The following is a 144,179-nucleotide window of genomic DNA, read 5'->3' on the forward strand; positions in this document are numbered from 1 at the left end:
GAAAGAAAGATAGCCCCCACCCCACGGCACTTAACGCCCGTGAAAGGGCTTTGGCCTGCCCAGCGACCGCTGCTCAGCCCGAAGACCTGCAGATTACGAGGACCGTGTGGTCAGCACGACGCACCCTCTCGCCCGTTATTCTGGGCTTTCGAGACCGAAAGAAAGATATCACTAGCACTGGCATAACTCAGGCTGTGAAGCCCGCTGTTATGACAACCCATCTTATATGTGCTACATTGTACAAACAACAGAGTCTTAAGGTTAGTAATATCGTACATCATTAATTATTATTGAACTAAACTCAAATAACAGTTATAAACGAAAGATACGTATCTGGCAATTGATCTAGGTAGGTAAGGGTTATTCTGCCCAAAGGCAGGTCCGAACCTCCGCAGAGGTGTTCCTGAGCCGGAGTTTACGTGCGGTAGGGTGGCCAGTTCCTTTCCGCTCCTCCGTCCCCTTACCACCCACCACCAGCGCGTGGCAACCCATCCATCTCCTGACCACGCCCAATGTTGCTTAACTTCGGAGATCTCACGGGATCCGGTGTTTCAACACGGCTACGGCCGTTGGCTGCAACTGATATAAGGAAACATTAAATTATATATTAATTTCCTAAGTCTATGTCCTCCTCCATAGCGTAACGGTGAGTGTTGCTAGCTACCGTCCTTTGGGACCCGAGTTCGATTCCCCGTACTGCCAGAAATTCAAACATGTCAAGATGGCTGGTATGCCGGCCCCGTGGTGTAGGGGTAGCGTGCCTGCTTCTTACCCGGCGGCCCCGGATTCGATTCCTGCCAGGTCAGGGATTTTTACCTGGACCTGAGGGCTGGTTCGAGGTCCACTCAGCCTGCGTGATTAGAATTGAGGAGCTACCTGACGGTGAGATAGCGGCCCCGGTCTAGAAAACCAAGAATAACGGCCGACAAGATTCGTCGTGCTGACGACACGAACCTCGTAATCTGTAGGCCTTCGGGTTGAGCAGCGGTCGCTTGGTAGGCCAAGGCCCTTCAAGAGCTGTAGTGCCATGGGATTTAGTTTGATAAGATGGCTAGTATGTGGTTAAAGTGGTCCAGGCAGCTCACCTCCATTGGGGGTGTGCCTGAAAAGAGCTGCACCGCCTCGTGTTAAATACAATGTAGTAAGATGATGGTGGTGATTATTGTTTTAAGAGGAAGTACAACTTGGCAACCATCCTCTATATAACACCAATCAGAGAGAAAAATGGAAGGGATCCCACACTTCGAAAAATGAAGATATCGGCCAAAGGAAGACAAGAGCCACGAAGGGCGTGAAAATGAAAGACTCCCTAGCCCTCGGAAATCTAATAGCGCTGGGGTCGGAAAAGAACAAGAGTTGGCCAAGAGAGGTTGGATAGGATAGATGAAAGTGAGGAGCCTAGTACAAGTAAGTGGAAGCAATGCCAGGACTTAGCTAAGAGCCCCGTGGTCGCCAAAGCACTTTCCAAAGTTCAGAGCCCCTAGGGCCGCTTTTAGTTGCGTCTTACGAGAGGCAGGGGATACCGTGGGTATTTTTCTACCGCCCCCACCCACAGGGGAAAATGTAGTAAGGATGTAAAGGAGAAGTCGTGTAAGTTACCTAGAGTACGGTTTCATTGTATGGGACTCTCACCAGGATTACTTGATTCGAGAACTGGAACAGATCCAAAGAACAGCAGCACGATGTGTTTTGGGAGATTTCCGGCGAAAGAGTACTGAAAGTAAGAATATGTTGCAAATTTTGGGCTGGGAAGACTTGAGGGTAAGAATATGAAGCGGCTCTAGTAAGCGGTATATTGTCTAGCCCCGCGGTGTGCGGGGCAACGCGTCCGCCTGTCACCCGGCGGCCCCGGGTTCGATTTCCGGCCGGGTCAGGGGTTTTTAATTGTAAATGATTAATATACTTGGCCTGGGGACTGGATGTTTGTGTTGTCCTTAACGTTTCCTCACATTCAACATTTCACACTTCCACCATTTACAAAATACACGCAGTCTCCTCACATATGGTGCAAGTAGGGGCAAAAGATCTTTCTATGTCGTCGCCCCGAACAAAGAGCAAAGAGCGGTATATTCCAGACAGTCAGATGAGAGATGGCGTTGTTTGACATTATTAGACGAATAAGCCTCAATGAAGTTCTTAAAAGTAGGAAAGGTAATTAAGGTAAAGGAGATAAATTTGGAACTGAACAGACTGAGATCAATATTACTTTATTATGCCACAATCTTGTGTTGCAGGCGGACTTCCTGAAAACATATATAAATGATACGAGTAAAGATCATTCGAGAGATCGTGGGTTCGAACCCCACTGTCGGCAGCCCTGAAAATGGTTTTCCGTGGTTTCCCATTTTCACACCAGGCAAATGCTGGGGCTGTATCTTCAATAAGGCCACGGCGGCTTCCTTCCCCATCCTATCCCCTTTCTGCCTCATCTCGCTATTAGACCTGTCTGTGTCGGTGCGACATAAAGCAAATAAAAAAAAAAGTAAAGATCTGTTATCATAGACAAGGATATTTGTGGATGATGTTATACTGTTATAGAGCAGTAAATGAGTTACAGGACTGTGAGTGACTGCAGGGGGATTTAGACACTGTAGTGAGATGGACAGCAGACAATGGTAAGAATGTAAATGCGATGACAAGTCAAGTTGTCAGTTTCACCAAGAGGAAAACTCCTCTCAGTTTTAATTATTGTCTGTTATGATTAGTACCCACTATATGAGCAACACCACGGGATAGTACGAGTCCCTGTAGTTAATACACGTATGTGATGAACACCATAGGTTTGCGTTGCCTGTAAAAGGCGCCGCAATGTGCGAAACACCATAGGTCAGTATCCCATGTGCGAATTTCATTACCTGCGAGTAGTACCATACTGTGTAGAATTCCGCTCGTCTACGCTAATTTTGATTGGTACCGCAACATGACAAATATCATGATTCTACTTTCCTAGCGATCAGTACCATTATGACTTGGATTTTGGACCCCTTTAGACTAAAAGCATCATCGATTCAGGATTATGCAATAGAGGCAGTCCCTTGATCAGTAATACTATTGTTTCACGTCAGTTTCTGTGAATGCGAGACATTGCGGGTCGGATCCACTGATTGTTTTAAATTCATATCCATCCAGTCATTCTTCGCCCTCACGTTTTGAATTCTGGGCAATGGAGGATTTAGACTTTTAATCTGTCATTCCATTTCACCTCATTTCGTACCATTAGGGTCCGATGAACTAGATGTTAGGCCGCTTTAAACAACAATCATCATCATCATCATCATCATCATCATCATTATTGTGTTTATGGGGTGATAGCACCTCATGGGGAACACTAAGTACCTAGACGTTAATATAAGGAGTGATCTTCTTCTTCTTCTTCTTCTTCTTCTTCTGTTTACCCTCCACGGTCGGTTTTTCCCTCGGACTCAGCAAGGGATCCCACTTCTACCGCCTCAAGGACAGTGTCCTGGAGTTTCATACTTTGGGTCGGGGGATACAACTGGGAAGAATGACCAGTACCTCGCCCAGGCGGCCTCACCTGCTATGCTCAAGAGGGGCCTTGTGGAGGGATGGGAAGATTGGATGGGACAGGCAAGGAAGAGGGAAGGAAGCAGCCATGGCCTTAATTTAGGTACCATCCCGGCATTTGCCTGGAGGAGAAGTGGGAAACCACGGAAAACCACTTCTAGGATGGCTGAGGTGGGAATCTGACCCACCTCTACTCAGTTGACCTCCCGAGGCTGAGTGGACCCCGTTCCAGCCCTCGTACCACTTTTCAAATTTAGTGGCAGAGCCGGGAATCGAACCCGGACCTCTAAGACTGGCAGCTAATCACACTAACCACTACACCACAGAGGCGGATGTGGTCTTCAATGGGGTAATCATATTAAGGAGGTTGTTTTGGAAAGGTTACGGATCCTTTCACATGGTTATGAGAGTATTTAGGGGCTGTAGTAACGATGTAAATGAGAGGGCGTATAAGTCTCTGGTAAGACCGCTGTTAGAGTATGGCTCCAGTCTATGGGACCCTCACCAGGACTACTTGATACGAGAACTGGAAAAAAATTCAAAGGAAAGCGTTCTGGGTGATTTCCGACAGAGCAGTAGTGTTTCCGAAAATGTTGCAGAGTTTGGACTGGGAAGACTTGGGAGTAAGGAGATGAGATGTTCTACTATGTGGTATGCTTCGAGCTGTCAGTGGTGAGTAGGTGTGGAATGACATAAGCAGAACAATAAGCTTGAGTGGAGATTTTAAAAGTAGGAAAGAGCATTATATAAAAATAAAGTTGGAATTAAAGAGGACATGTTGGGGCAACTATTCATTTCTAGGACGAGAAGTAAGCGATTGGGATAAAGTATCGAGAGAAATGTTCGATAAATTTCCAAGTTCCTTCAAAATATTTAAGAAAAAGCCACCTGGGCGACAGCCTTAAATGCAGATCATTGATTGATTGATTGATTGATTGATTGATTGATTGATTGATTGATTGATTGATTGATTGATTGATTGATTGATTGATTTAAAAGAAATAGCGTATGGCTTTTAGTGCCGGGAGTGTCCGAGGACAAGTTCGGCTCACCAGATGCAGGTCTTTTGATTTGACGCCCGTAGGCGACCTGTATGTCATGATGAAAATGAAATGATGATGAAGACGACACGTACACCCAGCCCCCGTGCCAGCGAAATTAACCAATTAAGGTGAAAATTCCCGACCCTGTCGGGAATCGAACCCAGTCTATGGCCAGCACGCTAACCATTTATTCATGAAGCCGGACGATTGATTGATTGATTGATTGATTGATTGATTGATTGATTGATTGATTGATTGATTGATTGATTGATTGATTGATTGATTGACATGCACAGGAAGGAGACCCTTATTCCATTGTACCACTTCGCGCCTGATGATGGTGACCGTCGCATCGGAGTGAACCGCGCGGCAAGCATGGCCGGCTGCTTCCCATAGCTGTTGCCCTGGAGCAGCCCAGTTCTGCGAGCCTAATCTAGAAAGAGATTAAGGAAGAGCGATACCACTTACGTAGATCAAATCAGTTTTACACTGGGTGTGGCAATACCGTCACAAATATAATAATACCCTTTATGGAGGTGGCCCCGTGGTATATGGGTTGTTGCCCTACCTTCTAGTGGCAGGCTCCAGATTCCATTCCCGGACAAGTCAGGGATTTTTACTTAGACTTGGGGGCTGGTTCAAAAGTCCACTCATCCTACATGAGAATAATTGAGGAGCTATCTCAGCGGCCCAGCAGAGAGGATTCGTCACTCATGCTGAGCAGTGGTCACTTAGTAAGCCCAGGTCCATGGGATGTGGCGTCCTGGTTTTATCCTCCACAGAAATATTTTCAGAGCTCTAATGTAACACATCATGATGGAAAAGAACTGATCAACTCATTTCAAATGGACAACACTGCAATGGATCCCCGTGATCCTGATTTCTGCATGTAGCCTATTTGCTCCTGGCAGTAACTATTTCGAAGAAGAGATCTCGTGGTTTAATTTATGTTTATTGGTCGTTTCGGCTACAGAGTTATAGTCGCATGGTGGCACGCGATAACAAGTGTATGCTCTGAAATAAATTCCACATCATATACTTACGTTATCTTATCTTGCTGTGCTCTGATAAACATTAGGTCATCGAGTTATCTAACAATATTTCCAGCCATCACAGCGCTCTGTCCTCTCGAGATTGCAGCTGTCTAGCCTCTGTTTCCCTAACGCCTCATGACTGCAAGAGCTAACAGACTGACTGCTGGACTCGAGACCTGTGATGGTGATTATTGTTCTGTTACTTGCCGGGCTGAGTGGCTCAGACGGTTAAGGCGCTGGCCTTCTAACCCCAACTTGGCAGGTTCGATCCTGGCTCAGTCCGGTGGTATTTGAAGGTGCTCAAATACGACAGCCCCGTGTCGGTAGATTTACAGGCACGTTAAAGAACTCCTGCGGGACTAAATTCCGGCACCTCGGCGTCTCCGAAGACCTTAAAAAGTAGTTAGTGGGACGTAAAACAAATAACATTATTATTATGTTCTGTTACTTCAGCTGTAGGCCAGGAGAAATACTCGATCCACTTCGGTCGCCATATATTTTATAAACTACTCGCCATCCTACAAATCTCTGATCGACAACTTAATCGCACCATTTCAAGCTGGATTCACAAAGGAAAGAAACCGTGTAGAGTAAATAACTGCGCTTGCAAGTTTCACAGACACTGACTTTCAGAAAGCCTCAAGGTTTTAGTTGCATTCGTGGACCTCACCGTCATATATGGATTCATTGTTGCTAGATGGTCTTGTGCTGAATTGTACGCATGAAAAACCCTTCAAAATGTATATTAATAACTAGAAAGTTTAAAATTACAATTACTGTAGAATAAGATGTCGTGGGGCAAGAAAATCTTTAGAATAAATTATGGGTTTCCTCAAGGATCAGTATTCGTGCCAATACTTTTTAACCTATATATAATGGACAAGAAAGGTGTTCTATTAAGCTGATGATTTGGCTTCGACTTTCAAACTAAATCTCTTTAAGAAAGGGATAATTTTGCACTATCATGTGGGAGAACTTAAGGAAAAGTAAAAATATAGCGTGGTTTACCTAATTTCTCTAAAGCGGAAGTAGTCGTGCCTCATGTCAGTAGTCGTGAAACCACTCAAAACATAATTTATTTAATCCCCTAACGCACAACTTCAACACTAATTATTTGGTTTCACGTTAAGGACTTAGCCTCGGTTGTCAACAGTGCGGAACAATAGGGAAGTCGTAAGTACGTTTCGGGGGAACAATGTGTCTAACGGTAAGTCAAATGTAAAATAATTACCGGGATCAACAGGAACAATAGCCTCATAGAGAGGAGTATAGTAAGCAAGAAAAACCTTATTAATAACGAAGTCTGCATTGGTCTCCCGAGAACTAGAACTCCGCGCCGAGATTAAATCATTGTCGTAATATTTTTGCGAGATCACCGGCTGTATACCTATCTATCTATCTATCTATCTATCTATCTATCTATCTACTTACTTGTATGGATAGCTCATTGGAAAATTATTGTATTAATTACTGCATTACGCAAATAAATTATGTCCTTTTATATAGGGTGATTCTTAAGACATTGCACGAACTTGTGGATGTTATTTAGAGGTGAAAATAACACTACAATATTGTAGTAAACCCTGTCTAAATCGGAATTGCTATGGACCAGGAAATAATTCCGTTTTACGGGGTTTCTGGTTTATGGAAGTTTAACCATTATTTTAAGCTTATTGTGTTCCCATTTCAATTCCTGTATCGAAACATAGAATTTGAAGAATTATTTTTTTGAAACGAACAAATATTACACTGCATGTGAGTACTGTACTATTGCATTATGTTTTATTGGCATAAATATGTCTTCTCCCATGACGGCTCGTGCCCTAACCGAGAGGGGATCATCCGAAAATTTGCGTTACGGAAGTTAGCGTCACAAAATGTGTAACGGAAGTGTAACCTAGCAACAGTGGAGGCTGTGATGTACGGTATGCATGGATGGCCAGACAATGTTACCTACCAACCGTGCTGGCTGTGAAGTAAGATATTCATGGATGGCCAGACAATGTTACCTACCAACCGTGCAGGTTGTGATGTAAGGTATGCATGGATGGCCAGACAGTGTTACCTACCAACCGTGCAGGCTGTGATGTAAGGTATGCATGGATGGCCAGGCAATGTTGCCTAGCAACTGTGCAGGCTGTGATGTAAGGTATGCATGGATGGCCAGGCAATGTTACCTAGCAACAGACATTGACAGGAGTTCTCTTTTATTCGCGGAGACTAGTTCATCGTGGGACTGGAAATATCAATCCGTTTCAACGTGGGACAGGTTCCGATTTTAGGCTGCATAAAATGCCATATAGCTTTATGGAAGCACGGAACAAAGTCCGTTTAAGACAGGTTTTCGGCGTATTCAGGGTCCGGTTTATACAAGTTGTACTGTATACAGGATACATTGTAGTTAATAGCACAAATTAAAACAGCTGTAAGTACACGATACTAGAAGCAGAAAAGTGTTAGTAAACATGGGTCCGTCCACGAGCCGTTTGCGTGGTGATTTAGAATTTTTGTTTGCCAGCCACCACTGACTTGATTGTGTGGAAACGTAACCTATTTAGGAAAAGATACCAATATAACATTAAGAAAAGTTTTATGGTACATTTTACTAAGTCGACACAAGTAAGTATGGCTCCTTTCTTAACAAATGAAGAAAAGTTATTAAATACTTTGGTAGAAGTGCAATTGTTTGGCTGTCTGCTCGTCAATTTCGACGTTGCATTTTACTCTAGGCCTACTAGATTGCAGCGTAAATTGAATATCTCTTGGCCGTCTGCGGCTGACTTTTAATTAATTTTTTACCGAGCTCGATAGCTGCAGTCGCTTAAGTGCGGCCAGTATCCAATATTCGGGAGGTAGTAGGTTGGAACCCCACTGTCGGCAGGCAAATGCTGGGGCTGTACCTTAAGGCCACGGCCGTTTCCTTCCCACTCCCATCCCTTTCCTTTCCCGTCGTCACCATAAGACCTATCTGTGTCGGTGAGACGTAAAACAGCTTGTAAAAATAAAAAATAATGAATTTTGTCAGGTAAACACAAAATATGTCACCAGAGATCCTTTACATGCCGACTTATTACGGTATGTTAGAACGTTACAATGACTACACAGTGTACTTACTCGTAGTTGAAGGAAGTGTTCAAAGTGTCGTCCTTGTACCCAGATTCGGGCAATCCTGGAAGATGACGCCGCAGAAACCGAAGGTAATTTCGTCCATTGAGTTTGTTTGATAAAATATATGGCCCATTACCTAGTACACAAGAACCTCTCTTATCCGGCCCTCATTAATCCGGATCTCCGGTTTATCCGAATCGAAAATAATAAAATTTTATTTTTACTTGTACAGTATTTCTTTTGCGGGGTCGACTCTCCTTGAATGTATTTTCCGCCAAGACTGGTGTTAAGGACAGGTATTGCAAGTAATTCGGCCACGCTCTATCAAAGGAGCCGTCCGGAATTCGCCTATAATTGTGAATGGGAAACCGTGAAAAACCATTCCCCGGACGGCCGTGGTGGGATTGGAACCCACGCTCTTCTGATAGCAACGCACTACTAATCCACTGATAGTGCATTCGAAAATGCAACCGGCGCTCCATCAGAAGAAACAATGACTCATGGAGAGGCAACAATGCAGCTGGACAAACTGATGGCCTATTTCGAATCCTAGACTGAAACCAAATACAGTAGAGACAATACGCGACACTTACGGATTTCGCGTTGCTAAAATGGGAGACAATTCGACGGTGGCGCTCCTGGTGACTTGACCTGAACAAATCGCGCTAAATTCAAATATCAATGGAAATGTATATACGGAAATGGATAAATAAATTACGCCTAGAAAGGAAGTGGTATTGAGATATTAACTTTGAAGTTGCTAAAGCAATTCTGGATAAATGAATGAAGAATTATTTAAAAGGTTATTATTTAAAGACTGAAATTAGACATATAAACAAGGTGTGAAGTGGAGTGCTGTGAAATGGCTTGATCTTTCATTTATGCATTACTTTTTTTAGCTTTAGCATACCTGCCTGAAATCTTACGGTTGGATTTGTCTTTTTCCTCATTCAAAAACATTGTATCATCACATTAAGACATTTGTCAATAAAAATATCGGCACATTCCTTACACATATGATGCAATGTATTAACATTTAATAGCTGGACAATTTTCCTCTTAACATGAAGCCTACTAACAGAAAGAAAATCTATAAAATCCCGGCTTTAATCTGAGAAGAGGGATAAAAGAAAGAAAAGTTTAAAAATGTTGTCGATAGTGATGCTTTGAGGAACATTTACGTACAATTAGAGTAAAAATGTAACATACCCTTGGCTGTATAGTCGAGGATTTTTAAAGTCGCTGGCCTGGAAATGATCTGAACAGATCTTATAATTCTTATACAAGCGTAACGTCCCTTCTTTCTTGTACACTTTATCCGAATCGCTTCTGTGACATTTCAAAACCCACAGATCACACCTACAACAACACATCGGTATTGAAGGTTAACTGCTGCACTATACAATAAAATATGCGTATTATATTTTAAGCCCGTTAAAACATGGGTCGAGCAGGTCAGAAGATTATGAAGTACTATAAAAATCTCTGTCACTGGAAGAATATATATGCAAACACAATATTACTTACATGTTCTTGTCACGAGGGAACCTGAAGAACGACCGCGCATTTTTCTCTACTTCGTAATTACTGCAGCCAAACACAGCACATACCTTTCCCCTCATGTTGAGAGGACATATCAAGGAATGACACACGCTACTATTTAATTATGTCAACTCACTGAGAACGCATAAATAACACCAAAAACTTCACACAAAAATACACGTGCTCTTATGACAGAATCAGTACCGTTCAGGTCTATCCGCTAGAGTGAGCTCCAATAGCTGTCCCTCGATATCTCGCACAGTGTCGTGTATTGTCTCTACTGTATTTGCTGAAACCACACCAGCAGATCTGATGTTAGTAAAACGTCTTGGTAACTGTGCTGTGGGCAAACGCTATAGAAATGTAAAACAGAAAAAAAAAAAACTTACACATTATTTTAGTGCATAAAACAGAGTCGTAAATGTAAGTAAAGTGTTCTTATAATTTTTTGTACAATTCAAGAAAAGTATTACTGTCAACTTATGTTAATAAATAATATAACATGTACTGTATTTGATTTTTAGTTTTTCCGGATTATCCGGATTTTCCATAAACCGGATCAGTTCCGGTCCCACTTAATCCGTATAAACGAGGTTCTTGTGCACTCCTAATGAAATATTCAATGAGAAACGTCGCTGATGCGGTGACTCATGCACAGCTTGTCAGTAACATAGAATCATGGATATGTTTTTGAGCTTAGAAGAGGAGAGAGCAAGTACAAATTCTTCAGGTGGGTCGAACTGGTCCGACGCTAAAATATCAAAACCAAGGCTGGAAGAAGCCTCATCGTCCGCTTATATATTATACTAACTTTCCCAATAAAATAGTACAGGACAATATAGTAAACATATGTAATGGTCTTTCGGCTTTGTCAAACAACTTATTATTTATTTACTTATCATTTACAATTTCAGATCATTCTATTTCCTGAATGATTAGCAATTTTTGTTAAACTTTTTATACTGGTATGAAGCGCTCTTAATACACTGCAACCTCAGCAGTTTTTCCTTTAGGTCGGCCCATCTATAGCATTTCTATAAAGTTTCCAAGTACTGAAGCCTTTTCTTGTACTTGTTCTTGTATACCCTCTTCTTGCATGGTGGTGTCAAAGCATTGTCTCAACATTCGAGTTCTGTTACTTGAAGTTTAGAGCGCATTTTTTGTAGTTTAACAATGATATCTTGAATCAGTCACGGTTTCCCTCCATTTTTACCAACTGAGATAGTTATGTTCCTTGATGGTAACTGTTGTCAAGGTATTTTGCAGCTGCTTTGAAACACAAACAATTCGTATTTTTCGGTAAGAAAAAGTATTTTGTTAATCTATATATAGTATTAAAGGAAAGAGAAATAATAATAGTTAATTATGTTATACTAAAAGTAGTGTATGTCTATAAATATACGTGGTGGCATATGACACCTTCATACAATTATGGTAAACAGAAGTTCCCACCTAATTTTTAAGGTTGTGATACTAAACACAATTTACTTGTTTATTTTAGATGGCTTTAACTTGAAAATGTTGTCTTCAGGGGAATTTAAGACATATTTACGTCAACTGAGGAGCGAATGTGACATCCCCTTAGAATATGAAGCTGATGAATGTAGCCTTTCAGGTGATGAACTGGTTTCTATTGATGAGTTGGAGCACATTATAGAAGAATATCAGTGTGACAATAGTGAAAGTGTTGAAGCTACCAGCATAGATACAAACCCAATGGATGATGGACCTGTGATGTCACATGAAACAATCACACATTGCGTGAAGTGATGATAAAATGGTAAACCACAGAAAACCATCTTCAGGGCTTCCGACAGTGGGGTTCGAACCAACTATCTCCCGGATGCAAACTCACACCTATGCGTCCGTAACCGCACGGCCAACTCGCCCGGTATTATTGAAATTAGCAGCATCTGAAGAACGATAAAATTGGAACACGAAAAGAAGGATTTTCGGCAGCAGATGTAGAAGAAGAAGAAGAAGAAGAATTGAAATGAAAACAAATGTAATTTTCTTTTATTATTTAGTAGGTATAGGTAAATATTGTCATGATTGTTTAGCTGTTTTATTGGGAATAAAATACATGTTTCCTACGTAAGAGTCTCCTTGTATGCATAACCCCTTATTGCATGGAGATGTCATATGACGCCACATCTGTGTTTACAGAAGTTGGCCATCGGAAAATTCAAAATTAATATTGTTGTGTTCTAAAAGGCCAAAGGTAAGCAAAAAAACTGAAAAAAAAAATTTATGATATTTTAAATTAATTCGTGCTTGAAGAGGATACACAGGAGCGGTAATGGAAAGTGTTACACCATGAACACCTTGACCGAATGCCACCATGATAAGGAATGATGCCGAGATATGTTGATTAAAATTTTATCCTCGTACGACCTGTGTTAGTTCAGGTAAACGCGATTCCTAAAGATGGCGGGCTGGGGTGTGTACGTGATGACTGTCGGGTGTGTCTAACGTTACTGTGTTTTTTCAGGTAGAGATCGAAGCATATCGTGCCTAGAGTACGTGCAGGGGCAGCTTATCGTCATCTTTCGGACTCTAATCATTGGCATGGAGAATATGGGAGCATCATACGAACACATTGCGCAGACAGTTCGCTTTAGTGTAATGACCGCAGAACGCGTAGTGACGAGATGGACTCAGGACAACAGTGGGGCACGAGGAGCAGGCACGGGACCTTCCAGAAGAACTACACCACGACAACATCGTAGGATACATCGGCTGGCTCTGACGAACAGACGGATGACAACAGCTGTAATCCGGGCAGAGTGTCAACACGAACCGTCGGGAACAGATTACTGGAAGCTGGGTTAAAAGCTCGAGTTGCCATGCGTTGTTGCACGGAGACTTGCATGGTGTAGAACCAAGTCAACTGGGACAATAAGTGGCATTCGGTGGTGTTCAGCGATAAGTCTCGCTTGTATTTGTGGCGGTAAGATGGACGTGAACATGTCCGTAGATGACCTAGTGAAAGGTCACAGGAAGCAGCAATTATCGACGCGTGTACCTCTCCAACTCCTGAAATCATGGTGCGGGGTGCTATTGGATATGACAACAAGACGGATTTGGTACTTGTTGAAGGGAGACTAAATGCTCGCCAGTATGTGGCATACCCTTCATGACGAGGGTACCAAATAGCATATTACAGCCGAATAATAAAATAAAACATTTACTGCAGCTAAATAGCCATACATTAGTGATAGCTGTTATAAACTATTTAACACTTGCACCATTGGTCGCATAGTCTCTGATTGATCCAACAATCAGTTGTTCCGACCATAAAACTATCATAAAATAGTATTACTGACCAAGGGACCACTTCTAAAGCACAATCCTGAATCGAGGATGCTTGTTGTCCAAACGGGTCCAAAATCCAAGTCATCGGCCCCTCATAGTGGTACTTAACGCTAGAAAAGTAGAGCCATGGTATTTGTCATGCTGCGGTACTAATCAAGAGTAGCGTAGACTCGCGGCATTCCACACATTATGGTACTACTCACAGGTTATGAAATTCGCACATGTATTACAGACCTACGGTGTTTCGCACATTGTGGCGTCATTGACAGGCAACGCAAACCTATGGTGTTCATCACGAAAGTGTACTAACCACAGGGACTCGTACTATCCGGTGGTGTTCCTCATATAATGGGTACTACTAACAGACAGGCCAGAACCATGGGTTCCGTCATCCCATGGTGTCGCTCATATAGTGCTACTAATCACAGGTACTCTAAACGCCGTCGCGCTCTCGTTTGCTACTAATCACAAACCTATTTGGTACCTAACATAGTGGTACTACGCGCAAGGAAAAGCGAGCCATGGTGTTCCCCACGTGGTGGAACAAATCACATAGAGTTTCATGGTTCTAATATAATCATCCCTTGGTCGCCCCTTTTAGTCGCCTCTTACGACAGGCAGGGGATACCGTGGGTGTATTCTTCGTCTGCGTCCCCCACCCACAGGGGGTGAAAAATAATATTAATTTTAATGGCTCACGAAAAGTAACTCTAGCAGAGTAGTCGGTTTATTGAAGTCGAGATTCTCATTCAGTTAACAGGAGCAAATAAATGAAGACCTCAGACTGCATCGTAGCGCCCAGTTAAAGGTAATGAGATTCTCCGTGTTTACATGAAGCCCCTGGGGACGTGATCAAACAGAAAGAGAGGAATTAATTAAATAAATATGTATTTTAAAGTATTTAATAGAATTCCTGGTCTTTATCGAGTCTTTTAGTGCAAAAATCAATCAATCAAATGAGTTATTTCATTCCCACACCTCGGTGAGGGGTGGGTGGGCCGTCAGCTATACGAGTAGCTCTTGGGCCAAAGGATAAGGAGGAAGAGTTGACACGATCAAAAAATGCTGATTGGATGTATGTCTTGTACATACAAAGAATTGGAGTAAGTATTATAGGGATTACCTGACTGCGCAGAGAGACAACCGCAACAACAAGAAGGATCCTAGGGGAGGCCCACAGAGCACCCCGCCCAGGAGAAAGACCCCCCAAACACCCCACCCAAAACGAGGCATCTCGGGCGCGCATTACAGGAAAATGCTACATTGAGTTGTAGAAAAGTACTATATATATGGAGATGGGATAGTATGTGGCGGCGGGAGGAAGTATGAGTAAGGAGTAGGGTAATGTTGAAAGAGAAGGTAATATAGGGTGGTTGTCATGTTAGTGACGGAGGTGGCAAATAGACGAAGGAGGTCCATGATCTGGAAAGGGGGTAAGAGGACATTGGGTGGTGAAGCGATTAGGTGGACTTGTGGCGGAGGGGGGTTGGGTGGCAGGGCGGTGGAAGAGCGTGAAGAAGGGGTACGAGGGGGGGGGGTTATCGGGTCGAGGGGAGGAGCGAGAAGGCTCCACTCGATATGTTCGTCGACGGAATCGGACGCCAGTACTGATGAGATGGTCAATATCAGTAGCGGTTGAAAGTTGGAGGCAAATCATATAAGTCGGGCCGTCGTCGTTAAAGATGCGAAAAGCCCGACGAACGGGAACGCCTGCCTGTTGCAGCTCATGAAGTAGATCTTGTTCAGGAACGGCAGGGTCAATCCCACGGACGACGCAGCTCGGAAGGTGGAGCCGTTGACTGTTGGAAGTGGAGATGTCTTCACTGCGCTGGGAAGATGACGGTGCTGCAGTGGTGGTGTCCATGGAGTTGGCAAGAGGCAGCTGAGAACTGGTAGTTAGGGAGGTGGCAGGGGTAGACATGATAGAAGAGGGATGGCTGTACGTACGAGTGACGCTAGAAGAGGGCAGGGAAAGATGGACAGAAGTGGTAACGGTGATGGTGGTAGTGGTAGTGGTAATAAGAGTGGGAGTGGTCGTAAGAGTATAGGGGAAGTCAGGAAGGGAAATCAGCTGCTGTAAAATATGTTCCGGGGTATGAACCGCTGTATAAAAGGCATCAAAGAGACATGTGCTGTTTTCGATTATTCCTTGCGGTGGACTTGGATATCGGAAGAAGGCCACGACATCTGGAGAGGGTTGACCAGATAATCTATCCTGTAGACGAAGTACAGCTTCAGCGCCGTTGCCGCGGCTACGAAGTTCATCCCGGATGGCGGTTGGGGAGTAAGATGTGTCTACGCCCTTGATGCGACAAGTGTACATGTTAGGGAAGGCGACAGCCAACTAGGAGTCTGCCAATTAGATTGTTCTTGGGCCGGCTGAGACAGCGACGAGAAGAGGGCCACCCAGCCGCAAAAATAGTGAGGCGTGACGTAGTGTTGATGTATGTCTTTTAGTGCATCCTTGGGTAAAATTTTAATTACTGACGATTGCCAAATAAATACGAGATAGTCCACCTGGTTTAATTTCGTCGTGGTTTCCAATTACATTTGAAATACGGCAATTTAAAATGGAAACTTTGTGTCTCGTTCACATTTTTGCCATTATCTTATGTCCAGAACCTGTTTTTCAGATCCTCCTACAGATAAGATTAAGTGCAGAATTGGCATCGGCTACTGGAAGGATGTGGCGACATGTTGTCCCTGAGGGCTTAGACATTTTGAACAGCGACGTAGAGAGGGAGAAAATTACAGTTAATGGCAATGAAGTTAAGTGGTATTTCAGTAGAAGGTAAACTGGAAGAAAACTAGGATACAAACAATATAGAGCCGGGCCGAGTGACATATGGTTGAGGCGCTGGGCTTCTGAACCCAACTTGGCAGGTTCGATCCTGGCTCCGTCCGGTGGTATTTGAAGGTGCTCAAATATGTCAGTCTCGTGTCGGTAGATTTCCTGGCACGTTGAGGAACTCATGTAGGACTAAATTTCGGCACCTCGGCGTCTTCCAAAATTATTATTGTTATTATTTTTTTCTTCTTTCTTCGTTTCGGCCAACTGGGGACCACGTCAGTTCAACTGTCTCCTTTTTTCGAGCTTTAACTGTCACCCAGTGCTCCTGCATTCGCCCTGGTGTTCTTCTTTTCTCTCTTGAGTCCACGCCTTCCCTGTCTTCAGCTTCGACTTTTCCTGAAAACCTTCGTGTGTACGTAGTTTTTTCCTTAAGCAGAACACGCTCCTGGATATCTTTAGGAGAAATTTCCATTTCTCTTAGATCTTTCTCAACTTTTGTGAACCATGCCCCTTTGTTTTTCTTATCTTGAAAGTACGTTAATATCAGTTTAGATATCCTGCCACTGGGCGAGTAGGCGTGCGGTTAGGGGAGCGCGGCTGTGAGCTTGCTTCCGGGAGATAGTGGGTTCGAATCCCACTGTCGGCAGTCCTGAAAATGGTTTTCGGTGGTTTCCCATTTTCACACCAGGCAAATGCTGGGGCTGTACCTTAATTAAGGCCACGGCAGCTTCCTTCCAACTCTTAGACCTTTCCTATACCATCGTCGCCATAAGACCTATTTGTGTCGGTGCGACGTAAAGCCACTAGCAAAAAAGAAATATCCTGCCTGGGCTCATTCTTGTCACGTGGCTATAAAAGGCAATCCTTCTTTTTCGAATTGTGTCACTTATCTTCTCCACGTGCTTGTATAAATCGTGGTTGTGACGCTTTCTGTACTCGTTGATTTTCTTTCATGGGACCCAGGATTTTTCTCAAAATCTTCCTTTCTTTAGCCTCTAGTTTTTTCCATTAGACCTTTCTTGTTCATTGTAAGAGTATCTGCTGCATACAGAGCCTCTGGTCAAATAACAGGTCAGATAACTCGTCTTCATAGTCATATTGTTTAGCCTGCCCTTTTCAATAATTTCATGAACATTTAATGTTTGTTGTTTGTACAACCCTTGTCCCGTTTCTCTAGGGGTCGGATATGAGGTGAGATGAATCTGTCGTGGCGGGTTTTTTATGACCGGATGCCCTTCCTGACGTAAACCTCATCGGAGGAGTTAATGAGATGGAATGAATGACGTGTGATGTATGATAGTAGGAAGGGAGAGGGTGAAACCCGGTGCCGGCACATAGCCTACTCCCGTCGAATAGCACGAAGGTGTCTGCTCAAGGCTTTTAACGTCCCCATCCGACGGACGAATCACCATCAACAGTGTCAAATGCCCTCACTCCATATGAGCACTGCGGAGAGGTTTGAAATTTAATCCAGGCTTTTTGCACGCAATCTAGTGATTAGAAATTGTATACCACTACCTCCCCTACCCTGCCGGCCAACATTCTGATGCTGAAATTTTTTTCGAACCGGTTAACCACGGAGTCAGACCGTTTAGACTTCAGCGCCTTAACGATCATGGCCACCAGGTGGGCTTTCGTGAACATTTAATACCGGTACATAATAAATGAAGGCCCTTCAAGGGCTGTAGTGCCATGGGGTTTGGTTTGGTTTGGACATAATAAATGATTCATTCGTAATGTAGTTTAAAACACTTCTTCTTCTTAATCTGTTTACCCTCAATGGTCGGTTTTTCCCTCCGACTCATCGTTGGATCCATCCTCTACCGCCTCAAGGACAGTGTCCTGGAGCGTGAGACATTGGGTCGGGGGATACAAACGGGGAGGATGACCAGTACCACGCCCACGTGCCCTCACCTGCTATGCTGAACAGGGACCTTGGAAGAGATGGACAAGGACGAGGGAAGGAAGCGGCCGTGGCCTTAAGTTAGGTACCATCCCGGCATTTGCCTGGAGGAGAAGTAGGAAACCACGTAAAACCACTTCTAGGATGGCTGAGGTGTGAATCGAACCCACCTCTACTCATTTGACCTTCCGAGACTGAGTGGACCGCGTTCCAGCTCTCGAACCAGTTTTCAAAATTTCATGGCAGAGCCGGTAATCGAACCCGGGCCTCCATACAACATTCACTGTACTTCGATCATTCGGCCGTATCTGGATCTGAACATTTTCAAACGAACTTGCCCGAGATAGTGCAACATACAGTCGGCCGTGACTGAATACTGGTTCGGGTAACTAGACACCCACTTTTTCAAGAGTTTGTCCCTGCGCTTTATTAATGGTCATAGAGAAGGCCAGTCGACTTGATACCTTCCCGTCTGTACGCCCGTAGACCATTTTCTCTTAGCAGCAGGTAAGTTATTAGGAACGTTCTGCCATCTGTTGAGTATATTTAGAAGCTGGGAAAGGTCAGAGAATCAGAGTATTTAGCAGATGATACTATTCTTCCATGATCGGGGGAAATTAATACTCTCTGGCTTGACAGGTGGTAATAAAACACGCCTGCATGCAGTGACATTACTAAGGATGAAAATCACATATTATATCAGAATATTAATTAAAGTGTTAGTCACTTAGCAACATGTTAAGTACAGAATGTTTTGCGGGTTAAGGTAAGCCTTCGCCTGCGATTATTGGAATGGTAATTTAGTGACTGATTTTATTTCATCTTGAAAATAAATATATTTCCGTTGACTTTTCAAAGAAATGCAAGCGTTTTTTCCTGTACTATTGAGACGATTTGGAAGATTTTGGAACAAACCGCGCCTTTTAACTCCCTCTGGTTTAAGAACTTGAGTTTTGTAAAACATACACGTTAGCGTTTTATATATATAAAAATGTTGCTGACATATTATTATATTGTGCGAACTGTAGAACATCAGAACAAAAATTCCTCTCAGTCCAACACCACAAATACTTTATTGCAAATACTGTACTTATTTCAATTATGGGTTTTTGACATTTTATAATTAACCGCTGTAAGTGTGTATCCTATAACTTACATATATGAAACTTTTAGCAACCAAAAAAAAAAAAAACCTGTTTGTGCGACTGCCTATAACGACCTAAAAGTGGAGGTCTCTTCGCAATCGTTTATAACCGGTTTCGAGTGTATTCATCTTTTTTGTTTCTCATTTTTTACAGTCTTTTAACAGATCTGCCACTTCCATAAGTGTTGGCATAAAATGCATTGAGTTCCATTATTTTTCCTTTTCAAGGCTTTGTTCTTGTATACTGCGATTTTTCACCACCGTTTTGTAAACATCACCCGACTTGTGTTCAATACAATCATCTGAGTTAAAAATCAGTAGGATCGATTCGTCATTTAGGATCTTTGGCATTTTCCACACTTTTACTCTCAGAATACGTCCAAAATCTAGAAAATAAGGACGAAAATAAACTAGAGTGAAGTGCTCTCTGGTCATTAGCCCTGAAGCACCAGATGCCCCTTAATACCAATAAATCAGCTGAGTTATCAGTAGCGTCAACGGTTCGATTCATCATTGAGGCTCTTTGGCATTTTTCCCTTTCTTAACCTCAGAATACGTCCAGAAGATGGAAAATAAGGACAAACAGTAAACTAGAGCGAAGTGACTCCCATCAACCAGTCTTCTCATTTCCCCTTTTATTAACATTTGAGTCCTTAATACACATTTTCACTTATTTTACAAAATTATTCTAGTGTTCCCTTGCTATTATATTCTGTCATTGTTGTTTGCCTTTTTATGTCTTTCACTCTTTAGAATACCTTCTTAAACAATCTACTGTCATCCATTGATCCATTTTTCCCTATACGGTACTGTAGTTTCCTTATTGTTTACATTTTATGCAGGTTTTTGGCTTACTGGTCGATATTTTCGCAATTTCTCCTGTTTGCTAGTTTAAGTTCGTTTCTTCCTCTATTTTCTGATTTAATGTTCATTTCTTCGTTAGTTTTCTTGTTTGCTTTTCAAGTGTTCAGTTTTTTCATAAGTTTTCTTCTTTGCTGGCTTATTTATTTATTTATTTATTTATTTATTTATTTATTTATTTATTTATTTATTTATTTACCACAAATCATACAGATTTTATGGATGGTCTAGTGAGAAAGGGCAAGCCCCATGTAGATTAGCTTCTTCTTCTTCTTTCGAATAACTCATTTGAAGGGTACGATGAATCAACATTGGTTACTATTCATTGCGTTGGATTGCCTTTGCTTCCAACTTTCCTTCATCTTTTGATAGTGTCGTTCCTTCAATTCTTGAGTCCACTTTCTTCTAGTTGTTGGTTTCTTCCGCTCCTATTATATACAAAAATTACATTGTTCACATACCTCGTATTAACTCTCGCACATTATTCATTCACTCGACGACGCTCTCTCTCCCTTTCATTGCCGTCCATGTACATACACGTGGTAGCTCATTCCAGAGACGAGCGGAGCGGCCGTAGTAAGCGGATTGGTAGGAGATAGTGCGGCAAATGGAGGGACAAGATTAACGCCTCTGCGGGCAGAGCGAAAGGACAGGGAAAGGCTGCGAAACGGATCAAGGTTAATGGAGCCGGCGAGGGATTTTCGAAGGAAGATCAAATCAGTTCCTTTGAGAATGAGGGGAGGTTAGGCGAATGAAGATGGGAGCGGTTAGTTAGTTATTAGCATTTCCGCCCGATTCTGTATTTTCTGAAGTTAGTTTAGATTTTTAACTGTGGTGGGACTCCGGCAGGAAAACCATAGGTTAGTATGGATCTTACCATACTGAAATAGGCTGTTCGTAGGGCCCCTGATTTGAAGCCTTTTAGGTTCCTGCTAAGAAATCCCATGAATTTTATCGCTATTCACCTAGCCTCCTCCATGAGCAGCTTCCATTTCAAATCCTTAGAAATATTTAATCCTAAAAGTTTGATATTAGCACACTGTGGTATTACATTCTTTGGTCTGCTAGCTTGCTTGTTTGTTGGTTTGCCCTCTAATTTGCTGTTGGTTGGTTTGCGGGCCATGTGTTGTGGTTTGGTTACCCCTGTTTTAGTCGGTCTGTGAGCGAGAAGCAAATAGCAGATGGAACATATGGTCTATTTCACTTGTTATCTGATGGATGAAGCTTCAGAAGAAGAACTTCACCATCATTAAAACAGCCGTCACTTTCAGCTTTCAATTAAACACAGACACAGCCGCTATAACTGGGAGTTTTAAAAAAGACATCGAGAAAAAGGGATACAAAAATATGAATGAGTGTTATATGACGAGCTGTCCTGTTGCTTGCCCAGACAGCACTCAATCTACCGATAATTTTATGTTGTTTTCAACTGCAAACTTTAAGTAGGACCGGAGTACAAATATTTTACTTTGTGATTTTACAAAGTGGCCATTGTCAAAATTCACAAAATTATCCAGTAGATTTGTAACTTACACCATGAACAGTGAGTCGGCATTGACCACAGATGTTCACTCTCAACATAAATCAGATGCGAGCTCCTCTCTTGTACAATGACATGCCAAAAGTCATGGGATAGCAATACAGTATTTAAGGCGGGTCTTACACCGTTGAACATAGAAAAATGGGGTGGTTCTTTTAAATTTCGTGTGGCTATTTCTAGCCGAGTGCAGCCCTTGTAAGGCAGACCCTCCGATAAGGGTGGGCGGCATCTGCCATGTGTAGGGAACTGCGTCTTATTGTGGTGGAGGATAGTGTTATGTGCGGTGTGCGAGTTGCAGGGATGTTGGGGACAGCACAAACACCCAGCCCCCGGGCCATTGGAATTAACCAACGAAGGTTAAAATCCCCGACCCGGGCGGGAATCGAACCCGGGACCCTCTGAACCGAAGGCCAGTACGCTGACCATTCAGCCAACGAGTCGGACAAATGGGGTGTATTAAACATTTTTTCCGCATCAATGGAAATAAATACCAAAGGGAAACTTAGTATAACAAACATAATATTCCTCAATATAAGGCGTGATCAGAAAGTTTCCCTGGCAGATGACCTACCTGTTAGGCGCCTTCAAACAACAAACATCATCATCAAACAAACACAAACAAAAGTTTCTGTTTGATGGCGTTGTTGCAGCGAACATGCAATGCGGAGCGACTCCGATGCTGGTATATAAGCATGGACATGTAGGCAAAGGGATTAATGTGCCAGTCATGTCGTGCCGAGGTGCGTGCGTTAAATGCGGCCACGTGAACTATGGTGACGTAATTACCAAATACGTCCAAACAGGACCAACGTTCTGTTATTCTGTTCTTGGCAGCCGAAGGACAGACACCGGAGAATGAAGACTGTGTACGTCGCAGCATGTCTGTTGAAAACTACCGTTGTAGAATGGGGCACCAAATTCCGTGCAGGTCGCGTTTCGGCATAAGACGCCGGTCGATCTGGGAGGCCAGCCTCATCCATTACAACAAGTGGGCGGTGGATGAGGCCTATAGTCCTGATTTCTCCCCATCCGATTATCACGCCTTCGGTCCCCACAAAAAATCCTTGAATGGTCGACGCTTCCTGTCGGGCGAGGATGTGCAGCAGACGGTTAAGGACTTCTTCAGGGCCGGGCTGAGTGGCTCAGAAGGTTGAGGCGTTGGCCTTCTGACCCCAACTTGGCAGGTTCGATTCTGGCTCAGTCCGGTGGTATTTGAACGTGCTCAAATACGTCAGTCTCGTGTCGGTAGATTTACTGGCATGTAAAAGAACTCCTGCGGGACTAAATTCCGGCACCTCGGCGTCTCCGAAAACCGTAAAAGAAGTTAGTGTGACGTAAAGCAAATAACATTATTATTATTATTATTATTAGGACTTCTTCACGCAGCAGGACACGGGGATCTTCAATCTGGTGCATCGGTGGGATGAGTACCTCAATGCACATGACGATTTTGCTTGATTGGCATTCCAATTCAGGACTGTACGACGGTCGAACGGAATATATTTGATGGCCCCTTATATTATGCCCACATACTTAGAAATCATATAAACCTATTCCATTAAATATAATTAATTATTTAAAATGGCGGTGTATCATGTCACTATTTTACCATTTTCCTGATAATTTCCAAACACATGAATGTTTTCCTATTATTCTTTTTTCATTACGATTAATAATACCTCCTGTGGGTGGGGGACGCAGATGAAGAATACACCAACGGTATCCCCTGCCTGACGTAAGAGGAGACTAAAAGGGGACCAAGGGGCTCTCAACTTGGAACTGTAGGTTGGCGACCACGGGGCCCTTAGCTGAGTCCTGGCATTGCTTCCACTTACTTGTGCCAGGCTCCTTCACTTTCGTCTATCCTGTCCGACCTCCCTTGGTCAACTCTTGTTCTTTTCCGACCCCGACGGTATTAGAGCATTCGAGGCCTAGGGAGACTTTCATTTTCACGCCCTTCGTGGCCCTTGCCTTTCTTCGTCCATTACTTCGTTTTTCGATGTGACGGATCCATTCTTTTCCTTCTTTTTCCTCTCTGTCTACCCCCTGTGGGTGGGGATGCAGAAGAAAAATATACCCACGGTATCCCCTGCCTGTCGTGAGAGGCGACTAAAAGGGATGATTTTATTAGAACCATGAAACTACTTTTGATTAGTGCCATCTCGCAGGGAACACCATAGGTCGCCTTTACTTGCAAGTAGTACCACTATATTAGGTACACCAGAGGTTTGTGATTAGTAGCAACAGAGAGGGGTTCACTGTGGGTTTCCAGTACCCGTGATTAGTATCATTGTGAGAAACACCACGGGTCTGGGCGTTGCCTGAGATTAGTACCACTATTTGAGCGACACCGTAGGTTTGCGTTGCCTGTGATTAGCACCCACCATATGAGGAACACCACGGGAATACCGACGTCCGTGATTAGTACACGTAGGTGAGGAACACCATCGGTTTGGGTTACTTATGAGTGGCGCTATTATGTGAGAAACACCATAGGTCTGAGTTACCTGTGCGACGTACAATACTAGTGAGAAGTACCATCATGTGTGGAACACCGTGAGTCTACGCTACTTTTGATTAGTACCGCAACATGACAAATACCACGGTTCTACTTTACTAGCGATAAGTACCATTATGAGGGGCCGTTGACCTGGATTTTGGTCCCCTTTGGACAACAAGCATCCTCGATTCAGGATTGTGCTTTAGAAGTGGTCCCTTTGTCAGTAATACTATTTTATGATAGTTTTTTAGTCGGATCCACTGATTGTTTTAAATTCATATCCATCCATTCATTATTCATGACATTTTTAATTTGGTCAGTGGATGATTTTTAATTTTTAATTTGTCATTACATTTCGTACCATTAAGGGTCGATGACCTAGATGTTAGGCCCCTTTAAACAACAATCATCATCATCATCATCACGATTAGTAATCGTATAGCTACAACGTGTACTAGAATCAGTGAAGTTCATCAAGTATAAATATTTTTTTCATGAAGTTATTTTCAAATAGTCATTTTTTTCATTAATTTTCAATATATTATAATTTCGTGTGGCCATTTCTAGCCGGGTGCAGCCCTTGTAAGGCAGACCCTCCGATGAGGGTGGGCAGCATCTGCCATGTGTAGGTAACTGCGTGTTATTGTGGTGAAGGGTAGTGTTGTGTGTGGTGTGTGAGTTGCAGGAATGCTGGGGACAACACAAACACCCAGCCCCCGAGCCACTGGAATTAACCAATGAAGGTTAAAATACCCGACGAGTCGGACATTAATTTTCAATTGAAAATACTTTCTGTAAACTTAACCAATGAAGCTAGCTCAATAATTTCAGTATATCTTCTTACTCTCTATGAACTGTACATGCATGCGAAATTTTATCTCAATATATTAAAATTTTCAGAGTTACCAGGGAAACGGTTCTGAAAAATAGAAGTTATGGGGAAACGAGCAACAAACTTTCGGAGTTATGATCAAAAGCAAGTAAGTATTGGAGATATTAACAATATTTTGTACTATTATAAAGAGAAAAGTTCAATTTTAAATGAAAACACAAACTGAATAATGGCATTTTTGGTTGGTCAAACGTGTTGGTCCCCCCTTAAAGGTTAAAGTTGGCGGCGTCTTGAATCAAGTGTGATCTGACATCTGGAGAGTGATGTAAACAGTGTGGCAAGGCGACGTGAATATGAACGTCTTTCGAACGGGGCACGATAGACGGGGCCAGATGTATGGAACATTCCATTGTAGAAGTTGTGTGGTTATTCAACATTCCTCGATCGACGGTGTCACGTGGTTATCGGGATTGCCTCATGGAAGGCGTTACCATCCACGGTGAACAGCGCAGTACCCGCTCAAGCGGAATGGGACAGCAATTATTTTTAAATGACTTTTTCAAAATGTTGTCACATAAAATTATTTGGACTCTGCTGAATGAAATGGTGTATAATTTATTATGATACGCTACCCGCAAACATTTAGGTGAAATATTTTAGAATATTAATGCACAAGTGAGAAATTTTACAACTTCGGACATGCTTCTGTTTGAAGTTACCTATTTCTGTAACCGTTTGATCTAGAAGGCTGTGGTTTTCACTAATCTGTTCCAGAATTATGTATGAAGAGGTTTCCGGCACTGTCATAACAAGCACTCAGATAATTCTGACTAATGACCAAGCTGTTTTTAGGTGCTGAAATGGCTAAATGTGTGAGTGAACATTGTGTCATACTTTGAACTCAGTTTGTAAATATGGACCTTTTTTTCACATGTCTGACCCATTATCTCATAACTTCTGTGTCTGTTGAGTCTAGGGCACATATGAAGCATTAGATTTTATCAGAATTTTCGCCCAAGAAAATCTGTTGAAGCAGAGAATCTTTTAAAAAAGCAGATAAAATTGGGGGAGAAAGGGCCGATTGCAGAAACGGTACTTAGACGATGTCTACGGTTAAACAATGCCTAAGCATTGCTGCCGCATTACAGAGACGTTATTTATCACTTAGACACTGTCTAAAACCGATGTTCAACCGGTCATGTTTAAACGCTGCCGAGAGCACTGTTTAACCTCAAATGAGAGGAGTGGATCACAATCAGAGGTTATGTACCATGAAACATATAATTTGTATTATCATGTTGAGACTATTCCAGGAAGAAAGGTTAGTCCGACGGCCTCTCTGTAGGTCGCCCGCTGCTAAATCGCAGCAAATCATTTGACATGTACGGGGAGATAGATCTTAAGGTTTCGCTTTACAAGATACATGTTTCTTGAGACTGACAAAGTGACAGTCCGGTAACTGTCAACTTGAATACAAATCTTGGCAACCGATATATTTTATTATGTACATGGGGTAATTTCCATGGAATTATAGGTCACTTCGACTACATACATATCAGAATTACGTGTCCCGATCGTCTGAGGGCTGTCACATACATCAACCGGGAGGGATTCACTTAAATTTACTGCCAAGTAAACACACATAACAGTGAAAACTTAAAAAGTAGGTTGTGTGGGATTTTTATATATATAATCGTATAAGTTTTCTGCAACTATCAGATAGGAAAAGGCAAGTGGTGGTGATTATCGTTTAAAGAGGACTGGGGAAGAATAGCCGTGGCCATAATAACAGCCCTAGTATTTGCCCGGTGTAAAAATAGGGAAACTACGGAAAACAATCTTCACGGCTGCCGATGATCCGTTTCGAACCTACCATCTCCAGAATGCAAGCTACATCTATATGGCCCGTACAACACACTCGGTTACACATCACTATTGCTTCATCTTCCTTTCATCGAAGCTACTGTATTTATGAGTAGATTACACTCACTGTAACAACGCTATAATGAAAGCTACACTTCCCCGTACGGTGGCGTGTCGCTTTAGTGTCGATATTATGAGATTTAATTTCCACCGAAAGCGAAACTCTTATCTGTGGACAAGTCATGCTCAGCCATATTTGAGTAATGTGTAGGAAGACAAAACAGCTGACTGGCGATCGGCACGCGCACCGACGAATTTCATTGGTTGCGACAAGCAAAGAGCTGCATGAAAGATACTTCTGTCTCCATTTTCAAACCAAAATTGAAACTTTAAGGGATGTCTAGTTAAACATCGACTGAACATTGTTTATGCAATGGAAGATCGTGAACGATTTAGACGTTGTTTAGGTAGACGATGTCCAAGGCTTAAAACTTGTCATCGTTTCTGCAATCGGCCCAAAATGTTCTGAAGCATGAAATACAAGAGAAAATATGGCAACATGTAGTAATCTCACAAAAAAGGATGCAAACGCTGCAACAAATTGTGTTTATTTTGCTTCATCTCATGTCTCCAAATACACATATTGACCTGTCTTTATGAAAGCAGGTATATTTTTTAGAAAGGTGCTGCACTTTAAAACCTTTCACTAGTTATCACTGACCACGGCAGACATGCTCGAAACTGTCCGTATGTTTTTCTGAGCCACGTAGGTCCTCTGATAAAGCGTTTTCTTATGGGACTGTTAATTTTTAAAGTAGAATATTTGCAAGCTATGTGTGGGCATTGAGAAAGGAACGTATACACGTGATACTTTCCCCCCCAACTCCTTTAATTTGTTACCCACCGCTGCACATCCCGTGTTATTCCAGATGGTGTGGTTGCGAAACAAGTTGCCGATGGATGATAAATGAGCGTATTATTTAACACGCTGTAATGTAAAGTGTCAGTGATGTGAGAAGGGGACGCAGTGACACCAGTGTGATGTATAAACAAACGTTCAAGGGAAAGTAAAAAGTTAGGAAAGATAGGTCAAGACAAGGAACACTAAACACTGCCTAATTGAGACGATGCTTTATCCAGTATTGTCGCATTTTATTTGTATTGTTTGATATCAATCAATCAATCAATCGATCAATCGATCAATCAATCAATCAATCAATCAATCAATCAATCAATCAATACTGATCTGCATTTAGGGCAGTCGCGCAGGTGGCAGGTTCCCTATCTGTTGTTTTCCTAGCCTTTTCCTAAATGATGTCAAAGAAATTGGAAATTTATTGAATATCTTCCTTGGTAAGTTATTCCAATCCCTAACTCCCCTTCCTATAAATGAATATTTGCGCCAGTTTGTCCTCTTGAATTCCAACTTTATCTTCATATTGTGATCTCAAACTTATTCGTCTACTAAAGTCATTCCACGCCAACTCTCCGCTGACAGCTCGGAACATACCACTTAGTCGAGCAGCTCACCTTCTTTCTCTCAATTCTTCCCAGCCCAAACATTGCAACATTTTTGTAACGCTACTCTTTTGTCGGAAATCACCCAGAACAAATCGAGCTGCTTTTCTTTGGATTTTTTCCAGTTCTTGAATCAGGTAATCCTGGTGAGGGTCCCATACACTGGAACCATACTCTAGTTGGGGTCTTACCAGAGACTTATATGCCCTCTCCTTTACATCCTTACTACAACCCCTAAACACCCTCATAACCATGTGCAGAGATCTGTATCCTTTATTTGCAATCCCATTTATGTGATTACCTTAATGAAGATCTTTCCTTATATTAACACCCAGATACTTACAAGGATCCCCAAAAGGAACTTTCACCCCTTCAACGCAGTAATTAAAAGTGAGAGGACTTTTCCTATTTGTGAAACTCACAACCTGACTTTTAACCCCGTTTATCAACATACCATTGCCTTCTGTCCATGCATTGTTCATTCAGCGGACAAAGCCTACTGAACACTATGATTTCATAATAAAAAATAAGACATTGGAAATATATTTTTTAAAATACTTTAAAATACTTTAGGGCAGTGTTCTTCGGCCAAGAGTGTTTTCTTCGACTTACCGGACTGAACAGCATCAGATTCGAGTAGACTGATGAGGACAGTCGAACATCGTGCAGACTTCGCTGTGATAGTGGGCACCCTTCAGTAATGGAGAAGGCACTACAAGAAGGAATAGTACTTTGGAGTCCGTTAAAAAATTATGCGTAATATTGCAAATTTACCCTTTGGAGCAGTTAATTGCAATTGTTAGAACAAAAGCATTATCCAGATGGAAGTCCTTGTAGAACTTTGAAAAGAATCCTGGTTTACAAGGGTAGATATCCTACATGAGTTTAATTACTTCTTCTAGCGCAGCTTTTTTTAATGCTGATTTCCAGTCTCTAGCACGTCAGGTTTTGAAGATGCTGACAATTTTTTATTTTTCATAGAACAGCGTTAATAGAAACTTGTTTTCCTTGTTATCCGCTGTTTTTCATCAAAGCCAAATACTTTCATTTGATTCTTTTCAACGTAGACTTACCTTCCTCGACATGGAAAGAAAAATTTTAAGACTTTCGTAGTGTTTGAGTAGAACGTGTATATCACCGAGACTATCTAACTTATGATTTATTTAATGTCTCAATTGGCAATTGCTACCTGCTGCAAAAAAAAAAAAAAAAAAAAAAAAAAAAAAAAAAAAAAAAAAATCTGAAACGTAGTTTTCATGAAATCGCGCTTCAAAGTAAGGCAATATTTGTGGTAAATATGTGACGTCACACGCATACTCTGTTATAAGATGGCGCTGTGTTGACTCCAGTTCCCCGAGACCAGCCCAAATGTGCAAACTGCAGCGGCAAGCAGCTGCCCTTTCTTCAAAAAGGCTATTAAAGCCCATCACATAGCCAGAAAACATCTCCGACAATCACAACCAAACCTCTCTACCGAAGTCACAAACCAAGGCCACCACCACATCTCAAATATACCCACACTCCTGGATCTCAACATAAACCCTTATCCTGTAAACAACCAAAGCCACACATCACAACCCAACCTCAACAAACAACTTCTCGGAAATCTCCTTCTCCTGCTAACCAAAATCACATAAACGAAGTATCCCCCTCAACCCCCCACCCAGCAATACTGCATTCCCCAACACCCCAAGTCGCATCCCACGCCACATTACGAGCACCTCTCTAAATAATGACAATCTCCTTACCGAAGTCTCAAATCAAAGCCACCACCACATTTCAATCGAACCATTTCGCCTCTTCTATCATTCGAATACTGGAATTTTACCAAGAAAACCAAAAGTCTACGCCCTCAGGGCCTCATGTCAAATTGAGATAAAGGACCAAGTAGGTCGGGGATCTCAAACAAACAAACAAACAAACAAACAAACAAACAAACAAACAAACAAACAAACAAACCAAGAGCTGCCGCTCGAAGAGCAACGCGAGGCTCAGGCTTGCGCGCTCAGTTGGAGGTTAGCTGTCGTGAATACATCATGGTCACTTGTATAGAATAACAAATTTAATAATGGAAAAGAAAGATTTGATTAGGATTCGGCAAAACGTGTAAAAGAAAGAGCTGAAACAAGAAAAGTGAATGATGAAGGAATAAGAGAAATTAAACGAAAAGAGCGTAACGGGCGTTACTATGAGAAATGGAAACACCTAAAACAATTTACAGTAAGTAACTACTTGAAATAAATTATGGTGCACCTACATTTATTACCTACATTCCAAGTGTACCATGTTCTATTGAATAAAATGTATTCTCCATATAATATTCGTCTTTTATTTCTAATAAGTAAGTTACGAAATTCTCAAAACTAGAGACGGCAAACTATCGATAGTAACCGCCATCGATATTATCCGATATTATGAGCTCTACTATCGATAGTAATAGATAGTTTTCAAAAAGTGAAATGAATCATATCATTATGATATTTTTGAAATTTCTGAAATTCAAATTGGAATCACTCACAAATCTCGTCAGCGGCACGTCCGAGACATTCTCAGGCTGCACGCGCTTGCCCATAATGTGACCGCCCCAGAAATTCCCGTTCAGCTGCAGTGTTCATTTTGCGATCGTCCGACATTTTCTCGGGTATTGTAATATCTTTGGAAAAATGTTTTGCAGCAATCTCGACAGATGGTAGCAGAGTTTTCAGTTGCTTTCATGAAGTTTTTGATCTAAAATGTGCCTTATCTTCTTTCGCCTACATACAATCTCTGACAACTTATAAATCTAATTTTTGTTCCATATTGGCTTCAACTCAACTAAGGTTAGGTTGAATGGAGAATCACACCTTCCAATACTTGTTTGCTTTTTACTGATAGTCTATGTAATTACACAATCCAGTTTAAAATCTAATTTCATTAGTTAAAATGTACATGTTTCATTCCTAGTGGTGGTGGTGGTGGTGATTATTGTTTTAAGAGGAAGTACAACTAGGCAACCATCCTCTATATAACACTAACCAGAGGGAGAAATGGAAGGGAACCGGCACTTCGAAAAATGAAGCTATCGGACAAAGAAAGACAAGGGCCACGAAGGGCATAAAAATGAAAGACTCCCTAGCCCTCGCAAACCTAATAGCATCGGGGTCGGAAAATAACAAGGGTTGACTAAGAAAGGTCGGATAGGACAGATGAAAGTGAGGAGCTTGGCACAAGTAAGTGGAAGCAATGCCAGGACTCAGCTAAGGGCCCCGTGGTCGCCAACCCACGCTCCAAAGTTCAGAGGCCCCTTTTAGTCGCCTCTTACGACAGGCAGGGGATACCGTGGGTGTTTCATTCCTAATGTTGAAGCTCCTAAAAAATCACCGAAGTTGAGATTGATTTTTTTGTTTTAAAGTTTCAAGTTGTTGAACGGAGTCTCCCGGCCGGTCCCGTTATGTTTACTTCTTCCTTTACGCCGTCAGCTGACTCTGCTTTCATGAAGTCTTTGACTTAAAATGTGCCTTATCTTCTCTCGCCTACATACAATCTCTGACAACTTGTAAATCTCATTTTTGTCCCGTATTGGCGTCAACTCAACTAAGGTTAGACTGAATGGAGAATCCCACCTTCCAAAATGCTAAATAGTCTTACTGCCAACACTGAAGTCGCAGGTACACAGAGATACTTAAATGCACAACTATGAATTGGAACACACTCCTCACCAGTTAACTGCAAACAGCTGTACAGCTGTACAATTAAGCCAATGAGGAAAAAAACTATCGTTGACTATTGTTAATAGGGAACTGACTATCGATGTCAGACGATAGTGGTCGCTTACTTTTTCGCCTCTACTCAAAACCATGCGGCCGTTATAACAGTGACAGCCTACCGACATTTTTTTAAATTGTCAGTTACAGTCGATATTATGGCGTGCAGTGGTTGCATAAATTTACCAGATCTGCTCTGCTATGTGTCCGGCTATGTAACAAACAAATCCAATATGTGCCATGTCGAGCACTTGCACAAATCTTAGCTAAAGCCATGTTCGTTAGTACTCCAGTAGCAATCAGTAAAACTTCCGTCCTTGATACAATATTAAAAATAAATAAATGGTCGAACGGTGGGTAATAGAGACAAATGGTTTGTATATTTTGAATCAACATGTTTCAGTTATCATAGAACGCGTGTTGGATACCACGATATCCGGAGAAATTCTTTTTTATGGCCGTAGACTCCAGATTTTTTTGGCAGTAATAGTTTTTTTAATGCTATTTGTTTGGGGCGTTGACCTATGGAGATATTTTACCCCTACTTGTACCATATGATATGAACCTGCGTGAAATTGGAATTGCGGAAGTGTAGAGTGTTGTATGTGAGGAAAGGAACATTACTGATGACACAAACACCCAGTCCCTAGGCCAGGGATATTAATCATTTACAAGAAAAACATGACCCAACTGGGAATCGAACCCGGCGCCGCGGGGTGACAGGCGGACGCGTTGCCCCCTACACCACGGAGTCAGTAGTAGTAGTAGTAGTAGTAGTAGTAGTAGTAGGTTAGAATGTAAACTAATTTGGTTATTAGGAGGTGTAGTCTAGCCAATTTTTTCGTTATGTAGCACGGTTAAACTGGTTTCTAATGTTTTAATCATAGTAGGTGTGAAACAGCGGGTAACTCTCTCTCTCTCTCTCTCTCTCTCTCTCTCTCTCTCTCTCTCTCTCTCCATTTTTTTTAAGTTTCTTGTTTAGTTTAATACTTTAATATTATAAAAATGTAGTTACTGTTTTCATAAATCTGCATTGTATTATAAGAAGACGCTGCATAAAGGGACTTTTCAGTCTCAGTGGCATGTAAATCATGATCAATAAATTCAATTCAAATTCAATTCAATTCTCTCTCTCTCTCTCTCTCTCTCCTAAGTCCAAAAAAATCCATGTCTCTATGCTTTTCTATGTAGCGGAGAAATTTACATTTACATGTCTCTTCAAGGGTTAGCAATGCCAGATCGTATTTTGTAATGCTTCGAATTTCGCAGTGATTCGCCGTGCGAACAGGAACCCGAAACATGTGAAAATGTATCACTTCACATTAACTTCCATATTTTATTCACTTTTACCCATCACTTTAGCATATATTTCAATTTTAAAAATTTTTTTTTTTACCTTACGTCGCACCGACACAGATAGGTCTTATGGCGACGATGGGATAGGAACGGCCTAGGAACTGGAAGCGGCCGTGGCCTTAATTAAGGTACAGCCCCGGCATTTGCGTGGTGTGAAAATGAAATCATCATCATCATCATCCGTTTACCCTCCAGGTTCGGTTTTTCCCTCGGACTTAGCGAGGGGTCCCACCTCTACCGCCTCAAGGGCAGTGTCCTGGAGCTTCAGACTCTTGGTCTGGGGATACAACTAGGGAGTATGACCAGTACCTCGCCCAGGCGGCCTCACCTGCTATACTGAACAGGGGCCTTGTGGAGGGATGGGAAGATTGGAAGGGATAGGCAAGGAAGAGGGAAGGAAGCGGCCGTGGCCTTAAGTTAGGTACTATCCCGGCATTCGCCTGGAGGAGAAGTGGGAAACCACGGAAAACCACTTCCAGGATGGCTGAGGTGGGAATCGAACCCACCTCTACTAAGTTGACCTCCCGAGGCTGAGTGGACCCCGTTCCAGCCCTCATACCACTTTTCAAATTTTCGTGGCAGAGCCGGGAATCGAACCCGGGCCTCCGGGGGTGGCAGCTAATCACGCTAACCACTACACCACAGAGGCGGTGTGAAAATGAAATACCACGGAAAACAATCTTCAAGGCTGCCGATAGTGGGAGTCGAACCCAGTTCAATTTTTAACTCTGTGGATGATTAGACTTCGGTGCTGAGATAATGTGAGGAAAATACAGGTTAAGATAAATAGAAGAAAGGCAAAGTGACGATGTTTAAACTAGGTTTCTAATGTTTTAATCATAATAGGTGTAAGACAGCGGGTTACCGAAAGGGTTCGGAGGCGGGCATAGTTTATAATCCCCTCCGGAAACATGTGTATGTCCAACCTTTGTCCCTTTACTCTACGGCGTCGGGTATGATCTGGGATGAATCTGCATAGCAAGTTATACGCCCGGATACCCTTCCAGACGTCAAACTCATCAGATGAAGTGAATGACGTAATATATGATAGCAGGAGGGAGAGGGTGAAACCTGGTTGCGGCACATAGCCTCCTCCTGTCGGATAGCACCAAGGGGTCTGCTCAATCTTTACGTCTCCACCCAACGGACCAATTACCATCAAACGCGTCATATACCCTCACTCCATTAAGACACTGCGGAGGGTTTTGGAATTCAATCCAGGCTTTTGGCGAGCTGGTCGTGAGGTTAGGAGCGCGCAGCTGTGAGCTTGCATCGAATCCCACTGTCGGCACCCCGGAAGATGATTTTCCGTGGTTCCCAATTTCCACACCAAGCAAATGCTGGGGCTGTACCTTAATTAAGGCCACGGCCGCTTCCTTCCAACTATTGGCCTTTCCTATCCCATCGTCGCCATAAGACCTATCTGTGTCGGTGCGACAAAAAGCCAGTAGCCAAAAAACAAAAAACATTCTGATGGAGAAATATTTTTCGATCAACCAGACTTGAGACGGCCAGCCACAGTGTCAGACCATATGGACTTTATGCCTTAACGATCATGGCCACCAGGCGAACTTTTTTAGTAATAATAATCGAATTATAATTTTATGATGGGGCACAAAAGTATGAAAGGATCCCCTACCGTCCCAGAAAGAAATCCTGCATACGCCACTGGTGTCGAATCAAACGAGCTGCAAATAGAGGATTGTTGAGGCGCTTAATTAATTCACGGAGGCTGAGCGTATAAAGGCATAACATATGCATAATATAGTGATGTTGATATTATTATTATTTATTACTTCGTTATGCCCATTCAAAGAGCGCGTTTCAACTTGTTCGTTGATCTCATGGTTTTCGCCTTCTTATCTTCCCAAAATCTCTTCATGAATGCACTGTGTTGCATCTTGCGTCCTATAAACCACTTCCTAGCAATTTTCTTTTCAGATTTCTCCATGAACTAGCAAGATACCCGTGCTTCGCTACGGTATTATACTGAAATTTATAATTGAATTGCTTATTGTTTTAGATATATAATCCGCCGAAATTCGCGATCTGACTCGTTTTCTGCGAGAATCCACCAAAATTCCCGATCTGACTCGTTTTTTTATTTTACGGCACGTTTCCTCCCATTTTTCAATCTTCCTTTCCAGCAATCGAGTTCGTACTTCCCGGGCTAGGCTCAGGTATTCCTCCCGTTCAGTTGGGTACGTAAATCTTTGCCATCTTTTCCTATAATCATTTTTAATATGGATAAAATCCTTCAGGAGATCCGGCGTGCTGTTATATTGGGTGCCTTGGCGGCAATGGATCGGCGGCCGGACTGCATTCTTAGTCATTACCCGTCCAGTAGCCGTTTCCAGCGCGGTCCGCACATTTCATGACGGTCCGGAACATTATTATTATTATTATTATTATTATTATTATTATTATTATTATTATTATTATTATTATTATTATTATTATTATTATTATTATTTGTTGCTGGAATGGCTGATGACAGGGAAAACCGAAGTATCCGGAGAAAAACCTGTCCCGCCTCCGTTTTGTCCAGCACGAATATCACATGGAGTGACCGGGATTTGAACCACGGAACCCAGCTGTGAGAGGCCGGCGCGCTGCTGCCTGAGCAACGGAGGATCCTTATAAGTACATTAATAACAGTAAAATCAATTGGTCTCACCTCCTTCTACACCCTACCGCCGTTAAGTTCAATTACCACCACCCCCCCCCAAAAAAAAATTAAAAGAAGGCTTGTTTCTATATGTTTAAGGGAGATTCCAAACACCTATGTTCACGTCTATTACCTTCAGTTTTGAGATATAAGTATCCACATAAAAATAATTTACTTTCTTCACTTCATTTCACACTACTCCCCTCCCCCCCCCCGCCCCCCTAAGTGAATTTTCCCGCAAAAAATACTTGTTTCTTTAATAGTAAAGGATCTTCTAAATACCAATTATCACGACTCTAACTTCTTCAGTTTTTGATTTATGTGTCCTCATGAAAGGAATTCAACTCCTTTACACTCCCGCCCTCCAAGATGGTTTCTCCCCCCAAACGCGTTTTTCTTTGTTTTTAAAGGAGATCCAAATACGAATTTTCACGTCTGTAACAACTTTAGTTTTTATTAGATGTATGTATTCTCATACAATTAAATCAATTAATTTTTAAATTCTTTCACCCCCCCCCCCAGTCCCTTCATTGGATTTTCCGAGAATACGTGTTTCTTTACTTTTAAAGCAGATTGCAAATATCAAATTTCACGTCTGTAACATCTTCATTTTTGAGATATCAGTAGCCTAATTAAAAGAATTCAACACCATTTTCAGTCACTTTAACCCCCCCTCCACACAAGTGGTATTTCCGAAAACTAAAAATACACGTTTCTTTATGTTTAATAGAGATAAAAAATACCATTTTTCACTTCTGTAACATGTTAAGTTTTTTAGGTATACTGTAAAAATTCTCATTTTAAAATTTCACCCTTTTGAGTTTCCCTTAAGTGGAGTTTCCAAAAAAAAAAAAATCACCTCTGTTTCTTTACATTTACAGGAGACTCCAAACACCCACTTTTTACGTCTGTAACATTTTACGTTTCCAAGATAATCTGTAGATATAGTCTTTCAAAAAATTCACCCCAATTTGTCACTCCTGTTTAACCGCCATTAATTGGATTTTCCAAACACTAAAATACGCGTTTCTTTATTTTTAATGGAGATCTCATATACAAATTTCCAGTTCTGTAATATCCTTCGTTTCTGAGATATATGTATCCTCATTAAAGGCATTCAACCCATGTTTCACCCCTTTACACCCCTCCTATTGGGATTTTCCGAAAACAAAATAATATGTGTTTCTTTATTATTAAAGGAGATTCTAAATACCAATTTTTTCATCTATAAACTTTAAAAGTTTTGAGATATAGATACACTCATTTTAAAAAATCACCCCCTTTTCACCCCCCCCCCCATTAATTGGATTTTCCACAAACAAAAATATACGTGTTTCTTTATTTTTAAAGAAGATCCCAAACACCAATTTTCAGGTCTGTAATATCTTCAGGTTCTGAAATATAAGTACTGTAGACTCATGAAAGGCATTCGACCCATTTTTCAACCTTTTCCACCCTTCCTATTAGGATTTTCCGAAAACAAAATATACGTGTTTCTTTATTTTTAAAGGAGATTCTAAATACCAATTTTCACATCTATAACCTTTAACAGTTTTGAGATATAGATACACTCATTTTAAATTTTTACCCCCCTTTTCACCCCCCTTAATTGGATTTTCCACAAACAAAAATATTCGTGTTTCTTTATTTTTAAAGGAGATCCCAAACACCAATTTTCAGGTCTGTAATATCTTCAGTTTCTGAGATATAAGTAGCCTCATTAAAGGCATTCAACCCCTTTTTCACCCCTTTTCACTCCTCCTATTGCGATTTTCCGAAAACAAAAAAATACGTGCTTATTTTTAATGAAGATTCTAAATACCAATTTTTACATCTGCAAACTTTAAAAGTTTGGGGATATAGATTCACTCATTTTAAAAATTCACCCCCTTTTCACCATCCCATTAATTGGATTTTCCAAAAACAAAAAAATACGTGTTTCTTTATTTTTAAAGGAGATCAAAAGTACCAATTTTCAGGTCTGTAATATCTTCAGTTTCTGAGATATAAGTACCGGTATCCTGATTAAAGGCATTCAACCCATTTTTCCCCTTTTTCACCCTTTTTCACCCCTCCTGTTGGGATTTTCTGAAAACAAAAAAAAAAAGTGTTTCCTTATTTTTAAAGAAGATTCTAAATACCAATTTTTACATCTGTAAACTTTTAAAGTTTTGAGATATAGATACACAAATTTTAAAATGTCACCCCCCTTTTCACCCCCTTAGCGACGGAATATCCAAAAATCCTCTCTTAGCGAGCACCTACATCTTAATATGAATATATCCCCAAAATTTCATTTCGTTATGTCCAGTAGTTTTGGCTCGGCGATGATGAATCAGTCAGTCAGTCAGTCAGTCAGTCAGTCAGGACAAGTTATTTTATATATATAGATGACAGATAAGCATGAGCACGTTGAAAAGTGCAGACTTCCACTTCGAGATTCATATCTCCTAAACGGTTTATGATATTAAGAAACGGTTTGCGCCATCAGACGCCTCATTTATCGCTCTACATGCTTGTTTCTAAACCATTTCCTCGTATCTCCCATATTAAGGGGTTAAATTGAGATCAAATTTTGAATAGGGTGAAATTTGGGTGCATTTTTAACATTTTACATTACTTTTTGCCTACTTATGTATAAGCTAGAATCATGAAATTTGGTACACATATGTCCCTTAATCGTGCCAATGTGCGCACACAACGTGATGATCCTATCATTCTTATAAGTGTGTCAAACAATGAAATATACTTGTAAAAATCACCAAATTTACGAACAATCCAGAAATACGGCCAAATTGAACGTATAAGGGAGAGAGAGACGACAAAATGTCACAGGACCAAAGTTGTAGATCACTCCGAATTGAAGCGACATTGTGCCATCCGTTTTGTGATACGACTTACCGTTTAGCCAAAAAATAGCTCAAAAGGAATGTCTGCACAGTCATTAAAATTGCCTCCATATTTCGATATCTTTGGGGGTAAAAAGTGAAAAATTTGAACATCTTGGAATTTTCCCGTCGGTTAGGGACCAAAAGCTATAATTTCACCAAATTTCAATTGTCTACTTCGTCTGGCAGGTTGTGCCGCCATGTTGATTTGGGGGGATAGGGGATAAAAATGAGGAAATTCTCGAAAATTTTTAAGCCCACGAAACCTATAGGTTATCGTTTTGGATATACTATACGACTGTGTTCTTATGCTGAGCCCAAAATTTGAGCCCCCCCAGCGTGCCCCCTTCACGGAATTTTGAGAATTTCCGATTTTTCTAGGGATCCTGGGGTCATCAGTTTCCTCCGTACCAAGTTTCAAATGTCTGAGATTTATGGAAGTGCCTCATTAATTCACGTCTTTTTTCATTTTTAAATATTTATATATACATCGCTCCAGCCCGACTTGCTTTTATATATATAGATTTGTGCTTGGCTACTATTGTACTAAATGCTGTACGATCTTCTATGATGTCGTCCGTGATATTCAATTCTTGGAGGTCCACCTTAGTTTCTTCTAGCCAGTTTATTTTGACCTTCTTTCAGTTCATTAGTTGAAATGAAATGGCGTATGGCTTTTTAGTGCCGGGAAATCCCAGAACGGTTTCGGCTCGCCAGGTGCAGGTCTTTTGACTTGACTCCCATAGGCGACCTGTGCGTCGTGATGAGAATGAAATGGTGATGATGAAGACAACACATACACCCAGCCCCCATGCCAGGGAAATTAACCAATGATGGTTAAAATTCCCGGCCCTGCCGGGAATCGAACCCGGGACCCCTGTGTCCAGAGGCCAGCACGCTAACCATCTAGCCATGGAGCCGGACCATTAGTTTAAATAATAAACTATTATTATTACGGTGCCTTCCGTGGTTTTCAGAGGAAAGGAAGCCTGTTGAGTGAATGGATGAACAAAGGAATAATCAAACTTTAAGTATTCCTAGCAAAATCTAAATTTAAACTTTTTTTCTTTTCTAGAATTAGGATTCTTAAAACACACACATAACTAAAAATACCAAGAACTCTTTACCAAGGAGCTGAGAAGATCGAAAACTTACAATTGAACACCACGTAAATTCAGAAAACAGTACAATATCAGGACCTCGTAAGCTCCAAAATACTTTACAATATCAGGAGCTCGTAAGGTCAGAAAATGGAACTCATATTACATTCGCGAAAATACATAGTAGTGAAAGAAGCCTTGGCTTCTTAAAAACTTCTCAAGACACGGGACTCGAGCCTTCCACCTCAGTTTACTTTAATTTTACAACGTGCCCTTTTCTGGGCCATGAAATTAGACATGTGACCACATTAGTCACCACAAAATATTTGAAGCAGTAAATACACTGCTGTACAATTTACCCCTAAATACCTATGCTACCCTCGGAAAAATATAAATATTTCAGAGGCGTACGGCTCACACTACGTGGCCAAAACAGGAAAGGAAAGGAAGCCCATACTACGAAGTGACCTAGTGAAATAAAATTTAGGCCCGAAAAGAGAGATATAAAGAAGATATAAAAACTCAGCCTCTCAAAATTAAATTATAGGAAGTGCTTCCGTACATATTAACAGTTTCCCAGTATGGAAAGTAAAATTAAAAGTCCGAAGACTGGCAAGAAGCTACATTCAATTTAGAAACGAGAAAAACCTACATTATATAATTGAAACCGTCGGCCTACTAATGGGGAACGTAGAAATGTAGTAGTTTGTTAGATAAAAATTTCTCCCATTACGTCTTTTTATAAACACCATATTATGGCGGAACCCCGCCTCACACCTCCAGAAGGAGATACCTTCTCTCTTCTGTCAAGTAGAACAAATAATGCTGCCGCGAGATCAGACAGTTTATGCTCAAAAATGTATCCTCTTATATAGGGGAATCAGCAGAATAATCTAGATATTTTTGTAACCACCAATTTTATTGGGCCAAAGGATGTTAATATCAAGGATTATGAATGGTAGATCAATTTAATATCAAGCCTTTTGACAGGCGGATTAATTTAATGATAGTTTTGATATCCTCAGACAATTAAAAACAAACAACTGAATGTAGATAGCTTGTCCAACATCCAAATACAAACTTTCTCAATGACTAACAATGGTTTCAAATCTGAGATAGCGTTAAAAAATAAATGTCAGAGACATCTAGTCCTCAAAGGAAATACTTATAGGATATCACATAGTTCTCAGTTTTTATAAGAGATGGATGCGCAGTAGGAAAATGTGCTAATTTTAATTGATTGAGATGCCTTACTCACGCTACAAGTATATTATTATTATTATTATTATTATTATTATTATTATTATTATTATTATTGAATCACAAACTATCAAAGAAACAATAGATAAATTATGTCCTGATCATTCAGAGAGGATTGATGATGATGGAGGAAAGGATTCAGAAAATGTGCCACTCTTTACATCCGAAAAACTGATGACAGCTATTAACTCTCTTAGAAACAAGAAGGCTCCTGGACCAGATGGTATTACAAAGGAAGTACTAAAGGTGAAAGCTGTATTCAGCCCTGATCTTCTGCTGAGAATTTACAATCACTACTTGAAAGCAGGTGCTTTTTGTATTCGCTGGAAAATATCCCGGCTGGTTTTGATCAGCAAAGGTAAAACTGGAGGTTATAGACCTCTATGTATGATGGATACTGCTGGTAAAGACTAGGGAAGCTTCTACAACGCAGAATACTTTAAGCAGTTCACTTAGCTGGGGATCTATCTGATTGTTAACATGGATTTCGCAAGGGTCATTCAACGATTGATGCGGTCAGGGAAGTAGTGAAGATAGCAGACAGAGCACAGTCGGGCATTCATTGTTCTAGGAAAGTGACTCTTCTTGTGACCTTAGATGTAAAAATGCGCTCAATTCGGCAACAGATATGTTGGAAGCGCTCCAAGAAACATTTAAGTTGCCAGAGTATCTTATGTACATATTGAGAGACTATTTGTAAGATCGCACTTCAGTATATGATATGGAAGATGGTCAGATAACAAAACGGCTCTCTGTTGATGTAGCGCAAGGGTCTACTCTTGGTCCAAATATTTGGAATATTATGTATGATGAATTATTACGGCTGAAGATGTCAGAAGATGCGAGACTTGCGGGCTGTGCTGACGATGCGGCTGATTTGATAGTAGCCCGTATTTTGGAGATGGCTCAGCTTAAACTGAACCAGGTAATGCGGTAGATAATAAAAGAATGGGTGATGAATCACAGGTTGTAATTAGCAGATTATAAAACGGAAATACAGTAGTTCTTCTAACAAGGAAAAGGATTAATACTCTTGTGCCTATGTAGGTTGCACAGATAGTCATTGAAACATCTAGGAGTACAAAGTACTTAGCTATAATGCTTGATACCAAGCTCATTTTCTGGGATCATATTCAGTGGGTAACAGATAAGGGAGCGAAATCAATGACTGCGCTGAGTAGATTGATGAGTAATATTAAAGGTCCGAAACCTAGTAATCGGTGGCTTCTTATGTTTACTCTCCAATTTATTCTTTTGATATGGCTCTGACACTTGGAATGAATCTTTGGAGTTTGAAAAGTATCGGAAAATAATGGTGACAGTGCAGCGGAGAGCGGCTTTACGAATTGCATGTGCATATCGTACAGTGTCCGAACCTGCAGTTCTCACAGTAGCAGCAGTAGCTCTTATTGATTTATTAGCTTTAGAACGACAGGAGATTTGGCGTACTCATCCACTCAAGGAGAGCTGGGAAGGAAACGGGCGAAGAAGCTAGCCGTTAGTCACAGAATAGAGTGGTAGCAGCAGAGATGGGAAGGTGATATACGAGGGAAATGGACCAAATAGCTAATACCATCCTTGGTTGAATGAGTCGAAAGGAAACGTGCTGAAGTAAATTATTACTTCACACAATTCTTGACAGGACATGGATATTTCTGAAGTTTTCTTCATAGAATAGGGCGAGTAAATGGACCGGTGTGTATTTACTGTGGTGACACTGATGATGTATTCCATACTTTTCTAGTATCTGACCATTTTTTATCACAACGAAACTGTTTGGAAGCTAAGCAGGGAGATCTGACACCGGATAACATCCATGCTGAAAAATCAGGAATCATAAGATCAAGTAGCAGTGTATGTGGAAAGTATATTGCGTCAAAAGAAGAGAGATCTAGATGCCTATGAGCTACAATAAAGGAGAAATGAAGAGGAGGAAGAAGAAGAAGAAGAAGAAGAAGAAGAAGAAGAAGAGGCATATGAGTATTCATGTACGACACCGTCCTGAAGTAATGCGAGAGTGGTTGCGGATGGGAGACATACGTCGCGGGAGAAGGATGTGTACCTTTTAGTGGGTAACAGACCCACACACTTGTAAAGTGCGGACCATCACAAGCGTCTTATTGAAGATTTTTCACATTCCCTCGTAAAAAAGAACATGTATTATTATTATTATTATTATTATTATTATTATTATTATTATTATTATTATTTTCGTTTCATCCATCTATGGGCTGCGATTACGCAACTTCCATTGCTTTCTCAAGTTCTTTCTCCTTCCTCTTTCGCCAGTATTCCTTCATCCGTTGGCTTGCTCGTGCTCGTTCTTCTGCCGAGAATTCCTCGTTTTCTCATCAGCTAGGTCCTTCACCTCCGCAACTCTCTGCCTGAAGATTTTTCTGTTTGTTATATCTTCTGCCGTGATCCACCATTTTTCTAAATCTCGGTGGACTTCTTTTACCCATGGGACTTGTGTCTTCCTGTTCTCCTGGAAGGTGAAGATCCTGTTGGCGAGTCTCTCCGATCCCATCCTTTTAATATGTCCGTAGAACGTCAATCTCCTCTTTTTCATCGTGGTGGTGATGTTTTCAAATTGTTGGTATAGTTCTCGGTTTGGTCTCATGCGAAACATAAACTTGCCTGATGATTTTATGGGTCCAAGAATCTTTCTAAGGAACCTCCTTTCTTTCTTTTCCAAATCTGTGAGTCCCTTCGTGGCTGTTGTCTCAGCTGCGTATAAACATTCAGATTTGACTATCGTGCTGTAGTGCTTGAATTTGGCCTGGTAGGAGAGTGACTTAGATTTGCAGGTGTTCTAACATAATATAAACGCAGTTTCCATATTTCTTGCACGTTCTTGAATTGCTTCTTTCTCATTCATGTTTGGAGTCAAAATCTCTCCTAGGTACTTGAATTTTGTAGCTCTTTTGATGTCACCGTACTTCGTCCTCATTGTCCAGGTTGGGTCAGTGGTATTTATGTTCATGTACTCCGTCTTCTCAAAAGATATTTGCAATCACGTTTTATCTGCTGTTTCTTTGAGGACTTCAATCTGCTTAACTGCAATTTGCAAATTCTCTGCAAAAAAGACTATAGCATCTGCAAATGCGAGGCATTCAAATTTAAGCCCAGTTCTCTTGTGACCTAACCTAATTCTATTATTATTATTATTATTATTATTATTATTATTATTATTATTATTATTATTATTATTATTATTATTATTATACCGGGCGGTACACCTCCACGCCGCTAATTCAAACATTGCGCCAGTTGAAACTCCTCTACTGGAGAAAGCCTGAACTTTAACAACCACATTCATTCTAGGTTTCTCAGAAGATGTCTTTACTGCAAATTTTGAAGTGTTCTGAACTATATCGATTTCGATTTGTTTTTGTTTTCTCTGTAGTAAGAAGTGTGAACATTCTCTTCTAGATGGCACTACTTAAGAACTACAATTGTGCACCTTAGTGCGAAGTGAAAGACCTTTTTTTCGAAGAAATTTGGTATTCATAAGTTTGTTCTTTATTAAATTTCTTTCAGTCATTGTTTGGGTTGGCAGTATAACCCCTCTCTTTCCGCCAGTTTTGAATTTGACCAATGAGGAATTTCTGTAATTAATTTTCCACCAATAAGGTGTTTCTTCTTCGTCTGGTGTATTAGTTTTTGCTGTCATCCAATACAATTTTCTGGTCGGGTTGTAATCATTCATGAAACGTCTCGAATTTTCCACGAGGGTATATAAACTGCTGATTTTTAGGTCTCGGGGCCACTTCAGTAACATCTCTCCTAGTGTGATTATGTAGCAGGGGGCGGGAAGCGCCTCTTTCTTCGGGCAGCAGTTCATCCACAAGGTAATGGCCGTTTAATAACTTTATTTCTTGCTAGCTCAGCAGTTTAACCCTCGGGGCAGGTTCGAAACCTTTCTCATGTAACCTATCCTTAAAATGTAATAGACACTTGGTAAAACTTCGTCTCTTTAACTATAAATTGGGATAGAGAGTGCTAAACCCTCTCGAGCTCCCACTCCTATTGTTTTGAGGTGACTTTGTTTTCACAACCGTTTCTTCCTTTTTTATGTAATAAAATCTTCTTATACAAGTCAGCTCTTTAGTATGGGATTAGCCCTTGTGTATGCGGCCTAGTGCCAAGTAGGTTTTAAAAAGGTATTAGGAGCGCAAGTTACGCCTCCATTCAACTCGGAATTTTGGGCCATGTAATTGACCTGTTTCTTTACTTAATAGGCCTCAGTAGATTGGGTATTATTACCCTTGTTCTTGTGTGCCTGGAGGGCAGATTAAAGGTGGAGTTTGGTGTGGCCTTTGTCTAGGCTTGATCTTTGAGAGCGGGTTTGCTCTTTCTTAAAAGTGGATTTTTTGTGTGCCTCAAGGAGGCTTTACTGGGTAATTGGGAGCAAGTGCTCCTTGGCATGATTTGGTTTTCTGCCCCTTTGTTGAACTTTGTACATAGGTAAAGTTGGGCTCATTGCTCAAGGATTGTGAGTCTGGGGCTCGAAGCCCAAATCCAGTAACAAACTGTAATTGTACTTTCTTAATTTGTTGATCTGCTACTTGGTACCTATATTCTGTTATTTATTTATCTTGAAAAGAAAATATAACCTTTATTAAATTTTAAATTAACTTTAATTTCGTTATTGAGACCTATTTCCACCAGCACCTTCTTTCACCTCTGCTGTTCCACAGATACCTCGGAACAATTATTATTATTTAATCTTGTTGCGATCTTCACGTATTAATGTGAAATAATCGACCCATAACTAGCGAATATGAAATGTTATCCAATGCAATGCAACGTCACACTTACGTTTCAATCAATGTAGGAACAATTGCCAGGACGGATGTTCCGAGAAGCTCCCGGAAATTAGACCGTGGCAACAATCGCTTCAGTTCCTGTCAGCTCGAACTTCTGTCGCGCGCAGTACATCACTTGTGTTTTAATAATATTGCAATACCTTCGGTGATACCCACAGTCAAATTGAAAAGTATGAACACTCAAATTTAAACGACGATAAAAAATGAACAGTGAACTTATCCCAAACTTGGTTCCACTAAATTACGCTTGCGTTCTTCCTGCGTTTAAGGGTTCTTATTCCTTACATGCACAGTAAGTTAGCTACTTCAAAAGACCCAATAAAGAACTGTTTCTTGGCCTCCTATGGACAAATATCAACTTTAAAACTCCGTTAAATAAAAACACGTCCGCCGCAGTGGTGTAGTGGTTGGTGGATAATCTGCCATCCCTGAAGGCCCGGGTTTGATTCCCGGCTCTGCCACGATATTTGAAAAGTGGTCCGAGGGCTGGAATGGGGTACACTCAGCCTCGAGAGGTCAACTGAGTGGAGGGAGGCTCGATTCCCGCCTCAGCCATTCCTCAAAGTGGTTTTCCTTGGTTTCTCACTTCCCCTCCAGGAAATACTGGGATGGTACCTGACTTAAGGCCACGACCGCTTCCTTCCCTCATCCTTGTCTATCCCTTCCAAACTTCCCATCCTCCCACAAGTCCCTTTGCCCGCATTTATGTCACGTCAGCCCGGCCGCACTGGGCTAGCCTCAACGGGCGACCAGCTGAGCACCCTGGTCTAGCGAGACCCAAATATATTTTACATCAGCTTAGTTTACACAACACCACTTTATAAAGATCAAGAAAATTATTCCTAATTGTCTATTCATCGGAGACTGGTTGTTTCGTATACTCCTCCAGAAATTTAATTATGATCTTATTGTTTTGCTTAGCTAATGACTCGTTTGCCGAAACAAACGTTTTTCACAAGTCTTCATTGAATTTACATGGTGTTCGTCCAGGTTTAACTAAAGTTGTGTTACAAAAGGCTGGTGTTTTTGTTTAAATTTATTGTGTTTAGTTGTTTTCATTCCTCCCCTGAAGGGAGAAACGGGCGCTCTAAATGGTAACACCGTCTCTAAGGGCAGGAGATTTTTATCGGTGAAAGACATGTCCGGAGAAGGTGAGAGGGTTACCGGTCGTCGCCTACACTAGGAACTGTCCCGGCATTCGCCTTGGTGCAAGAGATTGGAAAACCATTCTGAGGACAGCCGAGTATGGGGACCATCACCTCTCCGTCTCCTGGATACAGAGGCGTAGAGCCACGTAAAGCCATGGCTACCCCTCCTCTGCTCGGTTGGCCGGTCGGAGGGCAGAGCTGTCGGGCCCCTTGTGGGTCGAGACCCACTCTGCATCTGCCTGTTGTATTATTCCGTGATTAAGTGTAATCAAGATTTGTGAATACCAGGCGGGTTGGCCGTGCGGTTAGAGGCGTGCAGCTGTGAGCTTGCATCCGGGAGAGAGAGGGTTCGAACCCCACTTTCGGCAACCCTGAAGATGGCATTCCGTGGTTTTCCATCTTCACACCACACCTTAATTAAATCGATTATTTCAGAAAGCAGTCAAGTGCCAAAAAATGAAAAAATGAGTTAATTGGTGCTGAAACCAGTCAAGAAATGTCCTCCTATAATGGTCAGACATTACGTTGAATTTCGTATTTAGTTCAGAAACCAGTTAAGTGACACCACTTGGCTGTTTTCTGCAGTAAACTGCTGGTATATTTTGTGATGTGCCGCACCTTGCCGGTTGGCGCTGCTGTTCTGAATCCAGCTGAATTCAGCTGTTTATATTGTCATTGTTGTGTTTCTTGAATGGCATATTCGTAGTTTTCTGAACAACTGATTAAAAAAGTGTTTCTTTTGTTTAGTGAAGTTTTTTTATAATAGTAGTGATATGTCTGAATGTTCAGAAGACGAACCTGTATCAAAAAGGAAATGAGGAGTGGTAGACACACAAACTCACACACGTAATATTATTCGAAATGCCAGGATAAAAGGAGAAGGTTATCTTTCTTACTCAGGAAAGGAAATACCTGGTCTGAGCCCTACATTATTCTTTGGTATTGTTTGTTTTATGTGCCCATCAATATCAAGAAGATACGTGACTTAAATCCCTTAAAACCTTACATGGTAGGATATGAACAGTTTTAGGACAGCATTTTACAGTGGCCTACTACAGGGACAGAATATGGTGTGGAGTTCGTTTATGAGGATTAATTACCTTCTGTCATAATAAGCAGGCATTCATTGCTGATTTCATCCTTTTAATAATTATATTTGTAGTCTAAACCAATTCAAATATTTTCTGTTTACACAAATATGGAGTTTATGACAAAATCCTTTCAAAATTCAAGAATTATCCCACAAAAATATGTTTGCAACACTTGTTTATTTCAAATGTTTCGGATTTTTTACAGCAAAGTTAATAACCACAAAATAGCTTTCCTTAGATAGAAAGTATAAAATGGTATAATACTTTCAAGCTAAAATATTAAAACCCCTACCATAACACTTTGTCTGTTGCTAGACAGTTTTTTTCATTTTCCCAAAAATGACAGACTTGGCGCTTGACTGGTTTCTGAAATAATCGATTCAATTAAGGCCACGACCGCCTTCTCCCCACTCCTAAGCCTTTCATATCCCGTCGTCACCGCAAGACACGTATCTGCGTCGATTTGACGTAAAGCAAGTTTAAAAAAAGAAACAACTCTAAATTTCATTGAGAAACTGACGCATTTTATTGTGGTACGGTGTGTACTTTTTTAATTTAATTTAGCAATGTTTAAAGTGTAGCTGTTATCTTTATAATACACATTTTTATTTTTTCAATGCATATTTCAACATTTTACACTTTTAAATGCAAAATTATCCGAAGCCTTCTGATGACAGTGTTATTATTGAGGCGGTCTCTCAGAGGAACAACCAGTTGGCTTGTTTCAATCGTTCGCAAACAGACTAGAAGTTTGTTGACCTGTTTGTTTGTTTGTTTTTTTTTTTTTGTTTTTTTTTTTTTACTGGGGACCACATCTCAGCGCCGGATATGAGAACTGGCAGAACACAAATGTAAGTTACTACCTCCTTGTTGAGCCAGATAAACATTCTTGACAATTAAACTAAGTGATCAGTATTTCTTCCAGGAATTCCCTGTTTTCCTGATCTCTCTATCCATTCTGCTCTGAAAGGACACCATCTGGGCTAAAAAGCAACAACCGCATTCTTCAACGTATTCTTTTCACCGCGCTAGTCGTAAAAGTACAGTACAGTCCAATGGATTTATTTTGTCTGACAAGGTTAAGGCCATTAGGCCCTCTCTTCCATCTAACCAGAAAATGCAACATTTACATGTGCAGAATCAAGGTAAATAGACTAAAATTGAAACATCTTAGAACTAATAAACAATATTATCTTTTTCCTCTTTCGTTTTACCCTCTTTGGGATAGATTGAATCAATCACATCTTTTTTGTGTTGTTCTTTCCTTAGTGCCCGGTATTTCTTCATATTTTCTGATCTTCGTTTCCTCTCATGCTCTGAGACAGTAAGTTTAGCTTTTAATGTAAATTTGTCTTGGAACCTTATATTTTCGTCTTTAGTTACTACTTCAGCTGTTCGATCGAATAGTGAATTTTCTGTTATATTTCATTCTACTAGGTCTTTTCCAGTTTCTTTAAACCAGCTGGAATTTGTTTTGCGGTCACAGAAGAAGTCAAAGATTTGTTTGGTTGATCCATTAGAGTTCTGAGAAGATGACCGTAAAGATGTATCCTTCTTTTTCGCACAGTATCTGAGAGTTTTTCAATCTCCTTGTAGAGCGTTTCATTCTTGATGTATGTTATCTTATTGTCCTGACATTTTGGTCCTATGAATTTCTTAAAATTATAATTTCTTTTCAATTTTTTATTTGCGAATCGACCACTTAGGATCACTCTACAATATTATTGTTTCCTTTGTGTGAAGTTTCCTCTTCCTCCAGTACTCCTATGCTGTTCCTTCAGTTCATCCGTCCAGGCTCTTCCCGTCTTTGCAGTTCTTTCGACTTGAAATCCTTCCAAATTTTGAATCATGGTCCGAAATGTTTTCCTGACTTACATCTGAACTTCCTGAATGCTGGACTCTTCTAGATCTTTACGAACTTCCTTAATCCATGGTGTCGCTGTCTTCTTGTTCCACAGGTAGTCGAACAACTTTTTGGTTAGACTAGTTTTGTCCATTCTGTACAAATATCCGAGAAACTATAATCTCCTCTTTTTCATCGTCTCTGACATCTTCTCTACATTTCTGTAGACTTTATTCTTGTTCCGAAGTTTCCAGCCGGTTTCAGTCTGGATTGCGCCCAAGATTTTACGCAGTATTCTTCTTTCTAGGATCTCCAGCGTCTCCAACTTGTAATTTATCGAGAGGCATTCGGTGGCATACATATTGTGGCATTCCAAGAGATGCATTTCCTGTCAGCCCCGTCTTGATAGCGATCTTTTCTAGGAGGTTGATCCATATGGCCGCTTCCTCTAGGTTTTCTGAAAGCATCGCAAAATCATCAGCGAAAGCCAAGCAGTTGACTTTGATTCCTCCCGATTTCTTCCTAAGCAGATCGGGGTTATCCCTTCATTTTCAAGTTCGGAATTCCAAATTCTCACAATTTTCTGCAGGACGCAGGTGAATAGTAGTGAAGATAATCCATCACCCTGTCGCACACCTGTCTTAATTTCAAATGACTGAGATAATTCTCCCATGAATTTCACCTAATAATAATAATAATAATAATAATAATAATAATAATAATAATAATAATAATAATAATAATAATAATTGCTTTACGTTCATTTACGTGCCAGTAAATCTACCGACACGAGGCTGACGTATTTGAGCACCTTCAAATACTACCGGACTGAGCCAGGATAGAACCTGCCACGTTGGGGTCAGAAGCCCAGCGCCTCAACCGTCTGAGCCACTCAGCCCGGTCCTTTTAGTGCAAAGTTCGAATTGTTCCCTTAAATATATAAGTCAAGACAGAGAGTGTGCTTTCACTGCTTACCTCACGATACTCTATGAGATTGTGAAGCATTTTAATATATTTATTTGTACACATTTAACACTAACACTACAAGAAGTGGTTCCTATATAATTTAATAAATATGCATTTAGTTGAGACCACTTTGATACTTTACCATTTGCTAAATACGTAATTTCTTTTACTAACGCATCCGGGAGATAGTAGGTTCGAATCCCACTATCGGCAGCCCTGAAGATGGTTTTCCGTGGTTTCCCATTTTCACACCAGGCAAATGCTGGGGCTGTACCTTAATTAAGGCCACGGCCGCTTCCTTCCAACTCCTAGGCGTCGGTGCGACGTAAAGCCCCTAGCAAAAAAAAATATTTTACTAACACCTGATAACTTAACATATACAGTGACATTCGTATTGGTGAATTTTGAGCAAATGGATTATATTTGGCATATCATCCATATTCTTGTTACCCTACTCTACATTTCCAGGCTCCTGCGTTCAGGATCTTTTCTTTTAACACTTTTCGAAGATAAATATTTTGGCAAATTTGGGAAAATAATTGAACGTGCATCAGGAAGAAGCTCATTAGGTTTAGGTGGTAGTATAGTCACGTTGACTTTACTATCACAAATTGTATGCCCTGTTGAAAAACTTTCGTGTGTGACATGTTTTATGCATAGACTAAATCCTTCCCAGGTTCCCAATTATCCCGTCTAAAATGTCAAATCCTTCTTTGTTTTAATTCCTCGTCTAAAGCAAAACTAAACGAGGTAACAAAACATTTTTAAATGCTATAGTTGTTACAATAAATGGGAACACAACATTTTTTGAGCATCTGCAAATACACGAAACATTTTATTAATAAGCCAAATTCAGTCCGCACCTTCACAAATAATAACGTTATTGAGTAAACTAACTACTTTTACGGTTTTTGGGAGATGCCGAGATGCCGGAATTTTGTACCGGAGGCGTTCTTTAACGTGCTAGTAAATCTACCGACATGAGGCTGACGTATTTGGGCTCCTTCAAATACCACCGGACTGAGCTGGGCTTAGAAAGCCAGCTCTATAGTCCAAGCTATTCAGCCCTGGTTAGCCTTCACATTATCTCGATAATAGGCTCTGCATATGCTTATTCTATCACTTATCTTGTTATACATGGGTACTCGAACCTATTCGTGAAAAATTAAACTAAACACGAGACGAAGTTCTCTAGACATCACCAAACACGGATAGATTCCGCGCTTTCACCTTGGCCTCCACAGGACGTTGCCAAACTTACATGACTCCGGCTTGTAACTGTAGTCGGCTATGATATGCAGCCATATCAAACCAACAACCAACAGTTGGCAACAGTGCTATTATACTTACCTCTACAGCAGACGGAATAGGAATTATATATATAGATTACTCTGCTTTATTATTACATATTGCGTGATACACAGTTTATCACTTTGGCACTATCACATCACCATATTATACTATTTCTGAACACTGGGTGTACGCTCCTTAAACTTATTTACATCATAAAACTCTATACAGTACTTCACAACAATAAGCTTTCTTCCACAGATCAAACAAAGAAACTTGTTTCCTCTTCTTCCTAATTGTGTTTTTCTAAATTCAGTCCTGAACTGAGTAGGTTAGTTCAAGAAGAGTGAAAGAGTTAGATGTAATAGCAAATTACCTCACTAAAGCACTGTGGACCTGTTCGTGGCTTGGAATCTTGTTTTGATCTTCATCTACTTGCTCGGTTCCTTCTTCTGAGTCTCCATCTTTTTCTCAGCCTTTCTCACTGCTAAAAAGGCTGTAGCCGATACGAAAATGTGGTTTGTCGTAAGTTGTTCATCACTTCAAATGAAGGAACGTTTCTTGCTTGACAGAAGTTGAATATTGCCGATACGTTTTGAAGCATTCCATTCGTTCCACCGTCCGTACTATTACTCTCTCCAAACACGTCCGTCAGTTTGTCCAAACAATGACATTGATAAAACCAGGAACAGAAATACACAAATACTGTAATTAGGACTAAATCAATTCCTAATATTTTCCGCATAGTACAGGTAGATTTTAAAGAATTCTTTCATTCTTCGTCTCCGTTTCTGCATTGAGGAGATTCCGTATTATACAAAAGTAAGAATATGATAACGCCGTAAACTTCGTCGGGACCGAGAAAATATTCCGTATTGGGCAAGTTTCCGCTTTATTCAAGTTCCATTTTGAGCAGTGAAACTTTGAAGAAAGGGTAATCTACAATATTAACATAACATACGAACACCAATTTAGGAATTCATTTCTTACTTAGTAACTATCGGCGACGAAGTTGCCCGAAACTAGCAGGTGAGATCCCACTGAGAGCTGCAGGTAGTGTATTTCCATTGTCGTGCCGAAGAAATAACAAGTGATTTCGTGTACCTTATGGTGTGACAAGGTGGTATGGATAAGAGTGTATCAGATTTTGACTGTATTCCGAAATTATGATTAACTGAGAGGTAGCGATATTGACAGTATTAGAACATGAGGAGAATATTTGATGAAGAAGGCTTAAAGCATGAAGAGTACAACGCTGTTTGAGTTTTAACCAACCGAATTCGTAGTAGGCATATGTATAGTTCTTCCAATTTTCCCGACAGTATCCAGATTTATGTGACCAGCAACAGATGGCTCTTGACCAATAGCATGCTTGCTCCACCTAGAGGACTTCAAAAGCGTGCCGGTCCTGAAGCCGTTTCGCTTGTCAGGTCTCCAGTGTTGCACAGCTGCCGGCAATCTCACTGTTCACTCTCAGAGGTTAAGTAGTTAACACGGAGAGTTGACAACGCTGTGTCTCGAGTTGGGAAAATCCTGGCACTCCGCGGACAAGAAACGTAAACACAGCCGGTCAGCTAGGCTTCAAAAGCGTGCCGGTCGTTAACGAGGAAATTGCAAGAACTAAAACATGGTCACATACAGAGGCGAACACTGAATTCCGAGAGTACCCAGTTCTTGTTACATTACTGGAGATGGGCTGGAGGGAAGAGAGTGTCGTGTTTTTAACAATGTGGCAGTTAACTAAAACTCACGTTTAAAAGAGTGACGGATAACCGACATTACACTTTATTTACAACTTGATTTACGTCGCACGGACACAGAGAGGTTTTATGGTGACGTTGGAAGAGGAAAGATCGGGTTCGAACCCACTATCTCCTGAATGCAAGCTGATAGCTACGTGACCCAAAACGCGCTGCCAATCGCTAGGTCGTTACGATTTAATAATTTTATACAACATTCAAAAGAAACTTAATTTGTTAACTGTTTTTGCGAAAGCTAGATGTAGGCCTATAAATAACTCGAACATTTTCTTTCTTTCTTTCTTTCTTTCTTTCTTTCTTTCTTTCTTTCTTTGTTTCCTTCTTTCCTTCTTTCTTTCTTTATTAATCCTTTTACCCTCCAGGGTTTGTTTTTCTCTCGCAATCAGCAAGGAATCCATCTCTACCGCCTCAAGGAGCGTGAGACTTTGGGTCCGGGGGGTACAACTGGAGAGGATGACCAGTGCCACGCCCAGGTGGCCTCAGCTGCTATGCTAAACAGAGGCCGTATGGGGTGGGGGGAGGATTGGAAGGGATAGACAAGGAAGGATGAAGGAAGCGGCCGTGGCCTTAAACTAGGTACCATCGCGGCATTTGCCTGGAGGAGAAGTGGGAAACCACTTCGAGGTTGGATGAGGTGGGAATCGAACCCCGTTCTATTCAGCTGACCACCCGAGGCAGCTCAAACACTGACAATAATTTATTATTATTTGAAGAGTAAAATATATAACTGCGGAATCCAAGAAGAAATCATGGGGACGTTTTTGGAAGTAACTTGCAAAAGCAGGTTCAGCGACAGGATAAACGTTCTGAACTATAAAAGAAATCTTAGAAATGGAGGGAAAATTGTTACGTTTTGGGTAGATCAGGTAAAATACATTTTAAATCCTAGGGAATCACCGGATAGATCCAAGAAATCTGAATGTGACGGAATGCATTTGACGTCCCTGAAATTGCTCTCCCAACAGTTACACATATAATAAATACTTCACTCGTGACAGGAATGTTTCCCAATAAATGGAAAGGTTCCATTACATGACCGATAAAAAAAGCACAATCCAACAAAACCCGAAGTCTTTCAACGAATTTGAAAACTTCCTTGTTTTAGTAAAATATTAGAAAAGGTCGTTCACAACCAGATAACGAACACAAACTACTCGACAAATACCAATTACGATTTAGACATAACCACACAATTAATAAAAGTGTCAAATGACATTCAACGGACTTCTAGACATAAGTAAAAAGAGGTATTAATAGCTAAGTTACGAGCACTAAATTTTATTTTGAGCACACTGATGTGGCTGCATTCGTTTTTAATTGGGCGTCAGCAGTGTGTGTCAGTACGTACGAAAGAATCACTCTGGCAACAAACTGAAGTTGGCATAGTTCAGGCCTGTCTTCTATCGCCACTAATTCTTTTACTGTACTTAAATGACTTAGCAAAATGATGCGCACTTAAACTGGACAGAGCACTGCACGAAAATTTTCCAGCAAGTTTTTGTTTCTTTGCATTCCCTTACCGGTGTACGGGATCTCCTTCCGCTAAATACAAGGAAAGATACTTCATTCTGCCAATCCTGAATTATGGCGTCGTAATAAACAAGAACCTAAACACCATACTTCAGCGGACTTATAATACATGCGTCCGTTTAATATTAAATACCTTCACTCGGTCGCTTGTCAACAACATCCTCCGTTTTTCTACAAGATCATAAACTGCTTCCCTTCTGAGCTTCACAATTTATTGCACGACAGGTTACGGCAATTCATTCATACCTGCAACCGTACGCTGCTTGAATTCCCTTATGGCTGTAATTAGAGACATGCACAGTAGAAATGTACAGTAATTAGAACGTGATATTGTAAATGTTTCATAGACCTAAGAAATTAGTACGTAATGTTTCCATGTAGTAACTGTCAGATATTTATCTTCCGTTTGTGCATCTATACACATAAAATACGAGTTTAGCCTGTGTTTGTATTGAACCCATGACCTATGTGTCATAAGAAACCACAGTCCTAAAGTTACCACATGAGGCCCCATATTAATCGAAATGAGCTCAGATACATTTGTTTCTCACCGGACCGAGCTAGATAGCTGCAGTCGCTTAAGTGTGGCCAGTATTCGGGAGACAGTAGGTTCGAACCCCACTGTCGGCAGCCCTGAAGATGGTTTTCCGTGGTTTTCCATTTTCACACCAGGAAAATGTTGGGGCTGTGCAATAATTAAGGCTACGGCCGCTTCCTTCCCACTCCTAGCCCTTCCCTGTCCCATCGTCGCCATAAGACCTATCTGTGTCGGTGCGACGTAAAGCAACTAGCAAAAAAAAAAAAAAGGTTTCTCACCGGAACGACACGTGGCCTGGGGGAGAATGGCTCTCTTTCTCACGCTAAGAAAAATAACGTCACTCGCACGTATAAATGGAGCATTGATACAACAAAAGTGTTGGTTTGATAAATATATTGTTTAAAAGGAATTAACAGCGAAACTAATGTAATAAATATCCTGTAATTATATGTGAGACAATTGGTCTTTACTAACACAGATTTAAGATTGCTAAGCAGTTTCCAAGGGAAATTGGCGAAGGACGCGCGTATCTGTTCAAACTACGTCACGTCATCAAAATATAGTGCCTATCAAACGAGGTAATTTAACCAGTCAATTTGTTACGAGATAATCGTAAATGTTCATAAACAATGTCACTATTAAATTAGCAAGTACTGGGTTACTGTAAAACCTGCCTTCAATACATTTCTACAAGTTCGGAAAATATATGTAATATTCTTGACGGCAAAGGAAAAATGCCTAAGAGATGCTATAAAAATAGGAGCGCCATCTTGAAATTACCCGCATTGCGTCATTTGAGCTAGATGAGGAGCCTCGTACTGTTGTACAATTTATCGGCGATTATCAGACTTTTTTTTAAATAGCAACACACTCTTTTTGGCTTTACCGAGCTGAAACAGTAGCACAAGTTTCGGAGAATTACAAAAGACATTAAAAATAAATAAGTTACTTAATTGTTCATGTTGTTTTCAGTAGAGAAGTCTTCCATGATTGAGTACAATAACGGACTATATTCCCCCACATATTTAGCTTTTGGTGACGATAAAACTTGACCAATACCATCTTGAATATCTTGACACAAACTATTGTGTCGAGAGTTCCAAGTTCCAGGAGTTTTTAATACTGTATGCACGTACACTGCAAGCACTAACACGAGCACAGATGTAAAATGAGCTGAAGTTGTCCCAAAGGTGGGGCGGACAAGCCATTCCGGTGGTACTTCAAAATGTTGGAATCGAGCAGTCCGTTTGATGATGTACGTCACATATCGCCAAGCTTGCGTAACACGGGCACAATCATGCAGACGGTGGAGAAGAGTGTCTTCTCCTCTGCGACACACGGTACATAGTGAACTTTCTGCCATACGAATATTATACAGTTTACTATTTGTCGGCACAATATCATGAACAACTATATACCACTTTGCTTGAAGTTCAAGAGGAAGAACCCAATGCGTAATATTCCTCCAGATGCGATTCCAGTTGCATACCAAAATAGACTGCTGAATCCTGGGAGCTACATATTGGCTACGCTGCAGAAACATATAGATGCTTCTCGAGGTCACGTTATTGTTCATAAAAGTTTGTGGTAGATAGCTCATTTCATATTTCAAATATCGTGCATGAGGGGCGAATTTATCTACATCATGGAAAGGGGGAGGGTTAGGCATCTGCTGTAAACTGCACCACTGTTGGAGAAAATTTTGAGAATACGGATGACCTTCACCAATAAGGAATTTTATGTGTCGATTGAGGAATAAGGCTGTCACATGGTTCTGAATATTCTTGAGTCCTAATCCACCAGTAGATCTTGACAGAGTTAAAGTATCACGATTCACCCTTAGGATTGAACCTTGCCATATGTACCATCCTACAGCAGACATTATCTTAATACCGGATACCCGAGGCAGAGGTAGGATTTGACCCATGTAACCCAGTTTACTGATTATGTATGTATTGATGTACTGAATTCTTTGCAGTAATGATAAATTCCTGTATTTTTCTCGCTGTAACAGTCCGCGTATCACATTCACTGTTTTGCCCCAGTTACGCTGGATCATTTGGTGAATACTGTTAAAACAACTAAGGCCTAAGATTTTTACCTCGTTCTGAACTGTTGCCCAGTTTAACAAAGGTTTATCACGTATATGGCTTGCTCCTAGTTTTAACAAACACGATTTATGAACGTTCAGCTGTGCACCAGATATATTGCAGTAGTCACTGATAGTTTTTTGGAGATCTTGTGCGTTTGTTCTGCGGTCCGCAATGATAGTGACATCATCAGCAAAGGCAAGGATTTCCATCTTATCTCGGTCGCGCAAACATGCTAAATTACTCAATAGTGGTTCAAGAGATAGCACAAATAATAACATAGATAACGGACATCCTTGTTGTACTCCTGTTTTTATGTTAATTGCCTTAGTAAAAAACCCATTAAATTGGACCTTCGTAGAACCTCCCTGAAGAACATGTTGTAGGATACCAATAAAGCGGTTGTCTAGTCCCATTGCACGTAGAACATCAATTAAATAGGTATGATTCTCTCTGTCAAACGCGTGATCGAAATCTAAAGATATTAGTTGTTTACACTGTCTTCTGACCCTACAATCACTGATAATGTCTCTTATTGCACATACTGAGTGTATAATGCTCCTACCGGGAGCTCCGCACGATTGGTGTGCCCCTAAAGCATCGGACATAAGGAAGGTCAGTCGCTGTTTAAGACATCGGGTGAGTAACTTATAATCGAAATTCAGCAGAGTAATTGGTCTGTAATCATCTATACTCTTAGGATTAGGCTTTTTTGGTACCAGTACAATCAATCCCTCTTTTAGGCGACTTATATTTGGTCTTGAATATAACACATCATTTAAAGCTAGCGTAAGGTCTTCCTTGATAACTGGCCAAAATGTCAGGTAGAATTCTCGTCCAAGGCCATCTAATCCAGGGGATTTGTTAGGCAGACTGCGCTGTATGGCTTCATAAATGTCTTCCTCCCGCAATTCTTCAATAAGATAGTCTTGTTGCACATGTGTCAGTCTTCCTCGAACAGAATCAAAAAAGGCGCTGTTGCTGTCAAGAAGAACATCATTCGTTTGTTCATACAATTGTGTAAAGAAATGCTCAATTGTGTTCTTAATGATATTGACATCCCCAGAAGACTCGCCACTTGACGATGCCAGTTTCGAAATATATTTTTGTTTGCCTCGTTTACTCTCACGAATGAGATGGTACAATGATGACATTTCATCGGTAGTATTCCGATGATCTCGTGCTCGTATTTTAAGTCCTTCAATCATTTCTCTGTGTAGTTTGAGGAGAAGTGCTCTTGTTTTCTTGATACGAAGGTATGTTAATGGGTTCCTGGGATCTTCCCTATAAAGCTGACGTAAACACTTGTAAAAGAATTCGGATTTTTGATTGAACTGTCGAGTATACTGAGCACTAAACCGTTTCAGGAATTTGATTACATTGGGCTTTGCATAGGATAACCACCACTCAAGTCTCGTTGTATAACGTGAATGATGTTTTCTCCATAGTTGCCACTGCACAGAAAACTGTTCCTGCAGTTCTTCACTGTTGAGAATATTTGCATTTAGTTTCCATACACCCCTTCCCCGAGCTACTCCCAGCTCTGATTGCTTTAATTTACATATATATGCTGCATGGTCCGAAAATTCGACGGGGCACACATCCGCATTCCCAACATGCTCTTGCAGACTTTGACTGACATATATTCGGTCTAATCTCGATGCTCCTTTCGCGCAAAAATATGTATAGCCGGGGTCGGATGATGCTTGTAATTCCCAGGTGTCTATCAGTTTGAGCCCTTTCACTAGAGTTGACAAGGCTATACAATTCTGAAAACTCCCGCTCTGATCTTTAGCATTGATAACTGCATTAAAATCCCCGCCAATAACCATGCGATCTCTATGATTTTTAATTAGATGTACGATATCACTTGTATAGAATTCATTTAGTTCGGCTCTCGCCTGAGAACCAGAAGGTGCATAAATATTTACAATTAGAAGTCCTTTTATGTTGAAACTGATACCACGAGAACTGGGAAGAAAAACGGGAGCTGTATGGGGAATTGTATCTTTTATATATATAGCTGTACCTCTTTTGGTCTCGTTGATATTTACTATTCTTTCATACCCAAATGTATGAAGTAAATCATCTGTAGCAACCTCCTGTAACAATGCTATATCAACATCTTGGTCACGAATTAATTTCTTAAGAAGCTGCTGCTTGCTGTCTATCTGGATACAGTTAATGTTTCAGGTCATTATAGTGTACGTCAATAGCATGAGGAATGTAACATTCATCTGGATACCAAACTGAACTGTCGAGCCCTTGGATCTGACAGACATTGCCAAACTACCGTCTCTCACCTATCCTCCCTCCTTGTCTTCGAGGATCCTTTGGGCTGATATAAGGTTGTACTGACTTATGGACGCCATCTTTGGTGGTCGACGTAGTTTTTAGCTTTTTAACGTTTTTCTCTGGCGGAACAATCTGACTTGAGGGAACTTCGCTAATGTCGTTAAGCAGTGAATGAGGCGAGGGTTCAAGGTCATCTGACCACAGCTGTTTAGGAGTCTCACTATGACCTGTCAAATTTTCGGTGGTGTTACTATCATCAGTATCGAGTTCCATATCTTCCTTCGGAGGACTGCTAGTGTTGGGGTAACTAGAACTATTTAACTTGTCTGCCAACAAACTGGTTACGTCAAAGTCTGTATTTACGAGGTCAGAATTAATAAGTTCGTTTCCTGTCGTAAGTTCAGGGACATTTGTGTTATGGTGGGGTGAGTGTTCTTCAACTTGAATGTGATCCGTAGATTGTTCCAGTCCTACAGTTCCGACATGAGCTGGTTGTGTGTCTGTTTCTGGTCCGTGCACATCGACTGAGTTGCCTTGTCCATGTGTTAGAAGGTTATTTGGAAGGGAATGTATCTCTGCTTCCGTTGTGGTAACTTGAACTTCGTGTAGTGTATCTTGTTTATGTCCCCGGCTGGTCTGGTCTTGTTGTGACTCAAGACCGATAACCTGTCGTGAGTCCATCTTGTCGCTCCTGCCTGTGTTTACAAACGTGTCGCTCGCGAGAGATGGGGCAGTGGAGTGCCCTGCAACTACTTGACTCGTAAGCCGACTACCTGTTTCACCAGTCGAAGTTGCTCCTCGCCCTACCGGGCAATCTTGTCGGAGATGGTCACTACCACGACAATAATAGCATGTTTTTGGTTGTCCTTCATAAAGTACCTGAGCTCGATATCCGTCGATTGTCACTATTGTCGGGATAGCACTTTGTAATTCGATACGGATAGCTCTAATGCCACTAAATACATTAAATGTGTATGTAGAAGACCATTTTTCATTACGTATGTCCCTAACTTTCCCATATTGACTGAAATAAGTTGCCACGCGTTCATTGGCCATTTCAATAGGAAGATTCATTATCCGTACTAGTTTCGTGTCCACATCAGCACATGTGATAATTACCTCCGAAAGTGAACCATTGAATTTCTTTACCTGAGATTTTCCTGCTGTTGAAGTGAGAATGCGCTCCATCAGAAGTTTGCTGGTTAATTTTATGTACACTGCTGTTTCCAAATTGTCCAATTGTATTGCTTCCACTTGGTCAACATTTAATTTTAAAACTGTTTCAATCCACTCATGAATTTCTGCCGGTCCGGGTTTGTTTAGTTTATCAGGAAATGCACATTTTAATGTATTCTTCCTAAGATTTAAGCTTGCCATTGTCTTGCACTTTGTACTAATACCACTCGAAACACTCTACCTCACAGTACACAACAGAACAGCGCGTTCGATGTTTACGCTTGCACGTCTCACAGCGAACTATGATTCTAAGTCCAACTGAGAACTTAGATTTTGGCCGATGTGGCTGGAGTATCCTCTCCAAGTGGAGATATCGTGTTGAAAGTATTCCGTGTGCGCTCGATATTATAACAGTCGTGTTCATCCCGCGAAAATATCGAGTGAAGGGTATTTTTCATGTGCCTTTATTTCAGGTGTATCAAGATGAATGAAATGACCTGTTAAGCCAAAAGTGTTAATATGGCTAAATAAATTCCAGAGAGTTGCTGGTGAACTCACATGATGGAAGCTGGCGTACGTCCAAGCTAGGTGAATGATCACCGTGACCAGCTGTTTATTTGTTTCACAAGCAGAAGTACCCGTTCTTCGTACGGGTTATCAGAAACTGGCTTTAGTTACTCATACTATCGGTGTGACTGACTTCATTACATATTTATATCACTGGTGTATTTACTTAAGTACGTAGGAATTATTTGTCATGTTTGGAATTATAGTGTATCTTCTTCTTCTTTTCTTCACGGGGCCTCTAAATATTATTTCGTAATTAGCTTCGACCTCTAAGATCTTTTGCTACCATGTTTTTCCTTCATTCCGGCCTAGATATACCAGCTCCCTTCACAAAGCTGCACGTTAGGTGAAGGTATACTTCCGCTAGATGACACCACAAATATAAATATTATTGAATGTATTTGTTTGATGCGACATTTCGTAACTATTACAAATGATCAAGGAAGTACGCGATGCATAAAAGAAACTACTATAATTATCGATAATTATAATTCTCATGTCGCATCTTTTTCAAGTCATGGGCGCACCATCTTGACAATTGTGTATTATATATAGGTTTTCATGGTTACAATGATCGTAAAAGTGGACCAAAATATCGGCACTAATAACATCAGTGATCCTACTACTCCTTTATTTGATAGAAAATAGTTTAAACTATAGGTAACAGACTCCGCAAAGTGCTGAAACCTAAGCCAGTACGTAAAAACGGAGGTCCGTCGGCAACCGCTGGTCGCTGTACTAAGAAGATCTCCGGGGCTATTTCTTTATACTTCACTCCCTTTCCATCCACGTCCAAAGGAGTTCTATGAGCGTCTTACACAACAGTTTATTTTTTCCAGATAGTATGTCATACGTGTATCAATTTTGGTTGGCAGCTATTCCCAAACGTTCATGCATAATCTAGCTGCTGTAGAATTCTGGACCGGGCGAGTTGGCCGTGCGCGTAGAGGCGCGCGGCTGTGAAGCTTGCATCCGGGAGATAGTAGGTTCGAATCCCACTATCGGCAGCCCTGAAAATGGTTTTCCGTGGTTTCCCATTTTCACACCAGGCAAATGCTGAGGCTGTACCTTAATTAAGGCCACGGCCGCTTCCTTCCAACTCCTAGGCCTTTCCTATCCCATCGTCGCCATAAGACCTATCTGTGTCGGTGCGACGTAAAGCCCATAGCAAAAAAAAAAAAAAAAGAATTCTGGAGCTGACGTTGCCATGGTTTCTTTATCCGATTCCTAGAGCAGGGAGAGTGTGGTTCCAATATCTCCATAACGGTTGGTTTTAGGGCCTTAATACATGGTCTTTGGGCCCGAAGGTTTTACCGAGTTTTGTTCTTTGCGTCAAGGGGCTTAAAATGAGCTTTGTCTCGTCCTTGTACGACAAATTCGATTTCGCTTATATTAGCCTATTATTTTAATATTTTTATATCTCCCGTCGTCGCCTCCATTCGAATTGTTTTGAAAATAAAATGCAGCCCATGTTACTCACTGGCAATGTAGCTCTTATAGGTGAAGTAATTTTTAAAATCGATTCAGTAGTTTTTGAGTCTATCCGTTACAAACAAATATGCAAATTTGTCCTCTTTATAATATTAGTATAGAAGTATAGATTACATCCCTACACATACGGTTGCCGTCAGGAAGGGCATCCAGACGTAAAACAGGGTCAAATCCTCATGTGCGATACAGTTCGTAGCCGCAACCTCACAGGTGTGGGTAAAGCGATAGAAGAAGAAGATACTAATTTTTAAAAATTCACACGCTTTTTTTTTTCTTTTCACTTCCTTAAGTGGATTTTCCAAAAAGAGTGTGTTCATTTTTAAAGAGATTCCAAGTACCAATTTTAAAGTCTGTAACATCTTCATTTTTTGAGATATATGTATCCTCATATAAATAATTCAACTCCTTCCTCACTTCTATTCAACCCCCCCCCCCCTTTAGTGGATTTTGTGAAAACGAATGTTTGTGTTCTTTTATTTTTAAAGGGGGATTCCAAATATCAATTTTCATGTCTGTAACATGTTAAGTTTTCGTGATTTGTTGTAGATAATTTCGCTGCTGTAGAATCCTGAAGCAGACGTTGCCATGGTTACGGCAGTTCATTACTTTATCCGATTCCTAGAGGAGGGGTAGTGTGGTGCCAATATCTCCGTAACGGTTGGTTTTAGGCCCTTAAAACATGGTTTTGGGGCCCGTAGGGCTTACCGAGTTTTGTTCTTTGCGTCAAGAGGATTAAATTGAGCTTTGTCTCGTCCTTATACGACAAATTCGATATTTTTGCCTATATTAGCCTATTATCTTATATTGCTCCCCGTCCCCCCCCCCCCACATCGAATTGTTTTGAAAATAAAAGACAGCTCATGTTACTCACTCGCAATGAAGATTTCTACAGGTGAAGTAATTTTTAAAATCGGTTCAGTAGTTTTTGAGCCTATTCGTTACAAACAAACAAATTTTTCCTCTTTATAATATTAGTATAGATTATGTCACCGTTTATTTTGTATGTGTATTTTGTGACGCAGTTTGGTGTAAAACCGCGTGGTCATCGGTCCTTACTGAGAAGAAAAAATGTGAATTGAATGTAAAAAATGAGAAAAGATAGTAAAGGAGCGATCGCTTGAAGAATAAGACAAGAAGGAATCATGAAAGAAGATGCTCTAATATCCCAGAGTGGGAAGAAAACTAAATGTGAAGGGCTACAATATCGAAAGCTCATGAAACTGATCGACAATAGCATTACATTGATCATTGTTTTTTGTGATGTGATTTGTCTTTTCTTCTACCATCGCCCTCTACTATGACTGCGTTAGTACGCCTTCCCAATACAACGATATGAGCGATATGGGCCTAGTTCCCATTTTTCCCGCCGAGTGCTGCTTCGCTGGCATTGAAACACGATTGATCATTACAGCACACGTTCAGTATTTTGTATATTTCTGTATATCTAGTCAATCACTCGATAAACATATTTGAATCACACCTTACACCTTAATAAAGTAATTCAGTGTAGAACGTATCCCTCCGCAACGGAAAATCAGTACAAAATAACGTGAACAGTAGTAAGTAAATACTGTAGAAAATAATTTCGCACACTTTTCTGTTTAAGTGTTTCGCGTTCTCGCGTTCAAATTTGTCAAAAATCTCTCTTATTGATGTTGCTATGTTATATAAGAATACAGGAATAGCACACTCGCAAATAATTTCACCTAATAAATGAGGATATCCGATTTCTGGACAACTGAAGTTAGGAAAATCACGCAACACAGGCACTAAATAGTCACTCATAGACGCAACAGGATTTTTATGCACAAATGTTTGTGCTTTCAATACAAAATCATGAATAACTTTTAAAATTCACAGTGGCAAATCAGATGGGTACTGCAGCCTGCTGTTTCAATCTCTTTTATAAATCAAGTCCATTAGCACTGTTGAACACTTTGGTCTCGTTAAAAGAATCGAGCATCTTGTCCGGCTGCAATGTTGCTACATTTGTGCTACCGGCATGTATGTCGAATAATTTTTTTATTGATAACATGTATTTGACAATGATACCTGCATTAAAAATTCATGCATATCTGTATATGAATGGTATTTTAAATATTCTAGGACTGTTATTTGTTCAGTCGTAAAAATATATTTCATGCACTGCACATTCATTTTCTTAAACTTAGACGGCTCGATGCTTTTGCGTATAAGTTTCATTCGATAGAGTTGCTTGATAAAATCACCATTTATATCCTGGGAACCATCAAACATAGTCTTTTTTAGTAAGGAATTTCTTACTTTTTCAGAATGTGCGATGGGTCGAAAGCAAGAAGAGGCATTTCACTATCACAGGATGACAGATCTTCGATTTAATCTTTTGAAGAAGACATTCTTCTTATCATGCTAACAGTAGTCTGACGATCGTCACTCACAATGCGGAACACGAAAAATGCAGAAGCTTCGATTTCCTTTATTGTTGTGAGTGTTTAAAGTATGTAGCTCTGTACCTAAAAGCCTCTTTTAGAAGAAAGATGCTGCTGGTAACCTTTATTTTGTAGTCACAGCAGAAATTATAAATCGGAGACGGTTAATGACCAGGGTAATTCGATTTCTACTTCCGTTTGCATGACAGTCATCTTGAGTAGTTTTTATTCGGTCAACATGGAATGAAGCGTCTTTCTGTTCAAAGAAGGTGTCGAGTTTCTTGTCATATAACATCTGCTGTTGGATGGACTACCAATAAATGCAATCTCTCTGCTTCATTTAGGCGCTGACTTTCTGCTAAGAGGCGCTCCTTTACTAGGTAGCGTGAAAGTGTGGATTTATTCGGTGTGGCAAACATATTGCTTCGATGATCTCGAATTGAAATTCGGCGAGAAATTCATTTTTGAAGTAGCATTTAGCCATTTATGATGATGTTACTCGTTGAAAGTAAATTCATGAAACGAAATCCCACTTGTCAATCTGCTTTTCATCTTACATTAAGGCACACAGTAGTAAACAATATTATATTCATAAACGTTAAAACGGTTCACGACCGAAGAAACAAACTAAATAACGTAAACACAGGTTCAAATTACACCAGCACTCTTAGCAATGATCACTGAGCGTGTTTGGTCAAGCAGACTAATGCCAGTTTCTCAGCGCTCCAAGCGCCTGAACTTGTAACTATGAGGTGTTCACTCGTTTATATGTGTCGCTGGGCGAATGAGAAGGCGTATTAGGCTATTAGCGCAGTCATAGTCTCTTTGGTCATAGTAGAGGGAGATGCGTTTACCACTCATCTCCGATAGATGGGATTACTGCTGCCTCCCGAGTAAAACAGCCTGCCTGAACATTGGCAGAAAGTAGCTGGGGAGTGGGATAACTTTGCACTTTCTGATCGTCCCATCAACGACGGGAACTAAATATTATTTAAGTTCAATTTCATTATTAATTATACATGATTAGAAAGCGTAAGACTCTGTAGTTTGTACAATGTAGCACATACAGGATCATCTGGCATAATAACAGGTTTCATAGCCTATAAACCAGATAAAATAAAACAAAATTAAATAACGTACCAGGAAATATCTCTGTTGAAACTTCGGACAATGGAGTTTATAGGGAGCAGAACAATGATGGCAGTGAAATTATGTTAAGGAGGTGGAAAAGGCAGTTAATAAACTACAGTGTTACAAGGAAATCGGAACTGATGACATTATACTTGAAATATAGTGGGAACGCAGGGATGAAAAAGTTCACAGAGTAGGGCTATAAGGATTAGCGTGGAATGTGAGTATTGTACGTTCTAATTGGCAATTGCACTTATATATAAGCAAGGGAACAGGAATATTTGCAACAATTATTTCATTGACAGACAAAGTATTCAGTCATTTCAGAAACAAGGACACGATAAATGGAGGAGAGTAAATTGGATGATAACGAAAACGGCTACATCTCACAGAGAGGCTGTAAGAACAAGATTTGCAACCGAATGGAAACGCTTCCTACTACAAGAATGTTCAGTTAGGCTTATGTTTTATAGACCTAGAACAAGTATTATCCGCGCACTTTTTAGTGATAGATTTTTGTACTCGTTGGAGAAGTAAGAAGGGTTCCGTTAATACTGCCAACGGAATGGAAATGAAATCTGAATTGAATCGATAATATGATTGATCGATATGAATTTTATAAACCTTTATTATTTTAAGCAAACAACTGTGTCACACACACAATATTTAATACTATATAACGTTTCCCGTTGCGAAAAGTGTTCCTAGCATGAATTCTATAGTTTAGCTTTGCTGTGTAAACAACAACAGTACGAGTACTTAAAGTGTACGCCAGATGGCGCACAGCGATGATAAGCGATTCTTAGTTTGTGTTTCAAAGGTTGCCAATACGAATCTCGAAGATAACCAAAGTCGACCGCTTCAACACTAGGGTGTAAATCTATCACTAAAAAGTGCGCAGATAATATAAAGGGCAGTCGAATAAAAACCGAACACCCACCGTAACACACATTGCACGCGAAAGGTGGCATCACTATTGTTACATATCGATACTGACATCCCTGTGGTGGGAGAACTGCATAGTGACAGCTCACAGGTGCCCGCAATTGAAGCAGGGAAATCAAAAACCCACTAACTCCAGTAAACCTAATTTTACAGGAGAGAGAAAAAAACTGATAATCTCCCTCATGGATTTTAAATCTAATGTGTTTATGTGTTCACATTAAGTAAAATTATATTCTTTATCTATTAAATGCTTCATAACTTAAGTGTTTATATTATTTAATGCTACAATTAAAATTAAATAGTGTTGGATTTAGGGGTTTTTTGAGTTTCGGAGTCTATGAAGTAATGAAATATAAAATATGTGACAGAAAAGGTACCAGTATACCATAACTACCGTATGAAAGTTCATTATTAAAATCATTGTTACATTTTTAAATTTCAAAGGTACAGCTTGAGACTGATATCCATTAAATACTCTAATCTAAATTATACCAAAATACATCAATAAAACCACAAATAAACTTAAAGACTTTAATTACAGATATTCTGTTTCAATTTAATTTTGTTGTTCAATCTGTAAATCAGGGTTATTACTGTCAGCAAACAGAGTTTAGTAATACATCCTACTTTCCTCCAAAGTGAAATTCATTAAATTTTGCAAGTCCTTTTGCTTTTCTATTTTCAGTGGCAAGTGTAAGTTGTACTTTTGTTGAGTGGGAAAATATGCAGTTGTATTGAGTTTCTGGATGTTAAATCGACTCCATATTGTACTTTTCACAGTTTTACTCACATGGATTTAATTTTTGTGGGATACCGAATATCATATTACTTTACTATAAGGAATTACTCATTTCAATAATGTGTTGCTTTACTCTGTCAGGGTATTTAGAAGAGCACTGCTTTGTGCGCATAGAGAATTACAAATGCTAATACTTAACACCTTTATTTAAAGCGTATGTTTATATATAACATTTATTCATGAGAAGAAAACTCCTATTTCACATCTCAGCAGTGATACAATGTTTAATATTCAACTTTGCTGTTAATACATTGTCAAATTAAACATTTGAGGTTAGCCAATTGCCCTTTGCTTGGAGCCTTTAAATACTGTTCCGCTTCCATTTGCCTTTATTTATTCATTATTTTTCCACTTATTTTCCTTTCGGAACTTGAATCTGATTCCTTTTTAACCTTTCAGTCTCTGCTCAGCTGGTTAAGTGATTGTGTTGCCATGTACCTGGGAATAAACATGGAAAGCAAGAACTCTCTAATTCCATGGAGTAAGAGGTGTTTTGCTTTCCATGGATTTTAAAAACACCTCCCGTATGTGGATGAATGATGGAATTAGGACATTCTTGGCTTCCATCCATGCGGAACACACTAAAAAGCCCCATCCAGCCCATAACTCAATTTTGCCAAAAATTGGAGTTACTGGGTTTTTGATCTCCCTGCTTCAATTGTTGAGTTACGTCTTTGTTGGTGCCGGGACTGGTGTAGTGTATTCGTCCAGCTGTAGAAATGGAGACTAGCAAAGACGAGCAGAGAAGTGTGGTTCGTTTCCTGGTGGCTGAAGGTGCTGGAGTGTCTGCTGTGTATGGTGAACACTACATGTCCATGACGAGTGTGCACGAGTGGGGTAGGAGATTCCGAGAAGGGCGCACATCACCGCCCAGCACAGGTCCATCGAGCCATTACTCCTAATGTGATAGGGCGGATTGACGGTCTTAACCGGCCAATCACATTCGTGGACGTCAGTTTCATTCCGACGAGGAAGTTAAAGAGTGGGTGTGGTTGTGGATCCGTCAGCGACCTACCTCTTTCTACAAAACTGAAATTGATCGTCTCGTCTCACAGTGGGATAAATGAATTAACGCGTTTGGCAATTACTTTTGAATAAAGCCATTCCGTGGTCACGTTGTAGCGGGTGCCCCTAATATATATGTCAGAGTACTGAGGGAAAGCTGCCTGCTGCCATTTCTTGATGGATACAGTACTTTTGCATCCATCTCTTGGCACAGGCCAGAGAAAAGTGTAGCTTCCACCGAAGTCCCAGTCAACATCCATGGCTGTGACAATATGGAAGCTGCTGGGGTATGGGTAGTGCTGAGTAATGACATTCAGAGCACGACTAGTGTTATGAAAGGTGCTGCTCATAGGGTCAGTCATGTTGCAATAGTACTTTCTGATCCAGTGAGGAAAGCAATGGCAAACTACCTCACTCCTCATCTTGCCTAGTACGCCTCATTTTGGTGCTGCCATTGGTTTTTGGAGTTTCCTTATAACCGCATAACCTTTGGTGGTGCTATTTGAGGATTCAACCAGCCTCTGGGCTGATGACCTAACAGACACACTGAGGGAAAGAATGTTAGCCCTACTAGGAGATTATTGAATTAGGGGAAGCTTATTACAGACAATAAAAGGCATTTATGTCGACAATCTGGCCGTAGAATGAGTTCTTGCTTCAGAATAATTACGTACAGTGGTTAGACAAGGCTGTGATCTGTCTCCCTTTTGTTGATAGTTTAGAATGTCCATTCAGTGAAAGGTATAAAAAAATGGTGTATGGCTTTTAGTGCCGGGAGTGTCCAAGGACATGTTCGGCTCGCCAGGTGCAGGTCTTTTTATTTGGCTCCCGTAGGCGACCTGCGCGTCATGATGAGGATGAAATGATGATGAAGACGACACGTATACCCAGCCCCCGTGCCAGCGAATTTAACCAATCACGGGACCCCTATGGCCAAAGGCCAGCGCGCTAACCATTTAGACATGGAGCCGGACAATGAAAGGTATAAAATCTCAAGGAAAGATATATCTGGTTAGAAATGCAGTAAGTATCTTGGTATAGGGTATGCAAAGGAAAACAGACCAGACGAAAACAATCTAAGTGCACTATACATAAAATAAAAAGCAATGCAGTGGATGAACAATATTTACAACGAGACACTGTGCAACCCAAAAGGACGATCCCATAAATCTGACGATTAATTCACGGCAGTTAAGATGAGTCATACCATGGGTTGACTACTGTACACATTCCCGTCTTTCCTTTCTGAATGCGTCGCGAACTGAGAAGCATTTGTAATATTTAAAAGGATAAACTCAAATATATCAAAATTATTTTACGTGTTCTTCAGTATCGTTTGGAACATTCAGTATCAACCAAAACCAAACCTCCGTAGTGCAACAGCCTCGAAAGACCATGTTCTACCAAGCGATCGCTGCTCAGCCCGAAGGCCTGCAGATTACGAAGTGTCGTGTGCTCGACACGGCGAATCCTCTCGGCCGTTATTCTTGGCTTTCTAGACCCTGGGCCGCTATCTCACCTCAGTCTTAATCACGTAGGCAGAGTGGATCTCGAACCAGCACTTAAAAGCAGGTAAAAATCCCTGACTTGGCCGGAAATCGAACCCGGGCATTCGGGTAAGAGGCAGGAACGCTACCTCTAAAATGCGCGGTCGGCTGGCACAACCAATGACTGATTCATAATGAAAATGACATATTTTGATAGGACTTCATTATAATACATACATTTAGACCTAAGCGGAGAAACACCCATAAAAGTCAAAGCTCATAAAGCCTGTAGTCTTTTCTTAAACCTGCATGCTCTGTGGATACACCACCCCATCCACAAGAGGTTCAAAAATTTGTAAATCCGGTTAGTTCTTAACTGATTGCATAATACATAATTTATATTAGTGGTTTCTTCTTCATATTAATTTGCTAGCTGAGCAAATCAATGTCAACTGTCTGGTAATTAAATTACAGTTGCAGTCATATTGAACAAAACTCAGTTTAGAAGTTGTAGAGACTATTCGTTTAAGCCAGTTAAGTCATTATTTCACCGTTCGTGAATTCTGAATCCCCAGCGTCTAATTACAGGTTTGCCTCAAGTGATCGATGACACACGGAGCCACAGACAATCACTATTCAAATTATGTTCGTTCAGACAATGTTTGGGATATCTGTTTAACCAACGTGACTGTAACTTTGGAAATGACGAAAATTCACTAAAACTGCAGGGGACTTTAATGACCAATAACTTGAACAGGTAAAGCAAAGCTGGACGAGCATTCGTGGCCATTTCAAGTGATAAAATGCCACAAACTACCCTTACTGAAGATCTCAGAAAAGGCCTTCAGGGTTTCTTCTAGCGAGACTAGACAGATACATTTGTAATGCTATAAAATATATATAGGGGTATTAAAAGGTGCTTCAATTCTTATAACGCTGACTCTCCAATGAGGTAAAACGATGTTCGTTGCGGGATGTGAACTGCAACTTATTGTAGTGTAGGTATGATAGGTGAGTTGTAGGAATGTTAGGGATTGGTTAAATAACCAGCCACCGAACCTAAGGGAGCGGTTAAAATCTCATAACTCAGATGGAATACTCACGCCGAGCCCCACGGTTCGAAAACCAGAACGATAACCATTCGGCCACGGAGTCAGACAGTAGAATGGCAATACTTACATGTACTATCTGATCAAAAGTAGCCTATTTTCAACATGGATGTGTTTTTGGGGTGTGAGTCTATCTGGAATTAGCGTAGATAATTTTGCGTGGGCAGGAAACAGAAACCATGCAACCAGTGTTCATCTTCCTCCTCACGTTATTACACTGCCTTCTATATACAGTAGGTACAAATGGTGCGGTGTTTTAAACGAGTTTCCACTGTCTTTGACTAGTCTTTCGTCTAGCTCACAGTAAAGCCCGTTACACATGGTAATGAAATGGTTTATGGCTTTTGGGAGTGTCAGAGGACAAGTTCGGCTCACCCGATGCAGGTATTTTAATTTGACGCCTGTAGGCGACCTGCAAGTCCTGATGAGGATGAAATGATGATGAAGACGACACATACACCCAGACCCCATGCCAGCGGAATTAATCCATTATAGATAAAATTCCCGAAGCTGTCGGGAATCGAACTCGGAATCGCTGTGACAGAAGGTCAGCACACTAACCATTTAGCCACGGAGCCGGACACAGAGGAAGATGAAGATAACATCATTATGACGAACATAATGTCACCGAAAGCAGCCGAATTTGCTTTACGTCGCACCGACACAGATGTCTTATGGCGACGAGAGAATTGTTCTCATAACACGTCTTTCTTTCTTTCTTTCTTTCTTAATCTGTTTACACCCCAGGATTGGTTTTTCCCTCGGACTCAGCGAGGGATACCACCTCTACCGTCTCACGGGCAGTGTCCTGGAGTGTAAGATATTGGGTCGGGAATACAACTGGGAAGAATGACCAGTACCTCTCCCAAGCGGCCTCACCTGCTATGCTGAACAGCGGCCTTGGCGGAAGATGGGAAGATTGGAAGGGATAGAGAAGAAAGAGGGAAGGAAGCTGCCGTGGCCTTAAGTTAGGTACCATCCCGGTACTAGCCTGGAGGAAAATTGGAAAATCACGGAAAACCCCCTCCAGGATGGCTGAGGTGGGAATCAAACCCACCTCTACTCAGTTGAGCTCCCGAGGCTGAGTAGACAAAGTTCCAGGCCTCGTACCACTTTTCAAATTTCATGGCAGAGCCGGGAATCAACCCCGGGCCTCCGGGAGTGGCAGCTAATCACACTAACCACTACATCACAGAGGTGGACTCTCATAACACGTACCTTGCGAATATTTATGGCCATAAAATTATGTCCTAAATCAGGGGCCATTTTGTTGGACGGAAATCTTTATAGTGGGGCTATGTTGTGATATGGCATGAGAATGTTGTGTGCTGGATCAGTTGCCATATTGGTGGACGTAGATCGTTATCGAAAGTTATTTTCACTTTCATTCCTGTTTTCAATGTTTTTGATAAGTGCGGAAAGAATAATTTATTTATAATGCACTGCCAATAGATGCACCGTCCGTGTTTGGGATCACTGGCAAGCTCAACCAACTAGTCTTTTAAAGATGAATTATTTGACCACTCTTTACGAAAAATCTGACTTTTTAACCTTTTCTTTCAGCATACTGATATACAAAAAAAAAATAACTGATGTCAAGAGAAACACGATATCAAACACGACACTACCCGACTCATCAAGAGTACAGTAACGATTGCAACAAAGTATGACTGAGGCTGTGGGCCAGAGCTGGACTAGAAAACGAGTGGTAGTATGCAGCATAAGTTCAATGCAATGGGATTAAGTAGACTATTATACCGTAGTAAGTTCTATATTTTTTTCTCCTGGTGATGAAAGGCGATATTGTTACCGCTGAAAATCGTTAACAGAAGTTTGAAAATCCATCAAAAAATCCGCTGTTCCATTTTAAAATCCGCCAAATTTAGCGAAAAATCCGCTGAGTTGGCAACACTGCCCTACCAAACAGGTGGACGTCGCTCTTAACGAGACTTGTCGAATCATCACTGGTTCCCTACGGCCTACGCCTTTAGAAAAAAAATGTACTGCCTTGCTGGGATTCCACCTCCTGACATCCGTCGGAAGATAACGGCAAAGAGCGAGAAGAAGAAAGTTGATGATCTGAATCTCATCCTCTGTATGATCACCTGCCAGTTTGTTCACGTTTGATTCCAGGGAAAATTTCCTCAGAACAACGGAGGCTCTCGTAGCGACTGCACACCAAGCCTGAATTTGTAAATGGCGAGGGAGGTTCAAACGCTCAGAAGAATGGTTGACTCCATTCGAAGAACTCCCTCCTGGTCAAATAAAAGGTTGGCTAACGTAGGAAATATCTCAATAGATTGCGCTCAGGTGTTACAAGATGCAAAGACGCAAATCTAATCTGTTGAAGTGGGGTTTTCACGTAGACTCGTCGTTATGTGATTGTGGCTCTCCACCAGTGTTGCCAGATCTTCCAAAATTTCAAGAGATCTCCCAATTTTTTGCATCACACCAAAAAACCAGAAAAAGACAAAAATCTCCCGAAATATCTTCTAATCCAAATTGAAGGAAAATAAATAATAATGATTAATGGTACATAATATATTTGTGCCGAAAAACTCTTTCCTCGTCTCACTACGTGACGTTTTATACATAAATCACCCGTTAGGCACTTCCCCACATTCATTTTAGGCTCTCCACGAACCTACTACGCTGGCGTAGCAGGGGGAGAGGTGATACTCCCACGTGGCGCGTCCCAGGTGGCGGATAGGCGGGTCCTAACCGGCTTGCCGGCGGACTTGAGGGAAATAAAATACCTCTCGCGGACCAAACACACACGGGTGGGGGACGGACATGTAAAATACACCCGCGGTATCCCCTGCCTGTCGTAAGAGGCGACCAAGGGATGATTGAATTAGAACCATGAAACTACTCTTGATTCGTACCATAATGCGGGGAACACCATGGGTGCCTGTACTTGCGAGTAGTGCCACTTAGGTACGAAATAGGTTTGTGATTAGTAGCAGTAAAGAGGCTGGTCTGGAGGTTTCCAGTACCCGTGCGTCGTACCCATGTGAGCAACACCGCAGGTCTGGGCCTAGCCTGTGAGTTGTACCGCTATATGAGCGACACCGTGGGTCTGTGTTGCCTGCTATTAGTATCCATTATGTGTGGAACACCACGGGAATACCGGCGCCCGTGATTAGTACCCCTAGGTGGGGAACCTTATCGGTTTGCATTGGCTCTGAGTGGCGCCATTGTGTGAGAAACACCATAGGTCTGCGTTCCCTGTACGAAGTGCAATCCTTGTGATTAGTACCCCAACATGACAAATGCCATGGTTCTACTTTACTCGTGACATGTACCATTCTGTGGGGCCTTAGACGTGGATTTTGCACCCCTTTAGACATCAAGCATCATTCTGCTTTTATAAGTGGTCCCTTGGTCTCTAATAATATTATTTACGATCTTTTTTTGAGTCTGATCCACTAGTTTTTGTTTGTTTGTTTGTTTGTTTTTTGTTGAGTTCATGTCCATCCATTCATTCTTCATGACATATTTTATTTTGGTCAGTGGATGAATTTGAACTTTTTGTTATTTCATTTCGTACCAGTAGGTGCCGATGACCTCGATGTTAGGCCCCTTTAAACAACAAGCATCATCATCATCATCAGCAGCAGCAGCATTTTAGGCTCGAATTACGTAATCTCTCCCCTCTTATTGAACTCAAAATCACGCTTGACAGCATCATTCGAAGGGAAATCACTAACCTGCATATAGACCTTATCCTGCTATGACTTTAAAATGTCTACGCCTGGTGAATAACTATATCTACAGGAAGAGTGAGGAGAAAGAGGAGAAGAAGAGGAATAGAGTGGCCAGAGAGTACGGGTGAGTGAAATTTTATATTTTTCTCATAAATTCACATGACTATTCCATTCTTTAATTTAGTTATAATATAACATGTCAGTGCTCAAGAAACTATGGAAAGGTTTATTAAAACACCCGAAATTTGTATGTACAATCTACCGGTTTTTAGGTCTGGCAACACTGTTCTCCACAGACAACGCTTTATCTTCTCCAATGCAAATTGTGCCCAACTTCATGTAGTACGGAAGACCCCATGCAGCAACACGTGAATCCCTGCCAACTATTGGTCAGCAAACATATAAGTTTGTTCTTCTGCCAACGCAGCATCTACTTTTCCAAGCACTGTGCTCGACAGGAAGTCACCTATAGAGTCGAACTCTCCTCTTTCTTTTTCTTTTATATTATGATTGTTATTGTTATGGTATATATTTGTCTTTTGGTGGCACAGTTTGTATGTACATACTGGTGATTCTGATACGATACGTAAATAAATACTACCGATTTTCATTCAATTTTCAGCTATTTTCTCGTGATGCGCGTACAGAGAGACAGGCAGAGAGATGCGACGGAAAATTTAAAACAGCATTTCCTTCATAATGCGGACATGACCGACACAGAAATACCATTCCCTTTTAATTCTGAACAATGCGCAGACAGAACTCTTATTTTATCTATATATGAGGATAAATCACCTAAAATTAGTACCCAAAATTTCTGCTATGGAAGATGTTATTAATGTGCTGTTTTCACAGAAATGAAGCGTAACCAATGAATTGTAACCGATAAACAGATCTGAATAATATATAGGGGACCCGTGCGAGAAATCTCGCATGTTCATAAAGTATATGGGGGAGTAGCCCCCTGGTGAACTACTGGTGAACTAAGGAATACACACATCAGTACAATATTAGACAGTCTTACTTACCACTTGATGTAATCTTTGATCTTTTAACATTTATGGCATCCACTTAAACGGAAGCAAACGCAAGTGCATTATGATACTGACGAATGTTCCGGAAGTAATTTTTGGTTTTACTATCGTTCTGTTCGTAACAGATAATTGCAGCCCATTATAATGACATGAATCAGGCGTCCCAGCGGCCAAAATGTAAAATGGACAGCAATGATGGCGTGTATTATCCTACAGCAACAGTATTTGCAAATCGCACACTTCGTAAAAAAAATTAACTCATTTTTAAAGAAATTATCGATATTTATGAAATAAGAGTACAATTTATCATTGCTAATATCTGTTCGCTTTCTTTTGATTCTCATTTGTCACTATCGGTTACTTGTGAGCGCCGCAAAAGGGATCTGTACTACATAAATAATATACAAGGTTAGAATGTGTCTCATTAGGTACCAACTTCGATCCGAGGCTCTTTGTTATGTTTGAAAGCAATAAAAGACGCTAAACACTCGCTTGCGAGGTCTATCATGGATCTTCGCGTAAGTGTTTGGTTTGCACTAGATGGTCAGTGCCTGACAAGCAATTAGCAAGGCAAGTCGATTTTACAACCAAGTAAGACAACTGCTGTGGGATAAACAAGCACCATTATAAGATAAGATGCCATTATATAAATCATATTATACACTCATCCTCACGTATAGCCTGGAAACTACCAGGATAACGAGACAAGACAAGCTGCAGAAAGGAAGTTTCTACACACCATGATACAGAAGACCACGAAGGACAAATTTGGGAATGAAAAAGGTCGAGAGAAGGTGGGAATAGGAAACTCCCTACTACAATAATGTTATTGGCTTTACGTCCCACTATCTACACTGACTGACAGAGCAAATGCAACACCAAGAAGGAGTGGTTCGAAAGGGATGAAAGTTGGGGAAAAAACAGAGACGGCACGGACGAATAATTGATGTTTATTTCAAACCGATATGCAGGTTACACAATGCGCACGGCATCGACTCAGTAGGATGTAGGACCACCGCGAGCGGCGATGCACGCAGAAACACGTCGAGGTACAGAGTCAATAAGAGTGCGGATGGTGTCCTGAGGGATGGTTCTCCATTCTCTGTCAACCATTTGCCACAGTTGATCGTCCGTACGAGGCTGGGGCAGAGTTTGCAAACGGCGTCCAATGAGATCCCACACGTGTTCGATTGGTGAGAGATCCGGAGAGTACGCTGGTCACGGAAGCATCTGTACACCTCGTAGAGCCTGTTGGGAGATGCGAGAAGTGTGTGGGCGGGCATTATCCTGCTGAAACAGAGCATTGGGCAGCCCCTGAAGGTACGGGAGCACATGCTGCACGTAGCGGTGGGCATTTAACGTGCCTTGAATACGCACTAGAGGTGACGTGGAATCATACGCAATAGCGCCCCAAACCATGATGCCGCGTTGTCTAGCGGTAGGGCGCTCCACAGTTACTGCCGGATTTGACCTTTCTCCACGCCGACGCCACACTCGTCTGCGGTGACTATCACTGACAGAACAGAAGCGTGACTCATCGGAGAACACGACGTTCCGCCATTCCCTCATCCAAGTCGCTCTAGCCCGGCACCATGCGCTGATCCTCGCGTGCTGACGTCACTCGGGCTGCGCCTGGACCCCTCGCACGTGCCACATGTCTCTGCGCCAACCATTTTCGCCACAGGCGCTGCACCGTGGACACATCCCTATGGGTATCGGCTGCGATTTGACGAAGCGACCAACCTGCCCTTCTCATCCCGATCACCATACCCCTCGTAAAGTCGTCTGTCTGCTGGAAATGCCTCCGTTGACGGCGGCCTGGCATTCTTAGCTATACACGTGTCCTGTGGCACACGACAACACGTTCTACAATGACTGTCGGCTGAGAAATCACGGTACGAAGTGGGCCATTCGCCAACGCCGTGTCCCATTTATCGTTCGCTATGTGCGCAGCACAGCGGCGCATTTCACATCATGAGCATACCTCAGTGACGTCAGTCTACGCTGCAATTGGCATAAAGTTCTGACCACTCCTTCTTGGTGTTGCATTTGCTCTGTCAGTCAGTGTACTTTTATGGTTTTCGGAGACGCCGAGGTACCGTAATTTAGTCACGCAGGAGTTCTTTTACGTGTCTGTAAATCTACCGACACGAGGCTGGCGTATTTGAGCACCTTCAAGTAGCACAGGACCGATCGAAAATCGAACCTGCCAAGTTGGGGTCAGAGTGGCAGCGTCTCAACCACTCAGGATGCAGAAAGCAAGACTGAAGTGTTTTGGTCATGTGAAAAGGATGAGTGCAGGCAGGACTGCAAGAAGAGAATATTGAAGAGAAATGAAAGGAAAAAGAACAGTGGGCAGTCCCTGAGGAAAATGGACAGATTTAATGAAGAAAGATATCGTGGAGAGAGGAGAAGATTGGGAGAATATTACAGCGGTTCATGAACAGACAAGAATGGAGGGGGCTCGTACACCACACCCGAACAACTGGAAATGGTCCATGATGATTATGATGATTAGAATGTATATTTATTTTAATAAGGGGTCGATGATTTAGATGTTAGACGCTTTTAAACAACAAGCAAACAAGCATTTCAGTAAGTTAATTTTTTATGGCACAATGACTATTGACATTAACAGAATTAGAATGTGCAAATATGCTGCCTTCTGAGGAAATGCTCTATATTGGAACTGTTTGTTTGTCTGGAAATTTTGTGGCGTCCTCTTGTAATTGATTGCATTGATTAATTTGTAAACAGATGTACTGGGTCTAGTAAATGATTTATGCTTTACAAAAAGCTGTCGTGAGTAAGTTCATGACATTGTACTTCGTTATTATAACAGTGAAAGGGTAACCTGAAGAACTTCGTCATAGCAACTTCACTGGAGAATATTTCTGTAACTTAATTTTGTATCTACATGTGGGAAAAGTCTGAATAAGTAGGTCACCATATTTTCTGTTGTGAGTACGATTTTGTTCTTTTTTTGCTTATAAGGGAAGCTTCAGTGAGATCACGCCGCAACACACCTGAAATTTCGAGTAGGCCTATATGTACTAATCTACGTATCATGAAATGGTGATCTACAAACAATTATCTTCTAGTATTGACAGGAAGTTTCCAAAATCAACAACAGAACATGTGGAAGTAGGCAGGGAAGTGATGGTGGTGGTGATTATTGTTTTAAGAGGAAGTACAACTAGGCAACCATCCTCTATATAACACTAATCAGAAGGAAAAATGGAAGGGATCTGACACTTCGAAAAATGAAGATATCGGCCAAAGGAAGACAAGGGCCAGGAAGGGCGTGAAAATGAAAGACACCGAGCTCGATAGCTGCAGTCGCTTAAGTGCGGCAGTAAACAGTATTCGGGAGATAGTAGGTTCGAACCCCACTGTCGGCAGCCCTGAAGATGGTTTTCCGTCGTTTCCCATTTTCACACCTTAATTAAGGCCACGGCCGCTTCCTTCCCACTCCTAGCCCTTTCTTGTCCCATCGTCACCGTAAGACCTATCTGTGTCGGTGCGACGTAAAGCAATTAGCAAAAAAATAAAAATAAAGAAATACTCCCTAGCCCTCGCAAACCTAATAGCGTCGGGGTCGGAAAAGAACAAGAGTTGACCAAGGGAGGTCGGATAGGATGGATAAAAGTGAGGAGCCTGGCACAAGTAAGTGGAAGCAATGCTCCAAAGTTCAGAGCCCCTGAGTCCCCTTTTAGTCGCCTCTTACGACAGGCAGGGGATACCGTGGGTGTTATTCTACCGCCCCCACCCACAGGGGGAATAGGCAGGGAAAGTAGTATCAGTTGTATCAATCCGTTTGGTGAGCCATTGTTAGGTCGGGGAGGTGTGCAACAGATCATGCCCACCCGATAGAGAAGCTGCGCGAATCACTATATTCGCCTACTCTTTGCCCTCTCACCCCCGAGGAAATAACGGAGATCGAACAGCGGACCTCGCTGACTGCTAACACTCTCTCTCGCCGCACCATCGCCAAACTGACAAGTCGCGGTGTCAGTTTCGGAACCTCGCAGCTTATTCTTGATGAATGATATTCTAACAAGATATCCATTCCTTCAACGAAATTTCAGGTAAGTTGCGACGTGACGTCACTAATGCTTCTCTTGTAAGTTGGAAATAAACGAAACCGTTTCCCACCTGAAAAAAATAACGTTGACTCTTTAAAAATCCACAGTTCCAAGCTTTCAGGCAAGCGTCTTAATCTGGAAAACATCCTAGGTGGTAAGTGGTAAGAGCTACGGATTTTAGGTAAATAAAATATACTAAGAGCCTCCGTGGCTCAGGCGGCAGCGCGCCGGCGTCTCACCGGTGAGTTCCGTGGTTCAAAACCTGTCCACTCCATGTGAGATTTGTGCTGGAAAAAGCGGAGGCAGGACAGGGTTTTCTCCGGGTACTCCGGTTTCCCCTGTCATCTTTCATTCCAGTAACACTCTCCAATATAATTTCATTCCATCTATCAGTCATTAATCATTGCCCCAGAGGAGTGCGACAGGCTTCGGCAGCCGGCACGATTCCTATTCTCGCCGCTAGATGGGGCTTCATTCATTCCATTCCTGACCCGGTCGAATGACTGGAAACAGGCTGTGGATTTTCAAAATATAACGAAGTATGAGAAACTATTCTTTACTTATTCCTAAAAATTACAATCCTTTCTTAATCATAGTTATCGGATCGATTTGATTAGTAGTTTGCCTTTTTCTACCATTACGAGCGCTAATGTGAGCCAGTGCATTGTTTCGCTTAAGCCCTTATAACTACATTCCCTGTGAACATTTTTCAAAAAAATCAAGAAATGCCTGAGGGTATAGAATCAAGGAACACACTACAGAAATAATTATGTAAATAAGTTAATTTTTCTAGGATTTGAATCAAAAAGAAAATAAGTAAAGAAACAAGCGAGTTTAGGCTGTTTTTCCCGAACCGCATTTAGGCCGGAAGTGGTTTTCGAATTATTTTTTAGTTTGATAGAGTTATCTAAGACTCACAATTTGAAACCTTTTCTGGCCCTTTATCCCTTCAACTTTCGGCACAATTGAGGAAGTTGCTTAATGTTACGTTTTTCGTAGTATCACTTTTCAGAATGTTTTTGTTGCTGTACGGTATAAACCCTTAGCTGTTGGCTAAGGACAAATTTCCGAATCTCAGGTATTTGCGAAGCAGGAAAGAGACGGGAATTTTACCTTCACACAGTAACAGCCTCTATTTTGCTGCCTGCTACCTTTTTTATTCTTACTAGTAGAGAGAGTATCGTGCTCTGAACGTTTTTTATTAACACGGATATGTTTGTATGCTAGGTCTATCTGGAATTCGGTTCATCATTTTTTCGTGGACAGAAAGCCGACAGTGTGGTAACCGTGCAACCAGTGTTCGTCATCTTCTTCCTCACGTTATTACACTGCCTTCTATATACAGTAGGTACAGATGGTGCCGTGTTCTCAACGAGTTTCCACTGTCTTTGGCGTTTCGTCCAGGTCACAGCAAGGCCGCTTATACACGATAACGTCACCGAGGGCAATGGAATTTTTCACATAATATGTATCTTGCGAATATTTAAGTTCATAACATTGTGAGCTAAATCAGCGAACATATTGCTGGACGTACGTAGATCTTGGTAGGTGGGGTTGTCTTGGAAGATGGCATGGGAATGTTGTGTGCTGAATCAGCTGCCATATTGTTGGACGTTTATCTAGATAGGTGGTGCTATCTTGTGACATGGCATGGGAATGTTGTGTGCTGGATCAGCTGCCATATTGTTGGACGTTTATCTAGATAGGTGGTGCTATCTTGTGACATGGCATGGGAATGTTGTGTGCTGAATCAGCTGCCATATTGTTGGACGTATATCTAGATAGGTAGTGCTATCTTGTGACATGGCATGGGAATGTTGTGTGCTGGATCAGCTGCCATATTGTTGGACGTAGACCTTGATAGGTGGGGCTGTCTTGGGACATGGCATGGAAATGTTGTGTACTGGATCAGCTACCATATTGTTGGACGTAGATCTTGAAAATTGGGGCTCTCTTGGGACTTGGCATGGGAATGTTGTGTGCTGGATCAGCTGCCATATTTTTGAACGAAGATCTTGATAGGTGGTGCTATCTTGTGACATGGCATGGGAATGTTGTGTGCTGGATCAGCTACCATATTGTTGGACGTAGATCTTGAAATCAGCTGCCATATTGTTGGACGTAGATCTTGAAAATTGGGGCTGTCTTGGGACTTGGAATGGGAATGTTGTGTACTGGATCAGCTACCATATTGTTGGACGTAGATCTTGAAAATTGGGGCTGTCTTGGGACTTGGCATGGGAATGTTGTGTGCTGGATCAGCTGCCATATTTTTGGACGTAGATCTTGATAGGTGGTGTTATCTTGTGACATGGCATGGGAATGTTGTGTGCTGGATCAGCTACCATATTGTTGGACATATTTACTGAAACTCTTTATCTGCCCTGTGGGCGGAGTGAAAGGATGCGTTATCTGCATGTCGTAAGAAGCTACTAAGAAGGGAACAACCAAATAATCTGTACTCGCTCTCTCGTATTCTAAGCACAAAAACATATCCATGATACCAAGCTTTTCCGTGTTGCGGAGCGAATGTGCAAGTGCGAAGTTTATTATTATTATTATTATTATTATTATTATTATTATTATTATTATTATTATTATTATTATTATTATTTCAACTAGACTTAGTAAATTATAAATTAATGCCTAACTGTGAGACAAGTGTTATAAGTAGGCTACCAATGGTGACCAATATAGGTGCATTAGATTACATCTCCTGTTGCAGTGCTGATCTTTTTTTTTTTTTCAACATCCGGATACCATTTTCGTGTTAACCAGTATCCTTCGTACTTGAAATGTCAATAGCCTTTCCATCCAGGTCGATAACAATGTTGGTCATTTTCTGTTTGCTGATAAGCATGAATTTTGCCTTTGGAATGTTTAGTGTAAGGCTAAACTCCTTGCTTACTTCGTTGATCCTATTCCAAATGAAAATGGAAGGTTTCTGTGTGTTAAATGGGAAGCTGTTTCCGTTGCGGTCGCTTTTATTCAGTAAGAATATTATGGCCGGGCATAAGTGATACGTTGTTACTACCACTACTAAATGTTTTTCATCCTTCCTTAAGGTTGGGGGGTGCGGTCCTCTTAGAAAGTAACGCCGTCTCTCAGGACAGGATATTTGTATCGGAGTAGGAGGTATGTAGGGAAGATGAGAGGGTTGGCGGCCGTGGCCTATACTAGGAACTGTCCCGGCATTCGATTTGGTGTAGCAGAAAGGAAAACCACGGAAAACCATTCTCAGAACAGCCGACAGTAGGGACCAACTCCTTCCGAATACAGAGGCGTAGAGCCACGGTAGAGATGTGCCCACCCCTCCTCTGGTCTGTTGGTCGGCCGGAGTGCATAGCTGTCGGACCACGGACCAGCCATGAATCACTCTGCAGCCGGGCATATTTTACAGCAGTGAGATTTTCCCCGGAGCACAACACAGATACCGCGAAAACAAGCAGCAACTTGGTAGAGGCGTGCATTGAGCCTGGAATGGGGCCTAAAGTGGTTGTCTATCTAGAGTCACGGGTCAAAGCTTGGTGTTGGCCTTAACGGCGACAGAGTTTAAACAAGCCTAGAGCTCAGTGAACCTAACCAAGCTCGGTTTTCCCGGATAAGCTCATAGACTCGAGCGCGTTCAACTCATTAAATTCTTTCACAAGTTGCAATGTTACCTAGCAACCGTGCAGTCTGTGATGTGAAGTATTGATGGATGGCCATGACTGAGAGACATATTATCAAAGAGGGGCATTAGAGAACAGATTGCTATTTGCTTTACGTCGCACCGACACAGATAGGTCTAAAGGAGACGATGGGACAGGAAAGGACTAGGAGTGGGAAGGAAGCGGTAATGGCCTGAATTAAGGTACAGCCCTGGTGTGAAAAATGGGAAATCACGGAAAACCATCTTCAGGGCTGCTGATACTGTGATTCGAACGCACTATCTCCAGAATATTGGAAACTGGCCGCACTTAAGCGACTGCAGCTATGGAGCTCGGTAATAAATAAATAAATAAATACATAAATAAATAAATAAATAAATAAATAAATGAATTAACGTAATTAATTAATTACATCTCCATCATCGTTCCTTCAATTAATTAATTAATTAATTAATTAATTAATTAATTAATTAATTACCGGGCGAGTTGGCCGTGCGCGTAGAGGCGCGCGGCTGTGAGCTTGCATCCGGGAGATCGTGGGTTCGAGCCCCACTGTCGGCAGCCCTGAAGATGGTTTTCCGTGGTTTCCCATTTTCACACCAGGCAAATGCTGGGGCTGTACCTTAATTAAGGCCACGGCCAATTCCTTCCAATTCCTAGGCCTTTCCCATCCCATCGTCGCCATAAGACCTATCTGTGTCGGTGCGACGTAAAGCAACTAGCAAAAAAAAAAAATTAATTACTTAAATCTCTCTTATCGTTCCCTCAGTTCTGAGAATCGTGATCTCCGAGGAGGCTATTGGTCAGCCCTATCTCTTGAGGTCCTCGGCCAGACGTGCTGCACCAAAGATATTTAACCCAGTTATAATCTTGATAATGTTCGACCATCGAGTGGAAACTTGTCCAGGATCTCTCTTGCCCGGGAACATTTCCAACAATGATCAGTTTTTCTATGTTGTCATTCCCACGTCGCACAGCGTGTCCAAAGAGTTGTATAACTGTTTGTTTAAATATTGATAATCTGATTCTGAGGTACAGCTGGTTTATAATGGAATCATTTGAGCGAAATGCTGTCCGAGGTATGCATAACTTTCTTCGCCAGCACCACATTTCAAAAGAATCGATTTTCTTCAAGTCTGTAGCACGAAGAGTCCATGTCTTGGCTTCATAAAGGAAAACTGAAAATACCAGACTGGATTCTACTCTCATTTCAGGGGTAACGAGATAGAACAAACCTTCCAGAAATGGGACAAATTCGTCATTACATTTTTGAGCATAAATAAATTAAATTAAATAATCACTGACTGTTAAGTACGTGGACCATTTTTGCCACGATCCCCAGTTTTTAGTGACAGTTAATCTTGCGAGCCGGGGTGAGTAGTTGAGGTAGAAAAGCGCTAGACTTTTGAGCCAAGTTGACACGTTGGATTCCGGTTCAGTATGGTGGTATTTGAAGGAGCTCATATACGATGATTTCATGGCGGTACGTTTTCTGGAACGTAGAAGAACACCTGTGGAGCATAATTCCGGCAACTCGGCGTATCCGAAAACCGGAAAAATGAGACGTAAAAGTACCAATTCTTCTTTTTCTTTTCTTCTTTCGTTACCACCTCTGTAGAGCCACGGTAGCTTCTTTTCCTTCTGCTCCTCCTCTCCTCCCAGAACCACTTCATCGTCTCCTTCTCTCCCGGTTTTAAGCTGGTATTTTCAGTATCTTCTTCTCTTGTCTCCCCCACTAGTGCTTCTCTATTCTATTCCCGTACCTTTCTCTGTCATTCAGCTCTGGCTTATTGGTTGTGTATATTTATTTTTCCAGTTCTCTGTCCCTTCCACCTTGATCTCCATCTCAGTACAGACAATCCACTTAGTTTCCGTCTCGTCCTACCCGTTGTCTCCCATGTCCAGCAAATCTTGCTGTTTTTGAATCTTATTTCTTCGGAGAACGTCCTCGTGTTCCAGTACAGTTCGTCCCTTGATCTTCGTTCTCATCCTTTAGCCTAATCACCAGATCACAGTCTCACTTGATTATTTATCTTGTGACCGTATACCGCAGGACCTAGCATATTTCGTGACAGCAGATTTAGTGACCATAAGACAAAGTATGGCTTTTACTGACTGTTAACCTTATGATCAAAAGTCAGCGGACATGAAATGTTAACATACATACTACAAGTTCGCCTTCTCTAATATTTTCACATTTGCGTTGTGTATTCTGTTGGTTTACTAAATTTCTCTGAAAATATAGAAATACTCCTTCCTTGCATAGATCAATTTTTTTATTTACATACGTAAGTAATGAGCCTCCGTGGCTCAGGCGGCAGCGCGCCGGCCTCTTACCGCCGGGTTCCGTGGTTCAAATCCCGGTCACTCCATGTGAGATTTGTGCTGGACAAAGCGAAGGCGAGACAAGTTTTCATCCGCGTAATCCAGTCTTCTCTGTCATAATTCATTCCAGCAACACTCTCCAATATAATTTAATTTCACCTGTCATTCATTAATCATTGCCCCAGAGGAGTGAGACAGGCTTCGGCAGTCGGCATAATTCCTATCCTCGCTGCTGGATGAGGGCTTCATTCATTCCATCCCCGACCCGGTCGAATGACTGGAAACAGGCTGTGGATTTTTTCATACGTTAGTCATTGGGTTCGCCAATATTGTTCTCAAGAATGCAGTCGCATATGGTGTGACGGATGGACTATGCGTGTGTTGGCCTCAAAATTCGATGGATGACCGACTCTCCATGGACAAAACGTATTTTCAGTATATTTGACTCAAGACCAAAAACGGCAATGCCATGGTACGTCAATGTCAAGAAAAATCTTAAAGAATTGGCACCGAGCTCGATAGCTGCAGTCTCTTAAGTGCGGCCGGTATCCAGTAATCGGGAGATAGTGGGTTCGAGCCCCACTGTCGGCAGCCCTGAAGATGGTTTTCCGTGGTTTCCCATTTTCACACCAGGCAAATGCCGGGCCTGTACCTTAATTAAGGCCACGGCCACTTCCTAGACTTTTCCTATCCCATCGTCGCCGTAAGACATATCTGTGTCTGTGCGACGTAAAGCAAAAAAAAAAAAATAAAAAAAAAATAAAAAAAAAAATGGAAGAAGATGCACAAGACCGAAATATTTTCAGAGCAGCCATCAAAAACGGTCAACTGGTGCGAAATGGACAGAAGAACGTCGTGGTAAACACACTGAGCTAATGAAGACGATGTGGATCAAGCGAAAAATGAACAAATGCCAGGAAGTAAATTGAGGCTTGTGATCCCTAGTTGGCCGATTAGCAAAGGTGAATAATAATAATAATAATAATAATAATAATAATAATAATAATAATAATAATAATAATAACATGTCGCCTCAGGGGTGTATTGTGATCAGCTGCCACCCCCAGAGGCATGGGTTCGATTCGCGGCTCTGCCACGAAATTTCAAAAGTAGTACGAGGGCTGGAACGGGGTCCACTCAGCCTCGGGAGGTCAACTGAGTAGAGGGAAGTTCGATTCCGACCTCAACCATCCTCGAAGTCGCTTCCTGTGGTTTCCCACTTCTCCAGGCATATGCCGGGATGGTACCTAAGTTAAGGCCAGGGCCACTTCCTCCCTTCTTCCTTTTCTTTCCCTTCCAATCTTCCCATCCTCCCACAAGGCCCTTGTTCAGCATAGCAGGTGAGGCCTCCTGGGTGGGGTACTGATCCGTCTCCCCACTTGTATCCTCCGACCCATAATCTCACGCTCAAGGACACTGTCCTTGAGGCGGTAGAGGTGGGACCCCTCGCTGAATCCTTGGAAGAAAACCTATCCTCTGAGTTATACGGATTAAGAAATAATAATAATAATAATAATAATAATAATAATAATAATAATAATAATAATAATAATAATAATAATAATAATAATAATAATAATGGACACTTGGCCCGTCTGGATTCCGAAAGACTCTCCAACAGGTTATTCACAGTAGCAGGAAGAGGCAAGGCATCTAAGAACAAATGGATCACGTCAGTTAAGTCAGATATGGAACAACTAGATATCCCACCGGGACGAACTCATGACCGACTACTGTTCCGTCAAGCCATCCGACACGGAGTTTTCCCAACGTCCCTTACAAGTAAGAAGACTACAGGAACTAAGTGGACTGAGGAGAGAAAGCTGGCTCATAGTCAGCAAATGAAGGAGTATTGGAAGAAGAAGAAAGCAACAACTTTACCCAAGAGTAGATACGAGCCCCGTGGTCCTCAGTAGGCCTAAACGACAAAGAAGAAGAAGAATAATAATAAAAGTGTCATTTTGCGAAATGCAAAATTACGACAGAACAAGACAGTTGTTTTGCCGGAGGCTTTGTACGCGTCAGAAATCATATCCCTTGGACGTCACTCTAAAATTATAGAAATTGGAAAGCAAGAAAGGAAAATTCTCCGGAAAATCTATGGTCCCACGAGAGAAAATGGAAAGTGGATTAAGAGGAGAACAGCGGACGTCTACTCATTAACTGACAGGTTCACTGACGCCGTACGCAAGGGACGCTTAAAATTCTATGACCATATCTATAGAATGGACATCGACAGGGTCACGAAAAGATTACTTAAAGTGATCAACTAAAAGAAATTTAAAATGAACTGGTTAGAAGGAACTAAAGCGGACCTCGAATATCACGGACGGCATCATAGAAGATTTTGGAGCTTTTAGTACAATAGTAGCCAAGCACAACTTCGTGGAGACACCTAAAAAGTAAACTGGTAGGAAGCAGTCCACAGAACACAACACAGTGCATTCATGAAGAGATTTTGGGAGGGTAAGAAGGCGAAAACCATCAGGCCAACGAACAAGTTCAAACGCGTTCTGTGAATGGGCATAACGAAGAAAACGGCGTCGTACACTGGTTGCCTGGTTACGGCGTCGAATTTTGTTTACAGAAAACTGTCAACGCTAAATTGCTTACGCTAATTCAAGATTGACCCCCCACCCTCACCCCCACAGCGCAAAAACATCAAGGAAAATCCACAGCCTGTTTCTACTCGCCCAGCTGAGTGGATCAGACGGTTGAGGCGCTGGCCTTCTGACCCGAACTTGGTAGGTTCGAACCTGGCTCCGTCCGACGGTATTTGAAGGTGCTCAAATACGTCAGCCTCGTGTCGGTTAATTTACTGACACGTAAAAGAACTCCTGCGGGACAAATTTCCGGCACCTCGGCGTCTCCGAAAACCGTAAAAGTAGTTGGTGGGACGTAAAGCAAATGACATTATTATTGCTTCTAGTCATTTTACCGGGTCAGGAATGGAATGAAGCCCTCATCCTGGGGTGAGAATAGGAACTGTGCCGACTGCTGAAGCCTGCCAGTCTCCTCTGAGGCAATGATCAATGAAATTAAATGAAATTGGAGATTGTTCTTGGAATAAAGGATGACAGGGAAAACCGGAGTACCAGGAGAAAAACTGTCTCGACTCCGCTTTGTTCAGCACAAATTTCACATGGAAAGGCCGGGATTTGAACCACGAAATCCAGTGGTGAGAGGCCGGCGCGCTGCCGCCTGAGTCACGCAGATTTCCCTGGCCCGAAAACATACCCATATTAAAAGAATGAAAGCAAATCAGTTTCACCCTGGATAACTAGGAGTTAACATTTCGCAATGAAAATTCACAGACCAAGTGAGTTAGCTGCGAGCTTACATTCGTGAGACTGTGGGTTCGAATCCCTGAAGATGGGTTTCCAGGAAATGCTGGGGCTTAAGCCTATGACCACCACCTTCCCAATCATTACACCTTCCCATTCTTACGTTACCGAGAACCCCCCATTTGTTAGGGCGACTTGTAAAATCACTAGCTGAAAATACTTTTAAAAAATCACAGTTGTGTTTCCCATGCAGCAAACACGACAGACTAACGATTGTTACATTGTTGAAACAAACCGACTTCTAACATTTAAACAACAAATGCTGTCAGTGATCAGGAAATATGTCCCAAAATAACTATCAAATGTCTGGCTCTATGTGCTGGCCTTTGGTTCAGTGAGTCCCGTGTTCGATTCCCGGTCGGTTCGGGGATTTTAACCTTCGTTGGTTAATTCTGATGCCTCGGGGGTTGGGTGTGTGTGTGTGCCGTCTTCGTCATTAGAAATCATCACAGGTAGGACCCAATACTCACAGATGCGCACGTCGCCTATACGCCGTCAACTCGAAAGACCTTCACCAGACCTCCTCGGAGGCCACACGCCATTATTATTATTATTATTATTATTATTATTATTATTATTATTATTATTATTATTATTATTATTATTATTATTAGTGAATTTCTCTTTTAATGCCTATGTTCATAGACCGATGTTAGGATAATCTGGAGTAAGGTTGGCACTCTTTCTGGAAGATCAAAATTTATCAAACAATAGCAAAGAAATAAACAAACAAATCTGATCAGGTCCTGTACCTCTCATATCAGATAGTCCTCAGCTGGTTGCAGCCCACAGTTCAGATTTAAAATCCCTGGACTGGATGGTAATCAAACTCGGGGCCTCCAGATAAGAAGCAAGCACCATGGGGCTGATCTTCTAAGCAATAACAGAGAATATTAGGGAAATTTTGGTTGTCACGTGGTGAATTTGATTGTCCTTAGTTTCATCTTTAGGGCTAAATCGGTGCCGAGCTGACTAGCTCAAGACGGTGAAGCGCTTTCTGAGTTCAAGGTGATACGTTCGTACGGTGGTGGTGGTGATTATTGTTTTAAGAGGAAGTACAACTAGGCAACTATCCTCTATATAACACTAATCAGAGAGAGAAAAAAAATGGAAGGGGTCCGACACTTCGAAAAATGAAGGTATCGGCCAAATGAAGACAAGGGCCACGAAGGGCGTGAAAATGAAAGACTCCCTAGCCCTCGCAAACCTAATAGCGTCGGGGTCGGAAAAGAACAAGAGTTGACCAAGGGAGGTCGGATAGGATAGATGAAAGTGAGGAGCCTGGCACAAGTAAGTGGAAGAAATGCCAGGACTCAGCTGAGGGCCCCGTGGTTGCCAACCCACGCTCCAAAGTTCAGAGCCCCTGAGGCCCCTTTTAGTCGCCTCTTACGACAGGCATGGGATACCGTGGGTGTTATTCTACCGCCCCCACCCACAGGGGGAAACGTTCGTACGGTGGTACGTGAAGATGCTCAAATACCCCACCTTCAAGTCGGTAGATTTGCCGGCTCGTAAGAGAACTCCTGTGGGATGAAATTCCGGCACCTCATTGTCTCAGAAAACCGCGGAAGTAGTCAGTGAGACGAAAAACAAATGTATTTTAATTGCAAGTTATTTACGTCACACAGAGGTTTTGTGGCGACGATGGGACATGAAAGGGCTAGGAGTGCGAAGGAAGCGACCGTGGTCTTAATCAAAGTACAGCCCCAGCATTTGCTTGGTGTGAAAATAGGGAATCATAGGAAGCCATCTTCAGAGTTGCCGACAGCGGGGTTTGAATCCACTATCTCTCGAATGAAAGCTCACAGCTGCCCTCCGCACGGCTCACTCGCTCGGTGAAAAACAAATGCAGTCTATGTCTACCCCTGAGGTCGGGCTCCATGGCTAAATGGTTAGCGTGCTGGCCTTCCGGCCTTTGGTCACAGGGGTCCCGGGTTCGATTCCCGGCAGGGTCGGGAAAATTAACCATCATTCGTTAATTTCCCTGGCGCGGGGGCTGGGTGTATGTGTTGTCTTCATCATCATTTCATCCTCATCACGACGCGCAGGTCGCCTACGGGTGTCAAATCGAAAGACCTGCACCTGGCAAGCTGAACCCGTCCTGGGATCTCCCGGCACTAAAAGCCATACGACATTTCTTTTTTTTTTTTTTTTTTTTTTTTTTCTACCCTTTAGTATTGTTTCTTGTACGGGTCGGGGATGAGGTGAGATAAAATGATATGGCATGTTTTTCAAGGCGAGATGCACTTCATAATGCAAAATCTCAGTTGAGGAGGTAAAGATGATGACATGAATGATGATGAATGAAAATTGGGTAAGGAGGTGGAAAAAGAATCGGATGACCCCGGCATTTTCCTGGGAGTGAAAATGGGAAACCACGGAAAACCATTGACAGGGTAGTCGACAGTGTGGTTTGAACCCATTCCTCTCCCGAATGCAGAGCTCGGCTCCACAGCCGTAGCCCATTAATACCCGTGGTCAGTCCACTCAATTTGCGACGTAAAAATATTTTATTAGTAGTAGTAGTTTTTTTGCTAGTGGCTTTACGTCGCACCGACACAGATAGGTCTTATGGCGACGATGGGATAGGAAAGGCCTAGGAGTTCGAAGGAAGCGGCCGTAGCCTTAATTAAGGTACAGCCCCAGCATTTGCCTGGTGTGAAAATGGGAAACCACGGAAAACCATTTTCATGGCTGCCGATAGTGGGATTCGAACCTACTATCTCCCGGATGCAAGCTTCACAGCCGCGCGCCTCTACGCGCACGGCCAACTCGCCCGGTAGTAGGAGTAGTAGTAGTGGTAGTAGTAGTAGTATCAACTTCACCATGCTACAGGTAAAGTCTAGAATCGAAATTGGCGCGAACTCTTTTTCGCTTCCCAATCTGGATGTCAGGTTAGCGTTAGTAAGGGAGTATTTAATTTTCCCGCCCTTGTTGTTCCTGAAATCCTCATCCTGCGAGGAAGTAAAATATTTTACGAAGTCCTTTCGAGTTTCCCACTGAAAAACAATGATCAGTTTCCGTAGAGCCTGGATTTTCAACACTTAAAGAGTGGCACTTTTCTAGCAAGTAACAACTGGCGTCCAGCCTGTTCTACAGTTATGTAGGTGTGTTGCAAAAATGTACAGGCATAGTATCTCTAATATCTATCTCTAATATTTATTCAAATAGCACTGCAGAACTGCTCTACGGAGCAGAAGACAGTTGCCGCTCATTTAAATAAATTTACATTGTACCCTATTAATTAATGCTTAGATCGCAATTCGCAATTAAACGGAATATAACTGAAAAAAATAAAGGTTATCAAGACATTTTTACATGTTTAATGTGAGCAGGCGTGTTGTTCAGGATGTATTTTGGCAGGGACACTTCACTGAAAATCATGTCTCTATTAATAACAATTTTTCCCTGGACTTTATTTACTGTATATATTTTATTTTTTTACTTACCTTCAGTTACTGCCTTGACTTCTTCCACTTTTAATCCTTTTACGTTGGTAGGTCACGCCTCACATAGACACTCACACGGACGCACATACACACTTACACTACGCTAACACATAGACACGAGGACGGATCGTGTTGCACTGTTTCTCTAGTCGGCGAGCAAAACAGATGAGTGTCGAAACTGCGCACGCTGTGCGTTACTACCAGATACTGAAGGCACACACACACACAGAGATCTGTACGGAGTTTGAGCAGAGAGCGGATCACTGAGGGAAGTTTTCGACGTGCGAGAGAAACAGAGGTAGTTCAGAGTAAGAGAAAGTGAGAATGACGATATGGAGGGCTTTAAAAGGATCGTCCACACAAGCTACAACAGCTCCTTTATCCCTGTGTGTGTGTGTGCTAAAACAGTAAGCACACACTGCTTATCTCCAGCATTACGAAACTACTCCAAAGATAATGAAAAGAAATAAATTACAAAAAAACACGATTATAAGCTTTGAAACTTAACAAGAAAAAATAAGATAAAAGGAAGTCTTAAAGGAGAACACGATGTATTTTTAAAATGTGGTTTCACTTTTAGAAGAAGTTCTCTGTTGTCGTCAATTTGTCGCCCAATGTAGAACAGGTGGGCAATGAGGTGCGGGGGAAAGCCATGCCAAGAGCGCTTTTTTGTTTTGTTTTTATTTTTGATGCCTTGGCTTTAATCTCAGGGAGTGAGGAACAGACGAACTCACACATACACAAGACTCCATTCATCAGACGATTTTAATCGCACACGAAGTGTATGTTTAAAATATAACTCTCGCTGGTCTCGGTACGCATTCACTTCATATTGCGTTTGTAATGTTTACAATCTCTGACTTAAACCTTTAGTCCGGGGAGGACGGTGATTTTATTTTTCTCTTATCTGGTCCATTTTATGAAATCTGAAGATAATCACTGCAGGGAAGCCCACAAATTCTAGGCACAACCATTTTAAAAGAAAGTATATTCGAAGAATATTACTGCAGTCCGTGTTCCTAAATCTAGCCGAATTAGGGATATATCAAAATGCCAGAAAGCTGGTTGAAAAAACTCTCACAGATACAACCTCAAGAGTTATGTTTCTAAATGAACATTCAGACCCCTTCAAAATCAAGACTGGGGTTCGACAAGGTGATGGACTTTCACCAATCCTCTTTATTTTCCTACTAGCGAATGTACCCGTGCTTCGCTACGGTATTCTACATTGTATTCGAATATCGAAGTAAATAGTGTACATGCAGTAAATAAGATTGTTTTAAAATTGCATGTCTCTTAGCGTTATCCGAGAAAGAGCATGGGGAGGTCCCCGTACGTTGTTTCCAATGTAAAGTGTTTGTTACGGATTTGTGATATAACGGCAGGCTCACTTGCCTACTGCCATTCACAATCGAGTTGGAAAGTTTACATTATAATTGCAGGCCCCATTGCCTACTACGCGGACAGAATCGATTTGGGGAGTTTCCGTTAAAATGGCAGCCCCCCTTTCCTACTTCCAGACAGATTACAGTTTTTATTATAATGGCAGGCAATTACCCTACTATCACTCGAAATTGAGTTGTGCAGTTATCATTATAATGCCAGGCCCATTTTCCTACTGCCAGCCAGCTTACTGCCAGTCACACCAAGTTGGTGAGTTTCCATCAACATAGCAGGCCACTATGCCTAATGCCAGTCACATTTTAGATGAGGACATTTCTTTATAATGGGGGGCACCCTTGCCTACTGCCAAACACTATCGGGTAGGGGAGTTTTAAACAAAACTGCATGCTCACTTGCCTTCTGCAAATCAAATCGAGAAGTGAACTATTCACTACAATTGTAGGCCTTCCTTACTAATGATAGTTACACAGGAGTTGGAGAAGGAACCCTTTCATACTGCCAGTCAAAGTCGGTGTGGGGAGAACTGATTACAATAGCAGACCCACCCTTTCTCGATCGCTACAAATCGAAATCAGTGAATATATATAGATCGACATACGAAAGTATATGCGTGTTTACAATATTGAAGAACTTCATTTACAGATTAACTGCTACTAAACGTACGTCATATCGACAAAGGATTTTACCATAAGACTCGCCGGATTTAGTGGCCTAAATGGCTGGTCCTATGATATGTCATCTATTCTTGGGTTAGATTGAGTTAGAAACGTGGAACAGGGTAACGTGTTTGTAAGATTATCTCACATTACATTACTTTTCGGATAATTATGCGACAGCTACACACATAGCATTTGGCTCACATATGGCTACTGGGTGAGCCAATTTTCGTGAAGAGTTTGATGATTCTGTATTTCATATAAGTAATCGAAAGTATGAATTATGCATGTGAAATTTCCAAATTGACTTAACATCGATTAATAGAGAAAAATCAAACGTAAAAGGGATACAGATACGGCAAAAAGTCATAAGACCAAGGTTGTAGATCATTCCAAATTGAACGGAGATTGTGCAATCCGTTATGTGATAGGAATTTCCGAAGGTCTGCACCATCATTAAAATTGCCTGCATATTTCGATATTCTTCGGGGATAAAAAGTGAAAAATTTAATGATCTAGAATGTTTTCCGTTCGTTACAGGCTAAAACGTATAATTTTGTCAAATTTCAATTATCTTTTTCTTCTGGCAGATTATGCCGCAATCTGGATTTTGGGCGAGGCGGGTAAAAATTAGGACTTCCAGGTAACTAAACCAAAAATTATGGAGATGGTCATTGTTACCCGTTAAACGGAAAGCTGTACGAAAATTTCGCCAAAATAGTCAGTGTAGAGGCACACAGTCGTTACGATTTGATTTATATAGATAAGGAATCTGCTCCATGTAAAACACCCTTTGGGCTATGTCCGCTGGACTTAACATGCAAAAGTGACCATTCATGATATCTCCCTTATTAATCCTCCTGACGAAAAAATGCACATGAAAAAAAGGGTTTAGAGGTGGAATTCTATCACGTTTGGTCGATTTCGTCAGGTTGGTCTTGTTCTGTATATATTGTGGAAGAGTAAAATAACCATTTCGGTTCTCTATAAACCGCCAGTCCATTCCGGAACATGAAATGTTATTTAAGTTTAAAACCTACCTTTGGACAGGTGGATGCTAAATACAAAGTTTGGTTCGAATGTCTTCAGTAGTTTTCAAGTTGTAAGGAATACGCTTTACACGCACCCGCTCGTGAGTTAAGTCCGATGGGACTTGTACAGAAAAACGGTCCGTTAATGATATCTCCCTTATTAATCCTCGTATCGAAATGATGCACATGAGGAAAAAAAATTAGAAATTAATTTCTACCAAGGTAGGTAGATTTCCATTAAGTTTGGTTGTGTATATTTTGTGGAAGTGCAAAATCACTGTTTCGGTTTCGTATAAACCCCCAGTCAGTTCAGGGATTTAGAAACAATATTTGCCCAAAACCTATCAAGGACAGGTGTATTCTAAATGTGAGTCTTGGTGGAAATACATCCAGTAGTTTGTAGCACTCGAGTACATACGGCGTAATTAAGCAAGAAAATAATACAGTTAAGAAAGCTGAAAGTAATAGAAAATGGATTATAACTGAGGACAGCCGGATAACGACAAATATGTAAATGCCAAGTGAATGTATTGGAAAATCAAATGCCCCTCAATAAATTATGCTAGTGCGAGTTATGGATATAATAAAGCGGTAACAGAGGAGAAATTTAGGTCCAGTGATTCTTAGGTAAACAAATAATAAGAAGATGACTAATGGTGTTATTACTTAATCTATTCGAGGGCGGTTATAACATCCAACGATATTCCGCCAATATCCCGCAGATAGGCCGATTGACGCCTCTCTTGCCTTCTACCCAAGGAACAACCACGAATTTAAAAGCATGATGAGGAAAATGGCAATACGTTACTTACCTGCTGGCATGCAGTCAGAGACGTTGCCATGGTAACTTGTAGGTTCGTTGTCGGTCTGTCGGTCACTCAATGCAGAGCATGATACCAGCGGAAAATTGTAAATTTCTCCGTCATGTGAAGAGTAAGGTAAATTATGAACATAACGAAAGTTGTTTATAATGAAGAGACGTTTCACGTACGGTAAACTAAGTTTACAGAAAATCAATAGTATAAGAGAAAATGGAGGAAAACCATTCGGGTTTTCCTATAAACCCCCGTCTATTCAAGGATTTTAAAATAATATGCATATCAAAACCTCCCCCGGGATGAGTATACTCTAAATATGAAGTTTGGTTGAGATCTATCCAGCCGTTTCGAAGTGATGGTGGAAAAACCATTCAGGTTTTCCTATAAACCCCCCGTCTGTTCAAAGATTTTAAAATGATATGCATGTTGAAATCTTCCCCGGGATGAGTGTACTCCAAATATGAAGTTTGGTTGTGATCTATCCAGCCGTTTCGACGTGATGGTGGAAAAACCATTCTGGTTTTCTTATAAACCCCCCGTGTATTCAAAGATTTTAAAATGATATGCATATCGAAACCTTTCCCGGGATGAGTATACTCTAAATATGAAGTTTGGTTGAGATCTATCCAGCCGTTTCGACGTGATGGTAGAAAAACCATTCTGGTTTTCCTATAAACCCCCCGTGTATTCAAATATTTTAAAACGATATGCATATCGAAACCTTCCCCGGGGTGAGTATACTCTAAATATGAAGTTTGGTTGAGATCTATCCATCCGTTTCGACGTGATGGTGGAACAGACAGACAGACAGACAGACAGACAGACAGACAGACAGACAGACAGACAGACAAACAGACACGAAACGTAAAAACCACCGATTCGATCTTGAGTTGACCTAAAGCGGATAAATATCTGAAAAATTGACAAAACAGAAGAAATTACAGACAGCGGACCCCCTACAATTTTATTTATATAGATTAAACAAACACACGAGGGAATGGAAAATTAGACTACATGGGGAAAAAATTGGGACAACGAAAAGGAAGATTTGAGGTGAAATGTCTTGCCTTTACCGATGATTTAACAGTAATTTCAGAAAACAAATTACAAGAATAAATAACCGGCTTGAAGCCTTCTGACCCCAACTCGGCAGGTTCGATCCTGGCTCAGTCCGGTGGTATTTGAAGGTGCTCAAATACGTCAGCCTCGAGTCGGTAGATTTACTGGCACGTAAAAAGAACTCCTCCGGGACAAAATTCCGGCAACTCGGCGTCTCCAAAAACCATCTAATAGTAGTTAATGGGGCGTAAAAACAATAACATTATTATTACAAGCATAAATAATGGTGGAAACTCTACATGACATAGCCATTAAAACTGGACGTCCAATTGCATATGAAAAACTGAATATAGGGCTAGTAATTAAACATAGATAACAACGGAGAAAAGTACCTAACAACACAACAAGGATATATTCAAAGAGTTGATAAATTTAAATATCTGGGAAAATAGGTCCAGTCAAGTGGACTCGATAACACAACCTGGAAAGAGATGATGGTGGTGATTATTGTTTTAAGAGGAAGTACAACTGGGCAGTTATCCTCTATTAACACTAATCAGAGGGGAAAATGGAGGCGATCCAACACTTCAAGAAAGGAAGGTATTGGCTAAAGAAAGACAAGGGCCACCAAGGGTGTGAAAATGAAAGACTCTCTAGGCCCCCATACGTAATACCGTCGGGATGGGAAAGGAACAAGAGTTAACGAAGGGTAGTCAGATCGGCCAGGTGAAAGTAAGAAGCCTGGCACAAGCAGGGCTCAGCTAAGGCCTCCGTGATCGGTACCCACGCTCCTAAATTAAGAGGCCCTGAGGTCCCTTTGAGTCACCTCTTAGGACAGGAAGGGAAAACTGCGGGTGTTATTCTACCACCCCCACCCGCAGGTAGACCTAGAAAAGGAGATTAAAGAAGATGGGCATGGCTTATTTGCATCAAATGATCGATATCGCTCCTGGCAAAAATCAGGCACTACGCAACTGTAATTAAACCAGAGGTTTATATGAATCACGCTGGACAAAAGTGGCAAGAAAAGGAACTGGAAAAGAAACAAAGGAAAATACTTATTATTTGCTTATAAATAAAATTACTCCCATTTTTTGTTAGTTTATCGTCCAGGGTTGCTTTTTCCGTCGGATTCAACGGGGGATCCCACCTCTACCGCACCAAGGGCAGTGTCCTGAAGCGTAAGAGGAGGACCAGTACATCGCCCAGGCATCCTTACCTGCTGTGGGGGATGTGAAGATTGGAAGGGTTAGACAAAGAAGGGAGAAGGAAGTGACCATGGCCGTAAGTTCGGTACCATCCCAGCATTTACCTGCAGAAGTAAGAAACCAAGGAAAACCACTTCGAGGATGGCTGAGGTGAGAATCGAACTACGTTCCAGCCTTCGTACCACATTATGTAAATAAACAAGCAATAAATACATGGATTCTTGAAAATAACGTCCACCTGTGTGGTGTAGTGGTTGGTGTGATTAGCTGCCACCCCCTCCCCAGACCCGGCTTTGATTCCTGCCACAAAATTTTAAAAGTGATACTGGGATTAGGAAGCCAGTGGAGACATAGAATTTGTAAGGCATTTCCTTCTCTCTCCCTCTTAACCCCGGAAGAGAAGGTATAAGATATCTCTTTGGATTTTACTATCGACTTTATTGTAGCACCATTCGGTATGTTACACACGCGATGTACTTTTTGTAAAAATCTTCGACATAGGTAATATGTTATAATCCAATACAGTATTTCGTATTATTATCATTATTATTATTATTATTATTATTATTATTATTATTATTATTATTATTATGTCCGACTCGTTGGCTGAATGGTCAGCGTACTGGCCTTCGGTTCAGAGGGTCCTGGGTTCGATTCCCGGCCGGGTGGGGGATTTTAACCTTCATTGGTTAATTCCAATGGCCCAGGGGCTGGGTGTTTGTGCTGTCCCCAACATCCCTGAAACTCACACACCACACACAACACTAACCTCCACCACAATAACACCGAGTTACTTACACATGGCAGATGCCGCCCACCCTCATCGGAGGGTCTGCCTTACAAGGGCTGCACTCGGCTAGAAATAGCCACACGAAATTATTATTATTATTATTATTATTATTATTATTATTATTATTATTATTATTATTATTATTATTATTATTATTCATATTACCTTAGTTGTTTATATTATTAAACGAATAACATAACAAAACCCACATACATTGGCCGGGATTCGAACAGCGGTCGGACTGGTTAGAAACCAGATTGTTGTTTTAATTCCATGTCATGGATGTCAACTATGTTTGTCTGGTAGTCTGGTGTTATTGCAGAGCTGAGAAATGCATTAGCATGAACGATATCACATTAGGCACCGCCTATAAACACGTGTTCAGATCTCAGAACTTGCGTTGTAGAACTCATGTTTATTCGACATTTTTTTTTTTCCTGTTTCGATATATATTATTACCACCTAACATATTGGATACTGTCATTTTAATACCCTGTAAATTATGTATAATGTATGGTTAAATCTCTGAGGGATTTTTTTTTTCTACAATTTGCTCTATGTCGCACCGACACAGATATGCCTTTTTGCAGCGTGGGATAGGAAAGACCTAGGAGTGAGAAGGAATCGGACGTGGCCTTAATTAATGTATAGCCCCAGCACATGCCTGGTGTGAAAATGGGAAACCACGGAAACCATCTTCAGGGCTGCCGACAGTGGGGTTGGAACACACTATCTCCCGGATGCAAGCTCATAGCTGCGCGCCCTAATCGCACCGCCAACTCGCCCGGTAGGGAAATTATTATTATTATTATTATTATTATTATTATTATTATTATTATTGTTCCGAGGTATCTGTGGAACAGCAGAGGTGAAAGGAGGTGCGGGCTGGAATAGGTCTCAACTACAAAATTAAAGTTAATTTAAAAATTTAACAAAGGTTATATTTTCTTTTCAAAATCAACAGATAACAACAACAGAGTAACAGGTACCAAGTAGGAGGAAAACAAGTTAAGAAATTACAATTGTTACAAGATTTGGGCTTCGAGCCCCAAGATTAATTTCTGAGCTCTCAGCTCACCACCACAATTGCTAAAGGGCAGAAAACCCCTAAGTACGTGGAGCACTTGCTCCTAATTACAATGTTAAGAAAAAGAGCAAACCCGCTCTCAATTTTACAAGCCTATCGAAGGCTACAACAAACCTTCACTTCAGACTGCCCTAAAGGCACACCAAGAAACAGGGGTATTAGATACCCAACCTACAGGGCCTTTACATGAGGAAAACAAACATCAAGTTAAGTTACTGGCCCATAGTGCAAAATAGAATGGAGGCGATGACTTGCACTCCAACACAAGGTTTGTGTCAAAAAACCTATGTGGCGCTAGGCCGATAATACAGGAGCTAATCCCAATCTAGGAAGGTGACACGTATGAGAAAACTTACTATATTAAAGAAGAGAAGAACGGTTATGGAAACGTAGTCACCTCCTTTTTCAAAAATGAAGGGGAGTTCGAGAGGGTGAAGCACTCTCTATCCCCGCTTTACAGATTTGTAATTTATAGATAGACGGAAAAGAATTTACATTTTAAAAAGGTAGGTTACATACTAAAGGTTTCGAACCCTCCCCGAGAGTTAAACTGCTGAGCTAGCAAGAAATGAAGATGTTAACCGGCCATTACCTTGTAGATGAACTGCTGCCTGAAGAATGAGGCGCTTCCCGCCCCCTGCTATATATTCACACACTGAGAAAGATGTTACTGAAGTGGCCCGTAGACAAGAAAATCAGCAGTTTTTATACCCTCGTGGAAAATTCGAGACCTTTCAAGAATGAATAGACACACCCCTTCAACTTTATTGGTAGGCTAGGAATTACACATGGAAACCTGAAGAAGAAAGCTATGATTGGAGGAAAATTAATTACAGAAATTACTGATTGGTTAAATTCAAAACTGGCGGACAGAGAAGGGTTATACTGCCAACCCAAAAAATGAATGCAAGAAATTTAACAAAGAACAAACTTATGAATACCAAATTTCTTCAAAAAACAGTTCCTTCACTTCGCACTAGGGTGCATAATTATAATTCTTAGGCAGTGGCATCTAGAAGAGGACGTCCATACTTTTTGCTAGATAGTAAACAAAAACACGTCGGATTAGACATAGTTCAGAAAATTTCAAAATTACACCATTTACCGTAGTAACATCTTTTAAGAAATAGTAGAATTAGTTCAGTTTTCAAGGTTCCAAACTTCTCCTGTAGAGGAGTTTAAATTGGCGCAATATTTGAACTAGCCCGGTACAATTATTATTATTATTATTATTATTATTATTATTATTATTATTGCCACATTGGAGCACTTTAATCAATCCATATACATTTAAGTCTTAAGAGTATTAAGTAGAAATTTGGTTTATGTTTCTTCTTCTGCTCCCAGAACCTCTTCATTCTTTCCGACCTGGCTGCCCTTTCTTCGTAAGTTATGATGTACTGTTTGTGTGTAAAAGTTTTTACTTTAAGTCTTAAGTCTTTTTCTTAGGATCCTCTTCTCTTCTCGGTCTTCAATTTGCGGCATTGTCGAGCCTAACTCATGTAAATCATCTTGGACTTCTTTGAACCAATTATTCTTGGTTTGACTTTTCCAAAAGTAGTTGAAAAGATGTTTCAGTACCCTGGTTTCTGGTAGTATTGAATGTGGCAGAAAAATTCAAACCTCCTTTCGCGCATTGTGTCTATTATTGTCTCAGTTTCCTGGTATACAACTTCATTAGGTAATAATCGCAATTGTCCATCTACTTAGTGTTTATGATTATTCTAAGGATTCGTCTTACTGTCTTGTGTAATTTATCTGTTGTTCATTTGGTATTCAAATTGAATAGTGTTTCACGAGCATAGGTTGCTTCAGGTTTAATAGCAGAGTTGTAGTGTTTGAATGTTGGGTTTATCGAGAGAGATTACTTCTTGTAGATTGACCAAGTGATACACTGATACCTTCTCGTTTAAGATCCAAGTTATTATTATTATTATTATTATTATTATTATTATTATTATTATTATTATTATTATTATTATTATTCCGGAGTATCCGTGGAACGCAGAGGTGAAAGAAGGTGCCGGGGTGAATAGGTCTAACTGACCAGAATTGAATTAAAACTTTAACAAAGGTTATATTTTTTCATTATAAAAACTTAACAAATTTCCACAAGGGAAAAATAACAATTAGGTACAATGCCAAACTAGAAACCAGATTAGGAAAAATGCAAAATTCAGAAACTTAACACTTTGGGATTCAAGCCCCTATTTTACAATGTCAGCGATACATGATTCAGTTTACCAAAACTTTAATTCGCACTAAGTAATCATTTATCTAAGGGCAAAAATCCTCTAATTCATGGGGCACTTGCTCCCTAAATACAGTATCTGGCCTTCCAGAGGCACTCTTTACAGTTACAAAACTTGAAAAAGAGCTAACAGGCTCTCCGTTTTCTTTCAGCTTCTTCCTCGAGGCAACCTCAAAAATCTTACACTCTCTGGCCTTCCATGGCCCAACTTACAATTTGAAACAGGGGTATCTCGTACCCAACCTATAGGGCCTATGTGGAAACGAACAGGTTAATTAAATGGCCCGACACACAACCTGAATGGAGGCTTACACTGCGCTCCGAGATAGTGAGAACTTAAAATCCTAAGAGGCTCTAGGCCGACGAAACAGGGGCTATTCCCAAACTACTGAGGTGACTCGTATAGAATTTTTATACATTGCAGGCAGAAAACCGTTTCAAAACGTAGTCACCTCAAACCAAGATGAAGGGGAGCTCGTGAAGGTACATCACTCTCTATCCCCGATTTACAGTTAAAGATTTTATGAAATTTTTACATCAGCCGGAAGAAAGTTACATTTAAAATAAAAGGTTGTTACATATTAAAGAGTCGGACCTTTCCCTCGGGTTACACTGTGGAGGTAGCAAGACAGAATAAAGTTATGTGGCCATTACCTTATAGATGTTCTAGCTGCTGACGAAAGAGCCCGCCCGCCTCCTGCGTAACACATACACTCCGAAAGGTGACGATGAATAGGCCAAGAAACGTGAAAAGCCGCAGTTTACAAACCCTCAGGGAAGATTCGAGATCATTCAAGACGAAACTAGCCACACCCTCTCAATTTTATTGGTTAAATTCAAAAGTAACACTCAAAATCGAACAAGAAGCCTGTGACAGGTGGAAAATTAATTATAGAAATTATTGATTGGCTAGATTCAAAGCTGGCGGAAAGAAAAAGGAAATATTGCTAACCCAAAAATAAATGAACATCAATCAATTACAAAAACCTGGAAATACAAAACTTCTTTAAATTATATCTTCTTACACTTTGCACCAGGGCGCGTGAGCATAGTTTATTGGTAGTGTCATCTGTGGAGAAATGTCCAAACTTCTTGATGTAAAGCAAACAAAACTAGGAGAAATTCATTAAGTTTAGGAAACTGCACAATAACAAAATTACATCATATTTCTGTGGTGACACCTTCTGAGTAAAGTTCTAAGTTGGTGTAGTTTCAGTTTCACTGTTTTACCAATAGAGGAGTTCGTTTAGACGCTAGTTTTAATGCACGGCGTTGAGGTGTACTTCCTGGTACACACCTCCTCCCCCCCACCAAACGTCCTTCCTTGGGGTGACACAGAAGAATTTTGAGAAAACATTTTCAGTTGAAGAGAAAAAATTCTAAGTCCTTTTTTTTATTTGATAGGTGGAAACTTTTTTAACTCCAGCTTTAAAGTGTCCTTGTTGTTGTAGAGTATTGACAACATGTTGATAGTTTTGATGGCAAGATCTGCGCCGCTGCCGATACCCAGTTGAGGTCACCCGGACCCCTCAAGTACCCTCAGATACACCTCTCCCGCTACTATGAGAGGGGTAGTCATGGTGATAGTCGCCGCAGATTAGAAGTATATGTGCAGTCCCCAGATGATTTGGCGGTAGGGTCACCGTACTTCAGCCCTTGCCGGAAGATGGACTCCGGCGCGCCGTTCACGAGGAGCCTTCACGGGAGTGGAGTGGGCCCGTACTCCACTTCAGTTGCAGTACGGCGGCGAACGGCTGAGGGGGCACTGAAACAGTAAAATCTCGGCGACAGAGAAGTATTGTTGTAGACTTGAGAGTACGATCTTTATTGGTGATGCAGAGGGGAGGGGCGGCGTGGAAGGTGCTTTGGTGCCAGTAGTGCGGAGATGCAGGAGATGGGGGCTTGGTAATGGCCACTAAGGAATAGACAGCAGGAAAACCATAGGGGAAGATCGTACATACAGATCATATATATAACTAAATAAAATAATTTGGGACAGACGGCCTCCAATAAAGATTTTAAAAAATATAACCGTCAAACTCCTGCTAAAATTTTAATCGCAAAAAAGGTACTTCAATCATGCAGGTTACACTTGAGAGAGGTGGACTCTAAAGATCCTCTCTGTGGCTGGATTGCTCACTAATAATATAACTGGCGTCAAAACATCCAATATAATGCACGGCCCATGAAATATGGGGGCAAGCTTGCCCGCGGGAACAAAGTTTCTAACCATGACTTGATCTCCGACTTTTAAATTGGTGGGCCTCCGTCCACGAACATATCTTTTCCTAACCTTTTCATGGGACACTTTAAGATTGGACTTAGCCTTCTTCTATAGATCTCTAATATTATCGGGATCTATTGTCTCTGGTAATACATCATTATGTGATCAAAGGTTAGAGAGCGGCGTGTTAGGAAGAAATTTAAACATAAGAGAAGCAGGTGTGAACTTGTGAGATTCATGAGCCGCGGAATTTAAAGCAAAGGCCAACCAATGCAGGGACGTATTCCCCCTGGAATGATCTTCATGATGAAATGCAATGAGAGACGATCTAAGATTACGATTGACCCGCTCAGCCAGAGATGGTTGAGGATAATACGCCAAAGTAGTTACATGAGATATAGAGAAATCAAAACAGAATTTACGGAAGAGGTTGGATGTGAATGCCTTAGCATTATCAGAAACTATATATTGGCAAGGAACAAAAGAAGCAAATATGGTATTTAAACAAGAAATGGTGGACTGAGCGATTGCCAGCTTAGTCGGAAATAGCCAGGAAAATCTTGTGAAACCGTCTACACACACTAGAATGAATTTGTTGGCGTTCCCCTTTGATTGGGGGAAGGGTCCGACGTAGTCTATATAGAGGCGTTCCATGGGGCGCGACGCTTGATGAGAAGATAATAGACCTAGCTTAGTGGACAAGGTGGGTTTACTAAGCAAACAAAATTTACGATCCTTTACCAATTCTCGAATTTCACCGTCCACACCTTTCCAAATGAACATCTCTCGGATGTTTTCCCGAGTTTTGAAGATGCCTAAATGCCCCCCCCCCTAATGGGGTCTCATGATAGTACTTGAAGATCATAGGTACAAGCATGGCTGGAACCACTACTTTCATCTTTTGGTCATGCCTCGACGGGCAACACAAAACACCATTCCTCAACACATAAAGGACGACATGTTCCCCAAAAGAAAGGGTTTCAATAATAGGGGCCAGCACAGGATCTTCACGTTGATATTTTTCAATGTCCCGAAACAACATGGGAGCATCAGTTAGAATGTCATTTACACCCGAAGGTATGGGCGTGGGAAGAGAAGAACTATCATACAGTTCGGTGGTCTCCACATCATGAGAAAACATCCGCAACAACATTTTCAGATCCTCTGATCTGCCTAACATCAAACTGGAAGGCAGAAATCCTGATGGCCCAGTGGGTTATACGACCTGTACGATGCGGCCTAGCTAAGACCCAACTTAAGGCTTGATTATCTATTTCTAGGTCGAACTTGACGTGCTCCAGATAGAGGCGGAACTTCTCTAATGCAAATAAGACTGCCAAACCCTCAAGTTCATAGATGGAATATTTATCCTCCTGGGCTGATAATGTCCTAGACGCATACGCAGTGGGTCGTCTTCCGAGTTCAGTTTCCTGAAGAAGGACAGCAGCCACCGCCGATGATGAGGCGTCGGTTTGGACAATGAATTTCTTGGGAAAATCAGACATCCGGGGCGTTACAAAGAGCTAATTTCAGATCTTCAAAAGCGGCTTGTTGAGACGGTCCCCACTCACATTTGACGCCTTTCCTACGAAGTAAGTTCAAGTGCGCCGCTCTGTTAGCGAAGTTAGGAATCCAATGAATCTGGCAATACATTTGACGTCCTTCGGAGGTTTGAAATCAGGATGGTCTGTGTTCTGGAGTGATCGATAGAAACACCAGCGGGCGCTACAATATGCCCTAGGAATGACATAGAAGGTTTAGCGAAAGCTACCTTAAATAATTTGACAGTTAACCCAGCCTTACGAAGGCGAACGAGTACTTCCTTTAGATGATTAAGGTGTTCTTAAAAGGTCTCAGAAAATACGACGACATCATCAAGATAATGATACAAGTATTCAAATTTGATGTCGGAGAAGACCCTATCTAGCAGTCTCGTGAGCACAGCTGCCCCCGTGGGGAGCCCGAAAGACACGCGGTTGTACTCATACAAGTTCCAATCCATGGCAAAAGCTGTTAGATGCTTCGATTCTTCAGCTAGAGGGATCTGATTGTACGCCTGATTGAGATCCAGGATGGTAAAGAACATAGCTTTCCAAAACCATGAAAAACAAGAGTGAAGGTCGGGAAGAGGCACAGATTGTAACACCACCTTCCGATTTAAAGCCCTATAGTCAATCACAGGCCTCAAGCCACCTTGGGGTTTCGGTACCAGGAAACTGGGCGATAAATACGCCGCCTTAGAGGGTCGAATAATACCATCTTTTACATCTGGTCGATGATCTCTTTAAGAACCTTCATTTTAGGTGGAGATAGCCTATAAAGTGGAAATCTAACTGGGATCGAATCAGTAACCTCAATCTTGTATTAGAAATATGCATTTTGGCAAGGATGAAACCCAAAATTTCTAGGGAAGGGGAATCAGACGAAACGTATTGGACCGAAGACGAACAACAATCAGAAAATTTACAGACTGACTTTAATTTCGAATACCATTCAGCCGAAATAATGGAACAAACACTCCCAGAGTCTAATAGAGCGGTGACGTCCTTCGGAGGTTTGAAATCACGGATGGTCTGTGTTCTGGAGTGATCGATAGAAACACCAGCGGGCGCTACAATATGCCCTAGGAATGACATAGAAGGTTTAGCGAAAGCTACCTTAAATAATTTGACAGTTAACCCAGCCTTACGAAGGCGAACGAGTACTTCCTTTAGATGATCAAGGTGTTCTTAAAAGGTCTCAGAAAATACGACGACATCATCAAGATAATGATACAAGTATTCAAATTTGATGTCAGAGAAGACCCTATCTAGCAGTCTCGTGAGCACAGCTGCCCCCGTGGGGAGCCCGAAAGACACGCGGTTGTACCCATACAACTTCCAATCCGTGGCAGAAGCTGTTAGATGCTTCGATTCTTCAGCTAGAGGGATCTGATTGTACGCCTGATTGAGATCCAGGATGGTAAAGAACATAGCTTTCCAAAACCATGAAAAACAAGAGTGAAGGTCGGGAAGAGGCACAGATTGTAACACCACCTTCCGATTTAAAGCCCTATAGTCAATCACAGGCCTCAAGCCACCTTGGGGTTTCGGTACCAGGAAACTGGGCGATAAATACGCCGCCTTAGAGGGTCGAATAATACCATCTTTTACATCTGGTCGATGATCTCTTTAAGAACCTTCATTTTAGGTGGAGATAGCCTATAAAGTGGAAATCTAACTGGGATCGAATCAGTAACCTCAATCTTGTATTCAATAAGGTCAGTAATACCAAGAGTATCGGAAAATACACCTGGAAACGACTGACACAATTTACGAATACTCTCAGCCTGCTCCTCAGGTAGATGTCTAAAGTCTAACAACATCTCATCCTGGGTAGGCGAAACAGATGAACATGACACAGAATTACACTTAAGCAAAGGAATTTTACAATTATTGGCAAATTTGAAGGTGCACGACTTGCTCTGAATGTCGAGCACTAGACCGGTAGAAGACATGAAATCTGTGCTCCTAATATTACGGGGCAAGACAAGTGCTTAGCCAAAAACAATTTTACTTTCCAGGTGAATTTAGAAATATGCATTTTGGCAAGGATGAAACCCAAAATTTCTAGGGAAGGGGAATCAGACGAAACGTATTGGACCGAAGACGAACAACAATCAGAAAATTTACAGACTGACTTTAATTTCGAATACCATTCAGCCGAAATAATGGAACAAACACTCCCAGAGTCTAATAGAGCGGTGACCGGTTCATTATTCAACTCGATTTTAAGAAATGGTACAGGTGCGGGGGTATCCGCCGCGATTCTGAGGCATTCTTTAGGGCATTCAAATGCTGTATTAGAAGAACCTTTTCCCTTACCCTAGCTTTCGGTGGGTTTGACAAGAGCTGAGCCTTGGGAAGATGGAACTGCCGACTCAGCCGGAGACACTAGTCATTTCCTATTATTGGAGTTGGTGGAGGTTTCACCAGAAGTTGAGCAGGAAGGTGTGCTATTGGCATTAGGGCAATTTTTAGCTAGGTGAGTAAACAAGCCACATTTGAAACATCCTTGAGATGACCCTGCCTCATTCTTTGCCCAGTGGACTTAATCAAAGAGCACTTGTTACGGAGATGTTCCGTAGACCCACAAGCATAGAATTTACGGGTGGTGAATGTTCGGCGAGGTGAAGGCCGAAAACTATTAGAAGACGGACGGGGTTCCTTGCCGACTCTCAAGGTGTCAGCGTATCGCACTCCTTCGGCTGAGACTGCCATAGCCTCTAATTCTGCATAGGTTTGAGGGCGCGACGCAAAACACAGGTACGACTTATAAGGCGGGGAAATGCCTTCAACAATCGTCTGCACAATTTCGTCTTCAGGGAAATGAAGAGCAAATACCCTGGTGTAAAACTTAATATCTTGGACGAAGTCTGCCAGATTTTCATACAGTCGCTGTACTCTGAAATAGTACTTCTGTATGAGAGAGGACATTGCCCTAGCCGGAATGAAATTCGCAAGAAGGTGAGCATAGAAATCTTCTATGGAAGATTGTTCAGCTATTGCTTTGACTATTTTGTCCGAGAGGACACCTATGGAGTAAGAGAAAATTATTTGAAGAATTTGAGAGTGAGAGAGAGAAAACACTAGTGCATGATCTTGTAATTCGACTAAAAACATTAAGAATGAAATGACCTCGTTAGTAGAATTTATAGAAAACTTTGAAATTTCCCTAAGCAACATAGCCAAATGATGAGGCAAACTACTGAACCCAGGTGACATAATAGGTAACGGCCTAGAAGGCTGAGAATTCTCAGACACAGCATTATTTAAAAAGAAAGGGGGAATTGAGGTACGAAGATCAAACTCGTTTTCTAATGGGGCAGAAGTTTGTTGAGTTGCCACAGATTTTCTACTTTCTACATTCTTGGAAGAATCTTCCTCACTCACGATGTTTATCACAGTGGCTTGGTCGGTTTTGGGAGCAGATGACCCAGACAACAATTGACTAACTTTATTTGACATTTTTGATAGATGATCAACTAAATTACTCGCCTCCTTAGCATGACTTTTTGACTTCAGAGACAATAGATCGCTAGCCCTGTTATCAAAATGGAACAGTCTAGCCTGCACTGTTTTAAGTTGATTGGGAGATGGATCACTCACTTCAAAAACTAACTACAGATGCTAGTTCAGTGGTATTGTCGGTCATAGTGGAGAGAGCTTCATCAATTTCTTTCTCCCCCAAAGTTGGGATACAAATAGGTGATTCTAATGATTCTTTAAGTTTGGTGGTATCTGGCGCAACCGTGCCTCCAGATTGGACATTTCTAATTAGTAATTCATAAATTAATTCCTCCTTGCGCAAGTAGCCGGGATAGAGGACTTCGCGAGGGCCAGACATGATGAAAGAAAATTTACAAATTTAGAAGGAAGAGAAAGAAAGAGAAAAAATTCCAGCGACTGAGAAAATTCTTAGAGTTCGATCCGCATACTATGGTTTAGCCGTCAAAAGGGCTTAATTGAGACCCATTCAACCACGCTCTGCTACCACTTGTTCCGGGGTATCCGTGGAACGCCGAGGTGAAAGAAGGTGCCGGGGTGAATGTGTCTAACTACAATGACCAGAATTGAATTAAAACTTTAACAAAGGTTATATTTTTTCATTATAAAAAACTTACATTTCCACAAGGGAAAAATAACAATTAGGTACAATGCCAAACTAGAAACCAGATTAGGAAAAATGCAAGATTCAGAACCTTAACACTTTGGGATTCAAACCCCTATTTTAAAATGTCAGCTATACATGATTTAGTTTACCAAGACTTTAATTCGCACTAAGGAATCATTTATCTAAGAGCAGAAATCCCCGAATTCATGGAGCACTTGCTCCCTAAATACAGTATCTGGCCTTCCAGAGGCACTCTTTACAGTTACAAAACTTGAAAAAGAGCTAACAGGCTCTCCGTTTTCTTTCAGCTTCTTCCTCGAGGCAACCTCAAAAATCTTACACTCTCTGGCCTTCCATGGCCCAACTTACAATTTGAAACAGGGGTATCTCGTACCCAACCTATAGGGCCTATGTGGAAACGAACAGGTTAATTAAATGGCCCGACACACAACCTGAATGGAGACTTACACTGCGCTCCGAGATAGTGAGAACTTAAAATCCTAAGGGGCTCTAGGCCGACGAAACAATGGCTATTCCCAAACTACTGAGGTGACTCGTATAGAATTTTAATACATTACAGGCAGAAACCGTTTCAAAAGGTAGTCACCTCAAACCAAGATGAAGGGGAGCTCGTGAAGGTACATCACTCTCTATCCCCGATTTACAGTTAAAGATTTTATGAAATTTTTACATCAGCCGGAATAAAGTTACATTTAAAAAAAGGTTGTTACATACTAAAGAGTCGGTCCTTTCCCTCGGGTTAAACTGCGGAGGTAGCAAGAAAGAATAAAGTTATGTGGCCATTACCTTATAGATGTTCTAGCTGCTGACGAAAGAGCCTGCCCGCCTCCTGCTTAACACATACACTCCGAAAGGTGACGATGAATTGGCCAAGAAACGTGAAAAGCCGCAGTTTACAGACCCTCAGGGAAGATTCGAGATCATTGAAGACTAAACTAGCCACACCCTCTCAATTTTCTTGGTTAAATTCAAAAGAAACACTCAAACTCGAACAAGAAGCCTGTGATAGGTGGAAAATTAATTATAGAAATTATTGATTGGCTAGATTCAAAGCTGGCGGAAAGAAAAAGGAAATATTGCCAATCCAAAAATAAATGAATATCAATCAGTTACAAAAACCTAGAAATACAAAACTTCTTTAAATTATATCTTCTTACACTTTGCACCAGGGCGCGTGAGCATAGTTTTTTGGTAGTGTCACCTGTGGAGAAATGTCCAAACTTCTTGATGTATAGCAAACAAAACTAGGAGAAATTCATTAAGTTTAGGAAACTGCACAATAACAAAATTACATCATATTTCTGTGGTGACACCTTCTGAGTAAGGTTCTAAGTTGGTGTAGTTTCAGTTTCACTGTTTTACCAATAGAGGAGTTCATTTAAGCGGTAGTTTTGAATGCGCGGCGTTGAGGTGTACCTCCCGGTACAATTATTATTATTATTATTATTATTATTATTATTGTTATTATTATTATTATTATTATTATTATTATTATTATTCACATGTTAATCTCATACGTAGGCCTATTACACTTGGCGCACCTGCTGAATAGAGTTTGTTAGTTAATATTTTTTTTGTACCTCAAGCCAAAAAAACGTCATACCTATACGCCTTCTGTCAATAAATTACATTAACTGCATCTCCTCCTGAATTCATTAATGAAGAAAAAAGTTCCTTCTCAAAGTCAGTACTCGGAACATCAAATATGTGTCGTTACACGACTGCGAGTTGTAACCTCATCTATCCTAATAAATAAAGAGATAAAGTTTGTTTGTATGTAATGACTAATCTCAGGAACTACTAGACCGATTCTAAAAATTATTTCACTAATAGAAGGATACATTGTCCGTGAGTGTTATCGGCTATATTTTATTTTCAAAACAATTCGAGGGGTGGGGGTGCGACATGGGGAGATATAAAATTACTAGGCTAATATAGGCGAAATATCAAATTTGTCGTACAAGGACGAGACAAAGCTCATTTTAAGTCCCTTGACGCAAAGAACAAAACGCGGTAAGCCCTACTGGCCAGAAAACCATGTTTTAAGGCCCTAAAACCAACCGTTATGGAGATACTGGCAAAACACTACCCCTGCTCTAGGATTCGGATAAAGAAATGAACTGCCGTAGCCATGGCAACATCAGCTCCAGTATGCTTACAGGAGCGAGATTATCTACAATAAATCACAAAAACTTAACATGTCACAGGTATAAAATTTGGTATTTGGAATCTCCTTTAAAATAAGAGAATTTTTTTTTTTTCAGAAAATCCCCTTAAGGGGTGAGGGTTGAAAAGAAGTGAGGAAGGAGTTGAATTATTTATATGAGGATACGTATATCTCAGAAACGGAAGATGTTACATACGTTCAAATTGGTAGGCCGTACTTGGAATCTCTTTAAAAAATAAATGAACGCATTTTTTCTGGAAAATCCACTTAAGGGGGTGAAATTATTTTAAAAAGCGGGCGATATTTTAAAATGAGTATCTTTTTCTCTCCTACCGGTTTTCCCACACCTGTGGGGTCGAGGGTGCGAACTGTGTCACACATGTGGATTTGAATCTGTTTTGCGACTGGATGCTCTTCTTGATGTCAACGCTATGTGTAGGGATGTAATTACTATTGCGTATTCCTGTTGTGGTTGGTAATGAGTTGTGTTGAGTGAATATGAAGAGGAGAGTGTTGGGACAAATACAAAACACCTGTGCTCGAGCCAGAAGAATTAACCACTCGCGATTAAAATATCCGACCCAGCTCGGGATCGAAACCGGAACTCTGTGAACCGAGGGCCTCAACGATGAATTCTCAGCCAAGAAGTGGGGCAGTTTTCAAAATTAGTATATCTACAGTACATCTCATAAACTTAACATATTACAGGCGTGAAAATTGGTATTTGTTATCTTCTTTAGAAATAAAGAAACTTCTTTTTTACTGTTTCTCACATGTAGAGTTGCATGTCACATGTTCCAGATTTAGCTCTGCCAGTAGCTTGGTCATCTTAGCCCCAATAGACAATGCCACAAACGTGGTTTACAACGAGGTTCTGGCGTAAATGAAATACAATATTTCGGCGAGATTTTATACTTTAGTGATTTTCAGATAATGTCTTAGTGCAGTACCGAGGAACAATTAATTTTTATCAACTTACGAAATCGTCGCGGGGGAAGCCGTGGGTAACAGGTAGTTTGACCCTACATCCACTCACCATAATTGCATTGTAAAATATTTTACAGCATGTAGTAACGTCCAAATGACAATGCAGCAACTCTACTACGTGTACAGGAAAGAGTTGAATGAAAGGGAGGTTTCGGAGGAAACGATTACTTTCCCGCCACGATTTCACTTGCGGTTTTACTCAGTGCCTCCAGGCAGTGTTGCCAGGTCTACAAATAAAAAATCGGTAGATAGTATGTAAAAATTTCGGGAGCTTTAATGAAAATATCGGTAGTTTCTTCAGCTCTGAAATATTTCAATATAAATAAATTAAAGAATGCAATAGTCAAATGAATATTTTTCCAATTCCCTTTGTCCCCACTCTTCCTCTTCACGTAGTTCATCATCAAGCGTAGAAATTCTGTGCCAAATTTAAAGTCCTAGCAGGATACGGCTCTATAAGCGGGTTGCGGATTTCCCTGCGAATGATCCAGTCAAACGTGAGTTTTGAGTTCAATAAGGAGGTAGAGATTACGTAATTCGAGCCTAAAATGAATGCGGGGAAGTACATAACGAGTGATGTTATCCATGAAACGTCCGCCTTCGTAGCGTAAGGGTTAGTGTTATTAGCTGCCGTCCTCGGGGGCCCGGGTTCGATTCCCGGTACTGCCAGAAATTTAAGAATGGCAGGAGGGCTGGTATGTGGTTGATATGGTACATGCAGCTCACCTCCAATGGGGGACACGAGTTTACTTACTATCCATGAAACATCGCGCAATGAGACGAGGAAACAATTTCTTTAAATTTGGATTAGGAGAGATTTTTTGTGTTTTCTGGTGTTCTGGTGTGTTGAAAAAAGAATCAGATCTGAAATTTCGAGTGACCTGGCAACTCCCGGCTTCGTTCATTCCCAACACTACTGCTATCATGCCAAACTCTCTTACGCAATCTTCTTTTCCTACCGTTTTTCCCACACCTGTGGGGTCGCGGTTGCCAACTGCGTCGCACATGTGGATTTGGCCATGTTTTACGGCCGGATGCCCTTCCTGACGACAACCCTCTATGGAGGAATGTAATCACTATTGCCTGCTTTTGCGATGGTTGGTAGTGTAGTGCGTTGTGTGAATATGAATAGGAGAGCGTTGGGACGGACACAAACACCCAGTCCCCAAGGCAGAAGAATTAATCAGAAGCGATTAAAATCCCCAACCTGACCGGAAATCGAACCCGGGACCCTCTGAACCGAAGGCCAGTCAACGAGTCGTACAAACTCTGTTATGCAATATCGTTATACAATTTATAGAATAATGTAAATAGTATACATACTAGCAGTTTCCCACTGGTGGTGGTGGTGATTATTGTTTTAAGACTAATCAGAGGGAAAAATGGAAGGGATCCGACACTTCGGAAAATTAAAATATCGGTCAAAGAAAGACAAGGGCCACGAAGGGCGTGAAAATGAAAGACTCCCTAGCCCTCGCAAACCTAATAGCGTCGGGGTCGGAAAAGAACAAGAGTTGACCAAGAGAGGTCGGATAGGATAGATGAAAGTGAGGAGCCTGGCACAAGTAAGTGGAAGCAATGCCATGACTCAGCTAAGGGCCCCATGGTCGTCAACCCACGCTCCAAAGTTCAGAGCCCCTGAGGCCCCTTTTAATCGCCTCTTACGACAATGTACAAAGTATGTTGTTTGTTACTATCCTCACAGATGTATTTTCAAATTTTCGAGTTAATGAAATAAAGCACATGATCTGCTGTGGTAACAGAATGCAATATTATGTCAACAAAACACTTGAAAATAACACACACAAAGAAATTGAATTAAATGTTCCTTGGAACAATACTACGCGCCGAACTGTTAAAAAGTCCTTCAAAGATCTTCGTCATGGAGACATATGTACTCATAACTTTTCTCAGAATCTACCAATTTAAGTAGTTACTACCTCAAAAGAAAACCTTTGATCCACTGAGTGTTTTTAGACCAAAACGAACTGCGTACCTCAATTAGAACGAAAGATATGACTGCTTCAATGGGAAAAATGTTGAAGAAATGAGATGTCAAATTGAATGTGCACTCAACCAATTTGAATAGTTAAGAGCTGAAATGAAAGAGCTTGATCTACTGAGTATTCTTAGGCCAAAACGAACTCCATATCTCTATTAGAACCAAAGATATGATTGCTTCAAAGAGACAAAAAATTGAAAAAATCAAATAATTTGAGGAAGGCGGAAGTTAAGAGATTTATAGTACCTGATGACAAATCTGTGCATGAATACCTTTCAGTTAAAAAAGGATGAAGGAAATTGACCGGATAGAATGGCCGGAATGACTGATTTTAGTTTTCATAAAAACTGAATATATAGATAACCATTAGTTAAACTTCATATTTCATATTTCTAAATATCACTAAAATTAATTTACTTAACCTGTGTCATTTGCATCAAAGTTGTGTGAAATTATCCTTCGGGAAAATCAAGTGATCATGAATATCTACGGTATTTCATGAAATGAAACTCAAATGATTAATGATTAATTTATTTGCATCTAACGAATCGTTTTCTAGAGACATCTGGATGGAATTGGGAGTCGACAAGTGCATTGAAATGGGGAGACCGAATTAGGGCTTATGAAACTACCACCAATAAAATAATGAGTTCTCTAGAGTGTGATGGGATGAGGCCTCAGTCATGGCCATCCATCAATACTTCACATCACAGCCTGCAATATCACATCAACCATCTGTACTCTCATGCCTCTCCTTGACAGTCCACCCCACCTGCGTCCAAGTCGGAGTATGGATAAATCCCGGTAACTTCTCAGGGAAGAAATTTATCTCATTTTTCGTAGGTTCCGAGAAAAATTATAGGCAAGTCCTCGAAGTATTCCTTCGGCTTCTGCCGGTGGACGTCTCCATTTGACATTCGATGTAAATAAATGTTACCATAAGTGACTATATTACCTCATGGCTACATATCTTATCCTATTTTCAAAAATAATAATTCATAAATAATTCTTACGCTAGTTTATTAGCATGCTAATCTGAATACAATGAAAATAAACTGTAATCTGGAGAGAAAAGAAAAGGATACTTTACATAGAATCGAACATATTTACATTTCTTTCTGGTAATGACATAACTCTTCTTGTATGTTAATACATTCATTAAATACCGAAAGTCGTTTTACTGAATTAACATCATCTCATAACTTCCAAAACCATGATTCAACTTCTCTGTCGAAAAGTTTAAGCTTTATGCTGTGAACAACATGCCTTACTGAAAATATAATGCCCACAAATTGATTAATTTTGCACGTAAATTGATAATTGGTCTTCCTTTTGTCCCTATACAAGGTTTTCATCTTTATTATTTATTTATTGTGGGGAAAATTTTTATATTGGGTCTCTTCTGACATATTTTTGACTTATGATAGCCGAGATATTCGATAAGTTTCCTTAATATGGCTAAAGAATGTTGCTATACCCTTAAAATATTGTTAAAAATGAAATATTTTTTATCATTCCTATATTAATTCATTTGCAACACTATCAATCATAAACAAGCCAAATATACCTTTCATTAATCATTCCATTAGTATATCAAACGAAAAGATATGCCAAATATTCATATATTATCCTACCATCAGTCATGGTTTAATCTTATTTCATATACCGCTGTGCTATTAATTCAAATTAACTCAGTATACCAATCTACTGTTTGCTTGGGAAAGAATGATTCTAAATACGACGATACTCCTTGACATAAATCCCTTCATCTTCACCATTAAGCATATGGAACCTAACAACTACTCATATTCTGTCATAATGTATCACAATTTGACATTGAATTTGTTGGTCTCTTGCTAACACATTTCATCTCAACATGATCTAACCCTACAATAGCCACTCCGAATACGATCTTCTATCAACATGTATCATACGGATTCGTAAGCTGCCTCTGCGGATCCGTGGTAGAGTGTCAGCCTCCGGATCCCAAGATAGCGGGTTCAAACCCGGCAGAGGTAATCGGATTTTTGAAGGGCGGAAAAAAGTCCATTCGACACTCCATGTCGTACCATGTCGGCATGTAAAAGATCTCTGGTGACACATTTGGTGTTTACCCGACAAAATTAATTAAATCTCAGCCATAGACGCCCAAGAGAGATCCGGTTTACTTTGTCTGCCATCTAGCGGACCTAGAGTAAAACGGAACGTCGAAATTGACGAGCAGACAGCCAGATGGCGTCAAATCGAAATGTCTGCACACGGTAGCTGAGGCCATACGATTATTATTATTATTATTATTATACGGATTCGTAACATCTTCTTGCACATAACCTCTCGAAAAAAAAAAATCATTAAATCTCAATATCTCTATTAACAAATACAGTAATTCAAATCCATCTCTTCTTAATAATCATCTCATTATTCTTCCTTATAATATCACATTTGTTACGATACTAATTTCCCTCGACGATATTACTTCTATAATATTCTTATAATCCAAGTAGGATCCATCTCTTCCTCTATTTCCAATAGGTGTGGTCATGTTTGTCAATCTGATTTCCTATTAAAGCAAATCTATGTTTTATAAAATATGTATTCTTCCCAACATCTCCAGTTTCATAACTGAATAGCCTTTCCATGCAGATTGGTATATTAAATGGATATACACTCATTACGTGCATCAGCATTGTTACCGTGCTTTGGTGGATCGCAGAGGTGGAAGAAGGTGCTGGGTAGGATGGGTCTAACTACAATAGCAAAATTTAATTTAAAACATTAACAAGGGTTATATTTTCTTTAAATCGTAAACTTGAGAAAATTTTCACTCAGTGAAATAATGAGGATACAGGTACAATGACAATTTCAAGAATTGGAAAAACCAAGATTCAGAACTTCAACAATTTTGGGCTTCAAGCCCCTGGTTTGCAAATTTACAATTTCGTAAACAAGGTATAATTTAGGCAAGGGCAGAAATCCCCCAATTCAAGAACACTTTGCTCCAAAAGTTACAATCTCTAGACTTCCAGAAGCACCCCTCACTATTACAGAAAACTTAGAAAAGTGCTTACATACTCTCCAAAATCAACATATTTCTTACAGCCTACTCAAGGCAACATTACATTACACTCTCTAGCCTCTCTAGGCACAATTTACAATTGAAATTACTTTTACACAGGAGTATCTGTTATCCAAACCACTGGGCCTTCGTGGACAAAGAACAGGTTAGATTACTGGCCCGAACACAAAATGAATGGAGACGTGCACTCGCACTCCTAGAACTTTTAAAACCCTAATTGGGCTCTCGGCCCGATGATGCGGGGGCTAATCCCAAGATACTGAGGTGTCTAGAGTGGAGATTAATATAACACTTTACAGAATAGAGAAAAGGTTACAAATCCTAGTCAAACCAAGTAGAAGGGGAGCTCGAGAGGGTAACGCACTCTCTATCCCCGATTTACAGTTTTAAGAACATATGAAATGTTACATTAGCCGAAAGAAGGTTTACATTTTCGGAAACATGTTACATAGTTAGAAATTAGGACCTTCCCCTCGTGTAAGTCTGCGGATGTAGCTACAGAATAATAAGTCTGGTGGACATTACCTTGGCTGCTGGTCTGCCTTGCGAGGAATGAGGCGCCCCGCCTCCTGTTTTAACACACACACTCACTCAGAAATACGGCGATCTAGAGACAAGGTGGCCATAACAGCCGCAGCTTATATACCCGAATGGAAGGTTCGAGAGAATTCTGGACTAATCCGGACGCACCCTCTCAATTTTTATTGGACAATTCAAAAAGCGACAAGAAGCCTGTTATAGGCTGAAAAATAATTACAGAAAATTCCTATTGGCCAGATTCAAAACTGGCGGAATAAGAAAGAAGTGTTGCCAACCTACAAATAAATGAACATTGATACAGTTATGAAAACCTAGAAACACAAAACTTCTTTAAATTACAAGTTCCTCCACCTTGCACCACAGTGCATGATCAGAGGTTTTTTGTAATGACATCTATTGCGGAAAGTTTAAACTTCTTGAAGTACACCAAAACAAAACAAAACAAAATAATCCAATCAGTTTAGGAAACTTAGAAATGACAAACTTCTCAATTATTCAGTAGTGACATCTTCTGATTACTGTCCCAACTTCCTGCAGCAGCAGTTTCACGTTTTGTTGGATAGATAGAGTTCATTAATGCGCTTCTTTTGGATGCGCGGAGTTGAGGTGTATCTCCCGGTACTAACATAACCAGGTCATTTCACATTTGAGTATTTATGTTACTTAAAATAATTAATATTCGCGGTTATATGACCAATGCCTGCCACTAACGTTGAGAACTTGTCACATATGATTCATCTAAGCTAAAATTTCACCAACATAAATTATTTCTACGAAATGTCTTAAATACCTTTACACAGGAAACGTATCTTACATCTCGTCTCTCCTCTGGGGACTGCTGCCTTCTTCTCGGACGTTATGCATGCTCCATGCGGCTGAATTCCACCTCTCGAGACGTCATCTCTGGTCCCAATGCATGCTGCTGCTCAGCCTCGTTATGGCATCCCAGGCAATCTGCTCCCACAGCTTAGGCGGATCTCATGTCACAGTCGCTCATGAAAGCAGAAATTGACATTATATTGGTGATATACATAATAGAAATATCCATTTTTAGCCTCTCAGTATATCTATATATTATTGTCTCTATGTGGAACTGCGTCTCTATAATTATGCAAATGTAGTTTCTTGTTGATGAATATATTTTTTATTTCTCAGGCTAATTACGGATTAAATTGCTACTTTGATTATTCTTTGATTATTCCTCGCCTCTTCCTTCGGCGGCTCCAATATCACCCTTCGTTAATATTTTGAATTTAAAGATCTCCGATCCTTTTCGTTTCTTGACTGCTGTTCTGCTATTATCTAGCTCGGAATATTACTTTAATCTTCTTATTTTGATTGTTATTTTATTCCAGGACGACGATAGATTCCTTCTTCTTGCTTCTGCGATGACTTTTCCTGTACGATTTTTTTTTCTTCAAGCAAAGAATCAATTAGTTTCAATTATTTCATTTTAAACAATACCTGTTCCATCTTACAGTTGCTTTGTATGGTCTTTCTAACTCTGCGCCTTCTAGACTTAGATTGATCTGAGGTTCGGTGACAATTTATATGTATTTGTAGTGCCAGAACTTGCCGCGCGCTATTTTGTCTGCCCCCTTTCCTTTCTTATGAACGCCTCGAATGTAACGTAATGGTACAACAGTATGTCCCTCAATCATGGCCGTCCATCAATACTTGACATCACAGCCTGCACTGTTGCTACGTAACATATTTTGTATCGCTAATTTCGGATGACCCCCGGTCATAAGACATATTTACGTTTGAATAATCCTGCATTTGGCGTCTCCGAAAACTGTAAAAGACAAGTATTAATGGGAGTTAAAGACAATAACATTATTATTAACAATAATCATATGCACTCAGTGTATTACCCAGATATTCCAAATACAGGGTGGTCTGAATTAACTGAGCAAACTCACAGATATGTCGAAGCTTGCATGGAAATGATTACAATTAAGATACGGATCAATGCTCCAAAGACACACTTGTCATGTCGTTAAATCGGACATGTAGTGTTTGTCATAAGTTGGCCTCGGAAGTTGAAGAGCTATAAATTACTTAAAAAGACCTGTAAAAAGAGCTAAAATTATCCCAAAAAAAGAACCTAAAATCGGGCAAAAAATGACATAAAAATGCGATGGAATTTCATTCTAAATTTTATTTTTAATTGCATATTTAATGAAGGAATCTAATTTTGAATGCATAATTCAGGTGGTGTGCAAAATACAGTGCATATGAGTGAAATACGTTTTCTTCCAGACATCATATATTTTTAGATTAACATAATTTAACAAATGGAATTCCGTTGTTTATTTAAAAAAGTACTTTCAGAAATTAGAATGAAATATTTTTTCTGCATAACATGAATTCAGCGAATCTGCAGTGAACATCTTAGAGAAATAAATTGAATTCTACAGAGCACGTTGCAAAGCATCGAGAAAATTTTCTCCACATCAACGGATATTAAGGGTTCATACTTGAAGCAAGTAAGATCTTCTTCTTTAAAAACACTCACATTAAAATGTTCTCCTTTCAATATTTCACTTATCTTGCACATAATTTGAAACTCCTCGATTTTTTCAAGCATTAGTTTCGTTTTCTTTCAATTCTTTTCCTCTCTTACTACAGGAAATATGTTTCAAGAGGTGATGGATGAATTAATGACGATTCGAATTGAGAAATGGCAGTACAAATTTAGTCGAAAGAAGGGAAGGTGAAGTGGCAATAATAATAATAATAATCTTATTTGCTTTACGTCCCACTAACTACTCTTTTTCGGTTTTCGGAGACGCCGAGGTGCCTGAATTTTGTCCCGTGCGAGTTCTATTACGTGCCTGTAAATCTACCGACACAAGACTGACGTATTCGAGCACCTTCAAATACTACCGGACTGTGCCAGGATCCAACCTACCAGGTTGGGGTCAGAAGGCCAGCGCCTCACCCGTCTGAACCACTCAGCCCGGCATGTTAAGACCTCTAAAAAAGGACAAATAAAACCCACCGTTTCTTGGCCTACAATGACCCAGAATGAACATACATTATGTCTTCGGAGATTCTAGGAAAGGACTTTACCTCAACTTCCGAGACCTAGTAATATACTACTAAATTATTTACATTTCTTTTTACCTTCATGTACCCCACTGTACTATGGATAACTTCCCGCAATATCTCGCTGTGTGCTGGTGGCACTTAATCTGGTCCCCACCTCCAGTTTACTTCCTAAGACATTCCCTGTCACGCCCTAGCAGTTTGGCTCGGTTCGTTCGAACCACCCTACATTCTGACTCAGTAATCATTACTAGGACCCGGGATTTTTATCTAATATACGAGTGCGAGATATGTACATAAAAATGTAGTAAATATCAGTGAAATATGTAATAAAATATGCAATATTCAGTAAAATATGTAATAGTATTGATACACTAAATTTACAAAAATATGTCTTAAATTCCTTTTATTATGACGTATGGTTAATACGTGAATCAATAAAATTGTTCTAAATACCTCCATATTTTACGACGAAGTCATCCCTGTTGCTTTAGATAATTTATATAATTTCTTTCTTTCTTTCTTTCTTTCTTTCTTTCTTTCTTTCTTTCTTTCTTTCTTTCTTTCTTAATCTGTTTACCCTTCAGGGTTGACTTTTCCCTCGGACTCAGCGAAGGATCTCACCTCTACTGCCTCAAGAGCAGTGTCCTGGAGCGTCAGACATCGTGTTGCGGGATACAACTGGGGAGGAGGAGCAGTACCTCGCCCAGGCGGCCTCACCTGCTATGCTGAACAGGGGCCTTGTGGGGGGGGGGGGTGGATAGGAAGATTGGAAGGGATAGACAAGGAAGAGGGAAGGAAGCGACCGTGGCCTTAAGTTAGGTACCATCCCGGCATTTGCCTGGAGGGGAAGTAGGAAACGACGGAAAACCACTTCGAGGATGGCTGAGGTAGGAATCGAACCCACCTCTACTCAGTTGACCTCCAGAGGCTGAGTGGACTCCGTTACAGCCCTCGTGCAACTTTTCAAATTTCGTGGCAGAGCCGAGAATCGAACCAGGCCCTCCGGGGGTGGCAGCTAATCACGCTAACTACTACACCACAGAGGCAGACATTTATATAATTTACTTTTTTTTATTTTTGCTGGTTGCTTTACATCGCACCGACACAGACAGGTCTTATGGCAACGATGGGATAGGAGAGGGCTAGGAGTGGTGAAGAACCAGCCGTGGCCTTAATTAAGGTACAGCCTTTGCATGGTGCGAAAATGGGAAACCACGGAAACCAATCTTCAGGGCTGCCGAAAGTGGGGATCGAACCCAAAATGTCCCGAATACTGGATGCTGGCCGCAATTAAGCTACTGCAGCTACCGAGCTTGGTGTGTTTACTGTTTTCTGTTGATGGGATTAAATACTCATTTCTTTACCATTGTATTTACGCTGCACCGACACATGGAGTTCTTACAGCGATGATGGGATAGGAATGGGCTAGAAATGGAAAGGAAGCGGCCGTGGCCTTAATTAAAGTACAGCCCCAGCATTTGCCTGGGCTGCCGACAGTGGAGCTCGAACCCACTATTTTTCGGATGGAAGGTCACAGCTGCGAGCCCCTAATCGCACGGCCAACTCGCCCGGTGATAATCAAATTAAAGGCGCAATCGAAATGCTTAGGATATTAAGAAATAATGTTATACACTGTAAATCGCATGAGGCATGATCAAAAAGTTTCTATCTGACGGCGTTGCTGCAGTGGACATGCAACGTAGCGCGACTCCGATGCGGGTATATAAGCATGGACATGTAGGAAAATAGATTAGTGTGCCAGTCGTGTCGTGTCGAGGTGCGTGCGTTAAATTGAGCACATGAACTATGACGAAGTTATTACCAAATGCGTCCAAACAGGACCAACGTGCTGTTATTCTATTCTTGGCTGCAGAAGGACAAACGCCGATGGATGTCCATCAGAGAATGAAGACTGTGTATAGGGCAGTATGTCTGTCGAAAACCACCGTTGTGGAATGGGCCACCAAGTTCCGTGCGGATCGCGTTTTGACACAAGACGCCAGTCGATCTGGGAGGCCAGCCTCATTCATTACAACAAGTGGGCGGTGGATGGAACCTATAGTCCTGATCTCTCCTCAAGCGATTATCGAAAAATCCTTGAAGGGTCGACGCTTCCTGTTGGAAGAGGATGTGCAGCAGGCGGTTACGGATTTCTTCACGTAACAAGACACGATATTTCACCACACAGGTATCTTCGGTAGGATGAGTGCATCAATGCTCAATTTTCTAAGATTGGCATCCCGATTGAGGACTGTACGGCCGTCGAAGGAAACTTTCTGATCGCCCCTTATATTGTTGTAGCTAATTTCCTGTTGCCCTCATGCACTGAAAATGAAACAATTCAACGTTACTAAATAAAGTTAAACCCCTATTAAGTGACACAAATAGTACGGTACCCTTTTTTTATTGTGATGCGTAATGTGTCACCGAGTACTTCTCCATGTTTTCCATTGTGATGTTTTGGCACTGAACTAATAATTCTCTTGTTGACTGACAAGGACCGTTCAGCATCGCAGGAAGTCACCGGTGTATATTTTAAAATGTAAAACTAGCTAGATGGGTTAAATATCTTCGAGGCCCTTTTCTTGTTCACCACTAATAATAATCTTGCAGACAGATAGAGGGGTTGAAAAACCTAGATATCGTTTCCAAACTACATGCAGTTTGTTACATAGTCTGACCAATGAAAGGCAACTAGTCATTCCAGATTCTGAGAATGGATTAGTGCTGATGTGTGCAGTTAACTCACTTGGACCTCCTGTATTTCATGGACAAAGGGTTAGAATCTCAATTTGAAAGGAATTTTAAATTCCACTTTAGCAATTGAGATATATTCTGTATGAGATGAAGTTCGCCAATTATTTTACTACAGTCTGAAAATTAAACCAGCTGACACAATTTTTAATTTTTTTTAAATAATTACGTAGATATGAACAAAAATATACATTATTCACATAATATATAAAAATATATAAACAGAACCAGAACTCGCCGACATGTTTCATTTGCCCTTGTCTACAAGTAAAGGGATGGAATATGTAATCACATAATAACCCTTGTCCTGGTGATCGCCCTAGTGCATTTTGTCGATCGCAGGCCATGCCAACATATCATTGTAGAAAATTTTTGTTTTCTTCAGAAATGCAGGGAATCACTTTTGTTTGGTCATTCATATTTTTAATGTTGACAGGTAACCCGATTAGTGTATGCCGGAGGAGTAAGTTCAAGCTAGAATTTCCCCTTGGCTGCTTTTAACTGGAATTCTTAGTGTGAATGTCTGAAAGGGAATGATATCGCCAATGAAGTCTTCGCCGTGAACCTTGCTCTTACCATGTTTTGAATGGGCGAAATCGTTGAACTTTCAGTTTTTGAAATGTACCTTGTTTTCTTTCGGAACATTGTGGCCATTGGAGGAGTCAGTCAAACATGGTATTTTGTACAATTTAGGCTAGGATTGCTTTAAATCAAGAACATAATAACATTCTTGTTAATTTTAGATAATATTTAGGAAGCCTAAACCGCTCTTTACTGTAATAACAAAATAAGTTTTGCCACTAGCATTTTTTTTATATTAAAGACGAGTTTCGCCACTACATATTGCACCCATAAAAAAGGGCACAATATATGTATGTACATGTCTGACTCATTGGCTGAATTGTCAGCGTTGAGGTCTTCGGTTCAGAGAGTCCCGGCTTCGATTCCCGGCAGGGTCGGGAATTTTAATCGCATCTGATTAATTCTTCCGACCCGGGGACTGGGAGTTTGTATTTGTCCCAACACTTTCCTCTTCATATTCAAACATCATACCCCACTACCAACCACCTCCATATAGGGTTGACGTCAGGAAGAGCATCCGGCCGTAAAACAGGGCCGAATCCACTTTTGTGTGACACAGTTTGCACCCGCGGCCCCACAGATATGGGAAAAGCGTCAGAAGAAGAAGAAGATATATGTATGTACATGTGCATGTGGTTTTTCGCCGAAAGTGTGTTTATATCCAGACTTCAAAATCCGGGTTTTCTAAAAAAAAAAAGTCGCTTATGTTCTTTTTTTTTTGTTTACGATTAATTTAAAACCATGCCAAAGGTCCTCTATCATAGCATACTTCCTCTTAAAACGGTAACCACCACCACCACCACCACATTCGAGACCGCGGATCCGAACCCGGGAGAGCTAGTCGGATTCTAGAGATTCTGCTTCCCCATCCTATAACCATGGGTTCAACCCTAGCAGTGGTAGTCATATTTTGAACGCGGAAACATATCGATTCGACACTACATCTCGCACGATGTCGCCATGTAAGAGACTTCTTGGTGTTTCTGCTTCTTCCTGGACGGGCCTAGTGGCTCAAACACTGTTGCGCTTTCTCACCCTCAACTTGGCGGGTACGAAATTAGATCAGTCCAGTGGTATTTAAAGGTGCTCAATTACGCCAGCCTCAGGTCGGAACATTTACCGGCATGTAAAGAAAATCTGTGAGACAAAATTCCGGCACATCGGCGTCTCTGAAAACTGTAAATATAGCTAGGGAGACGTAAAACCAATTATCATTATTATTTCGTCGTTATGCCCGTCTAAAGAGCGCGATTGAACTTTATCTGATGTCGTTACCGTTTTCTTCTCCCAAAATCTCTTCATCTTCTCGCTGTGGCTTTTCTTGCAAACTTCTGACCAGGTTTTGTTGGTGGCAGTGCTCGGGTGATGTTTAAAGTGGTGACTGTCGACTAATTTTCGATCACTGTCCAGTAACGCGGCAAGAGCATGCACTTCTTCACTCGTAGGACGACCTGCCCGATGAATGTCCACCACGGTTTGCCGACCATCGTTGAGGCTTTTACCCAACGTGCCACTGTTCTGTAAGGCAGATTCCCCGCAAGCCTCTTGAAGACCTTGATGACACTGTCGTGCTGTACGACCTCTAGCACATTCAATCTTGATCCAACTCCCTTGTTCCTGTTTGGAAAACATAGTGACAACGTTACGTTAGACCGCTAGCTCACATGTGACTGTGTTTCTCTCGGTTGTGCGCATGCAGGTGACGTGGGAAGGGCGAGTCCATTTGGTCTGATTCCGTTGCATAGCGTCTTCACAGCAGTGTTGCCATTATTTAAGTTCCAACCCTCGTACATGTGATATATTGATCATTGGAGGCAAATCATTGATTAAAGATGTAGAAAAGGTAGAAAGAAAAATTGTGAGAATTCTGTTTGGACCAGTCTGTACAGAGTGAATCTGGATGATGGATGATAAGGAATTCTCATGACCTGTACCACTCAGAGAAATTCTCACACACATTTAGGAAAAGGCGTTAGAAATTTTAGGACATATTCTCAGAATGAATAATCACAGATTAACCAAAATAATTCTGAAGATTACCCTATCAATGACGCTAAAAAACAACTGGATGCTCGAAGTTAGAACAGGTGGACCTCTAGGATTGTTCACTGGAGACCATGGGGACACAAGAGAGGCATTGGAAGACCCCTGAAGAGATGGCTCGACGACATAAAGCTGTTGGCTGGAACACGCTGGTTCCAAGTGGCTCAAGACCGAAGACGATGGAAGCACATGGAAGAGGCCTATATCCAGCAGTGGATTGAAATAGGCTAGAAAAGAAGAAGAAAGAAGAAGATCGAAACCAGACGATTCTTGAGCTGAGAACTGTTGCAGAGATTCGACAGGCAGTAGATCGCTCCATTCCAAGGGCGCCCATGCTCGGGGGCAAGGGAAAGGCAAAAATGTAATGTAGTCAGGTGTTTTTCTTTCAATAAAATGATTTAAAAGTCGGTGTTACGTAGAAGTTGTAGTATCGACCTCACCAACAGGAAGAGGATAGTATGGGCGTTATTCTACTGTGGAATACAAGTCGTCATTCATTTTCCAAAATTTTAAAAATTCTACATACGCCCAAGTCTAGGGCCCCCCTCTACAAACTGTCATATGGGCGCCCATGCTCCATTCGCACCATCAACAGGACAGGCTCTGCTAAAGGTGTAGTCTACTACGACTTCTACATCGCTGGCAACGGGTTATTCACAACGCTAGCGACTATATTGAAGGACAGTAAAGGTTGCTAACATGTAACTCTTTTGTATCTGTTGTAAATAAATAGTTGGCATTATTTAAGTTCCAACCTTCGTATATACTGTAGTGCCACAGGCTTCATTATAATGTCGCATTGCCTTAATTTTGCATTTCGGGTGTGTGTGGGCGGTGGGGGGGGGGGTGCTAGAATACATCCATTTCTTTCGTAACAGCCGACTGGAAGGGGAACCTGGGGTTCTCAGTTTGGGAACGTGGGTTGCAGAACACAGGGCTCCTAGCTGAGTGTTGCATTTTCTTGCACTTACTTGTAACTGGCTCCTCAACTCCGTCCTTACTATCCGTCCTGGCTCTTGTCTTCCTTGTTTTCCCTCTGATTAGTGTTAATAGAGGATGGTTCACCCCTTGTACTTCTTCTTAATGCAGTAATCACCACCACCAACACCACGGTTTCAAATCCGGGAAAACTAGTCGGATTTTGAAGGCGGAAAATATTCGATTTGACACTGCATCTCATACGATGTTGGCATGTAAAAGACTTCTGGTGAAACATTTGGTGTTTCCCTTAGCCGGACTAAGAGGCTGATACTTTGAACGCTGGTTTCCCGATCCCAACTTGCCGGGTTCGATCCCTGCTTAGTCCAATTGGTATGCGAGATTATTCTTTTTTTAAATACCACTTTGCTTTACGTCGCACCGCCACAGATAGGTCTTATGGCGACGATGGGATAAGATAGGGCTAGGGGCAAGAATGAAGCGGCGATGGCCTTAACTAATGTACATCCCAAGCATTTGCCTGGTGTGAAAATGGGAAACCACGGAAATCACATTCAGGTCTGCCGATATTAAGAATTCAAACCCACTATCTCCCGAATGCTAGCTGATAGCTACGTGAACTAAACCACGCAGCCACTGCTGTGATTTATTATCACTATTAATGAAGATTTCAATAGTCTTTCTAGTTTAAGCTGAACTGATTGGAATTCACGGACCTATATTCCTTCCAAAGCTTCCTTCAAAATCATGTTGTTTTTGTTGGTATTGTTATTTCTACGTAGCTACCGTGTCATAGTCCGGCTCCATGGCTAAATGGTTAACGTGCTGGCCTTTGGTCACAGGGGGTCCCGGGTTCGATTCCCGGCAGGGTCGGGAATTTTAACCATCATTGGTTAATTTCGCTGGCACGGGGACTGGGTATATATGTATCGTCTTCATCATCATTTCATCCTCATCACGACTCGCAGGTCTCCTACTGGCGTCAGATCGAAAGAGCTGCACCTGGCGAGCCGAACATGTCCTCGGACATTCCCAGCACTAAAAGCCATACGCCATTTCATACCGTATCATTCATCTGTCTGTCGTATTCAATTTTTGGCTTACACCTACCATCCATATCCCTTATATTTCCCATAAAATTCAACTGAACATGTCCTGGCAGTCTCGAGGTCTTACGATCTCTCTGTCCTGTTCAAACTTCCCTAAATAATTCTCCTCTTATCAACCTGTTTCATTGCAGGGGATCCATTCTCCAATCTCGCCCTCAGTATTTTTCTATAAAATCACCTTTCAGTGGCTTGTATTCTGTTTATCTTTGATATATATAATGAGTAGACTTTGCTTTTATCGGACGAGTTGGCCGTGCGGTTACGGGCTGTGAGCTTGCATCCTGGAAATAGTGGGTTCGAGCCCCACTGTTGGGAGCCCTGAAAATGTTTTTCCGTCGTTTCCCATTTTGACACCAGGAAAATGCTGGGGATGTACCTTAATTAAGTCCACGGCCGCTTCCTTCCCACTCCTAGGCCTTTCCTATCCCATCGTCGCCATAAGACCTATCTGTGTCGGTGCGATGTAAAGCGAAATTGCAAAATAAAAATGTATTTCCTTTATGAGATGCTTCGTCAGTATGTTCTTACATCTGCCACCTTTGATTTTTTTTTTTTTTTTTTTACTACAGGCTTTCATAAACTGGTTTGGACTCGGTTCCAGTTCAGCCTGTCAGTGAATATAACGCGACCCGAACACCCGCCATAACACACACTCCGCGTAAAAGGTGGCAACTACTGTTGTTACTGCCATCGCTGTGATAGGAGGAGAACTGCAGAGTGACAACTCACAGGTGCACGCAATTGTTGGGTTATGTCTTTGCTGGTGCGCGAACTGGTCTAGTGTGTTCAGGCAGCTGTAGAAATGGAGGCAAGCAAGGATGAGCAGACAAGTGTGTTTCGTTTTCTGGTGGCTGAGGGTGCTTGAGTACGCGATAGAGGTGTGACAAACGGTTATTTTTGTGTAACTGCTACATCTATCACGGCTACAATAAAGTAACTGTGAAAAGTAACAGTTAAAATAACGTCCAACGTTACTCACGGTTTATTGGTCACAGCCTGGTTACGGCTTCAAGCTTGTCTCCTTACAGATGTGTTTCGAAGTCCCGTTCATTCACTCGCACATGCGCGCACGCATCACTCCACTGTTGAAAGTCGGTGCAGCAAAACACGCATTCCCATTTGCTATAAAGTTAACGAGAGGTGGACAACGGATGAAAAGAGAAGACAACATAGCGTCTTTTTTGAAATCTAGAGAAGTGAGTTTGACAATGAGTCGATCAAGGATAGAGAACAAGGAAACATGATGATCTATCCGCCAAACCTCGACACAAACTGGTACAAGAGGATCGATTAAGTAAAATGAAGTAATGTTATGTTATCTAGAATATCAATATGGAAAGTTAGCATACTAATTTATTTATGGTACAATAAAAATTATACGGGTAAAACTTAATAATAATAATAATAATAATAATAATAATATAATGTAGGTAGCCCTGCCCGATGTCTGAGCGGTTGAATGCCACACTTAAGTTGCTGCTGTCATCTGGTAACTAAAACAAATACACTATACAGTATATTATACACTATAGTGTATTTGACTTAAAGCAATCTCCTACGAAAGCGCTCTCCCTTGGAAGACATGCGTACTATCTTAACTCTGAAGGTCACATTCTGTGTCTGTAAGCTGCTACTAGTGACAGTTCCCACTTCCCAGTTACTGTTTTCACTAGTACGTCATTCTGTTGTCGTTACTCGGTAACCTGTCATTTTTTGTCCTTTTTACATTTATAACAGTGACAGGCATGTAACTGTGACAAAGTAACTGCTACGTTATTTTTCAGCCATCTCTTAGTACGCAAAGCTCATCGTCGCATGTCTGCTGTGTGTGGCGAACGCTGTATGTCCATGACGAGTCTGCACGTGCGGCATAGGAGATTCCGAGAAGGGCGCACATCACAGCAAGGCGATACGCACCCAGGACTGGCCCATCAAGCCATTACTCCTGATGTGATAGGGCGGACTTATAGCCTTATCCGCGGAAACCGACAAATCACGGAGGAAAAAATTCGTGCTCAGGTCGGCATTAGCCATGGCTCCGTGCATGCTATTACCAAAGACCACTTGCATTTCCGCGAAATTTGCGCGTAGTGGGTTCCGCATTACCTGACGGAGGGACAAAGGATTGACAGAATGACGTCATATCTGTAGCGAGGAACAGTATACGTTTCGTGGACGTCGGTTTTATTCGGACGAGGAAGTGCGAGAGCTGGTGCTGTTGTGGATCCGTCAGCGAGCTACCTCTTTCTACAAAACTAGAATTGATCGTCTCGTCTGGCAGTGGCATAAAAGTATTAATTGCTTTTGAATAAAACCATTCCATTGTCACGTTGTAGCGAGCGTTCGGTTTTCTTTCGACTGCTCATTACAGTTCATTTTACTGATATTTGTGAACTAGGTAAGGGGGTATGATTTAAAAACCTTCTGGAAGACTGCTGTGTCTCTACAGGGGTCAAATAATTTTGGAGCTCGTTTTCTCAAAACAGTGTTTTTTTCAAGTCCGTTGTACTTGTAACTCCTAAATTATATGGTGTATTGACCCTCAATTGACCTTTTGTGGTCCCTGGGACCTGTGACGTGCGGTTATATCTCTGTAAGTGGAATGATCTGTCACTGATTGACTCCGCTCTTCCAGTACCTTCCTACAGTCGGGCCAGTCAGACTACGGTCATGTACGTGCATTCACTCAGTAGGTAATTATTTAGTCACCCGTGGTCCGTCGGACCACACGAGATCAGTTACGTAACTTTCTTTATATTTCTAATATTTTTAATATTTCTTTATTCTTATTGAAGCGTGATATAATGGATGAATGTACCATCAACGGATTTCGAGAATGTTGCTGCTGACTGACTGCAAGCTAATGAACAAATCTAACAAAATATCGCAGACTCCGAAGAGCAGATAGGTAGCCATGTGCAACATGCTTTAGAAGAATAATTTTCAGACCATGATGTCGTCGATTGCGTACCCACTGATCACAAAACAGCTACTGAGGTAAGCGCATCAGAAAAGGAAGCACAGAGCCTGAAGATGACAACGTGTCAACTGAAGAACGCAACCCAAGGGTATAGTGTTTCTGCTATGGCGAGAATAGCTCCGGCTGAACCTATAGATCCCGACGATGAGGCGTCAGAGGAAAAAGTGAATGCCAAGGTACGTAACTATTGCTCAGTGTGTCCGACGAAGAAGAGAACTGAAACAACTTGCCTCTGTTATAATTTGTAATCTGCCAATCTGCACAGCAAGAAAGTTTGCAATGGCAGCGCCAGTGAAAAGAATTACGGCATCGTGACCCCGTGCAGGAATCCTTTCTTAAGAAAGCTCTTCCTTGCTTGTGGTAGTCTGCATTTTATGTCCTCCTTACTTCTGCCATCAATAGTTATTTTACTGCTCAAGTAAGAATACTCACCTACTTCCTTTCAGACTTCATTTCCTAATTTAATATTTCCCTGCATTACCTGACTTTGTTCGACTTCTCTCCATTACTTTTATTTTCGACTTACTTATGTTCATCTTGTATTCCTTCCCTAGGACTCTGTCCCTACCATTCAGCAATTTCTGGAGATCTTTTCCAGAGTCAGAAGAAATAACAATATCATTGGCTAATCTCAGGGTTTTAATTTCCTCTCCTTGGACTTTGATTCCCTTTCCAAATTCCTCTTTGAATTCCTTTATCGCGTGTTCTATATAAACATTGAAAAGGAGTGGGGAAAACTGCAGCCTTGCCTCAATCGTTTCTGGATTGCTGCCTCTTTTTCAAAGCCCGCAGATAGTTTTTTTGTACAGATAGAGACTATCTGGGAAAAATTAAATAAGAACGATCCGATTTCAATGGAAAGTCAAGATTCACACGCTCAAGACTAGTTTATGAGTTCGCAGGGGTGTCCTTCCTAACTGAAGATCTAAGAATCAAATTTCCCCTTCCTTCTACGCAGAACTGGAAGAAGCTATTCGGAAAAAGTATGAGAGAAGATCCTAAAAACCTGGGAGAAGGAAGTACCTGGAATAATTATGGGAACAAAAGATAAGAGAATCAACACAAACTGCTTTGCCTTTGCTGACGAGCTAGCGATAATTACCCGGATTCCTGAGAAAGCCAGACATGCCATTGAGAAACTTTATAAAACACGATTCGTGGACACCAAGAACCAAAGCTTGACATCAATTGTAACCAAATATGGCAATGTCACATAAGTTAAGCACTTCAAGTACTTATGTGATATTATCAGGAACACGAGAAGTGAGAAAATAGCTAATATAACACGTACAAAAATATTACCTAAAGCCTATACAATCACACGGAATATGTACAATACGAAATCGCTTTCTACAAAAGACAAACCCAATCGCTACCTCATAAAAGTAGTTGTTCTCCCAGAAGAACTCTACGCAATTGAGACGTCGTCCTTAACCATCAACATCAAGGATATAGAGTAAATAGAACGGCGGATATTCAGGAAGATATTTGGACCCAAGCGTCAACACGGTATCTAGATGCGTAAAAGCTCAGAAGAACTGTATTCAGTGTCTGAGCGATTCTTCTCAGTTGCACGGAAGATGCGTATGAAATATTACGGACACAAAGCACGAACGGACGGCCCTCGACTGACCAAACAAATCTTCTTCATCATTAACGGAACCCGACAACCCAAATTACGCTGGTTGGCAGACACAAAGCGAATTTGCAGAAATTAATATTGACCCATTGGCAACTACACGGACCGCAGTTCACATTCAAGAACCCAACAGCCAGGAACTGTAAACTCAAAAATGCTTGGACACAAGAGGGATGACAAGCTCATAGTGAAAGGATTAGGAAGTTTTGGGTGATAAATAATGGGTCTACGTGCTCCTTAGAGGGCACAACGCATGACATATATTAAGAGAAGAGAGATATAACCTGCGTTTTATACGACAGAAGCCGTGATTAATAAGGCGTGGACAGACGCGAATCAGGCCCTGCGACATTTCTTCAGTTTTCTGGCAGTGTATTGTTACCACCGTAGAGTCTGCAAGCCCCAAATACGACTGTGTCTGTGGACGGTGCGACCATACACACAACAAGAGAGACTCGCACTGGCCTCTTGTACTAATTAATAGTATTTAAACTGTATGCACAAGTTGTGAGTTTAGTTATTATTAATTAACAAATATTTCACTTACCAGGGAAACAGTACAGTAAAAAATATGAAATGGCGTATGCCGGAAGTGTCCCAAGACATGTTTGGCTCGCCATGTGCAGGTATTTTTATTTGACTCCCGTAGGCGACCTGCGCGTTATGATGAGGGTGAAATGATGGTGTGATGATGATGACATACTGCCAGCTCCCGTGCCAGCGCAATAAACCAATGATGGTTAAATTTCCAGGCCCTGCCGGGAATCGAACACGGGACCCCTGTGGCCAAAGGACAACATATTAACCATTTAGCCACGGAGCCGAACAGGGATGCAGTGAAACCCGACAACGTAACAGTCACCAGTTCCTATAATTTATTTACATATTTAATTGTGCCGATAATTTTTTAAATAAAATGTCAGTTGTTCTCTACACATAAGCTATTTTTCACGTAAAAATGTTTTGTTGGTATGTACCATGGTAGAAACGGAGGTTAAAATGCTTAATATTGTTAACTTCTAAATGTGTTAGGCCGTACCGGGGTCTACTAAAAAATATGTTAATTAAATCATGGTGTATAATAACGGATAAAATATTTTTTCACTCATAATGAGAATTAAAAATCTTACCGTATGACTGTACTCGTGGGGATGGTAAGAGCTTACGAAAAAGAAAGGAATTTCGTGAAGAAACAGATTTGACGCTTAAGGACGAATATGAAACTCTGCTGAAATCTACAATAGTGCTTCACAGGGACGTTTGGTGGGTTGCCTACATTGCCGGCGTTAGACTATTTCATTTTAACCAATGGTCTTCATACTCGGCCTCGTAACAATATTCTTCTACACATCAAGCGAATTGGCCGTGCGGTTAGGGGCGCGCAGCTGTGAGCTCGCATTCGGGAGATAGTAAGTTCGAATACTACCGTCGAGAGCCCTGAAGATAGTTTTCCGTTGTTTCCCCATTTTCAAACCAGGCAAATTCTGGGGCTGTACCTGAATTAAGGTCACGGCCGCTACCGTCCCAACTCTAGCCCTTTCCCATCCTCCCGTCACCGAAAACATTCGATTTGTTAGTGCGACCTTAAATAGATAGAAAAAGTAATCTTCTGCATCCATAAAGAATTTCGTAATATAATATCTCCAGCCTTACTTGAATGTATTTGAACACATTTCATTACTTCTGTTTTTGACATTAATGTTCTTCTTCTTCTTCTCCAAGACCATTCTACACTATTCAGCAATTTTTACAGATTTTCTGAAGACTCGGGTAAAATATTATTATCATCGGCAAATCTCCGAGCTTTGATTTCCTCTACCGCGTTCTCCCTGAATATGGAAAAGGAGGAGGACAGGCTGCAAACCGGCCTCACTGAATTCTGATGATTGTTTCCTTTTCATATTCCTCGATTCTTATAAATGCAGACTGATTTTTGTGTAGATCGTAGTTAACCCTTCCATCTCGGTATATGATCCCGGTCACCTGCAGAATCTCAAATAGCTTGATCCAATCCAGCGTTATCGAATGCGGTTTCAAGATCCACGAATGCTATGTACGTGGGCTTGTCCTTCATAATTCGATCCTCTCAGACAAACTCATCAACAACATGTGTCACGATTACATACCTGTAAACGTCAGCTTATCCTATGCCATCTCCTTACAGGCCATGAAGGCGGTGGGAGGCGTGGAAGGTAAAGGGTTGCACTTTCCCTAACCTCGGCACTTGGTGGGGTAGAGTGGTTAGCTTTAGACCTGGTCGTCTTTACCCCCAAGAATTAGCCTGGTACTCATTTTTGGTGTAGGATGAGTGAACCTCAGGGCACCGACAAAGTGGCTGTGCGGTCATGGTCGCGCAGCTATGAGCTTGCACATTCGGGAGATGATTGCCTCGAACCCCACTGTCGGCAGCCCCGAAGATGGTTTTCCTTGGCTGTACTTTAATTAAGGCCACGGCCGCTTCCTTCGCAATCCTTAGGGCCATGTGAACCTCCGGAAATGGAATTCTCGTGTTTTAAATTGTCGACTTCCTGGCCGGGAATCGAACCCACATAGTACCCAGTGAACCGAGCACGGCCTTACCGCCTCGGCGAGGCAGCCCCTATTTATTGAAAATTAGAAAATATTTTTTAAAAAGAGACAACTTTACAGTTAATTTAATGGAATTCCATGTTAAATGAAAGCACGAAAACAAACCACACTTACATTATAAAAAATGAGCAATGAACGCATTAGTTCCATCGTACTTCTGCTTTTTAAAGTTGTTATTTACTTGACTACATTGACGGTTTTCGGGAACGCCGAGGTCCCGGAATTGTGTTCCGCAGGAGTTCTATTACGTGCCAGTAAATGTACCGACACGAGGTTGACATATTTGAGCACCTTCAAATACTACCCGACCGAGCCAGGTTCGAACCTGCCAAATTGGGGTCAGAAGGCCAGTGCCTCAACCGTCTGAGATTCCTACTTTCGAGGCTTTTTGTTAGACAGTCTCGTCTTTCAAAGAACATTACCCCGAAATAACACCTGAAAACTGAAAAGACGTATGTTGAGCGAAACCGTCGGTCAGGTCGTCTTTTCGGGGAAGCTTAATCTCTCGCGAACGATTTCCAGACTTTCCTCCTTGTACAAGGTTGTCCGCTGAACACGATGCTATATACACGTCGAATGAACCCTTGATTTGAGACGTAGTGACCTTCAACCCACATTGAACAGTCGTCAAATGTATTAACTATCATTTGATGAAGCCAAATGTGCTCCTCGTCCGACTCCTTGGCTGGATGACCTTTCCTTCCGAGGATCCCATGTTCGATTCCCGGCCGGGTCGGGGATTTAAATCGCGTTTGATTAATTATTGTGACTCGCAGACTGGGTGTTTGGATTTTTTCCAACACCCTTCTCTTCATATTCACACAACGCACTACACTAACACCCACCACAGAAACACACAATAGTGATTACATCCCTCCACATAGGGTTGCCGTCAGGAAGGACATCCGGCCGTAAAACTGGGCAAAATACACATTTGCGACAGAGTTCGCACCCTCTATCACAAAGGTGTGGGAAAAATCGGTAGAAGGAGAAGAAGAAGAAATGTGCTCCTCAACCATGCATGGCACTCAAGCTTCAGAATTAATAACTGAGATGTGAAAACTGTGAATTCATCAGTTAAATAAAAATTAACTTCATGTAATAAATTAATTAAGAATGCTTAAATAAGCCCATAAAACTAACCATATTCAAAATGATCAGGAAATAAATGTGAAAATATTTTACATTAATACTACAAGGTTTAATTGAATAATTGTATTTCATTGATTTTCTGGTACATTCCTCCACATAGGGTTGGCATTAGGAAGGCATACAGCCATAAAACTTAACCAGTTCACATATATAACACAGTTCACACCCGTGACCCCCATAGATATGGAGAAAAAGTGGTAGAAAATGATTCATTTTTTGTTTAACTCCGACAAAGGAACAATATTACCTGAAAACCGCGTCATTAAGCGCTATAATTATTGAAAGAAATGTTAATATTTTGACTACAAGTTAGTAGCGTATCTTTGTTAACAATAAACAGACTTGTTAACTCATCAAGTCTGAAAGAAAAGGTTGTACAACCATTAACTTGTTCTCTCAATATCCTAGAAATAAATAACACGCGCATGCTAAAATGAAGTTCCATCACTGTTGGAATCCTGTTAAGTTACATCGGCGCACGATAGAGAGTTCAACTCATAACTCAAAAACGAGACTTAATTAAAAATAATAAAACACAACATAACACGATCCAGCAATAAAAATGTGATACACGATATTCTATCATCTACAAATAGAAATACTTGCAAAACAAATATGATGTAGATTAGTGGTAAAAGCCTGACACTATCAGCTGAGGCGTCACTTAGGAGAGATACCTACATCTAACCAGATTATGCAACACTATCCTGGAAAGCATGTCCAGTTAACTCGGCTAAGATCACCAAACGTGACCATAATGTAACCTCACTAACATCGCCCTTTTGAGCTAGTCTCAAGCACTAACAATGTAAAATTTGGACACGATATCTCTGTTCCATAAAACAGTGCACAAGAAAAATAAATTAACTAAGTTATCAAAGTATGAAGGCTTTCACGGCCGGTGTCAATATAATAAAAATATTCGGGGCTATTCTGCCGTTGTCGACTCCTCTCATTCCTTCCAGGCGTTTCGACTACTGTTGCGGTAGTCACCTTCTGTGGTGTCGTCTAGGTACTCCCTCCTGTATCCCGCTGAGTGTACGGCCTCACATATAAATGCAGCTACCTCCCAAGCAATCAACGCAGTCGCCAGCGGGATACAGGAGAGAGTACCTAGACGACATCACAGAAGATGACTACCGCAGCAGTAGTCGAAACGTCTGGAAGGAATGAGAGGAGTGGACCACGGCATGATAGCCCGGAAGATTTTTGTTATAATGAACTAAATTACTAATGTAATGAATTGAAATTGCGTATGTCTTTTGGTGCCAGGAGTGTTCGAGGACAAGTTCGGCTCGCCAGATGCAGGTCTTTTGATTTGACTCCCGTAGGCGACCTGCGCATCGTGATGAGAATGACATGATGATCAAGACAACACATACACCCAACCTCCGTGCCAGTGAAATTAACCAATGATGGTTAAAATTCCCGACCATGTCGGGAATCGAACCCGAGACCCCTGTGACCAAATGCCAGCACGCTAACCATTAAGCCATGGAGCCGGACAACCAAGTTACTAAAATCCAAGGATTAATTTCTAAGACCTGTGGCAGTGGTAATCGACAATGTTTTTAAGGACAGGAATAAACTTCCAAGATTTACGGATGTGATAAACAACAATGTTTTCAAGGCCAAGGATAAACCTCCAAGGTGTATGGTAGTGGTAATAGAAAAATAATGTTCACTACACCAAGAATAAACTTCCAAGACTTGTCGTAGTGGTAAATGACGATTATTATTATTGAATACCCTGTTACAAATCCTATTTTACCAGTAGTATATTAGGGCTATAGATAGTGAGACTAAGTTATTACATGAAAATTACATTTAAAATGGAGATGACTTTTAAATGAGGTGAAGAAATTTAGCAAACACTTTATAAAAGCATCTTCTCTGAAATACAATAGTGAGAGGTGCTTGGTATTCAATATTGCACATGTTTAAATGCATAAATAATTCATTTCTACTCCTGTCAAAAATTGGACACTCAAATAAAAGACGAGGAACAGTTTGTGGCATTTCACAGGTACAGCTGTAGGGCTTCTGAATATTGATTTTAAACCTCTCGAAGTACGATCCAAACTTTCCATGACCCGTCAGAAACTGAGTTATAATATGTTCATGTTCAAATAAACTACTTTGTAGTCTGTGCTGAATATTTTGGAAAGTACAAGTCCCTTGTTAGCCGGCCGTTTGTGCTGGTGATCCATTGGTTGTTCCACATATCTTGTGTATACTCTCTCAGTTCCTTTTTTACAAGAGACACAGGGCACTTTTCACATATCAACAAAGCGTCAGAAGAAGTAGTTTATCAGCTCTCTCATTTCCTTCTACTCCATCATGACCTCGGACCTATCGCATGCAGATATGTTTACTGTAGCCCAATATGTGTGATCTTATATTAACAGCTACCGGATGAAAGTTATATTTTTCTTGGATTGCTTTTAAAAGCTGCATGAGAATCGTTCAATATTTGCGCAGCACAACTGTGTTTTTTAATGCACATAACTGCCTGTTGTATAGCGCACAGTTCTGTTTGAAAGACTGAACTTGAGGGAGATAGTCTAAATTTTTCAGCATACACCTCACTGTTATTCTGTAGCACTGCAAAAGCACATCCTACAAACCTACCATCTATTTCTTTGCCAATCCAGGACCCATCCGTATAAATATTGTAATGATGTTGTGTGTTGCACATTTCTTGCAAATGATTATTGACAAATTTACTTTGGTGACCTGCTGTCAATGCATTACCTTGCAGCTCAGGAGTAACCCTTAGGATCCCATCAGGATACAAAACACCTTTTTTTGTTAATGTGAGCTCAGCTTTGGCAATGGCTGTTAAATACAGAGGTGGGATTCCCGCCACATCAGGGCTGCTTCCGTGGATATTGTGCGATATGCATGAATAATTCTAAGTACAAAACCTCTTTGAATTTGGGGTAGTTTAGCTTGCACCCACTTCGTTTTCAATACATTGTGATAAACAGATGCACCATACAGTAATAACGGTTCAACTGCTCCATGATATATTGTCTTTAATAGTTCTGGATTAAGACCCCATGCCAATCCGGTAGCAATAGTGAAGCCAGACAGCAATTTACTAGCTTTGGTAGACAGAGCGTTGAAGTGAGCTCTGAATGTTATTTTCTGTCTAAAACAACACCTAGGTGTGACATTTGATCTACCAGTTTTATAGCTTATCCTTTCATGTGAACTACAGGTGTTTCAGCTTTTGTCTTCCTCGTAATGAACATGCAGCTTGTTTTTTGAAGGTTGAATTCCAATTTATTTTCAAATCCCCAGTTGAAAATTATTTTCAGCGCTGTATTAGCTCGAAAAGTCATTTTTGAAACATTATCACTTTTAAATAGAAGAAGGGCATCGTCCGTGTGACAGTCAGTAGGTAATTCCAAAGTCAGTAAATCATCATAGAGAATTGTCCAGAATCCTGGACTACATGCAGAACTTTGAGGACAGCCTTTTGTGACATTTTTGGTAAATGCAGTACCGCCCATTGTGAGCTTTGACTTTCGATTATCAAAAATAATTTGTAATTATTACATACAGGTTTCTAGAACATGACTTTTTCTTCAGCTGATATAATATTCTCGGCCACCAGGCATTGTCAAACGCTCCTGAGATATCTAACGAGATCAACATAGCGGTCTTCCTTTCTGTAAATACCTCTTCTATCAATTCGACTAGCAGTCGTATTGCACCTTCCGTTGACTTCTGT

The sequence above is a fragment of the Anabrus simplex genome, chromosome 11 (assembly GCF_040414725.1).
Source record: "Anabrus simplex isolate iqAnaSimp1 chromosome 11, ASM4041472v1, whole genome shotgun sequence".
In the NCBI taxonomy this organism is placed as follows: Eukaryota; Metazoa; Arthropoda; class Insecta; order Orthoptera; family Tettigoniidae; genus Anabrus; species Anabrus simplex.